The 144179-nt window shown below is 35.3% G+C and overlaps 3 protein-coding genes across 11 annotated transcripts; 1 reads left to right on the forward strand and 2 right to left on the reverse strand.

Moving 5' to 3' along the window:
* Positions 1–8063: 8063 nt before the first annotated feature.
* On the reverse strand, positions 8064–83310 carry LOC141397958 (apoptosis-inducing factor 3). 9 transcript variants are annotated; one of them, XM_073974983.1, is made up of 6 exons: positions 83230–83288; positions 82918–83002; positions 36576–36812; positions 36203–36459; positions 9139–10067; positions 8064–9066 (listed from the first exon to the last, which is right to left on the reverse strand). In XM_073974983.1, the coding sequence occupies exons 4-6, from the start codon at positions 36273–36275 to the stop codon at positions 8311–8313; spliced, it is 1758 nt and encodes a 585-aa protein (XP_073831084.1). In that variant the 5' UTR covers positions 36276–36459; positions 36576–36812; positions 82918–83002; positions 83230–83288; the 3' UTR covers positions 8064–8310. The 9 variants fall into 9 exon arrangements, with proteins under 9 accessions (XP_073831084.1, XP_073831081.1, XP_073831083.1 ...); XM_073974980.1 differs by lacking the exon at positions 82918–83002 and having other exon boundaries at positions 83230–83310; XM_073974982.1 differs by lacking the exon at positions 83230–83288 and having other exon boundaries at positions 82918–83138.
* On the forward strand, positions 10280–11403 carry LOC141397959 (uncharacterized). The gene is made up of 2 exons (XM_073974990.1): positions 10280–10443; positions 10504–11403. Exons 1-2 carry the CDS (start codon positions 10435–10437, stop codon positions 11203–11205), a joined length of 711 nt encoding a protein of 236 aa, XP_073831091.1. The 5' UTR covers positions 10280–10434; the 3' UTR covers positions 11206–11403.
* A 14145-nt stretch (positions 83311–97455) lies between the features above and the next one.
* Positions 97456–99664, reverse strand: LOC141396445 (glycerophosphocholine phosphodiesterase GPCPD1-like). Its single transcript, XM_073971911.1, has one exon. The coding sequence runs from the start codon at positions 99607–99609 to the stop codon at positions 97483–97485; it is 2127 nt and encodes a 708-aa protein (XP_073828012.1). The 5' UTR covers positions 99610–99664; the 3' UTR covers positions 97456–97482.
* Between the last annotated feature and the right edge of the window lie 44515 nt (positions 99665–144179).

A 144179-nucleotide genomic window follows, 5' to 3' on the forward strand; every position in this document is an offset into this window, starting at 1 on the left:
AAAATTGAAGAACTTTTTCAATGCTTTGGAGTTAGCTTTTCTTTCATGCATTGGCGCCATGGTAGAACAAATACAAGGTAAAGTTAATACTACAACAAATACAACTCGAACAACAACCACAAAGGAATTTGTTTTTGTTTGGAACGTTAGTGTCAAATATAAATGTAAACAAAATAAGGAAATGTCTATAAATTATTGGAATTTAAAAAACTAATAATTTTTCACATTTGATTGAATATTTTGAAAAACATGAATGAAAACTGGTTAGATTTTCAGTTTGAATGTTTCCGTATCATTCCACTAAATACACAATATCACGCAGGAAGTAGAATTCTTGCCAAAATGTTTGGGGTCGCTCGTAATTCATTGAAAAAAGAGAAGCTGTTTCAATCTTTTGTTTTTGAAAACAAAAAGCACATGTTTATTAGGGCTTTATTATTTTCAAGTTTAATAAAATACCACACATATTAACAAATATTGTACCGCCTCTATAAGTGGTGTTTTAGTGTGCGACATGTCGTTCGGACCTGGAGGAGGTTACATGTCATTGATATGAAGGAGTCTTTATGGGAAATTGTTTTTATTTCAGATGAATAATTTTTTCTTCAAAAAATATATATCCCTATTATACATAGAACATAGAAATAAATATATAAAATGTCGTATGGAATTTGACACTAACACTACAGCCCAGTTCAGTCAGCTGGGTATTGCTGCTACCTTTTCTTGTTCTACCATGCATTGGCGCCAATGTTTTTGTTTTGGTTATCAACTGTAATAGCCCATTTAGATATGACTTCATTAGCCGGATTTAGCACATTATCAGGTTTTATTTGCTAAATCCAGCCAAAATCTACCAGATTTCCCATACAAAAATAAATCCTCCTATTGAGTGGATTTGTTTTAAATCTGGCATAAATCCTCGTATACAACTCTGTTTTTTGCAACATGTTGCTAGAAAATACAAAAAGTTGCAAGCTGGCACACGAAACAAGGTAGATGCATCGGTGAATTGCTACACTAAAAATAATTAAAAATGTAAAAAATTTGTAAACAAGACGGAAAAATTAAATTTGTTTTGATGTACAAAGTTGATTTTAATCAACCAAGACTAACATTTATGATGTCTAAACGATAAAATAATTCGTTTATTTATATTAGAGGGACAAACTGCGATAAAATAATTTTTTATTTGCTCGTTAGTTAGCATTAGTAGCATAATGTGCTAACATTTTCAGTATTAAACAATAAATTTGTAATTTGACGTATGTTTTTTTGAGACGAATTCAATTTACAAAAAATTCTTTTGACGTTTCAAATTCGATAAGATGGGATGATGCATCTACCTTGGTAATTGTGCTATGGACAAAAATCAGCTGACTGCCATTTAAATCCTACAAAATGTATATCTAAATGCAATGAGATTTGTACTGGATTTATTAAATCCAGTCGAGGATTTATGGCTAGTCTAAATGAGCTATAAAGCTGAAAACAGATACAACGTTTGATTAAAGTTTTGCGTTGGGCGTCGAGAAAAAAACAACAACAACAGGGCGACGACGACACCAAAGTCCAGCGTTTATCTGTTTGTCGGCATATATTTCAAATGAATTTGAATTTTTCGGCATCATGCCCAACAGTGTAAAAACGGCCAAAACGACACAAAACTTTACCCAAACGTTGTATGTGTTTCTAGCTTTATCTTGCTAAAGTTTACTAAACGCTGTCTTTTTACTTTTTTCTCTATTTTCGTATCAAAGAGAAAAATCTCTCTTACTCTCTGAAAAGAAGTTACTGAATAATTATTACTGAAAAAGTAAAAAGACACAACTAATGTAAACCAAGCATTACTCTTTGATACGAAAATAGAGAAAAAAGTAAAAAGGCAGCATTTAGTAAAATTTAGCAAGATAATAGCTCATTTACCCTGCGTTTACAAATGCCAGTATTGGCAAGACAATAGCAAAAATACAAACCTTTTTCACAATTACATTTATACATTTTTAAATATGTGTAGAGAAAAGTTTGAATGTATTGGTGAAAATGGTTTGTAACTTTGATATTGTCTTGCCAATACTGTCTGTGTGTAAACGCCTAGTTAGACTAGCCATAAATCCTCGACTGGATTTAATAAATCCAGTACAAATCTCATTGCATTTAGATATACATTTTGGAGGATTTAAATGGCAGTCAGCTGATTTTTGTTCATAGCACAATTACCAAGGTAGATGCATCAGCCCATCTGATCGAATTTGAAACGTCAAAAGAATTTTTTGTAAATTGGATTCGTCTCAAAAAACATACGTCAAATTACAAATTTATTGTTTAATATTGAAAATGTTAGCACATTATGCTACTAATGCTAACTAAAGATCAAATAAAGAATTATTTTATAGCAGTTTGCCCTTATAAAATAAATAAACGAATTATTTTATCGTTTAGACATCGTAAATATTAGTCTTGGTTGATTAAAATCAACTTTGTACATCAAAACAAATTTAATTTTTCCGTCTTGTTTACAAATTTTTACATTTTAAATTATTTTTAGTGTAGCAATTCACCGATGCATCTACCTTGTTTCTTGTGCCAGCTTGCAACCTTTTGTATTTTCTAGCAACATGTTGCAAAAAAAGAGTTGTATACGAGGATTTATGCCAGATTTAAAACAAATCCACTCAATACGAGGATTTATTTTTGTATGGGAAATCTGGTAGATTTTGGCTGGATTTAGCAAATAAAACCTGATAATGTGCTAAATCCGGCTAATGAAGTCATATCTAAATAGCAATGAACGGAAAGAAACAAAACGATTCCCGTACCAATCACACAACGCCACAAACTTTTCAGCTTCTCTGAATCGTTTCATTCTCACAACCAAAACAAAAACACAAACTTTTCAACGTAAAAAGATGGAAACCGTACGATTGGTGAAATGTAACTTCGGCTATGCTTTGCCAAGTTGTTTCATTCACCACCGAAACGACAAGTATTTTTGGGAAACGTTTGCCGTGCGTTATGGTCGACACACTCAGACACACACACATGTGATTGCTTAACAACCCTATAAGTTAGCATCAGCATACCACAGTGAATTTTATCAACCACCAAACGATTTATTCACATGTGTTAAGTACTATTTAGTTTTCTATCTGTTGTTGTGGAGTTGAGTACTTTTCGCTTTTCGTTTTGTTCGTACTCACGAATGTAAACAAAACGAAACTAAACAGCGAGCTCGGCCAACGAGGGTTATGTTTCGTTTTGTACTGTTCCTATGGAAAATACGAAACGAAACGATTGGAAATTTTATTTAAAGTATTTTTACGTACTCTGCTAAATAGGCTATAACAGTTGATAACCAAAACAAAAACTTTGGCGCCAATGCATGGTAGAACAAGAAAAGGTAGCAGCAATACCCAGCTGACTGAACTGGGTTGTAGTGTTAGTGTCAAATTCCATTCGACATTTTATGTATTTATTTCTATGTTCGATGTATATTAGGGATATATATTTTTGAAGAACAAATTTATTCATCAGAAAAAAAAACTATTTCCCATAAAGACGGCTTCATATCATTGACATGTAACCTCCTCCAGGTCCGAACGACATGCCGCACACTAAAACATCGCTTATAGAGGCGGTACAATATTTGTTAATATGTGTGGTATATTGTTAAACTTGAAAAGAATAAAGCCCTAATAAACATGTGCTTTTTTGTTTTCAAAAGCAAATGATTGAAACATCTTCTCTTTTTTCAATGAATTACCAGCGACCCCAAACATTTTTGCAAGAATTCTACTTCCTGCGTGATATTGTGCATTTAGTGGAATGATATGGAAACATTCAAACTGAAAATCTAACGAGTTTTCATTTATGTTTTTCAAAATATTCAATCAAATGTGAAAAATTATTAGTTTTTTAAATTCCAATAATTTATAGACATTTCCTTATTTTGTTTACATTTATATTTGACACTAACGTTCCAAACAAAAACAAATTCCTTTGTGGTTGTTGTTCGAGTTGTATTTGTTGTAGTATTAACTTTACCTTGTATTTGTTCTACCATGGCGCCAATGCATGAAAGAAAAACTAACTCCAAAGCAATGAAAAAGTTCTTCAATTAAGCAAAATAAATAAAAAATTATTAATATATTAATAAAATAATCAATAAATATAGCTGAATCGTAATATTTATTTATTTATTATAATAACACTGTAGTAAATACAATGTTAATAAGAAAGGAGATAGCATTGGTTACAATGGCCATCAGCTAATGAATCGTAATATTTATAGTATTTTTTTAATCATTAGCAGATGATTAAAAAACAGCTGATCGAACTTGCTAAATGTTGCTGGGAAAAATTCTTTCAGCAACTTTTAGCAATTTCTCAGCAAACAACTGTCAAAATTGTTCTCTCACTTCGCTCTCTTTTGCTGAACTTTTGTGTAAAAAGACAGCATGTAGTAACATTTCGTAATAATTATTACAAATTATCACGTAAAAAGACACACCTATTATTTTTGTACTGTTCGTACGCCTGTAGTTCGATTTTCAAAAAGATCAGCCGTATCTCATCCTTACAGATTAACGGCGAAACCAACGCTGCACATCAACACTACCCTAAATCCCTACACCCAACAACAAATTGTGTACCAATAAGAACTTTTCGTATACTTCGACGACATATCTCAACCCTACACTGACATTAATACAAATATTATCCGTTCGTCCAATTCCAAATTGTACCAAACTTAGAACCATTTCGTACTCTTCGTACCCATAAGTAAGATTTTCGAAAACTACATCAATCCTTCACTTTAACAGTAATCTTAATTCCGAGTTTCAGGACTTCAGCTCTATCCGTAAAACCAAATCCCAATTATACCAAATTTAGAACAATTTAGAACTTGCGTACCCATAAGTTCGAATTTTCCTTCCTCAATCCAATAGGCCTACAATAATTATAACTTCCAGCTCTATTAATTCACCCAAAACCAAATTGTACTCAAAGACATAGAACTGTAAAGACTGGAAAAGATGCATAATGCACAAATGTTTATGAAAAATGTATATAAACATTTTACCAACAACAAGGGCATGTTATTATGCCTGTCTGCGTACTCGATAATTTCAAAGACATAAAGTAATAAAGACCTGACAAAATGCATGCAACAAAAAAATGTTTACGAAACTATGTATAGAAACATTACCCTTAACAGGTTGCAGTTAATTCAAAATCGCAACCAAGGAGGAACATTTCATGTAATGGTATCAGAAACGAAATTTATATATTTAAGGATCTATTCAAGAATAATTCCATGTCAATTGGATCGGTAAATTCGGTTAAATACGTAAAAATGTATAAAAGAAAAAAATGTTATATCACCATATCGTAACATAACATTATGTTAAATTCAAAAGCCATTCACTGAAGAATGATAGCAAAAGAAATGTCTTATCTTGTTGTATTTATGTCTTTGATAATTTGTAATAATTATTACTAATGTTTCTAAAATTGACAGTTGTTCAATGGAAAAGTTGCTGAAAAAAGTGTTTCAGCAACATTTAGTAAGTACGAAGACAAACCTAATGTTAAAAACCCCATTAAAGCGCAATTCGGCTTCTACAAATTGTAGGAAAGCAAAGCAGTTTCCAGTTCATTGGGTATGAATTTAGCGGTTAAAATCGCCTGAAATGGTCAACTACTTAACAGAATTTTGTTATGATATTGTAACAACAGAGCTTAACTCCATCTATTGACAAATGTTAACAATTGAGATGTCCAATCTTAATGTATCCGTTCACCCAAATCCAAATTGTACCAAATTTAGTACCCATAAGTACGAATTTCCAAAACTACCTTAATCCTACACTCCAACAGTAATATCCATTCCAAATCTAAGGACTTCAGGTCTATTCGTCCACCCAAATTAAATTGTACTAAATTTAGTACCATTTAGTACTTTTCGTACCCATAAGTACGAATTTCCAAAACTACCTCGATCCTACACTCCACTCAATTCTAAATTTCGAGATTCCAGATTCCAAATCCCCATTGTCGCAAATTTAATACCATTTAGTATTTTTTGTACTCTAAGAACGAATTTCCAAAACTACCTTAGTCATACACTCCAACAGTAATATCAATTCCAAATTTCAGGAATTCAGCTCTATCCGTTCACCCGAATCCAAACTGTACTGAATTTAGTACTTTTTGTTATCGTGCGCACAAATTTTCCAAACATTTTCGAACTTTTGTGGGGGAGGTACCCGAGGGAGTGGACCAATATAGCCCATCTTCGAACTTAAACTAAGTTTGGGCAAAATATTACGAGAGTCAAAATTCGAATCGGTTCGTCCATTCGAGAGTTATCGTGCGCTCCAGCCAGAAAGACAGACGGACGGACATTGCTAAATCGACTCCAAATTGTCTGAAACGGATTTCGTCCAAACATACTTGGGGTCTAAAACCATTATTTCGATGAGGCACATTTTGCCCTCGTTAGCATAAATGCTGAGGATATAATGAATTCAAACAACAAAGTATTTTGTATACAGCATATAACATTTTCAATAACACCCTCCATGCTGTTTGTGGGCATCAAAAAGACTAACCTGCGTGCAAGTTTGGATAATCAATTATATGTGTAGAAGCCAGTCGTACATGAAATTCTGGAACAAAAAATCGAAGCCCCGTAGAGTGAAACAGGAAGTTCCCCAAGCTGGGGTGTTAGCTCCGGAATTGTTTAACCTCCACCTAACCGGTATTGACGATTATTGTCCGATCTTGGTGTCGGGTAGCCCTAATGCCATTTGTGAATGGCTGAACTCCTACTGGATCGATCTTTTCACCTTTTTGCGATCGAGGTATATGTAAATATATCCGCCTCTAAGTCTAGGACCACTGTGTTCACCCCATGCACGGCAGAGGTGAGAACAGAGTTTTATGTCATGATCGATGGCAGCAGAATTCCAACCACCAACTACCCCAAGATTCTAGGAGTCACATTCGACAGCATGTTCACATCGCCCGCGCCTGCCCAAACTGTCTGCGTCAAGCTGAAATATGTAGGAACAAGGCCCTCAAGTCCCTAGCCGACATAATTTGGGGTGCAGATAAAGAAACCCTGTTGACCATGTTAAAACGCGATAGGTCGGTCTGTGGTAAGATATGCCACCATGAGAACTGAAACAGGGTGGCTCTTCAGTGAACCATCAACACGAGGAGGCAGCCATGATCGGGTCTTACCCTGAGAGCTATCCTAATCATTATATGGTGGATGGGACATTCACACCACCCCTCCCCCCACTCCCCGGAATGTTAAGAGGCATATTCATGATCTAGAAAGAGAGGTCCAACTTTACAAGACAGACAATTCGTATCCAATACAGACGTAACACGCTTCGTTACTCCTACCCTAAATCCTCCTGAGCTATCGAACACTGTTTCACCCAGTTATGATTTGCCGAAAAAAGACTCTGTCAAAGTGACCCTGGCACCACAGGACCGAAATACTTTGGGGGTTTTCTGAAAATAAATTTCTGGTGAGTTTTCTCACTTTCTCCTTTAACTTGAAACGGCGGAAAGACAAAATTCACGAGGAATTTTTGTTCATAAAAGGATTATGTTTAAGAATGCGGAGCCATCTAGTGGTATAGGTGATTGCTTCACTCGGATATCGTTGGTCCATTGTGTATCCTGGGTAGATTAAAGACGATGGTGTGGTAAGATGATGATGAGGTACAGATGCAGATGAGATAAAGATGTAAGGGTGATGTTATGGTAAGGTCGAGATGAATATGCATGTAATGATGATAGAGGGTTAGGAGTTATTGTTTGAGGAGTTTAAGGTGAAAAAGGATATCTAACACAGATGATGATGAGGTTTGTGGTTATTGCCCGTTCGGATTAGAGATGAAGATGAGTTGAATACCAGATTGTAGCAGTATCGTTGGTCGATTGTTCTGCTCTTGATATCCATGTCTATAATATCAATAGCCAGACATCTAACAAACCAATTGTTGAAGTTGAATTTTGAATTTCGAAGTGAAAGCCCATTACTGTTTTTCTATCGCAAATTATATTTATTAACAATTTAAATAGCAGAATTATACAAAAAACGAGGAGATGAACATAAAAATATTATAAATACTAGACAATATTACAAATCGTACAAATAAACATATAGAAAAATATATGTATGTATGTATGTATATTTTGTTTAACAAAGCATATCAACAATAAGAATAGAGTAAGGCTGCTGCTGCTTTATAATACTCTTGGAGTTCTATTATTAAATTAAATTTCAATTTAAATGCATTTACCAATAACTTTTAGCTTTTTGGTCCAGGCAACGGGATCACTGGGATCTTCTTGTAAATCTTTGCGATACAGCTGTTTACCTTGGCTTTGTAATTCAGCAAATTGTGCAACAATTGGATCACGACCACACGATGCCACACCCACAACTTTATCTTGGCCATCAAGGAAGTAGGCAACAAATTTCAAATTTTCCAAATCTCCTTCAATGAAAACATCAGAATACGAACCATAACCTGAGTAGCGGAAACCTTTACCAAATAACATGGTAAAGAAGAATGGTACTGCGCGCAGCTCTTCGGGCGATTTACCAACCATATTAAGGGCTGCAATGCGTCCATGATATTGGGCCAATTGATAATGACCAATTGCAGCTTTTTCTTGATTGTACGAATAGACGGGAGCATTGGCAATATCACCACCGGCATAAACACCATCAACCAGGGTTTTCAGATAAAGGTCGGTGTCAATGGAACCATTGTGATTAAGAGGTAGACCAGAGCCGTTAACAAATTCGGTATTAAATTTCGAACCAGTACCCATAATGAGTACATCACATGGGATTTTGGTGCCATCTTTGAGTATGACATCGGTAACTTGATTGTCGCTGTTGCCCAGGATTTCCACAATGCCGCTATTCATGATGCTGGTGACACCTTGATCACGGAACAGGCGTAGAACACGTTCACCAATAACTGGGCCAAAACTGGCCATTAGGGGGAATTCTGTGCGTGAGATAAGAGTGGTCTGTAGGAGAAAGGAGAAGAAAAACAAGTTAATTACTTTGATTTGGAATGAAAAGGAGCGATGGTTACTTACACTTTTGACTTTCTTGACCCAGCTTTGGGCGGCCTCTAGGGCAATAAAACTGGAACCCAAACAAACCAAATTGGCCTCCGGTTTAATGAGTTTATTGATTTCCTTGATGTCATCATATTCCCTCACAACCATAACACCTTTGAGATCCGAACCCTTAATTTGTGGCTTACTGGCCGTGCAACCAGTGGCAATAAACATTTTATCATATTTCAATGAATAGCCATTCGAAAGCTGCAGGGTTCGCTCTTCACAATTCATTGCGCTGGCAGCCACACCCAGTAACGTTTCAATGCCATATTCATCATAAAATTCAGGTTTACGGAATTGTATTGTCTCAATTTGAGTATCCGAAGCTTTGGAGAGTTTTACACGATCATAAGGCAAATGTGTTTCTTTGCAGACCATAACAATGCGTCCGGTGAAACCTTCTTGTCTCAATGTTTCGGCACATACCGCACCGGCAGGACCACCACCAACTACTATATAACACTCGGAATTGTTGGGATCACGTTTAACCATGTCCTTAAGGCGTCGGGCATTATCCAAATCCTTACGTTTGGCACGTACCATAACCTGACCATCAGATTGGACATCAACTTTGTAGCATGGCAAAGAATCAAGGCCGGGAAAATCTTCAATATCACCAGTTTCAAGACTGAAACAGGCTCCATGCCATGGACAGCGTACACGACCATCGCCCAACACACCAGTGTGCAGAGGAGCACCATAATGTGTACACTTATTGCCAACAGCCTTGATTTGATTTTTCTGTTTGACAACCAAGACTTTGGTGTTCTCGTTGAATTCGAACTGTTTCATTTCACACTCCTGCAAATCGTTGACATTGCAGACGGCAACGGGATCGGTGTAGTCTTCAATCATCTTGTTGGCTTCACAGGTAGATTGATATGAGCCAGAACCAGTTGTACCTGCCGGCCGAAGAAGAAAATGAAAATAAAAGAGAATAACGGAAAAAATCGGTTAGTTTATTGCCACTCTGTGGATTACAATTGAATATTAATGTGGTTGGCGATGGCTAGCTAGTTGGCTAGCCAGGCAGAGCCAAAGAGATTTTTCCATAGAAAATTCCCCAGAATTAGACAGACTACAACAACAACGGCACCATCTCAGGCAGAAAGAGAATTTTAAATAAACATGACTTCATAAAACACGACTATCTTTCGCTTGAAAAGAAGTCGACAAAAACTGAGTTAAGCAAGAGATTGAGTTTTCGAAATTAGTCGTCTTCTTACCTTGGTGGCAGTCGGAAGTAAGAGAGATATTGGCAAGCAAAAAATGGAAACGGTAAGTTTATTCAATATTTATGTTTTGAATTAACAACTAATTTGTTATTTGTATTTTCAGAATTATCATCTGTTGTTACAATTGATATTGCTGTCATGGGCAAAGTGGTTACATGCCTTACCGCTCGAGGATAGTCGGGAGATTAGTAATGATATCTTCATTGATTTGGATGATTCATCAGATGTATGGAAAAAACAACAAACTTTCTATGAACTAAAAAATTCCCCTGAGGAACCATTTGATTTTGTAATAATGGGTGATATTCAGCCAACAAAAACAAAGAATTCCAAAGACATAACAGCGGACGAAGATGCTGGCAAAGTGGAAAAAACAACTGAAGGCGTATTTGTGTATAAGAAACCCTTTGATGAAACCACCAAGGCAGCCGACAAAGGTTTGGATATATTGAATGCTTTTAGTACCACCCCCGCACCAACGACAATAACTTCCACAACGAGCACTACCACCACCACAACTACTACTACCCAAAGACCCAAAAGGAAAACTTCATTTTGGCAAAGTTTAAAATCAATTATTTGCAATGATTTTGATTTGAACAAATCGATTCAAGAAAATGGCAATCCACTACAACCGATAATAGATGCCATTGTTACTGTGGAACACAGTGAAACCTGGAAAGATGTCAATACATATGCCACCAAAACAAAGGAAGTCATCATAAAAGGTTACGATGAATTGGGCCATCAGTTGGATAACCTAAAGGAGGGCATTAAGGGTTTCAGCAAAAAATTAAACATATGAGAAGTGACGCTGATGGAAATTGAATCAACTACGCTCGAATATATAGAATCTTAAATGTCATTTTCTTCATATAAATCCCATCATTATTATGATCCGCGGGATATACTTTTCATAAGACAACATTCAGAGATTGATTTTTGCATACCATACAGCCTTTACCATCATACTCTTAAATAAAACCGTATATGTATTTTAAAATTGGAGAATTTTTCTTTTGGGAGTGATATTTTAAGTGAACTACTCTCAGCCATTAGGCTAACGAGGGTGTTGAACTCTTTGATACGATCGAAAATGTGCCTAATCAAATAATGGTTTTTGGACCCCTAGTATGTTTGTATAAAATCACTTTGTCGTTGTAGCAATGCAAATGTGTGTTCGTTCATATATATTTATTAGTTATGTGGTCCTGATTCCTGTGTATTCAGTTTCAAAAATTCTGCAGTATGGTCTGGCTGCTTACATGAAGAATCTGGAAATAGGTCAGTGGGGTTAGACTGACAATTAAGCAAATGCAACGTGTCGTGCAGTCCCAATCGACATGCAGGGAATGTGTTGGGTATCGTGACATCAATTCCCGTCCAATATGAATTAAGGCGGTTGCATCTTAAATGGGCTAAAATCACCGACGTAGTCAGAAGGGGCCCGAAATGGTAATTTTTAAAAAATGTCTTGCGTATTTTACTAAAAAAAGGTCAAGTTTTGTCCATTGGGCCTCGCGAAATGGTGTAGAGATGCATTTCTGGTTACGTCCCCGGCTAAAATCACTCGTGTTTGCCTTAGTAGCTGGCTCCTGCTTTGATGGATGGGGGTGGTTGTTGTTGTAACAGTACTTGATATATTAGGCCTGTTAGATAACTCAAAAATTGGTACAAATTTGTACAAACTTTTACAAAATGCTATTCGATAACAAACATAGGCCATGTTTATATTATAGCCTTTTGCAGGGTTAACCTTCTTAATGAGGATTTATTTGACGTATACACAAATTAATTGACATTTGAAACCCAGTGGGTTTGTTAAATCCGGTTATATATAAACGTACTATTATTCAAAAAAAGAGAACTGAGAGAACTTGCAAGAACTTTTTACTTACAAAGTTATCGAACAGACCTATTATGATCATCTTTCTGCTTTATCTGGCTCTAGGTCTAACTCCAGTTTTAGGAATGTGGCTATTTCGATGGGATGTAACCAAAGATCTAAAGGAGTTAGTTGATTATGTTTGGAAGGCAGTGTCACATGCTTGTCAGATGTTTTACAAGGTGTCATCAATCCTTGCCCTATAGGAATTCCGACGGATGCACCATACCGATCGTAGTAGATCCAAAACGCTCCTTAGCAGCGATAGATGGGGGATGTTCTCCGAGAACCGCATTCACAAAATAATTGTTAATATCATCTGATTAATAGGCTTGATGGTCTATGGCATCGATGCGCAAAATATTTCATGCATTAGTAGTGGTAAACGAACATTCCCATTTTTAAACCACGGCAGATGAAAATAAAGAGAGAATACGAGTGGTATGTTTATACTTTTTCGTATATGTCCGAGCATAGATGGTCTAGGGTTCATCCTCCCGAGGACTATTTGTACTGCTGTGGAGTGCGATCCTCTAACACATTTTTTGAGTTACCGACAAAAATCGGTAAAATTAAAATGCTTATAATTTCGGTAATTGGGCGTTAGTCGTTCGCACAATATCCCTGACAAAGCCCATGGTCAACGAAATAATTGGACCATACCAATGCGGCTTTAGACCTGGCAAGTCCACCATTGACCAGATATTTACCCTGCGGCAAATCCTGGAGAAGACCCAAGAGATGCAGATCGACACATACCACCTTTTTATACCCTCAGCATTTATGCCATCGAAATAATGGTTTTAGACCCCAAGGATGTTTGGACGAAATGTGTTTCAGACAATTTTGAGTTGATTTAGCCATGTCCGTCCGTCTGTCTGGCTGGTGCGCACGATAACTCTCGAACGGAGCAACCGATTCGGTTCAAAATTTGGCTTTCGTAATATTTTGCCCAAACTTAGTTTAAGTTCGAATATGGGTTATATCGGTCCACTCCTTTCGGTACCTCCCCCACAAAAGTTCACAAATGTTCGAAAAATGTGTGCGCACGATAACTCTTGAAGGGAGTAACCGATTTGTCCCACACTTTGTACATCGTGAAAGTTCTACCAGACTTAGATTAAGTTTAAATATGGACTCAATCGGTCCACTCCTTCGGGTACCTCCCACAAAAAATTTCAGAAAAGTTCAGTTTAGGACCTGCTCTCGAATCGCTTTGATTTTTATTTTAGCAACTTGTATTCACTGCCCCCTATACGACGGTACAAGTTTCATCAGGGGCAAGTCCACACTTCCTGAGAAAATAGCCCCAAAGTTTCAAAATAACCCTATGACACCGTGTGAGGTGGTTGGAGCGCAAGATAACTCTCGAACGGATCTGCCGATTCGGTCCAAAATTTGGTCTTTGTAATATTTTGTCCAAACATAGTTTAAGTTCGAAGATAAGCCATATCGGTCCACTCCTTCAGGTACCTCCCCCACAAAAGTTCAAAAATGTTCGGAAAAATTGTTCGTACGGTAACTCTTGAAGGTAGTGTTCGAATTGGTCCATACTTTACACATCCTAATAGATCTACCAGATATAGATCAGGTTCAAATAAGGACTATATTTGTCAACTCCATCCGGTACCTCCCACACAAAATTTCGGATAAGTTCACTTTAAGACCTGCAATCGAATCACGTTGATTTTTGTTGAAGCAACTTTGATTCGCAGCCTCAATTACGATGGTAAAATTTTTGTCAGGGGCAAGTCCATACTTTTTGAGCAAACAGCCCGAAGGGTGTAGAAACCCCCTATGGCAACATATGTAGTGGCTGGAGATCCACTTCTATAATGGTCAATGTCGATCCATTCCTTTAAGTATCTCCTCCGCAAAACGTTTGATCTTTAATCCTAATCAACATTTTTGTAGGTTCATACATCCAAAATTTTTAAAACCCCCTAAATACATACGTTTTTTGGGAAAAAAAATTGTTTCAATATACACAGGCTGAGGGTATATCTCTGTCAGCAAAGCTGACTGATACTTTTTTACTTGTTGTCGATTATAAAGCAGTCTTCGACAGCCCGCTACGTTCAAAGGTATTCCAAGCAATGTCTGAATTTGGTATACCCGCAAAGCTCATTCGGCTTTGTAAAATGACTCTAACTGACACAAGATCTTCAGTTAAAATAGGAAAGAACCTCTCCGAAGAGTTTTGTACCAAAAGTGTGATCTTTTCAACATCCTACTAGAAAAGGTTACACGAGAGGCAAACGTCAAAAGAAGTGGCACAATCTACACCAATAGCCACATGTTACTTGCTTATGCTGATGATATAGACATCATGGGACGATCAGTAAAAGAAGTAACCGATACCTTTATGAAGGTCGAAGGAGAATCTGCTAAAGTGGGTCTGGCGGTAAACGGCGAGAAGACCAAGCTGATGGTGTCGACGCGCAATGCGTCCATTGAGATCGGACCAACTGTTGAAGTTGGTTCCTATAATTTTGAGGTAGTAAAAGACTTTGTATACCTCGGCACCGCCGTAAACACAACAAACGACATCAGTTGTGAAATAAAAAGAAGAATTGTATTGACCAATAGATGCTACTTTGGCTTAAGTAAGCAGTTTAAAAACAAAGCCACAACTCGTCAAACAAAAATAACGCTTTACAAAACACTGATACTACCCGTGCTGATGTACATATGGTTCCGAACCCTAGGTACTTGCGCAAGCAGATAAGGCAGTGCTTGGCGTGTTTGAGAGAAAAATTCTTCAAAAGATCTACGGACCGATCTTCGTTGAAGGTGAATATCGACGTCGTATGAACCACGAGCTGTATCTGCTATACAACGACATCAATATAGTTAAACGTATCGAGATGCAGCGATTGCGTTGGCTAGGCCATATTATAAGAATGAGCGATAATGAACCCGCTAAAAAGGCGTATAAATTCGAGCCACAAGGCGGTGCACGCAGAATTGGCAGGCCAAAGAATAGATGGCGCAAACAAGTGGATGAAGAGATGACAAGGCGCGGTATTCCAAAAAGCGAAGCACGAAACAGAGAGAATTGGAAATCTTTTCTTCATCCAAAGCACTTGTTTGGTACAGGCATTCTGCGGAAATTGTGCAAGCCATTACAAAATATGCCAGAACAAATAAAATGCATTTATTATTTGTGCAAAACAAAAATATTAACAACTTTATTACATTAACACAAATTATGAAAATTCTCCATTGAATTCAATCGCAAACATGCGTGTTTCCTCCGCTTGCATTTGTTCCAAGCTGAACTGTTTTTGCTTCATTTGCTAAATGGGTTGTCTTCTCATCACCAGTTAAGATTTCGACACGTACTCCAACAGCACTCCATTCGGAAATTTTCTTCTGGTGAGTTGCCGGAAAAATGTTCACAAATTAAATATTATTTAAATATTAAATATTATTTAGTTTGTATTAACAAATGTTTGGACATGTTAACACGCTTATCTCTTTTTGGAAAATGAAAGCCGCTGCCTGTAGAGATGTACAATCTGATTTATGTACATATAGGGATCTCTAACAACTGCTAATAAAATGTAGCGAACGGAGTGCCTTTTTCACGACTCCGTTTGGACTGCATCCGGATGCTGTTAAATTGTAAGGAATTGGAGTGCCTTTTTCACGACTCCGTTGAACTGCATCCGGATGTTGTTAAAATGTGACAAGTGGATGTGATTCTTTGGATTGCATCCAAATGCGGTTAAAATGTGAGGACTGGAGTGCCTTTTTCACGACTCCAGTTGAACAGCATCAAAACATGCCGTGACAGAACTAGTCCACATTGCACTACTTCCAATTTATTTTGCTGGGAGGGATCTCTAACAACTGCTAATAAATTGTGAGGAATTGGAGTGCCTTTTTCACGATTCCGCTGAACTGCATCCGGATGTTGTTAAAATGTGACAAGTAGATGTGATTCTTTGGATTGCATCCAAATGCGGTTAAAATGTGAGGACTGGAGTGCCTTTTTCACGACTCCGGTTGAACTGCATCAAAACATGCCGTGACAGAACTAGTCCACATTGCACTACTTCCAATTTATTTTGCTGGGTTTGTCCCATAGGGCTTTAAGCTATAAATATGGCTTTAAATACTGACCGCTTATAAATGTGGTTTCTTTTTGAAATAACAACAGTTTATGTTTTATGGTCTGTTCCCGTACTTTATAAAGTGGTAAAAGTCGTAAAAGTTGTAAAAGTCGTAAACGATTTTCATATAAATTTTGTGTACGGGAACGCAAAATGTGTAAAAGTGGTAAAAATTGTAAAAAGTTTTTAGTTCTGGAACAGAGCTATAGTCTTGGATTATTTTGATTTTTTTCGCAGCATTTTGTGCTCACTGTCCTTTTTACGACGTTTCAATTTTTTGGGAGCACATCCATACTTCCTGAGATAATGGGTAAACAACTTTGCCGGCATCAACTAATATTACTGATGCGCACGATTACTCACGAATTGAATATCCGAAATTTTGAATATCGTAAAATGTTTTATTTTTGCTACTCTTTGTGGTCCTGAGTAAATTGATATAATGAGGTCTAAAATATCCGACGCTAGTGGTTCAGTAATCGATTTTCCTGGACAAGCCGCCTATTTTTGTGGTCACTGATATTTAATTTCTATATGGGATTCGACAGTATGTAAACATATTGAAACTAAGTCCCAATTTACATTGGGCGAGTTTACTTGCGGCAATTGTCATTTTGTAGGAGAGAGAGAGGTGAGGCATATGGTAACCCTTTGCCTCTCAGCACCCTCTCTCACCTACAAACTGACAATTGCCGCAAGTAAACTCGCCTAATGTAAATTGGGACTATGGAAACCAAAAAACCAAAACCAAAAAATTATGTCTAAAGTCATGGTAGAACAAAGAAGGTAGAATAAATACTACAACAAATACAACTCAACAACAACCACATAGGAATTTGTTTTTGTTTGTAATGTAAGTGTCAACTGTACATGTAAACAAAACAAGGAAATGTCTATAAATTATTGGAATTTATAAAACTAATATTTTTTACATTTTTTCACAAATTTAGTGGACTAGAACTTTTAGGGAACAGCATGGAACAAAATTTCGTTTTCACAGAATGATGACTGAGAGTGTGTAAAATTTAAATTTATGAATTTTTTGAAAACCCAAAAAGTATTTTGTAAGAATGATGAAGTTAAGCCAATGGGGGAATACCCCAGACTCGAGCAATCAAAAGTATATTTTTTTAATTTTTGAAAAAATTTTAATTTTTTTGAAAAATTGTTTAAAAACCATTTTTCCAAAAAAAAATAAATTTTTGCATTTTTATGGTTTGTTTAGTGGTACTTGACTTTTTTAATATATTGGAACATTTGAATAACTCAAAAACATTCATATTTTGATGCAAAATATGACAAAACTCAGATTTTTTAATTTTGAAACAAAAAATAATATTTATGAACACTCCTCATAAATTTTAATTACAAAATTATTTTTAATTTTACAAATGCAATTGTGTCTGGTTACTTTTCATTTTTTATTTGTTATTGTGTTCTAAACGGTCAATTAATTTAATTATGATTCAAATATTTTATTTCTACTATTATCTTTACTTTTTTATTATTTTTTAATTTAATTTTTAGTTATTGTTTTCATACGCTTTAATTTAACGTCTATTATATCTGTAGGTTTATCAGAATTAGGGCCATTATTACATGTGTTCTTTTACTATCTGATGGATTTAAAAATGTAAATTAAACTAATTTGGAGGCATTAAAAATATAATTTTCACATTGAAAGTTAATGACATGAAGCTCCTCCTTGAAATTCAGTCATCACTTTTAACTTTAAGTTAACCGGAACGCTATAAATCTGTTCGGTAAATACAAACTATAACAAAAGAAGACTTATAATAATGGGGGTAACACAGTTTGCTTTTATCCTTAAAATATGAACAAAAAAAATCTGGTAATAAGTTTTGAAAATAAATAATAATTGCTCTATTCTATGGTAGAACAACATAAGGGTAAGAGCAATACCCAGCTGACTGAACTGGGCTGTAATGTTAGTGTCAAATTCCGTACGACATTTTATATATTTATTTCTGTTTTCGATATACATTAGAGATATATTGCTTAAGGAAAAATATATCAATCCAAAAAAATATATTTCCCATAAAAATTTCTTTATATCAGTGACACGTAACCTCCTCCAAGTCCGAACAACGTGCCGCACACTAAAACACCGCATAACTAAATACCACATATGTATATGTGTCGAATTTCAAATGGAATAATTCAAATAACAAATAGAATAATTCGAATTACAAGTGAAATAATTCGAATTACAAATGGAATTCTCGAATTACAAATGAAATGTTACGAATTAAAACTAAAATGTTTCGAATAACATCTGAAAAAGGTGTAGTCCATATCTACATTAGGCAATTTTCCTAATCATTTGACAACGAACAAGAATTTCGGTTATGTTATCCTCGGTCCTATTAAGCTCTTCAGCTGTTTCTATATTTTCAATAGTTGTTTGAGCTTGTTAACTCTCTGTACTTTTTCCAGTTTGTTCTTTTCGGGGTTCTAAAAAGTTTTTGGCAAATCCCACCAAAAGAAATTTGTAATTGTTTGTGATCCGAGAAACAACATTTATCGGATACTTTTCAGTTTCTCATGACATAGTCGTATAGATTGGAGGGACTTAGATCAACGTCTTTCTCCCTGTCCCTAATTTTACACGTTGGAGCGCCAACCTTACAGCAGTTAACTTTCTATCCCACATGTCGAACACATCTTCATTTAGAAAAAAAATCATTTATGTGGCCACTGTGTCTTGAAAAGTTCTCCTTATCTAACATTCCTCATATCTATTCATTCGTCAGTGCAAACAATGTTTGATCCCATTTTGATTGTAGTTGCCAAATTTCGATATAATTATACACACGAGATAAGAAACCTGTTTTTTTAATAATATTTGCAGCAAAGCAAAGTGAAATGCCGATGTCATTGAACAATTAATTAATTTATAAGGTACAATAATACAACAATGATTTATTCCAAATTTTTGTAGAACAATTCGTTATTCGAGATTTATTATATTCAACAAAATTAAGTGCAATTGAAATTTTAAGTAATTTGACAGTATAATAAATCCGCCGGTGTTTGTGTAATCTCCTGCACATGTACGAAATGAAAGAATTTTGAAGGAATTTTCATAAAGCATAATTAATAATTAAATTTAGAGAAGATATCGATTTAAAAAGAAGTACAAATTAATGCCGACAAAGATACACCATCAGCCTGTGACTGACTACATAAATGCAATATTGAGTTGTCTACATGATGAAAAGGCAAAGTAAACATGTATGACCACCTGAATTATTTGCTCTTTTCCAGAACCTGCAAGAATGTATTATTTTTATTGTTCTGGCGATGTAGAAAAAAATACTAGCCAACAGCACTTTAAATTCGCAAAAAAAAAAAAAAATATTATTTTTAATTATTTGACAAATTATAAAGGGAAAACATTTTCAAAATTTATGGTCTGTTTCTCTAAGACGTTTCGAATTCAAATTCGTTCGAATTGTTACCAAACTCCTGTTGTTGTAGGAAATGTTTGTTTGATTGAAAATAAAAACAGACCAAATATATATTTAAAAATAATATATTTAAATTTAAATTAAATTAAAATTATTTAATCAACCAATACTAATATTTACGATGTCTAAACGATAAAATAATTCATTTTTTGCTCATTAGTTAGCATTAGTAGCATAATGTGCTAACATTTTCAATATTAAACAATAAATTTGTAATTTGCCGTATGTTTTTTGAGACGAATTTAAATTACAACAACTTCTTTTGACGTTTCAAATTCGATCAGATGGCCTGATGCATCTACCTTGGTAATTGTGTTATGAACAAAAATCAGCTGTCTGCCATTTAAATCCTCCAAAGGTATATCTAAATGCAATGAGATTTGTACTGGATTTATTAAATCCAGTTGAGGATTTATGTGTAGTCTAAAAGAGCTATAAGCCGTTGAAACTTTGTTGCTTATTATCTTTTCTGATATGTGTTGATCATGTGTGCTGCAAAATATGAGTATATCTGGGTTTTGATATAGATCTGGGTTTTGACGTAAAAATTCCGGTTTGTTTATAGTTAACTAGCAAAATGCCCGCTACTTCGTAAGCGGAAAAGGAATAATATACAAATAGACAATATTTAATATCATACCATGATTTAATATGGAGAACACTGACAATTTTGATGTACTAATACCTATTTGAATTCATATTTAATTTATTTCAAGCACTGCTTGTATACGTTTTGTTCGAATTTCCAAAAAAAGACCTCTACATTTCAACAGCGGCCTACATTTTAAATTCCAGTCCATGTTTAATTAGAACGGTATGGGTATTTTGAAAATTTTATCCACATTTTCCAACCGAATTTTGGAATTTGTGATATCAAAATGTAGAAAACCATTATTAAGAAGATGTTACCCTATATAACAGTCAATTTTTAGACATTTTACTTTAGGCCTTTTTTTCTCAGGATGTAAAAGCCGTCTTGTAAAACATTAGCCGCATAGATCTACCTTTTCAAATCAACTTACTATAACGTTTAGAATAGACAACTAAGATAAAAACAATTTTGTTGAAAAGGTACGTTTGACTTTTTGATTTCAGTACATTATTAAGAAACCGAATTCGTGTTAACCTAGAAACAATAGTACATTATTCAGTACAATTTTAAAATCCAGGACCTTAGCTCAAGTGTTACAGTTTTAGCTCTACTTGTTCACCCAATGTCAAAGGTATTACATGTAGAAACCTTTCATTCAGGTGGATTTAAATAAACATTGTGATCCAATCTCAACAGTTATCCTCATAACATTTAGTATTATTTAATACTTCTAGTACACTTATTGTACTACCACCTCTAACAATGAACCTGACAAATCAATAATATATCAGAATTTCACTTCTATTCCTTAGCCCAATACCAAATTTATTGCAATTTTGTACTTTTCACGCACTAATGATATAATTCCATCTTCATTGCTACACCCAACGAAACTTTAACTTTTCGTACACTTATAGGTCGAATTTCCAAAAACACTTTGGTATATCTTTCTAACTCTCCATCAGTTACCCTCATTCCAAATTTCAGAATTCTAGCTCTTCCCGTTTGCCTAATACAAAGGGTACCATATTTAGTACTTTTCGTACCCTTCTAGGTCGAATTTCCAAAAACCCAGCCTTATCTCACCCCTACACACCGACAACAACCCACAGTCAAAATTTCAGCTTTCTAGCTTCAGCGGTTTCGTCTGGGCGATGATATGTCAGTCAGTCACTCACTCACTCACTAAGCTCTTTTATATATATATATATATATATATATATATAGATAGATTATCACTCTATGTATAGACTTATATTTTCTACCTACAGTTTCGCCAATATTTCGATAGCTTTTTCCATAATTTACCTAGAATTTTCCTTTTATCGATGCCAATTTCTTTGCCCTTGTTTTCCATTCATGAAATAACTTACTTTTTTAGGGCCAAACCTATAGTTCTGCGTATTGCGTGTGCGTTCAAAAATACAAAAACAAAATACTTCAATTTGAAATACATGTATTTTGTTTTTGTATTTTTGAACGCACACGCAACACGCAGTTATAGGTTTTGCCTTTAAGTTAAGTGTGCAAGCGACCTCACAGAATGACCAGTTGTGACAATATTGATTAAAAATGGAAAAAAAACTTCAAAAAAATTCAAAAAACTAATGGTATTATTGCAACATAGGTACATAGTGAACGCAGACTTTTTGGGGCTCTAATTTAGCAGTTGTAACACTTTTTTACCGTTATCTTCGCAATAATAATATATTTTCTGGAATTTTTCTTTTTATTCTGGTACTAAAGAGTGCCAATAACATATTTATGAAAGAAAAACTGATCTCATTTACCTATTTATTAAAGTTTTTGCATCATTTTTGAAAAGTAGTAAGGTGAACGCAGACTTTCTGGGCTATGTGTATTTCGGTAGTTCTCATAAGAATACATGTGTTCTACCTTTTTCACCACACACGCTCTGGGTATACGGACGTAAGTATATAGGTGGTATGGGCCTTATAGAAGGTAGATGCATGAATTACAACAACTAACAAATTTTCAAAAACAACATTGTTGTCGCTGTTCCAATATGAAGTGTCAAATCCCTTTATAAAAAAAAATATTTTTGTTGTAATTTTCCCAAAATCATAAAGAAAATATTGACATTTCATATTCAAAATTTTACGATATCACAACCTGGGTAATTGTGCACGGACGCTCAGAGAGCGTTGTGGTGTAGGTTGGTGAATAATTTTTGTACGTCGCGCTGAGAGTTAGGTATAACCATGATACAATATGAAAGTAGCATTATCAGCCCAGCTGATGGTAACATAATGTGTCAATTGCATTTTATTTATGTCAAATTTTGACATTTTATGTTACCAAAAACGGCAGTTGCTGCTACCTTCTTATTGTATCATGGGTATAACTGTAAATATGCCTTGTTACCGACAAAAATTGTTCAAATTAAAACGCAAAAAATTGAAGCTCATATCACTGTTACTAACGGTATATCGATCGAGTACTTTGTTTTAATCGCTAATTTCCCGAAAAATTTCGTTAATTACCAAAATAATAGAAATTATAATTTTACCGTCGGTAAAGCCAAAATTAAATACAGAATCGCAAAACGTATTCAGACTTGATGATAAGTAAGAGTTCTCATATGATGGATAATATGGGCTTTGGTATGGAGATACGACACACATTGTACCTTTTTAGATGTTCGTGGGACGTTCACTTCTCCTTAAGCCACTTCCTTTACTTAACATATTTTCAAAGATTTTCTCATGGTTGGAAGGTCTAAAAGATTAACTCTGTCGAATGTAATGCTTATTTTACTTGCATAGAAAATATCCATTTGCCGATTATCAACAGAGTCCTTAGTGTAATTTTAAAATATTCTTAATGCATAATAAACTCAAAAAACCGGCCACCTGACTGTTGTTAATGGAAACATCTGTTCGCTAAACGTTTGGAAGTGTGTTAGCTATTTTTCATGGTTTGCATTATTTTACACATGTACTCAAATATTTCATTCAACTTTGTATTCTCTTTAACTGGGTATTTCTCATTTATGCGTTCATTCATTCATTACCCCATTGAAAATTGCATTAACATAACATTAATTTTTTCAATTATCTCAACATGTTTGTTTGTATGTACTTAAAAAACACATGCAGAAAACTGGTTAACCTTCATTAAATGTTGTTGCAAATAATTTAAAAATTAACAAATTATGACCTTTTGCACTGGTTTCAGCTGGTTAGCAAACCAACCGACATGCAAAGTAAACACCACCCCCTCAAAAACCGAAATTCGCTGTGTAGATTTGTAAATTGGCGTAAAAATTACAAACACACAAAAATGCATGTCAAATTTAATGAGACAACAATCACCGACAATGAAATGAGTCAGTTCCAGTCGTCGCAGTACTAACCCCACTTACGTTTATTTATAGGTACGTTACTTTATCGTTAACACAAACACAGAACCGCTAATACCGTTGGATATGTTCCCTCTGAAACGCTAAGTTTCTAACTAATCTATGTTTTAGATGTCTCTCTCGATTTAAGTGAATTTTTATATTTGCCGGGTGTTGACGATTATAGTTCTCTTTAGTATTTCATATTTTTTTATTCTATCGAAAACAAGTTTGCCATTGATTATTCACTCTTTTTTATTTTCTTTCTTTCTTGTTTTCTTAAGGTTACCAGGTTTTCTGGCACTTTTGCTTTGAAGGGGTTGAAAAGAACAATACAACTATTGTCATATACCCTACAGCTTAAAGCCCTAAACACATCCAACGTTTCAGCAATGTTGGACGTTATTTCAAAATAAAAGTGCAAGATTGATTTTTTGTTTATTCATCTATCAGGAACGACGTCCAACTTTACTCAAACGTCGGATGTGTTTAGGGCTTAATACTGTTGACTCACAATTGGTCTCTGGAAGATGTAACATTTATTGGAAGGGGACAGAATTGTATGGACCACACTTATTTAGATTCCAATGTTTATTTTAGAACCTTAATACATACTACATGTCGCCACCATAAATACCGGAAGACGTATCTCCAAAAAAAAATCAAAACTCGTTTTTTTAATTGAATCTAATACATACAACTAAAATACATGCTCTTGCAAAATTTCTACGTTCAAAAATAAGGATCCTATTCAAGAAATGGCACTTTGGAAAATGGGATAACATTGCAGATTTTTTTGTAATGACGGATCCCAAAACTAACCGTTTCTGCGGTTTTGGTTTCATTACTTACTCCCATTCGTATATGATTGATAATATTCCAAATCTTCACTCTCATAAGATTAATATTCCATAAAACAGTTTATCATTTTATAACATTTTTTGCTTCTCCTGTAAAATTATTGGGGGTTATTCTGAACGAAAATTCCCCGTGAGTTTTTGTCTTTCTGCCGCTTCAACTAGGGAGAAAGTGAAAAATTCACGGGAAATTTTCGTTCAAAATAACCCCAATTATTTTTTTAGTTACAACTTTGGTCATTTATGATGACGATATACACATATGTTCACATAAAAATCCCCGAAAGGACAACGGAAACTTCTCCCTTATCAATAAGTGTATCCCGATCAATTCCAGCTCAATCAAGGTTCATTTAGTAAGGTTACCCAGAAGTCAAAAGGTTTTGTAGTTTTTGCACAAGAAAGGATAACACCACCAAATATTATTGCCACAATTCAAATAAAGAAGTTGTAGAGGAGCTGAAGGTCGTCTTTATAGACGAGAGCTGAAGGTCGTCTTTATAGGCGAGAGCTGGATGTCGTCTTTATAGGCCAGAGCTGAAGGTCGTCTTTATAAGCGAGAGCTGGATGTCGTCTTTATAGGCCAGAGCTGAAGGTCGTCTTTATAAGCGAGAGCTGGACGTCGTCTTTATAGGCGAGAGCTGAAGGTCGTCTTTAAAAGCGAGAGCTGAAGGGTCGTCTTTATAGACGAGAGCTGAAGGTCGTCTTTATAGACGACAGTTGAAGAGTTGTCTTTATATACGAGAGCTGAAGGGTCGTCTTTATAGACGAGAGCTGAAGGTCGTCTTTATAGACGAGAGCTGAAAGTCGTCTTTATAGACGAGAGCTAAAGGGATCATTTATAGACGAGAGCAGAAGGGTCGTCTTTATAGACCAGAGCTAAGGGGTGGTCTTTATAGACGAGAGCTGAAGGGTCGTCTTTATAGACGATAGCTGAAGAGTTGTCTTTATAGACGAGAACTGAATGTCGTCTTTATAGACGAGAGCTGAAGGTCGTCTTTATAGACGAGAGCTAAAGGGAGCATTTATAGACGAGAGCTGAAGGTCGTCTTTATAAGCGAGAGCTGAAGGTCGTCTTTATAAGCGAGAGCTGAAGGGTCGTCTTTATAGACGATAGCTGAAGGATTGTCTTTATAGACGAGAGCTGAAGAGTTGCCTTTATATACGAGAGCTGAAGGGTCGTCTTAATAGACGAGAGCTGAAGGGTCGTCTTAATAGACGAGAGCTAAAGGTCGTCTTTATAGACGAGAGCTAAAGGGAGCATTTATAGACGAGAGCTGAAGGTCGTCTTTATAAGCGAGGGCTGAAGGTCGTCTTTATAGGCGAGAGCTGAAGGGTCGGCTTTATAGACGAGAGCTGAAGGGTCGTCTTTATAGAGGGCCTGAAGGGAGTCTTTATAGACGACCTCAAGGGATTCTTTACAGGCGAGAGCTAATGGGAGTCTTTATAGATGAGAGCTGAAGCGGCTTTTGTTTACGAGAGCTGAATGTCTTCTTTATAGACGAAGGTCGTCTTTATAGATGAGAGCTGAAGGTCGTCCTTATGGACGAGAGCTGAAGGTGGTCGTCCTTATAGACGAAAGCTGAAGGTCGCCTTTATAGGCGAGAGCTGAAGGACGTCTTTATAGCCGTGAACTGAAGGTCGTCTTTATAGACGAGACCTGAAGGTCGTCTTTATATATGAAAGCTGAAGGACGTCTTTATAACGAGAGCTGAAGGGTCGTCTTTATAGACGAGAGCTGAAGGTCATCTTTATAGACGAGAGCTGAATGTCGTCTTTATAGACGAGAGCTGAAGGGTCGGCTTTATAGACGAGAGCTGAAGCGTCGGCTTTATAGACGAGAGCTGAAGGATCGGCTTTATAGACGAGAGCTGAAGGTCATCTTTATAGACGAGAACTGAAGGTCGTCTTTATAGACTAGAGCTAAAGGGAGCATTTATAGACGAGTGCTGAAGGTCGTCTTTATAGGCGAGAGCTGAAGATCGTCTTTATAAACGAGAGCTGAAGGTCGTCTTTATAGGCGAGAGCTGAAGGACATATTTTTAGGCGAGAACTGAAGGTCGTCTTTATAGACGAGACCTGAAGGTCGTCTTTATATATGAAAGCTGAAGGACGTCTTTATAGGCGAGAGCTGAAGGTCGTCTTTATAAGCGAGAGCTGAAGAGTTGTCTTTATATACGATAGCTGAAGGGTCGTCTTTATAGACGAGAGCTGAAGGTCGTTTTTATAGACGAGAGGTGACGTCCTTATGGCCGAGAGCTGAAGGTGGTCGTCCTTATAGATGAAAGCTGAAGGTCGTCTTTATAGACGAGAACAAAAGGTCGTCTTTATAGACGAGAGCAAAGGTCGGAGGGAGTCTTTATAGACGACCTGAAGGGAGTCTTTATAGACGACCTGAAGGGAGTCTTTGTAGACGACCTGAAGGGAGTCTTTGTAGACGACCTGAAGGGATTATTTACAGGCGAGAGCTAATGGGAATCTTTATTAACGAGAGCTTAATGTATTCTTTATAGAGCTGAAGGGTCGTCTTTATAGATGAGAGCTGAAGGTCGTCTTTATAGACGAACTGACGATCGTCTTTATATTCAATTTGCAGTTAGTTTAGCCATGCCCGTCTGCCTGCCTGGATCACACAATAAATCTCGAATAGAGTAATCGAGATTTGGTCCAAACTGACTAATATTTCTTCCATTGTTCAATTCAAAGTGGGCAATAACGGTTTAGCTACAACATAACTGTAACCTCAAATTTTACGTATTTTGAAGGTTTTAATCCGAATTGGCTGTAATTTAACATTTCGAGCTCTGTATTAACTGGATTATCTGCACCGAAAGTTTTTGAATACAAGTGTTTTTAGACATATTTCCAACCGTATAAGTTGTAATTTGCATTTTCGAGATCTCTGTAGAAAAAACTTATCTCAAAATATTGTTATTATTGACCCAAGTAAACCGTTCTCGAACTATGTAGGGATGAGGGTATTTCTCCGTCGGCATATACTTGTAACTTGTTTTATAATAGGTTTGCTCCCCCTTAATTTTGTTCATAAATTCATTTGATGATCCTGATTTACAATAGGCAATTCTCAGATTGTCAATGAAGCAGAGTGTTGAGGGCTGAAATATTTCCCAAAAACTGGCCCTTGCTGCAAGTAAAATTATCTAATGTAAATCAGGAATTAAATAAAGGTTTACCTAAAACGTAGCATGACGTACTAAAACAATGTTTCTTTTCAATCTAGGTTGGAAAACACATTAAATTATTGCCAAATCACCATGGCAAAACTACCAGGTAGTGGTATCACACCAGCTGAACGAATATGATAAGTCAAATCCCTTTATAAAAAAATTATTTTTGTTGTAATTTCCCAACAACATAACGAAAGTTTTGACATAACATATTCAAAATTTTACGATGCCACTACCTGGGTAATTGTGCCATGCAAATCACATTAAATAATTGTCATTTACATTGTTTTGTTTGTAGCAAACAAAATGTCATTTATTAGTAACGACAACGATAACAATTAATCAATCATTCACTTTTATGAATGTCCAAACTAATTAGCTATCACCACACCAATTCAATGACCTCCAATGGTAAGTTGTTTTTAGATCTTAGATAAAGGTGGATTAAGTGCACACCATGGTTTGGTCATAATTTGTGATTGGCGATATTTTGGATTTTGGCAATATTTTCATCTTAAAGGAGTATGAGTATGTTCGAATTTATATCGGTCAACTCCTTGGGGTACCTTCCACACAAAATTCGAAAAAGTGAAGTTTAAAGGTCTGCGTACATAAGCTGCTCTGCCTGATTGCCTTGCTTTCCTGCTTCAATTTTGACATAATAAAAATAAAAGAATAACTGCTATGCCTAAATACGACCGTATTGCCAGGGCGTGTGTGGTGAAAAAAGTAGAACACATGTATTCTTATGAGAACTACCGAAATACGTCGAGCGTATACTTATTGTAAGTTGAACATTTTCAACTTTGACAGAACGTACGATATGTTATTGTATGTACATATGTGTGTGTTTTGTATTTTAAAAACAAAAGCCCAACAAAACATGAAATACAATTTATTGCAAAAGAAAAATGTTTGTTTTACGAGTGAAAACATTTAATAAAGTTTCCGTGTTTTAAATGGGATTTCGGATACAACGTATTTGGGTAATAGGGACGCTCAGAGAGCGTTGTTATGGTAGGTAAGAAAATATTTTTTGTACGTCACGACTTAAATTAGGTATAGCTGTAAAGAAGGCCGAGGAAATTTCGAACTGGGTTGCCCTTTTCTTTTTTATTCTTTTATCAGAAGTAAGCAGGCAAGGCAGCTTATGTACGCAGGCCTTAAGATCTTCTCTCGGATCGTTTTGAAAATTTATTCAGGATATTGTCCCTTTACGATAGTACAATTGGGGGCAAATCCATACTTCCACACTGAGTTAATGGCATAAAAGCTCCCATAAACCTTGACGGCACCAACTAAAATGGCAAATCCACCAGATAACTGTCGCATGGAGTTTCTGATTGGTCCAAGCTTTGCAAATTGTATTATTTCATCTAGGCACGTATTAGGTTGGAATATGATCGGTTCCGTTCTGCGGGTATCTACCACACAACATTTGGGAAAAGTGGTGCAAGTCAATATTTTCTGTGATAATGGCCCAAAAGCTCCAAAAAGTCAGCATGAGCCAAAGTTAGATAACCGTCAAATGGAGATACCGATCTGGTATAAACGTTGTACATCGCTTTTTTACAGACTTAAATTATGTCCGAATATTGAATACAACGAACCACTCTTTCGGGTGCCTCCCACACAAAGTTTTGAAAGAGTGCAGCTAAAGGACTCGCCTGTAATTGATTTTGAATGTTTGGCAATATGTGTTGTATGTGGCCCTAGTTAAAACGGTACAATTTCTTTTTCTGGGCAAATCCATACATACTTCCTGAAAAATAGGCACAAAACCCCAGAAGCCCTATCTATAGACGTCAGAAGTATTGTGTCTGCTTCATTTCTTTACCATGCGTTTACACATGACAGGACAGTTGAGTACATGTATTGATTGTCAAAAACCATGGTATAAGTAAAGAGGTAGATTTAAATGAAAAAAATCTATAGAACCCTTGTTTTTCTTGAATTCCTAAAACTTCAAAATAAAGGAAAAAAATCTATAGAACCCTTGTTTTTCTTGAATTCCTAAAACTTCAAAATAAAGGCAACAAGTGGGTTTGTTTACAATGTAGTTTTTGAGCATTTTATAAAAAACGCGAAAAATGAATGAAGAGTTAAGTTTTCTCCACATAATCGAGTTGTGAATATGATAAACTGATTGTTTCAATGCAAATCTCACCAATTCCTTCCATACAAATGGTCTAAAAACAATTTTAAAAATCATTGAATTCGATTGTTTTTAAAATTGTCTGGCATATTCCCAGCTAGCATTTGGAAGACTGTTTTTTCAAAAATCACATTGAGGAGTCTTTTTAGAGTCCTCTTGGTGATCAAAAATTGATTAAGTCGCTTGTATGATCAGAAAGGGACTCGAAAGTGACTCCCTGTAGTGATTAAAAAGAGTTTAATTAAAAATACAACAATAAATGTGTAGCAATCACAAATTAGTCATTGAAGTGTTTAAAATGTGACCATTTTATGTTATTTATTGTCACATTTTAATCATCTGGAAGATTGAAAAGTGCTTAATCAAAAAAGGGTCATGCAGGTGTTTGAAAAGTGATTATAATTATGTACCTTCTGATCATATTTTGAACAGTTAGGTGATTAAAAACTGATTGCTTTGTTTTATTTTTATTTGGTTGTAAATAAAAAAATGAAATTCTCATATACACTTTCTACAAAATTTTGATATAAATGTAACGTATAATATTAAAGGTACAGACAAACACAACACAACAGGTTTTGCCAAGTGAAATGAAGAAGCAGTATACTAACCACCAAGCAACATAAAGGATAATTAAAAGACATAACAAAGCAGAAAAGACTATAAAACAAAGGAAAGAAACAAAGAAGAATAAAAAGAAAATTTTTTTAATTTATTTCGTCTAACAAAAAGACTCATAAATGACTCCCTAAAGACTCATAAATAATTATAAACATGACTCTAAAAAGACTCGAAAAAGGGTCCCAAATTAATCAACAAAACACAAATAAATGATTGAAATACGACTCGAAAAAGACTCATTTGTGATTTGTTTAGAAGAGTCGCCTGAGGTTATGTTTTCCTACCGACAAAGGAGTCATTTATGATCAGAAAATGAGCTCATATTCTAGCTTTTTAATCGTGCAGTCGGATCAAAAAAGACTCGAATTTGATTAAAATTTTCAAAAAATGCTGACTGGGTTATTCAAACACCACACACACATACACAGGTTATTCCCAGCTAGCATTTGGAAGACTGTTTTTTTCAAAAATCACATTGAGGAGTCTTTTTAGAGTCCTCTTGGTGATCAAAAACTGATTAAGTCGCTTGTATGATCAGAAAGGGACTCGAAAGTGACTCCCTGTAGTGATTAAAAATAGTTTAATTAAAAATACAACAATAAATGTGTAGCAATCACAAATTAGTCATTGAAGTGTTTAAAATGTGACCATTTTTTGTTATTTATTGTCACATTTTGATCATCTGGAAGATTGAAAAGTGCTTAATCAAAAAAGGGTCATGCAGGTGTTTGAAAAGTGATTATAATTATGTACCTTCTGATCATATTTTGAACAGTTAGGTGATTAAAAACTGATTGCTTTGTTTTATTTTTATTTGGTTGTAAATAAAAAAATGAAATTCTCATATACACTTTCTACAAAATTTTGATATAAATGTAACGTATAATATTAAAGGTACAGACAAACACAACACAACCACTAAGCAACATAAAGGATAATTAAAAGACATAACAAAGCAGAAAAGACTATAAAACAAAGGAAAGAAACAAAGAAGAATAAAAAGAAAATTTTTTTAATTTATTTCGTCTAACAAAAAGACTCATAAATGACTCCCTAAAGACTCATAAATGATTATAAACATGACTCTAAAAAGACTCGAAAAAGGGTCCCAAATTAATCAACAGAACACAAATAAATGATTGAAATACGACTCGAAAAAGACTCATTTGTGATTTGTTTAGAAGAGTCGCCTGAGGTTATGTTTTCCTACCGACAAAGGAGTCATTTATGATCAGAAAATGAGCTCATATTCTAGCTTTTTAATCGTGCAGTCGGATCAAAAAAGACTCGAATTTGATTAAAATTTTCAAAAAATGCTGACTGGGTTTATATTGTTTTGAAGTTTTAGGCATACTCGAATGAAAAAATTTAAATTGATATAAAGCTTTGGCTAACCTTTCTTATTAAACCATGTCAAAAACCCAAAACTTGCCTGTGTGACGTAGGCGTCCAGGCAACTGCAAAAATGGTTGTAAAATTATGAATGAAAATAGTCGATTTCTCTTTTGTTTTCCGTTTATATATTTTGTTTTTGTTTTGTTTCATCCCAGTACTGTTGTCTTTTTTGTTATTTGAAATAGTTTTGATTTCATTTATTCAAAAATGTCCATGTTTATTGTCTACGAAAACTACCAGACAGTGCCGAGGCAACTAGCCAAATGTTTGTATGTATTAGTAAATCAGAGTTGTATTTGCAGGCAGTGTGTCTTGTGTAACCCTGCGTTTACAAATGACAGGACAGTTGATTTCATGTATTGGTTGTCAAAATCCCAAAACTTGCCTTTGTGACGTAGGCGTCCAGACAACTACAAAAACAGTTGTAAAATTATTAATTAAAATCATCGAAATCCTTTTGTTTTCCGTTCACATATTTTGTTTTTGTTCATGTTCTTTTGTTTTCAACACATTTCAATTATTATCTCACACATTTTTACAAAAAATGTCAAAATTTTGTTAACCCGGCTGTCTGTGAAAGAATGATGGACAACTGGTAGCCAAACGACAAATGTATGTATGTGTTAGTAAATCAGAGTTGTATTTGAAGACAAACTGTCTAGTGTAAACGCCTAGTAAACGCCAAGGTTCGAGGCTGAGGGTATATCTCTGTCGGCACAGCTGACTGACACTTTCTTACTTGTTACCTATTAATTTTCAATTTACAGATTACAACGTTTACCCACATCAATAAAAAAAAAAATACTCTAATTTTTATTGTTTGCATTTCAATCACGCAATCGATTACATGAATACGAACGTGAAGCCATGATGACTTTTCGCTTTTAGGAGTTGCTCTAAATACAAGGACAATTAATGACATTCATAATACAGACATTAGTGTTATACTTATACAAGTAAATATAGGCTTTGTTCCTGAACTAGAAAGTTTTTATTATTTTTGCAATTTTTGCGGAAAAAAAAACATTCTCGTACTGTCAAGTACAACAAATCGGTCGAAAATATATGTGGTGGCTTTATTCAATTCTGAACCGTTCTAGACCAATTTTCATCAAAATTAGACAGATATAGTGTTTTGTGCGTCAAATACTCAAATCGGCCGAATATATACTGAAGCTATATCCAAATCAGAACCGATGTACATACAAATGCACAATAGGGTTATGACTTTTTGACATTTTTCCTCATAAATGATTTCCTGTAGCAGGGATGAATGAACTTTTGCCTATTAATCACTATGCTATCGTTTATTCCATTGAAATATAAAAAAAGTTCACGCACAAATCGATTTTAAAAAAATTAATTTTTGAAAAAATGTATGAAATGAAAAAAATTTTTTTTTCAAAAAAGTATTTTTTGTTCCACGAATGAATAAATATAAGCCTAATAATAACTACAATAACGTTTATTTCATTCGAATATTAAAAAAGTCGCGAAAAAAGTCACTTTGAGAAAATTTTAAAATTTTTGTTTTTTGTTAAAAAATTATATTTTTAAATAAAATCGTTTACGACATTTTTACGATTCTCAGAATTGAAGAAAAATAGTGAGAAATAAATTCTATGTCATTTTATTTATCTCATGTGGCTCAAAAGTTTATTTTCAATTATATATCTGTTTTAGTGACTTCAAAAAATTGTCCATAATTTTGATAAATTCAAATTTTATAATCATTTTGTGCGTGAGGTTTTTTCACCGAACCACCTTATAATTAAGATTTTATGTAATATTATGGCAAAACTCATCACGCTATGATACAGGGATATGAGGTTGTAAAAAAGTCATAACCCTAATGCACAAAGACATAATAAACTTATCATAGGTAGGTGTACGGTATCTTTTGCAAAACAAATTTGGTTTTGCTGGCTTTTAATAAGGTGATAGGTACATAGATTTTGGCATTTCCATTCCCGTACAATTTTAACAAACTTGTATATGGAACTTATGTTTTCATATTTCGCTTTTTTGCTAGTTCAACTAATACACTGGAACGGAGCTATTATATTTTCTTACCCTCTGTATCCACATCATGGAGGGCATTCCGTCATTGGACAATTTAATGTAATCATAGGCATTAAACTACATAAATTATGTACAGTCTGTCGCAAAAGTTAGTATACACCGTTGCAACCAAAATGTATTAGGGATAAATATCACTACAACTTATTGAAAACAACAAACAATTAGTTTTATTTGATAGACAAGAAGGTTGTCTTCCGTAATAACAATTAAAAGTCCGCAATATTTGCATACATTAGCAAATGTACGGTTCGAATCCCAAAAAGACCAAAATTTATGTCGCAAAAGTTAGTATACAACGGAGAATCCTCGTGGAACTGTGTAAAAAATTCTTGATATTTTTGAACAAAATGCAACTAAATCTGTACTTAAGATCATAAAGAGTATATTAATTGGTTTTAATGACAGTTATAGTACTTATAGTGACAAGTCCAACGTACACTGTATCGTAAAATCCACAAAAATTGGTCATCTACAAATACAACAACTGTAGCGACAAAATTCCGGGTGTTATGTCGTGTTTATGAATTCTAAAGCCACGAAATGCTCAGAAAAGCTCTAAAGTTTCAATATGGGGTGATTTTGATCGTGTTTCGACTTGTACTGTTTGAAAAAACGGGAATTTCATGAAGGAAACTCATATTTTTGAGGCCATTGTCCTTTTGAAACATGTAATAATCCTTAATCCTTACACATAAGGACTTTCCTTTTGAGTTAATTTTCTCACAAATGTTGCCCCTTTTCATATTCCCACCAAAAGTAAATAGTAGGAGAACCTCAAGATCCGTTGTAAGCCCTACAGTTATACTGTCCTACTGGCCTTTTAGCAGTATCGGACATGCTTCTCGTGTCCATAGTGTCTAATGTACTACTAATGTCTAATGAACTACTTCTAACTGATCCATTTAGTTGTATTTTGGTCCTAAGTGAAGCGAACACAGTTTTTCAGAACGTTTTTGCACAATCCATGCGTTATAATAGCAGAGAAAGCTCTGTATTAAAATTTTAAATTAGCTATCATATCCTTCTGTGGTGGTGGAGTATCACTGTAGGGCTTACACCAAAACTTGAGGTTCTCCTACTATTTATTTTTGGTGGGAAAGTGAAAATGGACACAATTTGTGAGAAAATTGACTGAAAAGGAAAGTCCGTATGTGTAAGGATTAAGGATTATTACATGTTTCAATAGGACAATGGCCTCAAAAGTATGGGTTTCCTTCAAGAAATTCCCGTTTTTTCAAACAGGACAAGTCGAAACTCGATCAAAATCACCCCATATTGAAACTTTAGAGCTTTTCTGAGCATTTCATGGCTTTAGAATTCATAAACAGGACATAACACCCGAAATTTTATCGCTACAGTTGTTGTATTTGTAGATGACCAATTTTTGTGGATTTTACGATCCAGTGTACGTTGGACTTGTCACTATAAGTACTATAACTGTCATTAAAACCCATTAATATACTCTTTATGATCTTAAGTACAGATTTAGTTTCATTTTGTTCAAAAATATCAAGAATTTTTTACACAGTTCCACGAGGATTGTCCGTTGTATACTAACTTTTGCGACATAAATTTTGGTCTTTTTGGGATTCGAACCGTACATTTGCTAATGTATGCAAATATTGCGGACTTTTAATTGTTATTACGGAAGACAACCTTCTTGTCTATCAAATAAAACTAATTGTTTGTTGTTTTCAATAAGTTATAGTGATATTTATCCCTAATACATTTTGGTTTCAACGGTGTATACTAACTTTTGCGACAGACTGTATAGGTAATACAAGCGAGAAAGAAAGTCTATGCTTGTGAGTAAGTATTCGCCCGTGAGTCTTAATCAATTCCAATACCTGCCTAAATTATTTACATAGGCATTTGTGAATAAGAAAAAAAACCTATGATTCAATATCACTTTAAACTAGTCATTGTGAATTCCAAGAAACTAACTTTTTCACAAGCTATGCTTCTTATAAACTATTCTTAATATTTAGCGCGAATATACAAAAAAAAAACAAAATAGAAGAGATAAGAATGAAAGAAAATACAAAAATAGTTCTCACCATTTTCGTTATCCGGTTGGTTTTTGCAGGCCTCATTTGTGGTAACATATTCTTTGCAGTTAATGGAGCCCATGGTGAAGGAACGGCGGCGACTGGATGACAGTGAAGTTGCTAAGTGCAGCTGTTGTTGTTGTGGCAACTGTTGCTGGCAGGAACAATGACGTAATATTATTGGCCTTGTAGAAAAAGGTCGACGACTATGATATGATACCAATGACCACAATAATGATGATGCACTTGAATTTGAAATGTGATACCTGTTGAATTTATTTGTTTAGTTTTAGCTTTCTTTTTTTTTTTTTTTTTTTTTTGTAATTCAACTGTTATTCATTTTATTTGTTTCACTTCTTCTTAAACTACTCCACAAACTAACCTTGGAGTTGTAATTAAATTTCCATTGGCTGTTGTTGCAACGGTATGTTGTGGTTTCAAAATTCCCTTCTTCTTCTTTTCAATTATCACAGCGTTGTTGTCGTCGTGGTCGGATGTTGTCAAACATTTGCGTGACTCTATTAACTTCAAACAACTGCCACTGGCACTGTTCGTTAGACGACGATTTATGGGAACGTTAGTGGTGATATTAATCAGGAGACGATGTGTCGGAAAATACCTTGAGATAAGAACAAAAAACAAACGAAACAAAAAATAAGAACTAAAGTTGCCGGTAGCTGGGGGAGGAAGTTGATAAAATTCAATAATAATCTGTTGGGTGTTAATTAGTTTTTGCAAACACTTGACTTTTTAATTGATTTCAATGGTTTTATGATTTGTTTGAGTTCTTTATTGGTTGAGGGGTGTGTACAAACGTATGTATGTTTGTTTGTATGAAATAATTGCACACATTTTCACAGAGAAATTTAGTTTATTCATAACATTCAGTTTATTGTTTTTTCTATCTCTTCTCGTAGGATGAGAATTTTCATGAGATTTTTTAATAATATCCGCACGCCAAAAAAGAGAAATTAATATGCATTTTTTGTTTTTGCTTTTATTTACTTTAAGGAACTTTAATGTAACGAATCTTCTATGTTTCGTTGTAAAATATCACAATATATAAGATACCGATTGTCGTTCACACAATTTAACCGACTAACTCGATTCGTAACTACTTTACGACTAACATCGTCGTACACTTGTGAATATGCATGTGCCGCCGGTCTGGTCTAAATCAAACCACAAAACCAGAGATACCGACAACACTTTACTGAGTAAAGTTTACTCACAACAGTCGGTGGCAGATTCGTGGCATGTGTACCTACTCTATAACACTGTGCGTAATTTATATAGCAACAGTGGGGCAATAAATACCATATGGTCGAAGTAAATAAGACTCCTTTTTAGCTTCAGCATTTAGCTATAGACTTCCATACGACCAAAAATGTGCTTAAACGAAATAATGTTTTTAGACCCCAAGAATGTTTTGACGAAATTCCTTTCAGACAATTTGGAGTCTATTTAGCCATTTCCGTCCGTCGGTCTGCCTATCAGTCTGTCTGGTGCATACGATAACTCTCGATCGAAGCCATCGATTTGGCATCCGTAATCTTTTGTCCAAACTTAGTTTCATTTCAAAGATGGGCCATATCGGCCCATTCCATCCTCCACAAAAGTTCAACAGTTTTAGCTAAAATGAAGCACACGAGAATTCTCGAAGGGTGTAACCGAATTAGTAATAACTTTGCATATGGTAACATTGCTTCCAGGCATAGATCGCATTGGAATATGGAGTACATCGGTCCACTCCTGCTGGTATGTCCAACACAAAATTCGGAAAAGTGAAGTTTAAGAAAACCTCAACAAATTTCACAAAAATATTGCTAGCAATGCTGATGATGCTATTTGATATTGTTGCTATATTAAAATAGCATCGGACACGCATACTCATATTTTGCAGCACACATGATCAACACATATCAGAAAAGAAAATAAGCAACAAAGTTTTAACGGCTTAGCCAGGTTTCCTTTTTTATTACTGTGTTGGCAACTCTAATCACGAAAACACCCTCTGTTGCTAATTCGCTGCGACGAATGGTCAGCCGACTGCTAAATATGTAGCCTGGTTGTCGAAATAAAACATTCCTTACTTATTACTTTATTTTATATTAATTTTGTTATATAAACATTATAATGTAGTATGTATACAGCTTAAGGTCGAAAGACTAGGCAAATATGAATTGAAATAAAAATAAATAAATAAATAAATAAAATGCACCAAAATAAATATGCGTTCTGTTGCTTATTTAGCCGTGTGTGTCAATATTGTGTAGCAGTTGAAGTGTACAGCTAATGTTTTAGAGGCTGGCTTTTAAACACTGATCAGGTTGGAATATGGACTATATCGGTCCCGTTCTTTGGATACCTCACACACACAATTTAGAAAAAGTGTTTTTAAACCGCTTGTCTCGGATCGTTTTGAATGTTTTTTTCCAAAAAGTTCTTGTGGGCCCTGTTACGACTGCGATTTTTTTAGTGGGGCAAGTCCATACTTTATGACACAATGACCCAAAATCTCCAAAAATGTCTGCCGGTGCAAACTAAACCTGGAAGTACGTAATACAGATAATAAATGCCTGATAAATTAATGACGCACTCTGGGAGGGCTGCAAACTGGGCTCATTCTCTGCAGACGAAATCCCCTGAAGAGTTGCAGTGGCAACATCATTTGCCACCTCCTTCTTACTCGGATGAGGCAGAGGTGTTGATGCTGATGCGCAAGTAGAACTGTGGTCTCCAGACTGACAGGTAGAAGTTTGCCAACTCCTTCCCAGGATTGGGTTACCGTTATGATGTCTACTGTGGACATCGAGAGTGCGAAATACATTATGAACTGTAAAGGGGGGACTGTACTTCGATTTGGAATGGCTTCGGTCTTTGCGTAGTTCAAATAAACCTGCATCACCGCAAAACGGTGGCTGAATGATGTGTTCCAGTAGTTGCTCAGATTTAGAACAAACGTCAATTTTTATACCCTACACCACTATGTGGGGAGGGTATTATAAGTTGGTTTTGCCCAAAAAGTTTGTAACGCATCGAAATAATGGTCGTAGACCCATACTTATATATACCAAAATGAATGTCTCGACGAGCTGAGTCGATCTGGCTATGTGTGTCCGTCCGTCAGTCCGTCCGTCTGTCCACCTAAACCTTGTATTCACGCTACAGGTCGCAATTTTGATCGGATCGTCACGAAATTTTGGGTGTTGATAAGGGTCCCGGATGGGAAGAAGCCTATTAATTTTGGTGATGGTCGGATAATATTCAGTGGTCGGAATGGGCAAAAAACTAATGTGGATAAAAAGACAACGTTTTTTTCCAAAACGAATATCTCAGCTTCTATATGGGGTATACCAAAAGCAAGACCTGACAATAAAAGTAGAAAATATCACCTTTCTAGTGATGTAAAGTAAGTTCTCGTAGGTGATCAAACAACGAAGATATTACAATAGTCGCAAATAAAACCCAAATTTTCATTCTTGCGATTTTAATTATAATGACGAATATCACAGCGTTGGTTGGGGACTCTCCAAAAGCAAAGCCTGACTATAAAAGTAGAAGATCCCATCTTTACAATGATGCAAACTACGTCGGCGTAGGTGACCAAATAACGGAGATATTGCAATAGTCGGTAATACTTCCCATTTTTCCATTTTTTTGGAAATCACGCTACAGGTCGCAATTTTGATCGGATCGTCACGAAATTTTGTGTGTTGATGGGGGGACCCGGAGGGGAAGAAGCCTATTGGTTTTGGTGATGGTCGGATAATAATTAGGGGTCGGAATGAGCAAACAAGTTATTTGGAGATATTATTCCAAAGCAAATATCTCAGCGTCTATAAGGGGTATATAAAAAGCAAGACTTGACAATGAAAGTAGAAAATATCGCCTTTGAAACGATGTAACGTAGGTTGTCGTAGGTGGTCACACAACGAAGATATCGCAATAGTCGATAATAGAACCCAACTTTTCATTTTTGCGATTTTAATAATAATGACGGATATCACACCTTTGGTTGCGGACCTTCTAAAAGCAAAGTCTGACTAAGAAAGTAGAAAATCCCACCTTTAAAATTATGCAAAGTAGGTTGGCGTAGGTGGTCAAATAATAGAGATATCGCAATAGTCGGTAAAGCATCCCTTTTTTCCACTTTTTCTGCAATCACACTACAGGTCGGAATTTTGATCGGATCATCACGAAATTTTCTCACAGAGATAGAAGCCTATTGATGTTGGTGATGCCGAGAGTAGTCAAATATAAAACTAAATATTAATTATTTTGGTTCAGTTCGCCTTAAGTCATTTGGTATAAAAGCCAGATAGGTGAAAACTTTCGTATCTCCGTAAAAGAAATGTTTTCGAGTGAAAGGATTATGCACAGGGGTAGTGGTGTAGGGTATCACATAGTCGGCTCCGTACCGACTATAGCCTTTTCTCACTTGTTTTACATTTTGCTTGTTCGAGCAGAAAATGTAAGCACGAGCAGGAGGTGGTCCACGAACCTCAAAGCAGACTAGTGGACCGAAGGCAATCCCTTTACAAAAAAGGTGGGTGAAAACAGTGCGATCTTTTGAGTATCCCCAGCAAGTTGCTGGGACGTCTGTAGAGCAGCATATCGGCTTCGGACTGAAAGGTGGCCACTAGCCAAACAATTAAAGACGTCCAACCTGAGAAGGACTGCAAAGATAACCCGGGGCAAAACCTTCTAATGAGAAACCATATAAACCACCTAGACCTGTGAGGATGATCGCCCCCAGATGACCTTCTGGTAGCAATAATTTATATGTATGTATGGCGCTGAAGGAAGCGTTAGTAAGAAAAGTCTGGTGGAAAGTCGTCTGAGGAAGGTCATAAGTTCTAGACGACAGGAAGATCGGGTTTGGCATGGCAGCGATTTTCAGGGGTGTCAAAGTCATTAATTGTCAGGATAAGGACTCGAAATACGAGGTCCACTAGTTAAGTTTCCGGCCTAATAATGAAAACAAGAATGCTTGTTCTCAAAAAATCGTTTTATAATTTTTTTCATGTGCTTTTAATGTATTCTAAGTATATACTTTTGCATGCGCTCAAACCAATTGTCGAATCACTTTTTCTACTGCGATTGAGACACCTCTAAATGTGGGGTTTTAACGCTTCAACAGGATTCTGGCGAGGGAAATCATAGACCACGCTTTTTTCTTCATGTGCGGGAATGAAAAGAATGAAAAGAAGAAGGTAGTATTGCCGAAAACACAGGTGACCATTTGCTTTGAATTGCTTCTTCCACGAACAGCTTTCATTGGGTATGGATCGTCTTCGAAGACCCACTCGATTGCTGTTTGATTCGGGCTCATGCACATCTATCCATCATTCGCCACCTGTGATTATCTTATAAACGCCTTTTAAAGCAACGCGATTGGATTTTTCAACACTTCTTTGCACCAACCGATAAGAGCCTTTTTTGAGCGATTGCCAAATTCGGCAACGAGAACAAACCTTTTTTATGGCAGGGTTTATGCAATATCGAATATATGATGGTGGAAGAAATGCCCAAGGATGCCTCCATAATTTAGATAAAAAATGTCAAACTTGGTGTTACCTAGACCAGAAACTTATTGGTAGGAGTATTGGAAGTAAATGAGAGTCTTTTTAACATGACTTTCTCAAATTTAGCAAATGTCAAAATTTGTTTACATTTCGTTTGCCCGAGGATGAAGGATGGTGCGGCGCGAATTCAGGTGGATGATACCACTGACGGTCCATTAACCTTAAAGCAGGCTTCACAACTGGGTTTATATAAAGAAAGTGCGGACTTCTGAGGATCCATAAGAAGATAGTGGAACGTCTGTCGAGCAGCCGCTCGGCTTCGAACTCGAGGGTGGCCGCTCACCAGACATTTAAATAAATCTAACCTGAGCCCGAAACAAAAACCCCCAAAATATTCTGGTGAGAAGCCATATGAGCCATCCAGACCCAAGAGGAGGATCTGCTAAATCTAATCCTGAAAACTGTGAGAGGATCATTGGTTGCTGGTGAAAGGTCATAACTTCCTGTCGCCCACATCGCCTTAGACTGGCTTTGGCAGGAGAGTGATTTTCAAGTGCATCAAAAAATCGAAAGATTTCCTTATACAGATAATAAATGGCTCTGACTCACTATGGGAGGGCTGCATGCTGGCCGCATTATCTACAGCCGAAATCCCTTGAAGAGTTGAAGTCACAACATGAGTTGCCATCTTCTTACTCGGATGTGGCAGAGGTGTTGAAGCTGATCCGCTAGTAGAACAGAAGTCTCCAGACTGACAGCTGGAAGTTTGTCAACCCCTTCCAGGATATTCACGATGGACATCGAGAGCGCGAAATACGTTATGAACTGTCACAGGTGACGAATCATGAATCTATGCATATGAGCCGAAAGTGGGTTTTCAAAGACGAGTCAAATCCGACGATAGTTATTAGTGGAAGAACGACTTCGAAGAAATTGGTCGCCTGTTTCTTCGGCAAAAGTGATCATGTATCCACTATTCCGCTTGTTTGCCTAAAGACATCGGAGAAATTCGAAAAACGAACAAGAGAAGGCGAATCGTTGTGCCCCATGATAATTCGAGTTCTCAGACATCGACTCAAACCAGCGCCTTTTTGTCCGGCCAAAACATGGAATTGATGGGTCATACGCCGTACAGTCCATTTTAACAAATAAACTGGGAGTATGTAATAGGGGAATTACGGTCACCTTCCAGAATGAGGATAAGAAAGGATGCGATAGATATCCTTCTTACAAATATGGAGGATACGTCTTATATCGGATTGGAGGGTATTGGAGGGGTGTTCATTTTCGTATCTCAAGGCGATACACTTTCGGGTCTCGTATAGAGGTAAAAAGCCTCACAGCATTCCCCGAAGGACCAACTGGGAGAAATTCAACTCTCTAGCTACTTCAAGACATAGTAAAATTCCAGAACTTCACGCCGCGAGTGTTGACAGTCAGGTTCAAAATCTCACAAGTGTTCTCCGGTATGGCTATGAGAAGTCTTGCCCATTAACATATCCAGGTATGATAGCTCAACCGGTTCGCTAGAATAAAGAAATGGATAACCTCAGGTTGGGCAGCAGGAGAGCATATAACAAGGCCAGCAGGGAGGAGTAAAGGCCTGCGTATATAAGCTGCCTTGCCTGCTTACCTTGCTTACTTCTGATAAAAGAAAAAAAAAGAAAAGGGCAACCCAGTTCGAAATTTCCTCGGCCGTCTTTATTCTTTTATTTTTATTATGTCAAAAATGAAGCAAGAAAGCAAGGCAATCAGGCAGAGCAGCTTATGTACGCAGGCCTTAAGTGCTTTGAAAGTAACTTCAATTTTTTCCGAACGTTTACACATGCAAGTGTCAGTTCGAAAAAATTGAAGTTTCGAATATAATATGCATACACAATTATCTGCAAGTTATGTACTTGCATGTGTAATTATTGGGTTAACGAAAGAAAAAGTTTTTTTTGAAACACTAATTTTTCTAACTGTATTTCCCAATATACTAAGAATTTTAATATTTGCAGCCAATTTTAATTTACATACATACATAATGTCCGATCTATGCAAATATGCACATTTGTGCAAAAATGCTCCACCACTATTTGCACACAATTCCATTGATGACTAATTTCGACAACAAGTGTTTTTATTCAAATGACGACAGTGTGCGGTAGACATTCGTTTGATGGCATCGTGAATGAGTTGTTGTATTATGGTCGGGTCGTATGATTACGTACAATAAAATTCTATTGAATTTGGGGAATTTCATTATGGACTGACTGACTCTCTCATTTTTGTATTAGCTGGGGCTGTTGTTGTTGTTACTGTTGGGGTTTTTGTTTTTATTATGTTGATTCACTGACATAATTACATAGTGCTGTTTTACATTTAAGCGACTTGTCTTACGATTTTTTGTCTCCTCTTTGCTCATCTTCGTAAATTTCACACACAGGGTTGCATTTTTTTGTAACATGGTACCAAGTGTACATTTTGTTAAAAATACTTAATGTAAAAAGAAGGTATTTTATAAAAATATGTTATACAAATTTTAAAATGCTTATAACAAATAATTATTTTATGCTTTAAATGATTTTTTATGCACAAAATTCATTGCAAAACTAAATTTTGTTTCAATTTCTCTTACTATGTTTTGCAACTCTGCCTAACAAGAATAACCACCACAAAGAGGAGACAAAAAATCGTAAGACAAGTCGCTTAAATGTAAAACAGCACATAGTCAAAAAACAAGCTGTTTTAAATATATCAATTTTTTATATTTTGTTTTGCTCGGCATTCGCCTGTTGCTTCTTACCAGATTTATGAATGCAAAAGCAACAAAACTGATGGAGAAGAGCGACTAAACAACAAATATTGCTCCCAAAAGCTAAACAAGTATTGTGAACAAAAGATTCTCAAAGTATAGAAAAAACATCTGTAGTGGGATTCTGTAACTCATTTTTGCTGTTACCGACAAAAATCGGTAAAATTAAATTACAAAATTATGACTAAAAACATAAAGAAAAGTTGGCATCACTGTTTGTGTCGGTAGAGGCTAGCGACTACTTTTTATTCATCGTTAACTTACCGAAAAATTTCGTTAATTATCGAAATTATAAGCATTTTAATTTTACCGACAATTATCGATAACAGCAAAAATGATTTACGGAATCCCACTACTGGTTGTTTGGTTGGTGTGTCTGTCGGTGATGAATTGTTTGAAAATAATACAGACAATTCAAAAAAGGATTTACAGCCATAAATGGTATAATAATCACACCTTTGTGTTAGCTGCTTTAAGACACAATAATCGCAGTCGAGTGGAAGTGGTGTTGGGCATTTAAAATTTGTAACGCCATTTTAGATTTTGAATCTTTTCGATATAATTTTTTTCGACTCAATGTATTGAAAATGTGGATAAATGTGAATTTTTAAGATTTTTGAGAAAAATAAGGGGGTGGTGAAATTTTTACCAGACTTTGATGAAGTTCCAATATGGATTCAATCGGTCCACTCCTTCGGGTACCTTCCACACAAAATTTCGGAAAACTTTAGTTTAGGACCTGCTCTCGAATCGCTTTGATTTTTGTTGTAACAACTTGTATTCACCGCCGGTCATACGACGGTACATGCTTCATCTGGGGCAAGTCCATACTTCCTGAGAAAATAGCCTGAAAGGTTTAAAACCCCCTATGACACCGTGTGTAGTGGTTGAAGCGCAATATAACACTCGAACGGATCTGCCGATTCGGTCCAAAATTTGGCCTTCGTAATATTTTGCTCAAGCTTAGTTCAAGTTCGAAGATAAGCCATATCGGTCCACCCCTTCAGGTACCTCCCCCACAAAAGTTCAACAATGTTCGGAAAAATTGTACACAAGATAACTCTTGTAGGGAGTGACCGATTTGGTCCATACTTTACACATTCTAACATATCTACCAGATATAGACTAGGTTTGAAAATGGACTATATTTGTTCACTCCTTCATGTCCCTTCCACATAAAATTTCGGATAAGTTCACTTTAAGACCTGCTCTCGAATCACTTTGATGTTTGTTGAAGCAACTTGCATTCGCAAGTCCATAATTCTGGATAAAACAGCCCGAAAGGCGTAAAAACCCCTATGGCACCATGTGTTCAAATGTCCAAAAAAGGGTCACAAAATTCTAAAAAGACCCTAAATAGGCTGAGGGGTTATCTCTGTAGGCAAAGCCGACTGATATTTTTTTGCATGTTTTAAAAAATATGATTTGGAGAGCAATAACCGTTCGGTGCTAGGGGACGTCATTTCTCATCATGAGCTTTGGCATTCAGCCCTTGGCAATGACCAGAATGGCCCAGCCAATTGATAACTCCTCAGTTTGAGCGATGACGCTCCTACAGGATAACATGAGATTGACATAGCTCGCAATCACCATTAAGGCACCCGGTCTGCTAAATAACACGTTCTGGCTTAGAACGGCTTCCCATCATGGTTTCCGTTAACAAACCAGCCGACTTCACAACCTCTGACCGCGGTAACTTTTTGAAACGAATAGCGATAACCGCTTGATGATTGGCAAGGGTACATATTTTTTTATCGATCATCGCTTCCCATTCCCTCAGATTCTCTGGTAACTGAGAGAATTTTCATGGGCTGCAGCCGGTTACTATAAACAACAGCAAGTATCAAATACTCGAAATTAGACCAAAATATCCCAGCAGAAGCGAAGGAACTAGCAAATGACTTTCGTCGTACGAACCCTGACGACTCAAGTGTTAGGGAACTTACTCTTGAGGTCAACAGGCTAAAAGGCGAAAATAAGCCTACATTTCCGCCTATACTCGCCTACTAGATCACTTGCAATATTGGTACAGGATTGAATAAATTGTGGACAACACTTTAACCTCTTTCGAATCCGGGAAAGGATAATGATAGAACGGCAGTTACTTTCAACGGACAGGTCCGGCTGCTTATAAAGCGTAATAACGAGAGTGAGAGCCCCTTGAACCATTTAGTTATCACCAAAAACTAACAATTATCATATGACAATTTTAATCAATTTAACTTTAGCCACCCATATTGTACCGGGTACCGGGTGACGTAGGGGATGGAAGATACCAAGGAACGGTCCTGACCGGTTTTAACATGGCAAAGCCCAGGATTTATCTTGGTCCCTCTTTCATCCCAAGTGGACACTGACCTCCCCGTGGTGTCACCTGGGGAACTGCCTTTAACACCCGTTAAAGGTAGTGAGCTAACATGTGCCGCGCGTTCACCCATAAGAACGTTAAAAACTTGGGTTTGGGCGTCGGGTTAGTAACCCTCCCCTAGAAAAAACAGCCTACTATGAAAAAACGAAAGAAAAGAAAAACAAACCCCTCTAAAGTTGACGAACCCCGCAAACGTTTTAAGGACCATGATCTGCGAATCTGCACCTGGAATGTTCGCACTCTTTATAGAGAAGGTGCAGTCTTCGCATTGGCAGACGTACTTGAAAAGTACAAGACCGATATTACTGCCATACAGGAAATACGATGGATTGGGAAAGGCGTCACAACAACACCTAAAGGTGACGCACTGTATTATAGCTGCCATGACGTAAAGCATGAGTTTGGTTGTGGATTCGTAGTTAGTCGGAGACTAAAACATCTTGTATCCAGCTTCACTCCAGTGAATGAAAGACTTGCTGCAATTCGAATAAAAGCTAAATTCTTCAACATCAGCTTTATTTGCGCTCATGCTCCCACTGAAGAAAAGGATGAACAGACCAAAGATATATTTTACGAGCGCTTAGAAGAAACATATGACCGTTGCCCTGCCCATGACATTAAAATCATTCTAGGCGATTTTAATGCCAAAATTGGAAAGGAGAATATCTTTGGCCCAACAGTCGGGAAATTCAGTCTCCACAGTGAAACATCTGACAATGGTATGAGACTGATAGACTTTGCAGCTGCAAAAAACATGGTAGTTAGCAGTACCAGATTTAATCATCTCGATATTCATAAGGGCACCTGGCTGTCTCCAGATCAGAAAACAAGAAACCAAATTGATCATGTTGTGATAGATGGAAGACATTCATCGAGCGTGTTGGATGTACGATCGTTCCGAGGCGCAAACATTGATTCGGACCACTACCTTGTTGCAGCAAAGGTACGCACCCGCTTAAACGTAGCAAACAAAGTACGAACAGACACAACACGAAAGTTAGACATCGGTAAGCTGCAATCACAACAGATAGCCACAGCATATTCCACTCAACTAGCCCAATTGCTTAATCAAAGCCCTCCTCATCCCGATAACATATCAGCGCAATGGCAAAGCATTGCCCACTCCATGCAAACAGCCGCAAAATCCATACTTGGATACCAGAGACCTCCACCAAGGAATCCATGGTATGATGAGGAGTGTCGTGCTGCCACCGAAGAGAAAAATGCGGCATATAAGGCTACTTTACAATCCGTAGCAACGCGTAGCGCACGAGAGAGATACAGGGAGAAAAGGAGAGAGGAGAAACGTCTTTTCCGCAGGAAAAAGAGAGAGATGGAAAAGCGGGAGTGTGAAAAAATCGAGATGTACAGGAGCCAGAATGAAGTCCGAAAATTCTACCAAAGAGTCAAGCATCAAACTGACGGCTTTGGTACAGGCACATCCTCCTGTAGAGACCAGCAAGGTAATTTGGTAACTGATACAGATAGTGTACTCAGGATATGGAAAGAACATTTTTCAAATCTGTTGGTATCCAATAGCAGCGAAGACGACGAAGATACCACAGTCCCAATCCCAGAAGATGGTATTGAATGTATACCGCCCAGCCAAGATGAGGTAAAGACAGCAATAAATCGGCTGAAGAATAATAAGGCAGCAGGGGCCGATGGCTTACCAGCCGAGCTGTTCAAAACCGGAGGCGACACGCTGATAAGGTGTATTCATCAGCTAGTTAGCACCATCTGGCAGGAAGAACGAGTACCCGACGATTGGAACCTGAGTATCCTGTGCCCCGTCCACAAGAAGGGAGATAAGACTGTATGCTCTAACTATAGGGGCATAAGTCTACTCCCTATTGCCTACAAGATCGTGTCAGGGATATTGTGCGAACGACTAAAGCCAATGGTCAACGAGATTATTGGACCATACCAATGCGGCTTTAGACCTGGCAAGTCCACCATTGACCAGATATTTACCCTGCGGCAAATCCTGGAGAAGACCCAAGAGATGCAGATCGACACCTACCACCTTTTTGTCGATTATAAAGCAGCCTTCGACAGTCCGCTGCGCTCAAAGGTATTCCAAGCCATGTCTGAATTTGGTATTCCCGCAAAGCTCATCCGGCTTTGTAAAATGACTTTAACTGACACGAGGTCCTCAGTTAAAATAGGAAAGAACCTCTCCGAAGAGTTTGGTACCAAAAGAGGTTTCAGACAAGGAGACAGCCTTTCGTGTGACCTCTTCAACATCCTGCTAGAAAAGGTTATACGAGAGGCAAACGTCAAAAGAAGTGGCACAATCTACACCAATAGTCACATGTTACTTGCTTATGCTGATGATATAGACATCATGGGTCGATCAGTAAAAGAAGTAACTGATACCTTTATAAAAGTCGAAGGAGAATCTGCTAAAGTGGGTCTGGCGGTAAACGGTGAGAAGACCAAGTTGATGGTGTCGACGCGCAATGCGTCCATTGAGCTCGGACCGACTGTGGAAGTTGGTTCCTATAATATTGAGGTAGTAAAAGACTTCGTCTACCTCGGCACCTCCGTCAACACAACAAACGACATCAGTTGTGAAATAAAAAGAAGAATTGTATTGGCCAACAGATGCTACTTTGGATTAAGTAAGCAGTTTAAAAACAAAGCCACATCTCGTCAAACAAAAATAACGCTCTACAAAACACTGATACTACCCGTGCTGATGTATGGCTCCGAAGCCTGGGTACTTGCGCAAGCAGACATGGCAGTGCTTGGTGTGTTTGAGAGAAAAATTCTTCGAAAGATCTACGGACCAATCTGCGTTGACGGTGAATATCGACGTCGCATGAACCACGAGCTGTATCTGCTATACAACGACATCAATATTGTTAAACGTATCGAGATGCAGCGATTGCGTTGGCTAGGCCATGTCAAAAGAATGAGCGATGATGAACCCACTAAAAAGGCGTATGAATACATGCCACATGGCGGTGCACGCAGAATTGGCAGGCCAAGGAATAGATGGCGCAAACAAGTGGATGTTGAGATGAAAAGGCGCGGTATTCCAGAGAGCAAAGCAACAAATAGAGAGGAATGGAGATCTCTTCTTAGTTCGGCCTATAGAACAAATGTTCTGTAATGGGCCAGCTAAGTAAGTAAGTACCCATATTGTACCAGAAACGTGGAAAGTTAGCAGGGTGCTTCCGCCACTGAAGCCGGGCAATGATGCTAGCAACGTCGAATGTACAACCCAATCACCCTCCTGTCGCCAGTAGCGACGATTCTGAAGGGACTACTCTCCCGCACGAAAATAAGCTCTTTCATAGCTGTCCGACATCAGCATTGATTCCGGAATCCATTTCAGTCGAAGACTGAACCCAAATAGGCCGCGCAATCAAACAGTTGTGGTGGCTTTTGTCATATCAAAGCCCTTCGATGCCATGTCAAGCTGTTCGGGGACATAGACAAGATTTACCTGCAGCCCGTAGAGTGAAACAGGAAGTTTTAAAAGACTGGGTGATATATTCGAAACTGAACCTTTCCGAAATTTAACACGCTCCAGACAGCATAGAGATCGTAGTCTATGCTAATGATTGTACGATCTTGGCATTGGGTTCTTTTGTCGGTGAAATATGTGATTTACATCTACATAGTGTACTTAGTACAGTTCAACCATCTGAGGAATATGAAATTATCCGCCGCAAAATCCACTTCCACATTGTTCACCAAATGCAAGGCTAAAATGAGGCTCTCCCTGAACATATTGGTCGATGGAGTCCTGAATCCGACCACTAACTACACCAAGATGTTGGATGTAAAGATCGATAGCATGTTTAAGTTGCCCGGGCAAGCCACTGCTATTTGCGATAGAGATCAGAAGTAGGGACAGATGAAATGAGGCTCCACCCGAATATGTTCGATCTTGTTCTGATTTTGACCACTAACTACCCCAAGATATTGGGTGTAACGTTCCATACCACGTTCGTTCCATAGCAAAGCAAGCCACTGCTATTTGGGAGGTAAGAACAAAATCTTTCAAGGTGATAGGAACAAGGTCCTGAAGTATGGTCCTCAAGTCGCTGGTCGGCAGCACTCGGATGCTGATGAAGAAACCTTGTTGACCTCTTTTAAAGTAATAGACCGGCTTGCGGTAAGCTATGCGGCACCAGTGTACCCAGCAAAAATCCTCATTACAAACCTCCTTTCCCACCCATTATTTTAACAAGGGCATGTCGCGCGAAATATTTGGTTATTTTGTAACCACGGAAATAAGTAGATTCTGAGTACTTATTTCAGTGGTTACAAAATAACCAGAAATTTCGCGCGACATGCCCTTTTTAAAATAATGGGTGGGAAAGGAGGTTTGTAATGAGGATTTTTGCTGGGTAGTATTCAAGTGTTAGCGCTACGCAGTGGAAGAATTTTCAAACCTCCCATAATGCCACCCTAAGAACTGCAACAGGGTGACTCCTCATGATGAGGCGGTGAATTTACCGTTGGGGTCATCAACACAACAAGATATTCTCGATGCAGTAGCTGTTCGGGTGTTATGCTTATCACAACCACCCTGCCATAACCTTGTGAACAGGCACGTGAGGAGAGATCTTCATAATCAAGAGATAGAGAGGGGTCCAAAGGTACAAACGGGAACATCTAAATTAACGAGTCCATCAGACAGGATTGAATAGCATTTACACTGATGCAGTTGCGCGGTATGCAGTTTAAAAGGTATAATGTGAATGAGGTACTGGGAGATCATCTCCAATCCATCGCTGCAAACATCCGCCTTCGTATTGGACTGGAATTGACAGGTTTATACCCAATACATGCCTTGCTGACTGGACAATAAGCTGTGTCTGTATTACTGTCCACCTAAACCACTTACATTTCTCCCTATGCTTTATGGACGCAGCCAGTCCAGGGGCCTAATTACGTGATTCGACATCGAGTTGTTTCGACCCGAGTACTCAAAGTTGGGATGACAACATTCGTTATCGAGTAAAATTATCGAGAAATTGAGCATAAATTTGCGAGTAATTTCTCGTAGCCAAATGGCCTATCGTAAACAAACAAAATGAAAGATTTCTTATTGTATTTGTGTTTAAAATGTAAAAAATTGTTGTTTATTGACGGTTTATAGAGGAAAAATGATATTAGTAAATAATTGTGAACATTTTTTACACAAAATAAGAGAAATTGGGAAAAGTCCTTTTCAGTCGTTTTAAGAAATTGTGAAAAAATTATAATTAAAATAAATACATATGCATGCTATCATTAACCAAAAATTAGTGTTTGCAGTCGTTAAAATATAAGTTGAAAAAATAAGCATTTCTGCAAAACAAAAAAATATTTAATATTAATAGGCTTTATTTTATAGGTGAACAACTTTTAATAAGGTGCATTTTAAATAGTTCATCCCCCGTTGTTTACCAAAGGAAATACTCTCTCAGAGAGGCTAATGCAAAACACCCACCAAATTCTCTCATTTATTTTGAGAGAGAATTATTAAGGTAGATGTATTAGCAATCTGTAACAAGAATGACAAAACAATTTTGCAAACATTAATAATTTTCATATTTTCTTAGCACAACTTCATTCCGAAATTATTATTCAATGTATTGTTCAAAAAATTCCATAAATATTTACATTTTTTCATTCATAATTTTGTTTTTTAGTTTTTGATTTGAAATAAACACATTTTTTGACATCTACCTTCATAACTTTCCCCAAAGAACACATAGTTCGATTACCGGTTACTCTCGAAACATTCGATCAGTGATTTCGATCGAGTCTTATCATGCCGTTTTTTTCTCGTGTCGAAAACTTATTCACGAGTAAATTCTCGATCGAATCGAATCACATAATTAGGCCCCAGGTTGCAGAATTTTTTAGATCTTGACACAGAAAAACCTGAACCAAATAAGTGAATGGTTTTAGGAGCAACCAAGCGGGACAAAAAAGTCTTTTTTAGATTTTTTGAGGCAACCAAAGATGTTTAGGAAAATCCAAGGTAGTTAATAACCAACCAGATGGGAGCAACCTCTGATCATTGCACCCTCAGCCTTAAGTCTAACGGTGGTATATACGATAAACATGTGCCTCATCGAAATTGTGGTTTTAGACTCCAAGTATGTTTGGACGAAATCCGTGTCAGACAATTTGCAGTCGATTTAGCCCTGTCCGTCTGCCTGGCAGAACACCCCAGCAAAATGTTCTATGCCAGCGATGCCATTCAATCATGGGTGAAAGTGATCTGGCATTTCATCTTTTTAGCATCTTCATCGATGAATTTTATATGAACGCTGACCCCAAAAGATGATATTCATTTTTGGATCTAAAGCATGTCATTTACACCAATGCTTTGACATGTCATTTTCACCAATGCTTTGGCATGTCATTTCCACCAATGCTTTGGCATGTCATTTTTACCAACCCTTTGCAATGACATTATCATTACGACGAGAGTTTTAACAACGTTGGTTGTGATTTCGAGTCTCCGACAACATAAAGCCTATTGTAAATAATTAATATTATATATTTAGAAAAAAATGTATAAATAAAAACACAAAATTCATCTCTATTGGATCGATGGAATTGGTTCAAATGCTGATAAAAAGATCGGATCTTTCACGACATCCTTTGCATTGGTTCAAATGCTAAGGAAAAGATCGGATCTTTCACGACTTCGTTTGAACCAACGCAACCAACTTCCTTCAAATTTTGCTGGGCCACGAACGGATCAACGATTTGACTCAAATTTTACATCTCGTAATATTTTGTGCTAAGATGACCCACATCGGGCCAAACCTTCGGGTACCTCTGTTACAAAAATTCAAAATGGTCATCGAAAATGGTGCTAATGATAACTCTCGAAGGGAGTAACCAATTTGGTCCCAACTTTGCCCAACGCAATATGTATTTCTGTTATACCTAGATTAGGTTCAAATAATGATTGTATCGGTCCACCCTATAAAATTTCAAAATCCTTCACAAAATTGCTGTTCAACGACTTGTTTGGGATCGTTTTTTTTTCATACTTCCAGAGATAATGTGTCAAAAGCTCTGCATAACCCAGGCGATACTAGCTAAAATGATTGAGAGCACTTAAACATACGAATTGAGTATCCGATTTGGCCGAAACTTTGCACATCATAAAATTTCTTCCTTTATCGAAAAACATATTCGGGTACCAACCTCATAAAAGTTCAACTTTTTTGTTAGGTGTAGTTTAAGAGCATCAACACTAGGGTTATGACTTTTTTACAACCTAATATCCCTGTATCTTATTTTGATGATTTTTTACCTGGGATTAGATAAAAGCTTAATTATAAGGATAAACAAACTCACGCACAAAAAGCTTTTAAAGTTTATATATGAGCTTTTTTGAAAAATTTTTAGAGTTACTTTAAGCACATATGTACATATGTATATTAGGGCTATAACCAAAAAAATACCACCACATAGCCGTGTAGAGCATGGAAAACTATTATGAAATACGGTGTCAATTTTTCCCTACCGCGAAAAAAGTTTCCGCACCAAATGCATTGAAGTTCTGCAATGCATTTTTTAATTTTAGCTGTTATGACAACATATTTGCTTTTAATTAAAATTTTTATTTTTTTGTAATCTAATTTAAAATCATTATCAAAGCGTTCTGGACCAATTTCTTCTCAAATCGCGCCATTTCGGACCACATTAGGATTTTTTGACACTATTGCAATTTTTGGTTTTTCTTTATAAACTCGTGAATTTTATGTTTATATTTTTTTAACCTATCGGACAAGAGAATATGGAGTCATTTGCAACTAATTCGCGAAAGTTACAGGCTGTCTTTGTTGACTTTGCCTGTGAGAATCGTATTTGTTTTCTACAAAAATACAACACCACTACCATGTGGGGAATTTTGTCCTAATAATGAAAACGCGTTTCTAAGCCGGATTTTGTGAAAAAAGTTCCCGCACCGGCCGTGATTACTAAAACCCTTTTGATATTTTTTTCTACTTAAAATTTTAAATTTGCTTTGTTTGAATAAATATTTATAGAAAAAAATACAATTCTCACAGGCAAAGTCAACAAAAACAGCCTGTAACTTTCGCGAATTAGTTGCAAATGACTCCATATTCTCTTGTCCGATAGGTTAAAAAAATATAAACATAAAATTCACGAGTTTATAAAGAAAAACCAAAAATTGCAATAGTGTCAAAAAATCCTAATATGCTCCGAAATGGCGCGATTTGAGAACAAATTGGTCCAGAACGCTTTGATAATGATTTTAAATTAGATTACAAAAAAATAAAAATTTTAATGAAAAGCAAATATGTTGTTATGACAGATAAAATTAAAAAATGCATTACAGAACTTCAATGCATTTGGTGCGGAAACTTTTTTCGCGGTAGAGAAAAATTGACACCGTATTTTATAATAGTTTTTCATGCTCTACACGGCTATGTGGTGGTATTTTTGATATTTGCAAAAAAGTGCAAAAAGTTATATCCCTAATGTATATAACCCAAAACAAGCTTTGAGACCACATGACAAAACCAAAATGTCATAAGCTTTTGTTTCTCACCAATGTTATCGCCATATCATTACTTATATATCATATTATGGCATATATAACTTTATTTTATATATCGTATAAATTGAAAATGGTTTGTGTGGGACCTTTTGTCATATTTAAATCGAATAAAAGCTATTTTAGTTATTCACAGGCAAGTGGTCATTCATTCGTGCAGAAGGAAATAATTTGTTGAGAAAAATTTTTTTCATTTTTTTCTCAGTATTTATTTCAATATTTTTTTTTAATATCTAAATGAAATTGACCTTATTTATGGCATTAATAGGCAAAAGTTCATTCATTCTCACTGCAGTTCATTCATTCTCACATCAAAATACTTCCCACATCAAAATACTTCGCAAATATGCAGTTTAGGGCCATGTCTAGAATTTTTAGTGCAGGTAGTCCACCTGGGTCATATTGCGATATAATTTTCATCGGAGTAAGTCCACACTGACTATGGCCCTTGATTTGGTGAAATCGTTGCACATTCGAAGATGGACTATATCGGTCCACTTCTTTCGGTACATCACCCACAGCAGTTCAAACATTTAGGCCTAAGAGCAGTTAAATTCGCTGATAAATTCTAAACTTTATTTTGAATGGTGAATTTTTAAGAATTTTTTTTAAATAGAACATTGGTGGCGTTTATTTAATTGGGATAGCTGTTACAATTTTGATTTTTCAAAATAGTCTGGCTTAATCCCTTTTGTTGTTTTAATATTTAAAACAACAAGTTTATTAGTGGAGAAGGTTTGGCATTTGTTCGCCAAGGGGTAAGGCAAGGAAGACTAGTTTCGATCCACGCCACTGGATCTCATCAGTTCCCTTTGTTTCTTGTTTGTGGATATTCTCCACCGAAGTTATTTTTCAATAACTTCTTCAACAAGGAACTTTTTATACCCAAACATCAATCGTCAGCTCGAAGTATAAACGTAAACAAAGAAAACCCTTCAATGAGAAGTTTTTCTTTGGTAACCTAACACAACTCCGACGAAAGTGTTTACGAAACAAAGCAAACCTTCTTCCACTCGTATGTGTCGTTGATTTTTCAACAAATGCACATACCCAAATGCTGTTTGGTAGCTTATATACCAACAACACACAAAACCGTGCCAGTGTTTCTCAAATAGAACATTGGTGGCGTTTATTTAATTGGGATAGCTGTTACAATTTTGATTTTTCAAAATAGTCTGGCTTAATCCCTTTTGTTTAATTGACGATTGATGTTTGGGTATAAAAAGTTCCTTGTTGAAGAAGTTATTGAAAAATAACTTCGGTGGAGAATATCCACAAACAAGAAACAAAGGGAACTGATGAGATCCAGTGGCGTGGATCGAAACTAGTCTTCCTTGCCTTACCCCTTGGCGAACAAATGCCAAACCTTCTCCACTAATAAACTTGTTGTTTTAAATATTAAAACAACAAAAGGGATTAAGCCAGACTATTTTGAAAAATCAAAATTTTTTTTTCAATATTTTTTTTCAGTAATTCCTCTATATTAGCAAAAAATTTCCTTCAGTGTAAAATATGAAGTAGGTAGGTACAACATTTATTGAAAGTTCACTTGTAAATGTTGATTCCATGACCAAGGTCATAAAGCAACATGCTGTTACTGCCACAATTATAACCAAAAAAAAAAAAAAAAAAAAACATAAAAGAGAAATATGAAAACGCACCATGCCCACTTAAATCAAAGCAGTTTGTGTTTTTATTAGACACAATAAAACAATGCCATGTTCTTTGAACTTTTTAATACAAGTTTTGTTTTTTTTTTGCGCCGTTATTTAGAAATCCAACCCGTACTTGAGTTCATTAAACTACTTTTTAGACGCAAATAGATTGAAATTTGTTAGCCAAGAGAAGAAAAGTGAATGTCCATTGTTAGTTTAGTGGTGGTTTCAATGAAATTGGCCACCAAAAAATCTTTGGTGGATACAGACGAAATTTACACAATGGCTGGCTGACTGAATGGCTAGTCAAGTTGTCTGGTTAAGCGAAAGTCATCAGTAAGATTGAGTGAATGCATTCATATAACTGTCTCTATGCGTTTGGATAGAAATGTGGATATAATTTCCATGTGGGGAAACCATAGAAAACTTTAACAATACGCACACATTCTAAAATATGTGTCGACAGACCGAATCTTATTTGTTTTCAAAGTTAGCAGCGAAGAAATGATGTACAAGATGATGAATTTGAATGGAATAGGGAAACTAATTTTGATTAGGGGAAATAATCCATCGATAATTTTCAAAACCCCAATAGATAGAAGTTCTTCCAAAAGTCATTTATAGCCCGTTTCCACGGTACGTCGTTCGTTCTCTATTCGTCGTTCGACCCTCAAATACGAATAAATTACTTGATTCCCCATACAAAATTCTGAGAACGAAGATTTTTCTATGTTGTTCAAGTAGAAATACTCTCGAACAACGATAAAATATGTCCCATCCCTAACAAATGAGAGAATTTATCGAAAAAAATAATTATGACACGTCTAAATTCAAAATTGAAAAATTTTTTGAAAACACAAAAACTTTTAGAAAAAAGGGAAAAGATGAATGAAAACAAGTAAAAAAGTATCAGTCGGCTTTGCCGACAGAGATTTACCCTCAGCCTGTGTATATTGAAACAATTTTTTTCCAAAAAAGCATGTATTTAGGGAGTTTTAAAAATTTTGGGCGTTTGAACCGACAAAAATGTTGATTAGGATTTAATATCAAAAGTTTTGCGGAGGAGATACTAAAAAGAATGGATCTCTAGCCACTACATATGGTACCATAGGGGTTTTTTTGAACTTCAGGGATGTTTGCTCAAGAAGTATGAACTTGCCCCTGAAACAACTTTTACCATCGCAACAAAAATCAGAGTGATTCGAAAGCAGGTCTTAAAGTGAACATGTATCCGAAATTTTGAGTGGGAGGTACCGGATGGAGTGGACAAATATAGACCATATTTGAACCTGATCTATATCTGGTAGATATATTAGGATGTGTAAAGTATGGACCAATTCGGTTACTCTCTTCAAGAGTTATCGTACGCACAATTTTTCCGAACATTTTTGAACTTTTGTGGGGGAGGTACCTGAAGGAGTGGACCGATATGGCTTATCTTCGAACTTAAACTATGTTTGGACAAAATATTACTAAGGCCAAACTTTGGACCGAATCGGCAGACCTGTTCGAGAGTTATTTTGCCCTCCAACCTCCTCATACGGTGTCATAGGGGTTTTTTGCAACTTTCAGGCTATTTTCTCAGGAAGTATGGACTTGCCCCTGATGAAACTTATACCGTAGTATGGAGGGCAGTGAATACAAGTTGCTAAAACAAAAATCAAAGCGATTCGAGAGATGTTCCTAATCTGAACTTTTCCAAAATTTTGTGTGGGAGGTACCCGACGGAGTGGACCGATTGAGTCCATATTAAAACCTGATCTAAGTCTGGTACACGCTCCACGATGGGCAAAGTATGGACCAAATCGGTTACACCCTTCAAGAGTTATCGTGCGTACAAATTTTCCGAACATTTTCGAACTTTTGTGGGGGAGGTACCGGAAGGAGTGGACCAGCTCATCTTCGAACTTAAACTAAGTTTGGACAAAATATTACGAAAGCCAAAATTTGAACCGAATCGGTTCATCCCTTCGAGAGTTATCGTGCGCTCCAGCCAGCCAGACAGACAGACAGACGGACGGACATTGCTCAATCGACTCCAAATTGTCTGAAACACATTTCGTCCAAACATACTTGGGGTCTAAAACCATTATTTCGATGAGGCACATTTTTCCCGTATGAAAGTGTATATACCCTTCATAGCCTAAAGGCTGAGGGTATAACTAATGAACTAATCATTTTATATAGATGCAGAAGGAAGATGGTTGTGTTTCCTTCTTAATTCCACACACATTTCTTGTCCATTAGTTCAAAATCGCGTAAAAAATCAGAAACAAAAAGGAAACAAATAACTGAAAGTCTGTATAAGCAAACATTGTTTTGACATGTCTCTCTTTAATTTTGAAAATAGAAAAATTTTAAAATATATTGAAAATACAAAATTATTCAGAATTTATGGAAAAAAATGAATGAAATGTGTGTAGATAAATATAGAAGATACATTTGAAGGAAAATCTATTGTTTTTCCTATTCATTTAATGTATATTTTATGTGTTTTCGGTTCAAATTTTCGTGAAAACAAGGAAACAAATATGAAGGAAATTTTGTTTATGTTTCTGTTAATTACGAATGGTGTCGTGGAAACGGGTTAATTCGTGTACGTCGTTCGACAGGCGAACAACGTAATTGAAACGCTCGTGTGAACATGACATTATGGGTAGAAGCACGGCAAATTTATATAAGGTATAAGGTATATACATGAATTACTTCAACTAACAATTTTACAAAAACAACATTGTTGTTATGAAAATCAATGTCAAAGAAAATATTAAATCTATTATTCAATATTTTCTTTGAAAATTATCGATGGATTATTTCCCCTAATCAAAATTAGTTTCCCTATTCCATTCCAAATTCATCTTCTTGTTCATCATTTCTTCACTGCTAACTTTGAAGACAAATAAGATTCGGACGACCCTATTGGGCGTTCCAAAATTTTTTTCAGGGAAAACATAAATGCATTTTGAAAATCCTCTAAAACGAATCAAAATGTAAATATACAGCATTCAGAACTGTCGTAGGTCATTCCCAGCAAAATTTGACGGAAGGGGTTCTTTGCGATGACGTGATTTCATGTCATCTTTTGCATTGGTTCAAAGGAAGTAGTGGAAGATCCGATCTTTTCATTAGGATTTGAACCAATGCAAAGGAAGTCGTGAAAGATCCGATCTTTTCATCAGCATTTGTACCCATTCCATCGATCCAATAGAGATGATGTTTGTGTTTTTATTTACACACCTGTTTATTTTCATTTTGGTATGTTCCAGTACTGCAAAAATCTACTAATTTTTACTATTTTTTCCGATAACATAAAGGAAAAATTGTTATCGTAGTAAAAATAAGTAGATTCTTGCAGTTTCTGGAACAGACCAAAGTTGTTACAACTGTCGTCGTGATGTTGTCTTACATTTCCTGCATATCAAACAACTAAAACTTCTAAACAATTGGTATTATATGAAGTCCCAACCATCGAGCTATAAATAGAATCGGACTGCACACATTGCTATTTTAAAAGTTCCCTTGTCTGTTCTAAATCTGACATAGAATGAAATCAATCAAATCTCGCTTCTTGGAATTTGAAAAAAGTCCGAAACGAAAAGGAACAAGAATCTGAAAATAAAGAAGAAACTACTTTTGGAAAGAAACAGTTAAAAATAAATTAATTAAGCATAAATGGTATTTTCCATAAAAAGTCTGTCCTCCCCGTTCGTTACATTTTGTTCTTAGAGATCCCTAAAGCAAGCCGGGTTGTAGATCCCTACATATTTCCGTCACTAAACAAAAGAGTATAAATTACCAAAATGTTGTTATAAAATAACAAAATTATAAAATAAAAGTAATTTACGAAATAAAATTACTTAAAGGAGTGCATTTGGAGTCCATGTCGAAATCTGAACTGGTGATGGGAAGATAATTGAAAAAACCTTTTGTAAGATGGAAGAATATCAGTTGCGGAGAACGGAGGAAGTAATCTTTTGCGTTGCAGCGGTGGTGATTGCATTGCAATTTTGGATGTAAACTTTTGAAAAACTAAACTGATAAATTAATTGTAGTTGCTTCATGAATTCGTTTGAATTAATAAAGAGTTTTGTTTTTCATGAAAACCATATTTCAATACAGCATTTCCATTTTCCAAACAATACATGAAAATTTCATGCCAAGGGGTTGGTGAAAATGACATGCCAAAGCATTGGTTAAAATGACATGTCAAAACATGGGTGAAAATGACGTGTCAAAGCATTGGTGAAAATGACATGTCAAATCATTGGTGGAAATGACATGCCAAAGCATTGGTGGAAATGACATGTCAACGCATTGGTGGAAATGACATGTCAACGCATTGGTTAAAATGTCATGCTTAGGATCCAGAAAAGAACGTCATCTTTTGGGGTCCACGCTCATATAAAATTCATCGATGAAGATGCTAAAAAGATGACATGCTAGATCACTTGCACCCATGATTGAATGTCATCTTTGGCATCGAACATTTTGCTGGGTTGTTATTACAGGTTTGCGCTGAAAAGAAGTATTTTATGGTAGCAAATTTCAAAGTTTCAGATTTCATGAGTAAACCCTAATACCAGTGTTTGAATTTGCTGCTAGTTTTTCACAGCACAGCACAAGGTCTATGCTGGCGCTGTGAAAGTGACGCAGCATAGCACATAGCCACAGCATCAAAAATAAAAACGAGTGCTATTGCTATGCTGTGCTGTTTTCAAAATCAAAAACGAATGCTGTTGCTATGCTGTGCTGCGAACATAAAAGTAGCACAGCACATGGTCTATGCTGTGCTTCTGAAATCTTCACAGCACATAACATAGCATAGTCATCAAAATCAAAAACGAATGCTGTTGCTATGCTGTGCTGTTTTCAAAAACAAAAACGAAAACTGTTGCTGTGCTATGCTACGAACATAAAAGTAGCATAGCACATAGCATAGTCATGAAATCGAAAAACGATTGCTGTGCTCTGCTGTGCTGTAAACATTTCTACATAGCATAGCATAATTAATGTTAACCCAGCAAACTCACTAACCCGCATTATTATAAATAAGCTTTCTTTGGTTATAGTTTGGATTTTTCGATAAGATTTTTTAGCGTTCCGGTTAAAATAATATTAAAATGTGAAAATTATATTTTTAATGTCTTCAAATTCGTTTATTTTGCGTTTTCAAATACATCCAATAGTAAAAGGAAACTTATAATAATGGCCCTATGAGTTGTTCAGTGCTGTTTAAACAAGTAATCTCACAAAAAATTTTGAAAATCGGGTCAGATTTTAATTTTGGCTATATAAAGAGCCCATGGAAACTTTGAGGCACCAGTGGCACGTGTTAACATGCTCCGATTGAGCTCAAACTCTGTCAATCTTAATTTTTAACAAAACTAAACGTTTTAGGAGGGTGCCGCATAAAAATTGGACATCGATTTTTAAAACCACTCTAGTACATATATTAAAACAGGTACAAGTGGCAATAACATGCATTTAGAAACTCGAAGTTCGATTCCATAAGACATAGACGCCACTAGCGAGAATTTTATTAAATTTCATGAAATTAGGCGTTCTTAGATCGAATTCTCCACTGCATCAATTTCACGATTTTACTCTACTGTGGAACTTGATCTAGAAACACAAAATGTTATTAAGTTGTTTAATGAAATGAAATGCTAGTGTGGTTCCCGACTAAATAAATTAGTTTCAATAAACTATTGTTACTATATTTATACCCCCAGCCTTTAGGCTAAAGAGGGTATTTACACTTTGATACGACCAAAATGTGCCTCATCGAAATAATGGTTTTAGACCCCAAGTATGTTTGTACGATATCCGTTTCAGACAATTTTGAGTAGATCTAGCAATGTCCGTCCGTCTGTCTGTCGGCCTGTCTGGCTGGCTGGTGCGCACGATAAGTCTCGAACGGATCAATTGATTCGGTTTAAATTTTGGGTATCGAAATATTTTGTCCAAATTTGATTTAAGTTCGAAGATGGGCCATATATGTCCACTCCTTCAGGTACCTCCCCCACAAAATTTAAAAAATGTTCGGAAAAATTGCACACGATAACTCTTGATGGGAGTGACCGATTTGGTTCATACTTTACACATCCTAAAATATCTACCAGATATAGATCAGGTTCGAATATGGACTATATTTGTCCACCCATTCGTGTACCTCCCACACAAAATTGTGGATAAATTCACTTTAAGACCTGCTCTCGAATAACTTTGATTTTTAATTAAAAGACAATAATAAATAAACACTTTGATTTTTGTTGAAGCAACTTGCATTAGCTGTTTCAATAACGACAGGGCAAGTCCATACTTCTTGAGAAAAGAGCCCGAAAGTTGTAAAAAACCTCTATGGCACCATATGTAGTGCCTGGAAGGCTCGAACTGAATATATTACCGAATATAGCTATATTATGTTTTTCGCAGGCTAGTGTGATAATCCTATCCATACTTTTGTCGGTGCATACGGCCAACATTTTGAAACCCCCCTAAATACATAAGTTTTTTTTTTGGAAAAAAAGTATTTCTATCCATACAGGATGAGGGTATATCTCTGTCGGCAAGGCCGACTGATACTTTTTTACTTGTTTTATAATATTTTGTGTCAAATTTGTTATATTTTAGCGGTCTGTCGAAATGTTTTTATATTTGTCCTAAGAATAGTTTTAGAACGATCAATTATTCAATATTTTCTTTGAAATTTTGTTATCTATAACAACAATTATTTAGTTGCAGAACATACAGGAATGTTTGGGCTTTTTACAGTAGACCAATAATAATAATCAGCAAATAGTCATGGGGTTTCTTTCCTTATTTCTCAAATTGTTCATTCAGGTAAGAGATTCGTAACAATTTGACATAAGAGATTTTTTGGTACTTTAAAAAATTATATATTACTGTTTTGTCAATTAACAGACATAGTAGTGTGTTAAAAATATCGAAATGTGCATTTAGTCATGGTTTCACAGGTCAATAGCAAATTCTGTTACATTTAAAATACATACATACTTCTTTGCCATCAAACATTTTTCTGGGTTATGTTTGATGCTATGCTGTTGACTTTGTTCATAGCACAGTACAGCAATAGTTTTCGTTTTTGTTTTCTTGACTGCGGCTGTTTACTGTGCTGTTAAAATGTCTGCAGCACAGCATAGCAACAGCATTCGTTTTTGATTTTGATGACTATGCTATGCTATGTGCTGTGAAGATTTCAGAAGCACAGCATAGACCATGTGCTATGCTACCTTTATGTTCGCAGCACAGCACAGCAACAGCATTCGTTTTTGATTTTGATGACTATGCTATGCTATGTGCTGTGAAGATTTCAGAAGCACAGCATAGACCATGTGCTATGCTACTTTTATGTTCGCAGCACAGCATAGCAACAGCATTCGTTTTTGATTTTGATGACTATGCTATGCTATGTGCTGTGAAGATTTCAGAAGCACAGCATAGACCATGTGCTGTGCTACTTTTATGCTCGCAGCATAGCACAGCAACAGTTTTCGATTTTGTTTTTGAAAACAGCACAGCATAGCAATAGCATATTTTTAGTGATTTCAGTGCTGTGCTGGTAGCAAATTCAAACACTGCCTAATACATTTTGAAAACCAAACTTATAAAAAAGCATGGTTCAATTAAACTTCAAAATTATATACACAATCTGTGTATGTGTGAGCTGTTTGAAAAATATGTCAAACAATTTTAAAAGCAATCGAATTCAATGATTTTTATTATTACAGTGTTTTATTTAACTTGCTTTGGTGTGTGTTTAGTTCAAATCTGGTAACTCATTTTTAACAGGGTTGCAGTTGACCAATCGAACTAAAACTTTGCACACTTTTCAGATTTGGATGACAACCCAGCAAAATGTTCGATACCAAAGATGACATTCAATCATGGGTGCAAGTGATCTAGCATGTCATCTTTTTAGCATCTTCATCGATGAATTTTATATGAGCGTGGACCCCAAAAGATGACGTTCTTTTCTGGATCCTAAGCATGTCATTTTAACCAATGCGTTGACATGTCATTTACACCAATGCTTTAGCATGTCATTTCCACCAATGATTTGACATGTCATTTTCACCAATGCTTTGACACTTCATTTTCACCCATGCTTTGACATGTCATTTTAACCAATGCTTTGGCATGTCATTTTCACCAACCCCTTGGCATGAAATTTTCATATTGTTTGGAAAATGGAAATGCTGTATTGAAATATGGTTTTCATGAAAAACAAAACTCTTTATTAATTCAAACGAATTCATGAAATATCTACAATTAATTTATCACTTTAGTTTTTCAAAAGTTTACATCCAAAATTGCAATGTAATCACCACCGCTGCAACGCAAAAGATTACTTCCTCCGTTCTCCGCAACTGATATTCTTTCATCTTACAAAAGATTTTTTCAATTATCATCCCATCACCAGTTCAGATTTCGACATGGACTCCAAATGCACTCCTTTAAGTATTTTTATTTCGTAAATTACTTTTATTTTATAATTTTGTTATTTTATAACAACATTTTGGTAATTTATACTCTTTTGTTTAGTGACGGAAATATGTAGGGATCTACAACCCGGCTTGCTTTAGGGATCTCTAAGAACAAAATGTAACGAACGGGGAGGAGAGACTTTTTATGGAAAATACCATTTATGCTAAATTAATTTATTTTTAATTGTTTCTTTCCAAAAGTAGTTTCTTCTTTATTTTCAGATTCTTGTTCCTTTTCGTTTCGGACTTTTTTTCAAATTCCAAGAAGCGAGATTTGATTGATTTCATTCTATGTCAGATTTAGAACAGACAAGGGAACTTTTAGAATAGCAATGTGTGCAGTCCGATTCTATTTTTAGCTCATATAATACCAATTGTTTAGAAGTTTTAGTTGTTTGATATGCAGGAAATGTAAGACAACATCACGACGACAGTTCTAACAACTTTGGTCTGTTCCAGAAACTGCAAGAATCTACTTATTTTTACTACGATAACAATTTTTCCTTTATGTTATCTGAAAAAATAGTAAAAATTAGTAGATTTTTGCAGTACTGGAACATACCAAAATGAAAATAAACAGGTGTGTAAATAAAAACACAAACATCATCTCTATTGGATCGATGGAATGGGTTCAAATGCTGATGAAAAGATCGGATCTTTCACGACTTCCTTTGCATTGGTTCAAATCCTAATGAAAAGATCGGATCTTCCACGACTTCCTTTGAACCAATGCAAAAGATGACATGAAATCACGTCATCGCAAAGAACCCCTTCCGTCAAATTTTGCTGGGAATACACGAATATGAAATCAAAACCAATATTGGTCCATTTTTACACTGTTTTACAGTGTTTTATCTAATTTGCTTTTCAAATCTGGTAACTAATTTTTCACACAGTTGCAGTTGACCAATCGAACATAAAATTAGCACACATTTCAGATTTGTATGACAATACATGAATATGAAATCAAAACCAATATTGGTCCATTCTTACAGTGCTTTTACGGTGTCTAACTTAACCCCCTTTTCAAATCTGGTAACTGATTTGTAAAACGGTTGCAGTTGACCAATCGAAGTAAAACTTTGCACACTTTTCAGATTTAGATGAGAATACGTGAATATGAAACCAAAATCAATATGGGTCCATTTTTTCCTATAGCCCCCATATAACGGTACCACCCGGTTTCCGGTATTTTGCTATTCAAATGTGGTAACTCATTTTTCACACAGTTGCAGTTGACCAATCCAACTAAAACTTTGCAAACTTTTCAGATTTGGATGACAATACATGAATATGAAATCAAAACCAATATTGGTCCATTTTTACAGTGTTGTACAGTGTTCAATTTTACATGCTATTCATATCTGGTAACTCATTTTTAACACAGTTGTAATTGACCAAGCGAACTAAAAATTTGCGTACTTTTTAGATATGGATGACAATACATGAATATGAAATCAAAACCAATATTGGTCCATTTTTACACTGTTTTACAGTTTTTTTTTATCTAATTTGCTTTTCCAATCTGGTAACTCATTTTTCACACAGTTGTAGTTGACCAATCCAACTAAAATTTTGCACACTTTTCAGATTTGGATGACAATACATGAATATGAAACCAAAACCAATATGGGTCCATTTTTTCCTGTAGCTCCCATCCAGCGGTATCACTCGATTTAAGGTATTTTATCGTCATTTTAAGCCCGTTTGGCTGCTTTTTGACAACTAGGGTTTCCAATGGTACAGAAACGTACCCATTAAAAATTATGGACATAGGTCCAGGTTTTGGTATAGCCCCATATAGCGGTACCGACCTAGTGTTTTAAGGAGTTTATCTTCGTTTTTATACCGAATTGCGTGTAACATGGCATTTGGAGATCCCAGTGGTACAGAAATTTCTCCACCAAAAATTGTGGCATATGTCCAGGTGTTGGTATACCTAGAGATTCCACCCGACAACACAGCTGTGCTGCAAAGGTTCAAAAATCGAAATGTTAAAATATATACTATCAAAGCACAAGATCAGTTAGTGGACGCAACACGCCAATTGGGAAACAGAGATTTGGATGAAGTCATCTCTAGTGACATCAATAAGACCGCCGGATTACCAAAAACTTTGGAAATTTTTGTTGGAGCTAAAGTGATGTTACGATCTAACATTGATCAAACAAAGGGACTAGTTAATGGAGCAAAAGGATTTATAACGAACATAATTTGGCCTCACTACATATGTACGAAACAGATATACCGTAAGGGTAAGTTCAGTTACGGAACTGCTGAAAGAAGAATGCTTCCACTGATACTATCATGGGCCTCAACTGTTCATAAATTACAAGGGTCAACTGTGGACTACGCAGTGGTGTATCTAGGATCCAAGCTATTCGAAGAAGGGCAAGCATATGTGGCATTGAGTCGTGTAAGATCGCTGGATGGATTAAGAATAGAAGAATTGGATTGCTCGGAACTAACAGGAATGTAGCCATGCAATAACGAAGCGTTAACTGAAATCAACAGGATGAGAAGCTACCAACCTAAATAAATTTTTACTAACATTATACATTTAATTAATAAATGTAAGCCCATCATTAAATCTCATTTATAATCTCAAGTATATACAAATAAAATTGAAAATCTTAAAAATGTATTTACAAAAAAATTAAAAATAATTATAAAATTAATAAATTTCAGTGTTCTATTTTTAAATGCACTAAAAACTAGAAAATAAGTATATAATTAAAAAAATTAAGTAAGTGTTTTATTTATAAATGTACTTAAAAGTAGAAAATAATTTTTCATGATGGAATCTCTCAAATAAAACGCTTGCATTTGGATTAAAAATTGTGACAATATTGAACGCAAGCATTTTATTTGCGAGATTCCATCATGAAAAATTATTTTCTACTTTTAAGCACATTTATAAATAAAACACTGTTACTTAATTTTTTTAATTATATACTTATTAAATTTGTTTTTAAAATATTTGTATGGAAGAAATTCTTCAGCCTTGCATTGAAACAATAATTTCATCATATCCACAATTCGATTATGTGGAGAAACTTTGGCATTACATTCATTTTTCGCGTTTTTTATAAAATGCTCAAAAATGTATTGTAAACAAACCCACTTGTTGCTTTTGTGTTTAGTAATTTTGACGTTTTAGGTATTCAGGAAAAACTAGGTTTCTATAATTCGTTTTCATCTAGATCTACCTCTTTACTTATGCCATGCAAAGAAGTAAAAAACAGCTGATTGTCACTTACATTTTTATTCAAATTTGTTCTATTTTAGAGTATTTTCAAAATGTATTTATGTTTTCCTGAAAAAAACTTTTGGAACGACCTTATTATTCAATATTTTCTTTGGCAATTAATTTTCGACAACAACTGCTTTGTTCCAGAACCTGCACGAAGCTACTATTTTTTACTACGATAGCATTTTCCCTTTATGTTATCGGAAAAAATAGTAAAAATTAGTAGATTCTTGCAGTACTGGAACAGACCAAACAATGTTGTTTTTGTAAATTTGTTAGTTGTTGTAGTTCATGCATATACCTTATATAAATTTGCCTTGGTCATAAGATAAAAGACAATCCAAAGATCTCCTATAGATGGAAACTCATTTATAGGTGGATATTTGAATTGAAGACCATTCAAAATCATATAGTGATTAAAGACTTCTCGGAGGTTCTACAGATACATATATAACATTACTTATGTTTCCTTAGACAGCAATGCTTCAAAACTTCTTCTATAGACAGAACATCTATAGAATGAAGACCTTCCAAAACGCTTTATATAGATAGGACGTCTATAGAATGAAAACCTTTTAAAGCACCTTTCCACTTTCAATAATGGACTTCTTGATTTAGTTCCATGGTGCTCTTGATCCAACTTTTAATGAAAGGGGCTTAAACCTGGGAAGTTTTTGCGGATTCTGAAACTAATATGTTTATAGATGGGAAAAATAAGAAAAATAATAATAAAAAAACAACAAAAATCGCCGGAGCGGTTTTTTAATAAAACGTTTTTAAATAAAAAACATGTTGAGGGTTTTTTAGGATTTCACGATTTTGCTTGGAAATCTCAACCCCTATCAAAATGGAACTAGAGAAAGTGTTGTAGCAGTGAAAATTATCTACAAGATTGTCCTTTATGATACTTTTGTCGGTTTTACTATTTTTGAGATATAGAAGTTCAAATTGGGACAATTCACTGACTGTATTGTCTCTTTATAAAACAATGTCTCAACAATTTCCCAACTTAAACTTATACATATATCAAAAAAATCATACAGCCTAGGAAAAATTATATAAGCCAGCCTCGTAGAAAATGTTCACAGCTATAGGGTGCCACCGTGGTGCAATGGTATGCACACCCGTCTTACACGCTAAAGGTCGTGGGTTAGATTCCCAGGCCAGGCAACATCAAAGTTTCAACGGTGGCAAAATACCCCTCAGTGATGTTGGCGACATTTCCTGAGTATTTCAGCCATGTAAAACTTCTCTACAAGTGGTGTCCTTAGGACACGCCGTTCGGACTCGGCAATAAACAGTAGGTCACATATCATTGAGCTAATAGCAATCGGGGTGTACTCATTGATATGAGAGAAGTCTCCCCTGTCCCATCTGGGATGTTTGTGGAACAATAATTATAGGATTTTCTCAGGTTCCATATCGATAAGACTTGTCGTATTCAAGCAAAATCGCGAAACACTAACAAAAAATGCAACCTGAGCTTCTTTATCTCAAAAATGGTACAACCTGAGAACAAATAATATAGGTCAATCCTCTAGAGAATTTTCACAGATACAAAAGTTTCTTTAGCTCCATTTTGATAGGACTTGCGGTTTCCAAGCAAAATCGCGAAAACTGAAAATAGACCTACAAACGTGAACTTTGATCGCGATTTATTTAAAAATCCCGACAGCGTTCTTTTCTTGTTTTTTGGTTTTTTTCTCATCTATGAACATTGCTGTTTCAGAATCCGCAAAAACTTCTAAGGTGTAAGCGACTTTTATTTAATGTTAGTCAAGGCGCACCTTACATGACATTGTTTTATAAGGGGGCGACACAGTCAGTGCATTGTCCCAATTTGAACTTCTATATATCAAAACTGGTAGAACCTACGAAAATATCATAAAGGTCAATCTTGTAGAGAATTTTCACAGCTACAATATTTTACCAAATCCCATTTCAATAGGACTTGCAATTGCCAAGTAAAATCGTGAAACCAAAAAAAAAACCTAAAAATGTGAAATTTTACCGCGATTTATTTAAAAAGCGCTCCGGCGAATTTTTTATTTTTCTCATCTATGAACATTGCAGTTTCGGTATCCGGAAAAACTTCCCAGGTGTAATCATCTTTCATTTAAAGTTGGTTCAAGAGCACCGTGGTTTATAATCAATATTCGTAAAACTTACATAAACAATCTTCCGAAGGTCTTTTATATCTACAAGAATTAACTATGTAAGTATAGTCAGTCTTCCGCTTACTTCCTATCCCCTTGTGGTATGAGTTAGTTATTCATTGTTTTGCCATGTGGCTGTTGTCTTTCAATTTAAAATTATTTTGTGGTTTATACTGAATTTTGATTGACTGTAGGAGGAGTGTGCATTAATGGAAAACAAAAATAACTCACTTCGACATCAAAACATCAAATTTGAAATAAGTCTTTTTTGCAGAACAATGAATGATTTTTCATTGTTCAAATTTAAAGTCAACGTTAAGTATAATGTCAAATTGATTTCTTGTTGTTTGTGTAGGTGTGGTGGCAGTACAGTTAAATCCGTCACAACTATGCTAAAAATGTTAATAATGTAGTTTTTGGCTATAAGGTTGTGATATTATTAACACTATTTAGGCCAATTGAATTGGTAAAAAAAAAAATAAAAATGTCTGATAACACTTAGGAACAAATTCAGTTTAGCGAAAATTAGGTCCATTATAACAGTGGCGTGTGAAAATAAAGGGTACATTAGAAAACGCGTATTACCCTAATCCTCAGCCCTTAGGCTAACGAGTGTATATGGTAAAAACCAAAAATGTTTTACAATCGATGAATCCGAGTTTCATCCTTTCAGAATTCGCAAATTGTTAACATATTCGATATAGTAAGACTGAAATTCGTCGACCATTAAAATTAATTTACGTGGAACCTGTGTTGGCATCAATGTAGAAAAATGGGTTGAAGCTAACAAGTTTCTATATGTTCCCTTCCGATTTCTGGATTAACCTTACATTTTATAGACCTATGCCCAAAAAAGACTCAAAGAATTCTTCATGGACAACATTATACTAGTGTATGATTTTTCGATATATCCGATGCATCCACCTAAAACTGATGCTGACATTTTGAAGCCAGAATTTCGAGGTTTTAAAACTAATATTCAAAACTTATAATAGGATTATAGAATTCGTGATTTTACATCGTTTAATATACATATATCTCATGAGTGTGCTCTATATACACGCAGAAAAATATATGTTAGAAATATGTTTGGATCCAAACATAATTTGTTTGTGTCCAAACAAATATATGTTTGCAACATTGTGTAACAATTCACAATTTTATGCGTTATGACAGAAAACAAGCTTGCAATTTTACATGATGATCAGATAGTTTTTAGCGAGTGAATTGGACCGAAACTTTTGTGTGAAAATTGGAAAAATTTTAATATATATGTATTTTATATCTTTACTAGCTGAACCCGGTGCGTTTCGCTACCCCTTTAGATTGATATGCGTTTGAAATTTTACGGATTTTTTAAAATCAGATAGAAATAAATTCAAAAATTTAAAGTAAAGTATTTATTCTAATGCTTTAGGATATACAATGTTTTTTGTTTTTCCTTCAGGAGCGTAAAACAAATCGGCCGGTCTACCAACACGTGAACATGCAACGTAGAGCTGACCATGAGAAAAGCAAGAACATGCTAAATTTAGGCCGCATACACGAAGAGTCTGTCCTTGGGATTTATTTATAGTCAATGCAAATGTCAAACGTACAGGAAACTGCAATCTTTTAAAATTGAAGGGCGTTTCTGTTGCTATTAGAGGGATTCGAGGTAGAATTACATCTGAACCTATATACTTCCCAGTAATAATGGTTGCCTCAATTAAATAGTTATGTAGTTTTTTTACTGTTAACCTTGTACCATTGCAAAGGCGAGGTGGGTCTATGCTTCTTAATAAAATAATAGGAACACCAACTTTTAGCACTAAATTATGTGGTGGAAAGCCTGAAGATCCAACGAACTTAGGAATTCAACTGGATAGTTAACCGCGTCGTCTTCAGTTGCCACAGTATCAATGGATTTGTACGTTCGTGCATTTCCTGAAATTCTATTGACTGAAATTCTTTCAATATAATTTACCAATTTGCTTTGTCGACCAATTCCCGCCACATATTCCAAATTTCATTGAAATGGGCTTACATAGCGTGTTTGGTGCATCAAATACATGAAATCGGCCGAAAATATATATGGGAGCTATATGTAAATCTGAACCGATTTCAATATAATTTGACAATTTTTTTTGTAGATCAATTTCCGCCACATATTTCAAATTTCATTGAAATTGGACAAACATAAGGTGTTTATTGCATAAAATACATGAAATCGGTCAAAAATATATATTGGAGGTATATCCAAATCTGATCCGACTTCAATATAATTTGGCAAACTAATTTCTAGGATCAATTCCGTCAAAGATTCCAAATTTCGTTAAAATTGAACATACTTGGCGTGTTTGGTGTAGAAAATACATGAAATCGGCCGAAAATATATATGGGAGCTATATCCCAATCTGAACCGATTTTAAAATAGTTTGGAACATTTATTTCTGCAATAAATGCCGTCACAGATTCCAAATTTCATTGGAATTGGGCATACAAAACGTGTTTTATGCATCAAATGAATTAAATCGGCCGACAATATATATCCAAATCTGAGCCTATTTCAAATTACTTTGGCAAATTTATTTTTAGACCAAATTCCGTCACACATACCAAATTTGAAGACTGTATCGATAATCGTTCGTTAGATATCAGCATACAAAGTCTACAGTTTTTGGAGGTACTTCCGATCCTGAGGCTATATCTCCAGATCGGGGCGAAATTTTTAAAATTTATATAGCCTGTGACACTTTCAGGCCGTGTGGTAATATACTCTGAAAGTTTCAGGAAGATCAGTTCAGCGGTTTTTGAGTCCATAAACTTCAAACAAACAAACGTACAAACATTTTCCTCCGTTATAGATATACTCGTAGATACCGCCCAAATTTCACTGAAATAAACATGGGAGCTATAGCCAAATCAACACCGATTTCAATACTTATTTCTACACCAAATTTAGTTACACATTGGATATACATAGCGTGTTTGGGGCATCAAATACATGAAATCGGCCGAAAATATATATAGGAGCTATATCCAAATCTGAACCGATTTCAATATAATTCGGCATACTCATTTCTACAACAAATTTAGTCACACATTCCAAATTTCATTGAAATTGGACATACATAGTGGGTTGGGTGCATCAAATACATGAAATCGGCCGAAAATATATATAGGAGCTATATCCAAATCTGAACCGATTTCAACATAATTCGGCATACTCATTTCTACCACAAATTTAGTCAGACATTCCTAATTTCATTGAAATTGGGCATATATAGTGGGTTGGGTGCATCAAATACATGAAATCGGCCGAAAATATATATAGGAGCTATATCCAAATCTGAACCGATTTCAACATAATTCGGCATACTCATTTCTGCCACAAATTTAGTCACACATTCCCAATTTCATTGAAATTGGACATACATAGTGGGTTGGGTGCATCAAATACATGAAATCGGCCGAAAATATATATAGGAGCTATATCCAAATCTGAACCGATTTCAATATAATTCGGCATACTCATTTCTATATCAAATTTAGTCACACATTCCAAATTTCATAGAAATTGGACATACATAGTGGTTTGGGTGCATCAAATACATGAAATCGGCGGAAAATATATATAGGAGCTATATCCAAATCGGAACCGATTTCAACATAATTTGGCATACTCATTTCTGCAAAAAATTTAGTCACACATTCCAAATTTCATTGAAATTGGATATACATAGTGGGTTGGGTGCATCAAAAACATGAAATCGGCCGAAAATATATATAGGAGCTATATCCAAATCTGAACCGATTTCAATATAATTCGGCATACTCATTTCTACCACAAATTTAGTCACACATTCCTAATTTCATTGAAATTGGACATACATAGTGGTTTGGGTGCATCAAATACATGAAATCGGCCGAAAATATATATAGGAGCTATATCCAAATCTGAACCGATTTCAACATAATTTGGCATACTCATTTCTGCAACAAATTTAGTCACACATTCCAAATTTCATTGAAATCGGACATATGTAGCGTGTTTGGTATATCAAATACTTGAAATCGGACTAAAATATATATGGGATCTATATCCAAATCTGAACCGATTTCGATATAGTTTGGCACATTTTGTTATAAGCTACGTTCCGTCACACATTCCAAATTTCATGGAAATCGGACATATATAGCGTGTTTGGTACATCAAATACTTGAAATGGGACGAAAATATATATGGGAGCTATATCCAAATCTGGACCGATTTCGATATATTTTGGCACATTTATTTTTAGGCTAAAATCCATCACACATTTCAAATTTGGAGTCTGTATCTGTAACCGTTCTATAGATATTTGCATACAAAGTTTAAATTTTTTGGAGGTACCTCCGATTCTGATGCTATATCTCCGGATCAGAGCGGAATTTCGAAACTTTTTATGGCCTATGTTACTTTCAGGCGATGTAGTAATATACCCTGAAAATTTCAGCAAGATCGGTTCAGCGGTTTTTGAGTCTATAAATTTCAAACAAACAAACAAACATACAAACATTTTTCTATTTTATATATATAGATTGATCAGCATAAAATTCTATGTCGATTTGACCATGTCCGTCCGTCCGTCCGTCTGTCTGTTGAAATCAAGATACAGCTCGCAATTTTAAAGATAGAGAGTCAAAATTTGGTACAGACGTTTTTATTACTTGCAGGATGGTTGGTATTGAAAATGGGATATATCGGTCCACGTTTTGATATAGCCTCCATAGAACGGTACCTCCCGATTTTCGGTATTTTTAAGGGTTTAGCTTCATTATCCTACCAAAATGGCTGAAATTTGGTACGTAGTCCTCTTTAGGGGTATAAAACTTTCCCCCAGAATTTTGTCTGTATCGGACCACACCTTCACATAGCCCCCATAAAACGATATCTCCCGATTTTCGGTATTTTTTAAGTTTTAGCTTCATTATCCTACCAAAATGGCTGAAATTTGGTACGTAGTCTTCTTTAGGGGTATAAAACTTTCCCCCAGAATTTTTTCGGTATCGGTCCACACCTTCATATAGCCCCCATAGAACAGTACCTCCGATTCTCGGTATTTTGAAGGTTTTAGATTCATTATCACACCGAAATGGCTGAAATTTGGTACTTAGTCTACGTTGGTGGTATAAAACTTCCCCCCAGAACTTTGTCGGTATCGCTCCATGCCTTCATATAGCCCCCATAGAACAGTACCTCTCGATTTTCGGTATTTTGAACGTTGTGGCCTCAATATTCCACCGAAATTGCTGAAATTTGGTATTTAGACTTCGTTGGGGTACTCAAACTTCCCCTTTAAATTTGTCGGTATAGGTCCACGCCTTCATATAGCCCCCATGGAAAGGCACCTCCCGATTTTTCGTATTTTGAAGGTTGTGTCTTCAATATTCCACCAAAATTGCTGAAATTTGGTATTTAGTCTTCAATGTGATATAAAACTGTTCGCCAGAAATATGTCTGTACAGGTCCACGCTTTCATATTGCCCCATTTCTGACTAAAATTCGTCGGTATAGGTCCACATTTCAATATAGCCCCCATAGAAGGGTACCTCCCGATTTTAGTAATACTGATGATTGTGACGTCAATATCCAACCGAAATGGCTGAAATTCGTTATTTCGTCTTCCAAGAGTTAAAAAATATTTCAGAAGAGTGTTATCAGTATAGGTCCACGTCTTCCTATATCCCCATAGAAGCGTACTTCTTGATTTTCGGTATTTTTTAAGTTTTAGCCACATTCTCTTACCGAAATATAGGAAATTTGGTATTTAGTCTTCTTTGAGCCTAAAAACTTTCCGTCAGAAATTTGTCGGTATAAATAGACGTTTTGAACTAGCCCCCATAGAACGGTGCTTCACATTGTTTTACCGAAATTGCTGAAATTTAGTATTAAGTCTTCTTCACACAAGAAAGGAAACTAATTATTACATTTTACTTCATTACAACTCGTGGTGGAGGGTATAACAAGTTCGGCCCGGCCGAAATTAACGCCGTTCTTACTTGTTTTGCTATAACCGCAGCACATCGCCTTGGCATTGATTTCACCAAATCTTGGCATTGTTTTAGAGGAATATTGTTCCAGGACTCTCGAATTACATTCCATAGTGTTTCTGTTGTTGTTGGTTTGGAAGCAGCAACTGCCTTTTTGATGTCCGTCCACAAATTTTCTATGGGATTTAAGTCGGGTGACTGCGCAGGCCACTCCAAAACCTTTACAGAATTCCCAACAAATCATTCCTTAGCCTTCTTGCTGATATGCTTAGGGCCATTGTCCTGTTGGAAGACCAATATAAACGGCATTTCTTTCCTAGCATATGGAGAGAGAAACAACCCCATACCATTACACTTGTTCCTCCATGTTTAATTGTTTTTGTTGTATATCTGGGGTGGTATTTGGATTTTTTTGACGTCTTACGTATGGCCGAGATGCTATTCCTCCATACATAACTACCTTGCTCTCATCCGCCCACAAAATATTCCTTCATAGCTGTGCTTCCCAATTAAGATGGCTCTTTGCGAACTTCATACGATTGGTAATGTGTCTTGCATTTAAAAGTAGGACCTACCTTGGAGAGCAGGCTTTTAAATTGTGTTGCCTGAGACATGTACGAACTGTTTGTACAGTGGAAGTAATTTTCAGGTCCTCTTTTAATTCAGTTGCGGCTTTGAAAGGATCCTTTTTGCTCTCGCGGATCAATCTTTTCACAAGAAGCGGCGACAAAACGTGTTTTCTTCTACGTTTTTCACTTTTTCTGTGGTAATTGATTGCATTATGGATCATTTTGTTAGAACACCCAACCAATCGACCAACTTCTATGTAGGGCTTTCCTTTCGCTTATCTGCACTACAGTGTTTTCCGCGAACCATTTTATTTAAAATATTTTAATATTGTCATCCAAAATATTCAAATTCAGTTTAAATTGTTTAACCACGTGGTTGTCACCTTGAATATCAGCCGGAACTAACGGTTTTTAAAAAAATTATGTTGGTGGTGCTATTATTTTTTTCTCCATTTTTATCGATTTTTATTTGTAAATTCGAGCTTTGTTCCTTTACTTATCTGAGGTTGCCATTTTTACCATTTTTAACCTGCAAAGCGTTCCTTAACCCCTAAAACTGGCATCAATTTTTAAGAGAATGAGAGAATAGAGAGAGCACAAATGCCTTTCTCTTCTACCACAGGCTACCAGACAAATTTCTGCAGGTAAAAAATGGTAGAACTGATTTTTCGACATTAGCTTGACGATTATTCACAATGAAGAAAAAATTAAAAAATTAAAAATTAAGAACTATCCGCTCATTATCAAAAATTGTTGGCATCTTCCTTGACCAAAATTCTAACATCGTGAAAAAAATCATTTTCAGTATTAAATGGAATTTCTGTATATACTAGGCTGTAACTCTGTTATCTGAGCACGTAAATCAACATAATTGGCATCTATGGAAAGGTCGAGAGATCCAGATACCAGAAATCTATATATATAAAATAGAAAAATGTTTGTATGTTTGTTTGTTTGTTTGTTTGTTTGAAATTTATAGACTCAAAAACCGCTGAACCGATCTTGCTGAAATTTTCAGGGTATATTACTACATCGCCTGAAAGTAACATAGGCCATAAAAAGTTTCGAAATTCCGCTCTGATCCGGAGATATAGCATCAGAATCGGAGGTACCTCCAAAAAATTTAAATTTTGTATGCAAATATCTATAGAACGGTTACAGATACAGACTCCAAATTTGAAATGTGTGATGGATTTTAGCCTAAAAATAAATGTGCCAAAATATATCGAAATCGGTCCAGATTTGGATATAGCTCCCATATATATTTTCGTCCGATTTCAAGTATTTGATGTATCAAACACGCTATATATGTCCGATTTCCATGAAATTTGGAATGTGTGACGGAACGTAGCTTATAACAAAATGTGCCAAACTATATCGAAATCGGTTCAGATTTGGATATAGATCCCATATATATTTTAGTCCGATTTCAAGTATTTGATATACCAAACACGCTACATATGTCCGATTTCAATGAAATTTGGAATGTGTGACTAAATTTGTTGCAGAAATGAGTATGCCAAATTATGTTGAAATCGGTTCAGATTTGGATATAGCTCCTATATATATTTTCGGCCGATTTCATGTATTTGATGCACCCAAACCACTATGTATGTCCAATTTCAATGAAATTAGGAATGTGTGACTAAATTTGTGGTAGAAATGAGTATGCCGAATTATATTGAAATCGGTTCAGATTTGGATATAGCTCCTATATATATTTTCGGCCGATTTCATGTTTTTGATGCACCCAACCCACTATGTATATCCAATTTCAATGAAATTTGGAATGTGTGACTAAATTTTTTGCAGAAATGAGTATGCCAAATTATGTTGAAATCGGTTCCGATTTGGATATAGCTCCTATATATATTTTCGGCCGATTTCATGTATTTGATGCACCCAAACCACTATGTATGTCCAATTTCTATGAAATTTGGAATGTGTGACTAAATTTGATATAGAAATGAGTATGCCGAATTATATTGAAATCGGTTCAGATTTGGATATAGCTCCTATATATATTTTCGGCCGATTTCATGTATTTGATGCACCCAACCCACTATGTATGTCCAATTTCAATGAAATTGGGAATGTGTGACTAAATTTGTGGCAGAAATGAGTATGCCGAATTATGTTGAAATCGGTTCAGATTTGGATATAGCTCCTATATATATTTTCGGCCGATTTCATGTATTTGATGCACCCAACCCACTATATATGTCCAATTTCAATGAAATTAGGAATGTCTGACTAAATTTGTGGTAGAAATGAGTATGCCGAATTATGTTGAAATCGGTTCAGATTTGGATATAGCTCCTATATATATTTTCGGCCGATTTCATGTATTTGATGCACCCAACCCACTATGTATGTCCAATTTCAATGAAATTTGGAATGTGTGACTAAATTTGTTGTAGAAATGAGTATGCCGAATTATATTGAAATCGGTTCAGATTTGGATATAGCTCCTATATATATTTTCGGCCGATTTCATGTATTTGATGCCCCAAACACGCTATGTATGTCCAATGTGTAACTAAATTTGGTGTAGAAATAAGTATTGAAATCGGTGTTGATTTGGCTATAGCTCCCATGTTTATTTCAGTGAAATTTGGGCGGTATCTACGAGTATATCTATAACGGAGGAAAATGTTTGTACGTTTGTTTGTTTGAAGTTTATGGACTCAAAAACCGCTGAACTGATCTTCCTGAAACTTTCAGAGTATATTACCACACGGCCTGAAAGTGTCACAGGCTATATAAATTTTAAAAATTTCGCCCCGATCTGGAGATATAGCCTCAGGATCGGAAGTACCTCCAAAAACTGTAGACTTTGTATGCTGATATCTAACGAACGATTATCGATACAGTCTTCAAATTTGGTATGTGTGACGGAATTTGGTCTAAAAATAAATTTGCCAAAGTAATTTGAAATAGGCTCAGATTTGGATATATATTGTCGGCCGATTTAATTCATTTGATGCATAAAACACGTTTTGTATGCCCAATTCCAATGAAATTTGGAATCTGTGACGGCATTTATTGCAGAAATAAATGTTCCAAACTATTTTAAAATCGGTTCAGATTGGGATATAGCTCCCATATATATTTTCGGCCGATTTCATGTATTTGATGCACCAAACACGCTATGTAAGCCCATTTCAATGAAATTTGGAATATGTGGCGGGAATTGGTCGACAAAGCAAATTGGTAAATTATATTGAAAGAATTTCAGTCAATAGAATTTCAGGAAATGCACGAACGTACAAATCCATTGATACTGTGGCAACTGAAGACGACGCGGTTAACTATCCAGTTGAATTCCTAAGTTCGTTGGATCTTCAGGCTTTCCACCACATAATTTAGTGCTAAAAGTTGGTGTTCCTATTATTTTATTAAGAAGCATAGACCCACCTCGCCTTTGCAATGGTACAAGGTTAACAGTAAAAAAAACTACATAACTATTTAATTGAGGCAACCATTATTACTGGGAAGTATATAGGTTCAGATGTAATTCTACCTCGAATCCCTCTAATAGCAACAGAAACGCCCTTCAATTTTAAAAGATTGCAGTTTCCTGTACGTTTGACATTTGCATTGACTATAAATAAATCCCAAGGACAGACTCTTCGTGTATGCGGCCTAAATTTAGCATGTTCTTGCTTTTCTCATGGTCAGCTCTACGTTGCATGTTCACGTGTTGGTAGACCGGCCGATTTGTTTTACGCTCCTGAAGGAAAAACAAAAAACATTGTATATCCTAAAGCATTAGAATAAATACTTTACTTTAAATTTTTGAATTTATTTCTATCTGATTTTAAAAAATCCGTAAAATTTCAAATGCATATCAATCTAAAGGGGTAGCGAAACGCACCGGGTTCAGCTAGTAATATATATACTTTATAGGGTCTCCGACGAATATTTCGATATGTTACAAACGGAATGACAAAGTTAATTATATGGTGGAAGGTATAAAAAGGCAATGCGACAAAATATTAATTTTATATAATTTATTTCTCTTTAATGTACTTTTAAGTATTAAAGTTACGAATCAGGGTTTTTTCGATTTTAAACCAATACTTGAATTGTAGTGGTATTATTTTTTTCGTCCATTTTTATAGGTTCAAATTAAAGTCAATTTTTTGTATTATAACGGTAAACAAAATTTTAATTTTTCTCCTATTTTCAAACTTACTAGGTTAAACTACTTATATGAATGTATTTAAAAAATTTGAATTCTAACTTTTTTTCATAAAATAATTGATAAATAAAAACTTTCAACAGTGGTGCTATTATTTTTTTCTCAGCTGTAAGTGACTTTTTATTGTTGTGATTTTCTTGCATATAACTACATTTACATTCCATGTTACAAAATGTCACAATTATGATAGAAAAGTTTTCAAATCATGAAGGAAGGATTCCCAGATTTTTAAATTGTTACAAATTACAATGCTGTACGGGGTCTTGAAGTTTTTGTGATACCTTTGATAAAAAGTAATGTAATAGTACCTAACATGTTTACTTTTTACAATTTTCTAGCAAAAGAGAATAAAAACTCCTTACTCTCTGAGAAAGTTCTTGCTGGGAAAGTAACCGGACAGACCTAATGTTATAAAATTTAGGGTAACCAGACAGATTTAATATTTGGTCCTTATAATTGTTGTACAACTTCTGCTTGGCGCTAACATTTTCAGTATTTTAGCTATTTTAATTTTTTACCAATGTAAACCGGTTGATTATTTCCTTTTTTCGTGTTTTTAAATTGTCAACCGAATGGACTAAAAAGCTGCGTAAATACTTTTTTCATATCCCGTTTTGTGTCGGAGTTGAAAAACAATTAAATATGTAAATGTCATTAACTGTACGACTTTCGCTTGGATCCACTGTACATATTAACGAGTATATGCTTTGGCTATAATTATTCTGGCTCCGTTAGCTTTAAGTCGTCAGGTATTGGAAGTATCTTCCTAAATAAATCTTGAACCGAAAAAAGCTTATGCACAGGGGTAGTGATGTAGGATATAACATGGTATATATGTATGTAATTCCTAAGGGGTACTTTACACGGTATGTTTTTTACATATGAGTTGTCACTTTGCAAATACATTTTGTATGGCAGAAGTGACAACTCATATGTAAAAAACATACCGTGTAAAGTACCCCTAAGATGTTTCAGCAAACACATGTTGTTGTTGTTGTTGTTGTAGCAGCATATAATGCAAACACCTGTAGTTTCTTTCTGCGTTTATTACAAACTTAAATATGCACCGGTTTCGACAACTTCCTTATATCAATGTCAATCTGAAATTCCTTTCCACTTACCAGAATATGAATGAAAGTCGCCTAAAACTGATAACAGTACACCATAAGTGTCATTCACTGATTTTTATCGGACCTAATTGAATTCCTATTTTAAAATTTAATGCAAAATAATCACTGTGGGCTTTGTCACGTTTAATGATAAGAACAATTTAATAATTGATGAGAGTATGGTGGGACAGACAATAATGCATTTTTATATTTTTAATAATATAAAAATGTGTGTGGTTTGTGTGGCAGAGTGTATGTGTATTAGATGCGGTATAATAAATGATTACTGTTTATCTTTGTTATTTTAATTTGCTTTGTTTTTACATTTCTTTTTTGCACCCTCACAATGTTAATGTTAACAATGAATCTGACATTAGTCAACTAAAGTTGTGTCACAAAACTGTCAAGAAAACCGCGGTTGTCATAATAAACCATATGAGTTTTTAAGGGTTGCCAAATAGCTCACAATAAATGGCACCATTCACAATAATGGTGCTACTTTTGTGAGAGTAGATAAAGATTAGTTCAGTCACAAACCAACAATGCTGCCAATAACATTGTTATGAAGAAATCACGGCAATTAAAACATTGACTAATGAATGTATGGACAGAAGTGTGCTTCTTTTTTCTAGGGGTCGCTCTTACAGAAACTACGCAGTCTTTTCACTCCAACTGACTTAATTCACACTCAATAAGAGAATTTCAGTGAGAGGATTTCTTCGTCTATATTTTCATTAGTCTATGGTATGGGTTTTTTATTCATCATACAAAGTCCCGGTCCACACTAGAGTAATTTCAATGAAATAATTTCATGAAATGTGGCGATCTTGGATTGAGTTCCCCACTACAGCAATTTCATAAAATTACTTTAGTACATAGCTCGATCTAAGAGCGCATAATTTCCTGAAATTTCTTCAATGAAATCAGTCTAGTGTGGACCGGGACAAACCAATACTGTTTCTGGCGACGGTACAGTGACCAATTTTCCAAAACATCTGGCGAAAAATCTAAAAAGTAAATGATGTTGACCTAACCTTGGGTACTTATGTTTTTTTGGATTGCTGATTTAATTTTTCATATTATTAAACATTCATGCGGGCTTTTTGGTTCCTTTTTTCCAAAAATCTATAAAATGTGATCGTATCAGATCAAAACACGGTTTAGGGTTTAAGTCGTACTTCATCTGAGTTTATGAAAAATTGTCCCACAAAACATTATTTGAGAAGAATGATGTCAAAGACAAAAATGTTCTCCACTAAATTTCACTATTATAGTAATAGCACGGTTACACTACAGCTTTTTGCCGGGTTAACCCACTTCATGAGGATTTATTGCTTAATCTGGTCAAATCTGACCAGATTTGCCATACAAAAATTAAATCCTCTCACGACTGGGTTTATTTTAAGTCCGGCACAAATCCACCAAAAATACAGTGTTGTATTCGGTATTTGTGCAATAAAATCCAACTCTACTCAAAAAGTACCAAAAGTTGCAACTGTTTTTGCAACAGAGTTTGTCGTGTTTTACACGTTTACGATTGGTCGCGTGAGATTTTATGGAGTTAATAAATCTAAAGTTATTTGAAAATCATAAAATTATTTATTTTTTTACATTAGACACTTTTTTTTAACAAAAAGTACGCTTGATACCATGATACAAAAATGTATCCCTGTGTGTAAAATATACCAATATGAGCAAAGAGGGGACGATATCTCATACGAGAAATTGTAAAAGTGTAAAACACGACTTTATTATTTATTTTGTATGTATACGTAAACAAACATCAGCTGACAGTTTATATCCTCGAAAAGCTAAGTGTAACCAGCAAAGATTAACCCACTGGATCCATTAAACCCAGTGGGTTAACCTTCAATAGTGTAACCGGGGTATAAGTTTACATTTACGAAATCGAGTGGATTTCAGCTGTCAATTCCTTTGTGTATATGTCAAATGAAATCTCATCCGAAATCCATTGGATTTCATTTGACATTTAAGCAATGGAATTGACATTTGAAATCGAGTGGATTTCGTAAATGTAAGTCACCAAAAAAATGATATCTCTATTTGTATTATGCCATGTTTATATTATAGCTTTTTGCAGGGTTAACCTTCTTAATGAAGATTTATTTGAAATATACGCAAAGGAGTTGGCATTTGAAACCCAGTGGGTTTGTTAAATCCGGTTATATATAAACGTACTATTACACACCAAGGAAAACCAAAATTGATACTGGAATTTTCGAAAAAAACAAGAAACAAAAATAAGGAGGGTGTTCAAGTTTTCATCATTTCTACCATTTGGAAATATTTGAGTTAAGATTCCTTGGAATCCATGCACTTTAGGTTCGTAAAATAACCGTTATTTTCGTAAGTAACGTAATTTCGATTTTTGTATTTTTATACCCTCCACCATAATATGGAGGGTATAATTAAATTTGTTATTCCGTTAGTAACACATTGAAATATTCGTCGGAGACCCTATAGAGTATATATATTCTTGATCAGCATAAAGTTCTAAGGCTATATAACCATGCCCGTCTGGTATCAAGGTACAGCTCGTAATATTTAAGATAGAGCTTTGTTATTTGGTACAGAAGTTTTTATTGCTCCTAGAATGTTTGGTATATTGGTATCGGTTCACGTTTTGATATAGCCCTCATAGAACGGTACTTCTCGATTTTCGGCATTTTACAGGTTTTAGCCGCATTATTTCACTGAAATGAGTCGAATTTGGAATTTAGTTTTCTTTGTGGCTACAAAACTTTCCCTTAGAAATTTGTTAGCATAGGTCCACGTTTTGATATAGCCTCCCGATTTTAAAAGTTTTAGGCGCATTATCCTACAGAAATGGGTAAAATTCGGAATATAAACATATACCAGATTTTCGACATTTTGAAGGTTTTAGCCACACTATCTAACCGAAATCGCTGAAATGTGGCATGTGGTCTTCTTTGGGACTAAAATACTTTCGCCCAAAAATTTTCAGTATAGGTCCACGTTTTAATATAGCCCCCATAGAATGATACCTCTCGATGTTCGATATTTTCAAGGTTTTAGTCACATTTTCCTGCATGAATAGGTCAAATTAGATATAAAGTCTTCGTTGTGGATACATAGTATTCCTGCCAAGAATTATCGGTGTAGTACCACGTTCTGATATAGCTCCCTCCCGATTTTCAAAGTTTTAGGCACATTACGCTACAGAAAATGGTAAAATTCGGAATAATAACATAAACAAAAGGAAACTAATTGTTCCATTACACTATGCAACATTGAAAATGCATTTTTTGAAAGTACATATTTATAGTACAAAACCCCTAGTAGGGTTTTTGAAAAAATCACATAAGAAAACCTCCATCTAGGGCATCAAAATCGATAAAATATAGAAAATTTTACATAATTGCTGAAATTCTGGTCAGTATCGGCTAAAATATTGGGAGTTGAACCAAGTAACCTTTTCAAAAATATTCCAAATAAAGTTCTCAACAATTCTTTAGAACATTTTGAAACTCTAAAATGCTTCCTTTGCGGTATTTTGCATCATATCGTTTACAACACGTATTTCAAACACAGTTCACACCAACATGTTGTTTTAGTACAAGGGTTTCTAATTACTTACTTACTTAGCTGGCCCATTACAGAACATTTGTTCTATAGGCCGAACTAAGAAGAGATCTCCATTCCTCTCTATTTGTTGCTTCGCACTCTGGAATACCGCGCCTTTTCATCTCATCATCCACTTGTTTGCGCCATCTATTCCTTGGCCTGCCAATTCTGCGTGCACCGCCATGTGGCATGTATTCATACGCCTTTTTAGCGGGTTCATCATCGCTCATTCTTATGATATGGCCTAGCCAACGCAATCGCTGCATCTCGATACGTTTAACTATATTGATGTCGTTGTATAGCAGATACAGCTCGTGGTTCATGCGACGTCGATATTCACCGTCAACGCAGATTGGTCCGTAGATCTTTCGAAGAATTTTTCTCTCAAACACACCAAACACTGCCATGTCTGCTTGCGCAAGTACCCAGGCTTCGGAGCCATACATCAGCACGGGTAGTATCAGTGTTTTGTAGAGCGTTATTTTTGTTTGACGAGATGTGGCTTTGTTTTTAAACTGCTTACTTAAACCAAAGTAGCATCTGTTGGCCAATACAATTCTTCTTTTTATTTCACAACTGATGTCGTTTGTTGTGTTTACGGAGGTGCCGAGGTGGACGAAGTCTTTTACTACCTCAATATTATAGGAACCAACATCCACAGTCGGTCCGAGCTCAATGGATGTATTGCGCGTCGAAACCATCAACTTGGTCTTCTCACCGTTTACCGCCAGACCCACTTTAGCAGATTCTCCTTCGATCTTTATAAAGGTATCAGTTACTTCTTTTACTGATCGGCCCATGATGTCTATATCATCAGCATAAGCAAGTAACATGTGGCTATTGGTGTAGATTGTGCCACTTCTTTTGACGTTTGCCTCTCGTATAACCTTTTCTAGCAGGATGTTGAAGAGGTCACACGAAAGGCTGTCTCCTTGTCTGAAACCTCTTTTGGTACCAAACTCTTCGGAGAGGTGCTTTCCTATTTTAACTGAGGACCTCGTGTAAGTTAAAGTCATTTTACAAAGCCGGATGAGCTTTGCGGGGATACCAAATTCAGACATGGCTTGGAATACCTTTGAATGTAGCGGGCTGTCGAAGGCTGCTATAATCGACAAAAAGGTGGTAGGTGTCGATCTGCATCTCTTGGGTCTTCTCCAGGATTTGCCGCAAGGTAAATATCTGGTCAATGGTGGCCAGGTCTAAAGCCGCATTGGTATGGTCCAATTATCTCGTTGACCATAGGCTTTAGTCTTTCGCACAATATCCCTGACACGATCTTGTAGGCAATAGGGAGTAGACTTATGCCCCTATAGTTAGAGCATACAGTCTTATCTCCCTTCTTGTGGACGGGGCACAGGATACTCAGGTTCCAATCGTTGGGTACTCGTTCTTCCTGCCAGATGGTGCTAACTAGCTGATGAATACACCTTATCAGCGTGTCGCCTCCGGTTTTGAACAGCTCAGCTGGTAAGCCATCGGCTCCTGCTCCCTTATTATTCTTCAGCTGACTTATTGCTGTCTTTACCTCATCTTGGCAGATGGCATCAATACCATCTTCTAGGAGTGGATCTGTGGTATCTTCGTCGTCTTCGCTGCTATTGGATACCAACAGTTTTGAAAAATGTTCTTTCCATATCCTGAGCACACTATCTGTATCATTTACCAAATTACCTTGCTGGTCTCTACAGGAGGATGTGGCTGTACCAAAGCCATCAGTTTGATGCTTGACTCTTTGGCAGAATTTTCGGACTTCATTCTGGCTCCTGTACATCTTGATTTTTTCACACTCCCGCATTTCCGTCTCTCTCTTTTACCTGCGAAAAAGACGTTTCTCCTCTCTCCTTTTCTTCCTGTATCTCTCTCGTGCGCTACGCGTTGCTACGGATTGTAATGTAGCCCTATATGCCGCATGTTTCTCTTCGGTGGCAGCACGACACTCCTGGAGGTCTCTGGTATCCAAGTATGGATTTTGCAGCTGTTTGCATGGAGTGGGCAATGCTTTGCCATTACGCTGATATGTTATCAGGATGAGGAGTGCTTCGATTAAGCAATTGGGCTAGTTGAGTGGAATATGCTGTGACTATTTGCTGTGATTGCAGCTTACCGATGTCTAACTTTCGTGTTGTGTCTGTTCGTACTTTGTTTGCTACGTTTAAGCGGGCGCGTACCTTTGCTGCAACAAGGTAGTGGTCCGAATCAATGTTTGCGCCTCGGAACGATCGTACATCCAACACGCTGGATGTATGTCTTCCATCTATCACAACATGATCAATTTGATTTCTTGTTTTCTGATCTGGAGACAGCCAGGTGCCCTTATGAATATCGAGATGATTAAATCTGCTACTGCTAACTACCAAGTTTTTTGCAGCTGCAAAGTCTATCAGCCTCATACCATTGTCAGATGTTTCACTGTGGAGACTGAATTTCCCGACTGTTGGGCCAAAGATATTCTCCTTTCCAATTTTGGCATTAAAATCGCCTAGAATGATTTTAATGTCATGGGCAGGGCAACGGTCATATGTTTCTTCTAAGCGCTCGTAAAATATATCTCTGGTCTGTTCGTCCTTTTCTTCAGTGGGAGCATGAGCGCAAATAAAGCTGATGTTGAAGAATTTAGCTTTTATTCGAATTGCAGCAAGTCTTTCATTCACTGGGGTGAAGCTGGATACCAGATGTTTTAGTCTTCGACTAACTACGAATCCGCAACCAAACTCATGCTTTACGTCATGGCAGCTATAATACAGTGCGTCACCTTTAGGTGTTGTTGTGACGCCTTTCCCAATCCATCGTATTTCCTGTATGGCAGTAATATCGGTCTTGTACTTTTCAAGTACGTCTGCCAATGCGAAGACTGCACCTTCTCTATAAAGAGTGCGAACATTCCAGGTGCAGATTCGCAGATCATGGTCCTTAAAACGTTTGCGGGGTTCGTCAACTTTAGAGAGGTTTGTTTTTCTTTTCTTTCGTTTTTTCATAGTAGGCTGTTTTTCCTAGGGGAGGGTTACTAACCCGACGCCCAAACCCAAGTTTTTAACGTTCTTATGGGTGAACGCGCGGCACATGTTAGCGCACTACCTTTAACGGGTGTTAAAGGCAGTTTCTAATTACTTTTACATAAAAATGTGTACAACTTATTCCCATAAAATGGGCTGGAAATCACTTTTTTTATAATACTTTTTTGTGGATTTTTTTTCCAAGTCCTAAAAATTGAAGTAGAATTTTACTAACTTCGCCATAGTGTCAAGTTCAAAATAGTGTCAAGTTCGAAATAGTGTCAAGTTTACAAAAAATTTGGTTCCAGCTGCATATATTTGCATTTTCGTGTGTGACATTAAAAATACTGACGATGCCTCTGGTCGTTTCAGTGAATATGCCGTATTACTGTACTCTCAGTTTCTTCTTTGTTTTGTGTTTAAATTGTTTGTCTTGGTTTTTTCTTTAAAGATTTAGACATTTTTGTTTTGGGATCTACTTATGAGTGTATTTTTTTACATTTGTATATTTTTGATATATGTATGATGGTACATATAATATGAAAAATGTAGATAAAAGCTTAAAAATACCTGAAATCGGGTGATACCGCTACATGGGGGCTATAGGAAAAACTGGACCCATATTGATGATTTTTTTGGAAAAAGTATTTTTGACTTATTTTTAGCATATATTGAACAAATCAGATTGATCCGACGGTTGTAAATATTTTTGTCGCACCTTCCCATACAAGTGGGACCACTGTGCAACAGTTTATTCTCGCATTTCGGATTTCACTACATTATTGACTTTTTATTAAATCGTCGTTGAAAAATGTTGTGAAAACAACGGGATAGAGGCATTTTACAACAATGACATGTTCTGCAGAGTTGTGTATTACATTCCAGGGAAATATTCAGAAAGAATTAAAGGTTTTGGAGATACGGTGCGAAATGTGTACAAATTATGAAAATGTTCGATATTTTATAGAATTTGAGGCAATAAGTATAGTTTTTCCAGCTCATTGTTTCTACAAATATTTTATTATTGTCCTTATCTACAAACTTGCTTCAGAGGTGAGATGAAAATTCATATCGGTTTCAGAGATATAGCCCAGAATTGCTTTAAAAAGTCAATATTTAACAATGTTTAGATTGGGTCATAAAATCCAAGCTGGATCTGACACAACAAAACCCGACAAGGGTTTTTGTCGTTTGGGTCTGTACTTTCAAAAAGTCTTAAGCTGAAATTGTTTGCAGAAAATTACCTTAAAACTGTTGCACAGTGTTATACTTCCATACAACTCGTGAAGGGGGATATAAAAAGTTCGGCTTGGCCGATTAAGTCCATATTGAAACCTTATCTAAGTCTGGTAGAAATTACGGACCAAATCGGTCAAGAGTTATCGTGCGCACAAATTTTCCGAACATTTTCGAAATTTTGTGGGGGAGGTACCGGAAGGAGTGGACCGATATAACCCACCTTAAACTAAGTTTGGGCCAACTATTAGGAAAGCCAAACTTTGGACCGAATCGGTTAATACATTCGAGAGTTATCGTGCGCTCCAGGCAGACAGACAGACGGACATGGCTAAATCAACTCCAAATTGTCTGAAATGGATTTCGTCCAAACATACTTGGGTCTAAAACCATTATTCCCATGAGACACATTTTGCCCGTATGAAAGTGTATATACCCTCGTTAGCATAAATGCTGAGGGTATAGAAATCGAAACAGGAGCAGTTGGCTATACTAAAAGGCGCGTTTCAGAGATGTTTCGAGGCTTGGAAAGAACGCTAGCATAAGTGTATTTATTATATCTGAAGGAGATTACTTTGAAGGAATATGTACCGTTTTTTTCTGATCAGGTTATACGGTTATTTTTTATCAGTACTGGAATTCTGTAACACATTTTTATAGTTACCGACAAAAATTGTAAAATTAAAACGCAAAATTATAAATGAAAAGTATCAATGAAAGTTGACAACATTGTTGCTATCGGTAGGACTTAGCGATAGCTTTATTTTGGTTGTTAACTTACCGAAAAAAATTTATTAATCACCGAAATTATAAGCATTTTAATTTTACCGAATTTTGTCGATAAATCAACAAATGAGTTACAGAATTCCACTACATGCAAAGAAAAAATATTTTTGGCCTTTGTTGGAACAACAATATCTATATTTATTCCAGCATTGTAATTTTTTTTTTATTATTATTTATTTATTTTCTTTTTTAGAGATTACAAAAATTACATTATGCCTCAGCGCCATTTGGCATTGTTGAGGCTAGTTGACAAAAGATTACAAATAAAATTTGCTCCTTAAAAAAAGTAAATACATTTGTTTAAAAATTAAAAAAAAAATGTTTAAAAGAAGTATTTTATAACAGAAGCTCATCCACATTTCGCAATAAGTATCGTTTTACATTACTTTTAAATAAAGAAAAGCTATCAATGTCCCTTATTTGTTGAGGCAAGATGTTGTACTCGTTTGTACCTGAGTATTGAATTGTTTCTGTTACGGGTATTAAAGTTATGTCGTCGGGTAGAAAATGATATAGTATGATGGCCAATATTATGAACACATTTATAAACGTATAGTAAAATTTGTAACTTGTAAACTCCATGTATTGGCAATATTGACGGAAATGAATTTTTAAATAAATCAACCGTGGAATGGGATATATGCAAGTTTGCTACTATTTTCAACGCTCGATTCTGTAAACGTTGGAGTGATTTAAATTCCGTCGTCTTTTTGTAGCCAAAAACGATCGTTAAGTAGTTCAAATAACTTTGAATCAATGATTGATATATCAACATTTTCGTTGTTCTATTAAATGTGTTTTTAAATTTGTATAACAAACCAATGGCTGGTGCTATTTTTGACTTCAGAACTTTAATGTGATGATCCCAGGACAACTTCCCGTCCAAGTGCAAGCCTAAATATTTAACCACATTAACTTCTTTTATCTCATTTCCTCCAACGTTAATGTTAAATTCATTATTAAATCCAAAATGAGGTTTAAAACGAATAAAAAAAATACCATCTTTTGCTCCAAACATAGAAAACAAAAACAACTTGAAAATTTCCGCAATATTGTAAAAATCATTAACAATACCTATGGTAGGAACTATCATAATCTAGAATTTTTACAAAAACTATTGTTAGCCCAGAAAACCTGTTACTGAAATTTCTGATTTGATTGTGTATAATTCTCATATACACTTTTCACATAACTTAGATATAAATGTCACGTATAATATTACGAGCATTGATGAATACAATACATGGTTTGCTTCTTTAACTGACAGACAAGAAACCAAGCAAACTCCACAACATATGTACTAATTAAAAACCATAACAAACATGAAAAGAAACACACAAATTTCGACCAGGCAGAAGTTTCATCCCAAAAACACTTCTCAGATTGTGCCGGTATAACTCAACTATCAAAACCCAAAGAAGAATGAAAAAGAAGAAACAGATAAAAACAAGTAAAAAAAGCATCAGTCAGCTTTGCCGACAGAGATATACCCTCAGACTATGTGAATTGAAACTTTCATCTACGAACAGATCTAATGTATTTAGGGTCTTTTCAGAATTTTGTGGCTCTTTACCGGAAGGAGTGGACCGATATAACCCATCTTCGAACTTAAACAAAGTTAGGACAAAATATTACGAAAGCCAAATTTTGAACCGAATCGGTCGGTTGGTTGATCCGTTCGAGAGTTATCTTGCGCTCCAGCCAGACAGACAGGCAGATGGGCGGATATGGCTAAATCAACTCCAAATCGTCTATATATATACCCTCGTTAGCATATATGCTGAGGGTATAACAAGAATCTCATTGTTGGTGTACATTAGGGTTATGACTTTTTGAAGTTTTGTCTCAAAAATGATTTCCTGTAGAGAGAATGAATGAACTTTTGCCTATTAATGCCATAAATAAGGTTCATTTCATTTAGTTATAAAAAAGGTCACGCGCAAACCACTTTGAACATTTTTTTTTTTTGAAAAAAATAAATAAACTCTCAAAACTCAAAAAAGTTCGAAGACGATTTTTGGGAAAAATTACAATATTTTCCTGGATATTTGTATCTGAGAATATAGTTCCCATCAAAAACTAACCCCATGAAGTCTTTTGCCAGAACAAAATTTTTATTAACTTGTATTTTTTTGGCATTTTATATCGAGTTTCTTAGTTATCACACTCAATTCGAAGATACTCGGTGAGAGCCATGATACAATAAGAAGGTAGCATTATCAGCCCAGCTGAAGTCCAGCTGATGGTAACATAATGTGTCAATTGCATTGAATTTATGTCAAATTTTGACATCTTATGTTACCAAAAACGGCAGTTGCTGCTACCTTCTTATTGTATCATGGTGAGAGCCATGGTAGAATCATTACAAGGTAGGGCATAGCAAACAGCTGATTACAATTTTTTTTCTATTGGTTTGCTTATTCTTTCAAATCAGTATAAACAAATTGTGTATGTATGTGTATGGTTTTGAAAAATATGACAAAATATTTTATTGGCCTGTTCCCGTACTTTATAAAGTGGTAAAAGCCGTAAAAGTTGTAAAAGTCGTAAACGATTTTCATATAAATTTTGTGTACGGGAACGCAAAATGTGTAAAAGTGGTAAAAATTGTAAAAACTTTTTAGTTCTGGAACAGAGCTTATACTTATTAAAATTCAGTCGAAATGAAAATTGTTATTACAACATTTATTATTTATATTTATTACAATATTGTGATGAAACAAACTTTTGAACATATACCGAAGCTGACTCTGTAAAGAAAACTTAGCCTCCCATTAATTTTTCGCGTTTTTAGTTAATGATCCAAAATATCAAATAAACAGTACAACCTGTTGCATATTCAGTTATGGTAATTCTGACAGAATAAGCAAATACACCCAGGCCTCGTTTTTCACAATTTGTTCGAACCTGACCTACCTTCCAAATTATTGTACCATGGCACTATAGGTAATTTGACCTGTTTTTGAGACAAAAATTAATAACAGCGGAATTAAAGGATTTTTTAACTTTTTAAATTATTTATGTGTAAAAGTGAGATAAAACACAGGTTTTTACAGATAAATTCGGATATAAGGAACAACGGTTATAAGCAACTACGTATATAACGAACAAAGCTGTTTTTTCCAATGCCATTTTCATTAGTTTTCTTATACACAACAAATTGATGAAAACGATCACGGTAGTAAGTAACACAAATTTTGTACCCGCGAGTATATTTTCCAACGAATTGTTACTACAGTTTTGTATATTTTTTGAATATACGTTAATAAAGACGAGTTTAGTACTCCTTTAAACCGTATCAATGATTAATATGTAATAGGGAGACAAAATAAAGCTTATTACTGCCGCACCGTTTATAGAAAACCACGGATATACCAAACAATTTGTCGCAATTACTTATTTTATTTGCAATGAAATTGTAAACAACTATATTTTTTACATTTATTATTTATTTCCTCAAACCAAACTTCCACAATTTTAAGACTTTTTATTGAGAAGTAACCTCACAAAATCTCATAAATATCAAAAAACGGGCAAAAATCGGGTTTTGAAACCTAGTAATACCAATGCAGAAGACTTTCAGTAATGTGTTCTAGGTGGCAAAATCACGGCCAAACACGGTCAATTTAGTGCAAGTCTATATGAAGTGAGTTTAAGATAAATAAAATATTTATTTCTGACTTTTTGTGTTTTTTGGTCGCTACCCAAAATGTTTAAGCTATATTATATATTAAATAAATTCCTCTCGCAATTGCCAATCTATCCCATTTTACATATATTTATGTTTGGTTTATTTTTCCGCGGTTTTAAATACATTGAAATATGCCTTACAATACATATTTTTTTAGTTCTTCTTCGAAATTCTCACTTTGACTGCAATTTAAACCGCGATAATGACGCTATTTTGAAAAATGTCAGTCATATATGACTGATATATCAATAAATTTTGACATGTTCTTTTTTCAATGCCAACTAAAAAATTATTATAATTAAAAGTTGAAAAATCGACTTTTTGCCTCAAAAACAGGGCAAATTACCTATAGTGCATGGGTGAGAGCATTCCGTCATCTACTTTTTGCCTCAAAAACAGGGCAAATTACCTATAGTGCATGGGTGAGAGCATTCCGCCATCTATAAATTCATTAGTCTATGGCAGGGGTGAGCACTAGGGTTATGACTTTTTGACATTTTTCCTCATAAATGATTTCCTGTAGCAGGGATGAATGAACTTTTGCCTATTAATCACTATTCTATCGTTTATTCCATTGAAATATAAAAAAGTTCACGCATAAATCGATTTTAAAAAAATTAATTTTTGAAAAAATATAAGAAATGAAAAAAAATTTTTTTTCAAAAAATTATTTTTTGTTGCACGAATGAATAAATATAAGCCTACTAATAACTACAATAACGTTTATTTCATTCGAATATTAAAAAAGTCGCGAAAAAAGTCACTTTGAGAAAATTTTAAAATTTTTGTTTTTTGTTAAAAAATTATATTTTTAAATAAAAACGTTTACGACATTTTTACGATTCTCAGAATTGAAGAAAAATAGTGAGAAATAAATTCTATGTCATTTTATTTATCTCATGTGGCTCAAAAGTTTATTTTTAATTATATATCTGTTTTAGTGACTTCAAAAATTTGTCCATAATTTTGATAAATTCAAATTTTAAAATCATTTTGTGCGTGAGGTTTTTTCACCGAACCACCTTATAATTAAGATTTTATGTAATCTTATGGCAAAACTCATCACGCTATGATACAGGGATATGAGGTTGTAAAAAAGTCATAACCCTAGTGAGCACGCGTGTGTGCTAGCACACAGGCAAATTCAGAAAACGTACTCTTAGTTTTTTGTGAACCATAAACAATTAAAAGTTTACGCAATTTTTTATTTATATTTTTTAATAATTTGCATTGTGGACGATTTCAGACAACATTAACGTTTAAAAAATGTTGAAATAAGTAATGAAACATCAAGAAAAATTAAATATTAATTCTCCCTTAAATTTGCCTCTCTCTCGATTTTGCTCAGCTCTGGCCTATGGTTTCACCACGACATCGAATACCGAAAAAAGAGAATAACATTGTGAAAGAAAAGAGAATAACCCCCTTTTATGTATTTCGAAACGAAAATGGAAATATTATTTCCTTTTGCTTCAAAACAAAAAACAAATTTGAAAAGCATACTCAAATTTGGTAGATTTTCTTACGCATTCATTTTCTATCGACATACATACATAAACAGGCCCTTATATTGTTAAGTTGAAAAAACTATTGTTGGATTTAACAAAAAACAATTGTTGAAATTGACAAATCACATTTTTTTCGCTGCGTGTACAGAGCTCGTATGTATAGAGATGAGAAATGGGTTAATACACAAATGGTATATACCCATTAAAATGGGTAAATATGGTACAAATGGGTAAATATTTTGGTATACACTACAGAAACTGATATCATCCAATTAGATGCGAAAACGCAGTGTATTAGCAAATTTTAACTGACTATAAATAAAATTACCTTTTTTTGGATAGTTGGCAAGTTAAAATATGACTAATTTTGGTCTCTCATATATTGGACAGCATAATTTTGATATTTGAGAGCTTTTAGAGCGGTTTGTTGTAGTTCTCCATGCAGAAAAACATATATCAGAACCCATGATTTCAGTGGATAATCTTGATATTTAAGTCCTCCTCTACAAAGCTATAATCTTTGCATTTTTCGTTAACTTTTTCTCACAAGCAACTACAACGACCGACATCATATGTAAAAAGTTTAGTCCGCGTGGTTAAACCGCTTTTCTGGTAATCTTTTTGATTTTCTGTCTGACAGAAAAAAATCTGATTTCAAAATAAAATTTTATTTACCCAAATAAAAACACAAAAATAAATTTATCGGGTATTTACCTGGTATTTGCCCAAGTAATTTGTTTTCATTTTTTAATTATTTTCAAATTGACATCTTTCTTGCCTTCTCTATCAAATCAATTAAAATAATGGTTTGTTTTAGATCCTCCACATCTGTCACATGATTAATGCGATCAAAAATGATACCATCCACATCGACAGCTCGCAATGATCTACGACATTGTTCTGAGCGAGCGGTATCGCCCCAACCAAAGATGCGAATATTGCGTTTTTGAATATTATGAATTTCTTCAGATATTTCTAAAATATTTTCTGCATCGGCAATAATACCAAAAAACTCCATGGATTCGGCAAAATATGAAGCTTGCAACAATGAGTTACAGCGGAGATCCAAATATTTTGGTTCTTGCTCTAACTTATTAACAATAAACATGACAGGATAGCGATTTTGCTTTAAACGTATCATTGTACAAATATCTGGATCAAATGATGAAAATATTATTTGGCGATTTGCAGCGCGGCGTAGCACGGTATCTAAAATGATATCCACATATTCATTTTTATCCATGTCGGGTGTGAAATTTTCCTCATAATGGAAATTTTTACGGATTTTCTGAGGCCATTTAATATCAATTACAAAACCTAGCTTCAGTGGTAATTTCTTAAGCAACAGTTCCAGCGTGGGGAAGGGTAGATTTAAGCTGGTATCCTTGTGACACATTGTTGCTGATGAGGTGGAGGGCATATCCAGGGAAGCTTCATAAATTGTTACCTCCTTAAAATGCTGTAATTGAAACTTATTCAATGGTATGGCGATAAGACCTGATTTTAAGGTTTTGGCGTAACGTTTTAGGTTATTGACTTCATTTGCTTCCAAATGTAATTTTACTACATCGAATTCGTCTCGATTCACTTCGTCTTGGCGAGATATATACAATTGAAAATCATGATAGACAATTGCGACTTTATCGCAAGTAAGTTGTACATCCAGCTCTATGAAATCTGCACCATGTTCGTAGGCTTTACTAAAGGATTTTATGGTATTTTCTCTTAGAATATCTCGTTGATGCCAAAAACTTTTTCCACAACCGCGATGGCCAATATCTAAACAAGATTTCTTCCTCAACAATTGATTTTCAAAGGATTCTTGCATACTGAAATCGACAGTACAGAGAGGCTTAATCAATAAGTATTCAACTGTCATGGTACCAATCGGTTGATGTTTTGTGGCACACACAATGTTGAGCTTTAAAATACCTTCCGAGTTTGTTAACTGCTGAGGCAAGATATGTTGATAAGCAAAGTGATAGGGTGGTATATCCTCAGATACCTTGGCAGGATATGTATACAAATCAACTAGATAGGCAGTATTCAGCATATCATCCAATGTCAAGTGAAACAATAAAATATCATCAGGACCACAGGGTGTACCATATTTTGGTTGATAATGTAACGCCGAACCATTTACCCGAGCCACATTAGCCACTTCACAAAATGCCAACGGTTTAGCAAAAGTTTGTTCAGAGCTTTCTTGACGAATTGTAGATGCCTTTGATAAACTGCAGCTTAATTTGGAACTATGCTCACCTTCTTCCACGTCCTTAGATTTCACCTTTAAAAGACTTAGCTTTACATACATAATACATTCCTGCTGCTTATCCTTTTCCATTTTCTTCAAAGCAAATGAAGCTCTTTGGAAACGAAATTGTAGTACCCTTATATCGGCACTGCATATCCAACCACGCTGGATTTTGTTAATGCCATTGCAGACGCCAAATGTATCATATGCCAGCGACTCCAAGTCTTGTACATCACCCGACCTAATTCTGCGTCCTCTCGTGTGGGTCTCCCAAAACCTTAACAATTTACGCCCATTCAGACGATTGATAGCACATACCAAATATCTGTAGTATATATCGCATTTACGTGGCAGATTAAGAGTTATAGTCCAGATGTTCGACGATTCTTTTATTTTTGTCATAGCCACACATTGATTGACCTGCCATTTACCCATGATTTCAATATTTCCTGTTATTGCCACAACTTCGTTGGAACATAATTTTCTCTTATATTTCACAGTAAATTTCCATTCAGAATCTGGTATTTCTTCCTCTGAAGATACGCCTTGCTCAGTTTCTGTTATTGCAGATGTTGGAGTTTCAGGTTTCCGGCAAATCTGCTCCTCATCGGCAAAAAACCAACGATGCATATTTTTTGGAAAATAAAACTTAAACAAAATTTGACAAATAATTTGAAAATGTTTTTAGGTTTATGGAGTTACCCAAGGCAAATTTATATAAGGTAGAATTGGCAATTAGCTGTATTTTTACTTTTTTTGTAAATTTTTGGTCTGTTCCTTTACTTTTGAAAATGGTAAAACCGGCAAAAGTGGTAAAAGTTGTAAACTGCTCCCATATAAATTGTATGATGTCTGAAGTAAAGGAACGCTTTTCGAGTAAAAAGTGGTAAAACTTGAAGATTCTTGCACGTAAAGGAACAGTGCTTTTGTTTTCAAAATGTAAGGCCCATACCTATATACGGACGTATACCCATGGCGTGTGTGGTGAAAAAAGTAGAACACATGTATTCTTATGAGAACTACCGAAATACGTCGAGCGTATAATTTTTGTAAGTTGAAAGTTTAACTTTGACAGAACGTTGTTGTTTGTATGTGTGTGTGTTTTGTATTTTAAAAACAAAAGCCCAACAAAACATGAAATACAATTCATTGCAAAGGAAAATTATTTGTTTTACCAATGAAAACATTTAAGTAAGTTTCGGTCGCGAATTTTGTGTTTTAAATGTGATTTGGGACTCAACGTATTTGGGTAATACGGACGGCTCAGAGAGCGTTGTTTTGGTAGGTTGGTGAAATATTTGTGTACGTCCCGTCGTTATTTAGGTTTAGCAGTAATGTGGTCTACTCATGAAATTTGAATCTTCGAAATTTGCTACCATAAAATACCTCATTTTTAGATTCAATCAGAAAACGAATTTTGATTTTTTTGGAGATATGTACGTCTTCGGGCATTTATGGTGACGATATGTAGATGCATGCATCATATTGTTTGGAATATGTGTATGTATGTACATATTATATTCTTATCCAATTTTTGCATTAACATTTCTTATGAAATCGCGCTTATTGTAATCTTAGAGATTGCCATGTTTTGTTTACAATTTTTACAATTTACGCACCATTTACAATTGAATAAACAAATCGATGATGACTACCATTGAAGAATCCATTTCCACAAATTGTTTACTTCTGACAAATGGCGTTCTCTCTTTCGCAGACATCATCACTTCCCTGATGCGTGTTCATTTGTTTTAATAAATATTAATAATCATTTATTTTCTCAAGCTTTCGCTATTTCAATGCAAGGAAATCCTAAGGCAAAAAATTTTAATTAACAACATGAGAAAAGAAATCAATGTGGGTTTTCATGAAATGCACATACTCGTAGTTTTTATACCACACTTTGATACGACCAAAACTGTGCCTCATCGAAATAATGATTTTAGACCCGAAGTAGGTTTAGACGAACTCCGTTTCATACAATTTGGAGATGATTACGCCATGTCCGTTCGTCTGTCTGGCTGGTGCGCACGATAACTGTCGAACGGATCAACCGATTTGGTCATAACATTGCATATGGTAATATTACTTCCAGGCATAGTGTGTTTACTGCTGTTTTTTCTGGTTAATCTAGATGTTTGGGCCCCTCTCTCCAATTCAGGAATATCTGTCCTGACATGTCTGGGTTGGATAAGCCTGTCCACTATATCGTGGCAGGGATGCTGACGGTGGTAATATCCAAGCAGCTACTGCATCAATAAAATCTTTGATATACCGGTAAAATCTTCGTATTTTCATAAAGATGTCATGAGAAGGCTACCAGTTGCTGTCCTCAGTGCGGAATTCTGGTAGGTTTGAATATTCTTCCACTGTGTTGCGTTAATATATGCATACCACACTGCATAGGTTAATACAGACCGGCCATTGTTTTCTAAGAGGTTAACAGTGTGTCTTTGTCAGCACCCCAAGTGCTGCTTTCTAGCTGTGGCTTGCTGGAAATTCATTGAAAAAGGAGAAGCTGTTTCAATCTTTTGTTTTTGAAATCAGAGAAACACATGTTTATAAGGGGTTTTGTTTTTTTTTTTTTCAAATCTAACAACAAGTACCACACATATTAACAAATGTTGTTCCGCCTCTATAAGCGTTGTTTTAGTGTGCGGCACATCGTTCGGACTTGGAGACGGTTACGTGTCATTGATATGAAGAAGTCTTTATGGGAAATACTTTTTTGGAGTTATATATTTTTTCCTTACTAGGCGTTTACACTAGACAGTTTGTCTTCAAATACAACTCTGATTTACTAACACATACATACATTTGTCGTTTGTCTCCCAGCTGTCCATCATTTTTTCATAGACAGTAGGGTTAACAAATTTTTGACATTTTGTGAAAAAAGAAGTGAGATGATAATTTAAATGTGTTGAAAACAAAAGAATAGGTACAAAAACAAAATATGTGAACGGAAAACAAAAAGAAATCTATGATTTTCAATCATAATTTTACAACTGTTTTTGCAGTTGTCTGGACGCCTACGTCACAGAGGCAAGTTTTGGGTTTTTGACAATCAATACATGAAGTCAACTGTTCTGTCTTATGTAAACGCAGGGTTAACAAATATATATCCCTTAGACCCATACCTATATACGTCCGTATACCCAGGGCGTGTGTGGTGAAAAAAGTAGAACACATGTATTCTTATGAGAACTACCGAAATACGTCGAGCGTATACTTTTTGTAAGTTGAACAAATTCAACTATGACAGAACGTTTTGTATGCATGTATGTGTGTGTTTTGTATTTTAAAAACAAAAAATTAAATTCATTGCAAAGGAAAATTATTTATTTTACGAATGAAAACATTTAAATAAGTTTTGGTCGCGGATTTGATGTTTTAAATGTGATTTTGTACTCAACGTATTTGGGTAATACGGACGCTCAGAGAGCGTTGTTGTGGTAGAAATGTGAAATATTTGTGTACGTCCCGTCGTTAATTAAGTAGGTATAGCAGAATTTGACACTAACCCTACCTTCTAGATTATTGTACTGTGGATGTTGGGTAACTAGGAAACTGGTTTTCATCATGTGGAGGAGTAGATCGCCCACTACGATTCATCTCTGTTGGCATCCTTTCAGCCTTCTGCACGGTGCGCATTAACTAATTTTAAATGGAAGGTGCTTACACCTGGGAAGTTTTTGCGAATTCTGGAACTACACTGTTCATATATGAGAAAAACAAAAACAAACAAAAAAAATCGCCAGAGCGATTTTTAAATAAATCGTGGTTCAAATTTTTAGGCAAAATCCACTACAGTAAATTTGTATGGGAAATGGGTGTTTTTTTTTTTATAAAAACACCAATTTCCCATACAAATTTACGGTAGTGGATTTTACCACTGTCCGTTTAAACGGACACTTGGTCTGCAGCTGCTGCAGTGATAATGTCCCAGAAAATCCTCTCAGCTACACGAGGATCTGAAGGTCTCGGTACATAAGAAGCGTCGCCGGCTGGATTTCTTGGTCCGCTTCTTTTCTGACTTAATGAAAATAAAAGAATAAAGAAGGCTGAGCCAATTTCGAACTAAGTTGCCCTTCTCTTCTTTGTTCTTTTATGTCAGACAAGAATCGAAGCAAGAAAGCCAGCCGACGAGGCTTCTTATGCAGCGAGGCTAGAGTTTATGAAGTCGAGGTGATGATCGGAAGATGGTTTCAGCCAAGGGACGTTTCGGGTTGCCAGGACACGCCATAATGGTGATGCCTGTCGAGCTGTCACAATCTCCTCTTATCCTCGTAGGGCCATGAAAGGCTTTATCCTTACGATTTTTTGTAATGTAAGTGCATATTTTCTATCTTTTGAAAGCCATTTAGGACTCACTGACCAATTTCAAGAAAACTAAGGGCGGTTTAGCCGTAATTTTTCAGGAGATTCCTCTACCTTCCCTCCCAGTTTTTGGTTTTGGCTGGCTTATGGGTTTCACGAAATCGATTATTTCTATATTTTCGTGACTTTTGTACATTATTTCAACTATATTCGACTAAATATTCAAAAATAAGTAAAAATGTGTGGCAAAAATTCTAAACATTTGTTTTTTCAAAAATTCCCAACAATTTTACACGATGTGATAGAAAGCAAGTAAAAGAGAATAATGAATATTTGAAGTAACGGTATCTACAGTATGATCTTTTTTCGTTAAAAAAATACCCAAAATCGGCAAAGAAATTCGTCGATTTTGTGTGGACCTCGTGATAATACACGGGTTGTTGGAATTTTGGATTGGAGAGGTATTCTCAAAGCCATCATAAATGGGTACCATAAAAAATATGAAGTGTTTTTACGGGTTTGTCTACATTTCTTATTTGATTAGGCTAAAATCTTCCAATATGTTCAATTATTTGTTAAGCTAATACTTGGAAATGAATTATAAAGTTAGATCAATATTTTAATGTAGATCTAATATAAGGGGATATCCCGATTTTATGTATTTCGAGGGTCTTGACCACATTTTTTAGTAGTTTTTAGTATATTCTTAATATATTTTTCTGCAGATTAGATTTATAATTCTGAGTGCCTAAGAATTCATCGTGGGAAATTTTTTCAATATAGGTCAATGTTTTCGTGTAACCCCCATATAAAGGTACAGTCAAATTTGAGGGTTTTTGAACATTTTATGTATATGTATATTGCAACTAAAATTGCATAAATTGTAAATCGTGCATTTTGAAGGGATCAAAAGTATTTTTACGAAACATCGTCCCCATATATTCTCGTTTTGGAATAAACTCCATATTTTGACTGACATATTTTGAAAATCCTACCCATTCCTTTGGGAGAATTTTTAAAAATGTTGGTACACACGCAGACAAAAAATATGATTGACCCAAAAATATGTATTGTAAAGATATTGTTGGATTCCTTGTGTAGTATTGTAAGTGCAACAAATCGTTTTTGTGAACTACAACAATTGTTTTTGTTATATCCAACATTAGTTTTTATCAACTGGACTATATTACTCTATTTCGCTAAACAAAAAATACAATATAAAAATAACAACCATAGTTCCTATAACGAGAAATAAATACACTCCACGTCAGTAGAATAGAACACCTAAATTGTTGTTAATGTTAGCTTATTTATCCCAAAACGAATGAATCTGCGTTTTTAATCTTTGATCATTTTCAAATAGTACTATGAAAAATAGGCATTTATTTTTGGTCATCCCGAATTTTTGAGATATTAACGCCGAATTTCCTTTCAGTCGATAAAACAAGGCTTTCTAATCATTTTTCATCAAAGAAAACCTATAAATAATTCCGCGGACGCCAAAATAACAGCGTAAACGGGTTTAAATTGACAGATAATAGAAACATCTCGGAATATCAATAAGAGTCGCGCAGCTATGTAATATTTCTTCACAATAAGATAGAATATGACATAGACAACCTCGACGGATACAATCGAGTGCTTTGGATGCTGATAAGATGGAACATTTTCAAAATAATTATGAAAAACGTCAAAATTTCTTATAAAACCCATGATGTTTTGTTCAATAAAATAGTTTTTCCGCGAACAAGTCTGCCGTTCAACGGTTTGGAAATATGCTCCAGATTTGGAGGAAGATAATCTGATACGAAAACAACCGTTATTTTAATACACTGAGAGAAATTTTAGTACTTTTTAAAATAACATACGAAACCTAAAACCTCAATTTCTATGACTGTGTTTTTCCGCGAAAACGGGGCTTTTACATTTGCGAGTTCAGTTAAAAAACCACTAATTCGTAAAATCCGGTATGGAGAGCATAACCTGATCCATTTATATTGGAGCATAACACTGTTGAGAACAGTCGCGGACACCGAAATAAGAACACATATAAAATTCAAAGTCTAAAGGGTGTGTTCAATTTGAAAATGTGCTAAAATTTCCCTCAGTGTATTAAAATAGCGGTTGTTTTAATATCATATTATTTTCCCTAAATGTGGAGCATATTTCTAAACCTTTAAACGGCAGACTTGTTCGCGGAAAAACCATTTTATTGCACAAAACATCATGGGTTTTATAAGAAATTTTGACGTTTTTCATAATTATTTTGAAAATGTTCCATCTTATCAGCATCCAAGCACTCGATTGTATCCGTCGAGGTTGTCTATGTCATATTCTATCTTATTGTGAAGAAATATGACATAACTGCGCTACTCTTATTGATATTCCGAGATGTTTCAAATATCTGTCAATTTAAACCCCTTAACGCTGTTATTTCGGTGTTCGCGGAATTATTTATACGTTTTCTTTGATAAAAAATGATTAGAAAGCCTTTCTTTATCGACTGAAAGGAAATTCGGCGTTAATATCTCAAAAATTCGGGAAAATAAAATGAATGTTCTATCCTGATGACCAAAAATAAATGCCTATTTTTCATAGTACTATCGGAAAAATGATCAGAAAATCATTTCGCGAAGAACTAGAAACTTAACTTTTTCTGTGTTTGATACGGAACATCATTGACTTTAAATCCCCATAAGATTAAAAACGCAGATTCATTCGTTTTGGGATAAATAAGCTAACATTAACAAAAATGTAGGTGTTCTATTCTACTGACGTGGAGTGTATATTATGTTTAAAGCTCCCAGATTTCTAATGAATGACAATTTTCACATTTCTTCAATAAAAAATAACGGCACGAGTTTTGAGTTGATTTCGAAAGCCAACACTCAGGAGTAAAATACAAAACTATCATTATCGCGCCACCTGGCGCTACTTTTTTAATAAGTTATATATTCTTTCCAAAAATAGGGAAAATATGGATACATTTTAAATTAATTATGAATATGTTTCTAAACTATTTTTGCTGTAATTATATTTTTCTAAAATTCTTATAGCTACCTGAAGTTGACGATTCCGTTCCATAACGGTCACTTTTGATGCGCAGAAAAATATTATTACACTTTAAACACGAGACATTTTAATTTGTTTATGTTACTTTTGAAATTGTAAAACATTCTTCAACTTTAACAAGGTGTAACTGTAAAAATAAAACAAAATCTTGACAATTTGGTCCGACACGTACAATTTTATACCCTATAACCATGTAACTACAGTTATACCAAAAACCGAATTTAATTTTTTGATTTAATCTCCGTTTTTTTTTTTTGAGATTTCACCCCTTTGTGGTCCGTTTAGAAAATATAGATTTTTGACACAAAAAACACTTTGGTTACACTGTGCGGGATGTCTCGTATTCCGACGAAGAAGTTGAAAACACGCTGGTAGATGATCTGGCGCAGCAGGTAGCAACGTAACTCCTATTGCTGTAGTCCTGAAGACGATTTAGACCAGAACAGCCTCGGATGTGCATCCATTCCATACATCCATTAGATCTCAGGGATGTTTTACTGTGGGAGCAAAATTTTACGACAGTTGGCTATTCTACTTTCCCATGATGACATCATGATGAGATGACCGGCGTTCTTAAAAAATATGTTTGGTTCAATCATGTAAATCAGCAAGCATAGTAGATTCGGATCATTACGCTGTTGCCACAAGAGTTCATATTAGGTTTGACGCAGCGAAGATATACGATCTGATCATATTACTAAATTAACATAAATCTCCTCCTATGTATGTACATATATACCAAACGATCCCGACTATACGTTTTCTTATGAAACATAATTCAGTTAATACCCCTATTATGTTCTAGCTTCGATTTTGAAACCAATAACAAAATAATAAGAAGAAAAAAAAATGATTGACGGAACAATTTGCCATCCACATTAGACGGTCAACGTTGAGGGAATTCCAAACTGAAAATAAAAACTCGGTCACTCGGTTTTCTAAGACTCTCGAGATGACAACTGAACTTTGCACTATAGGTAATTTGCCCCGTTTTTGAGACAAAAATTAACTACAGCGGAATTAAAGGATTTTTTAACTTTTTAAATTATTTATGTGTAAAAGTGAGATAAAACAAAGATTTTTACAGATAAATTCGGATATAAGGAACAACGGTTATAAGCAACTACGTATATAACGAACAAAGCTATTTTTTCTAATGTAATTTTCATTGGTTTTCTTATACACAAGAACCTGATGAAAACGATGACGGTAGTAAGTAACACAAATTTTGCCCCCGCGAGTCGATTTTCCAACGAATTGTTACTACAGTTTTATATATTTTTTGAATATACGTTAATAAAGACGAGTAAACCGTTATCAATGATTAATATGTAATAAAGAGATAAAATAAAGCTTACTACTGCCTCACCGTTTATAGAAAACCACGGATATACCGAACAATTTGTCGCCATTACTTATTTTACTTGCAATGAAATTGTAAGCAACAATATTTTTTACATTTATTATTTATTTCCTCAAACCAAACTTCCACAATTTTAAGACTTTTTATTGAGAAGTAACCTAATAAAATCTCATAAATATCAAAAAACGGGCAAAATCGGGTTTTGAAACCTAGTAATACCAATGCAGAAGACTTTCAGTAATGTGTTCTAGGTGGCAAAATCACGGCCAAACACGGCCAATTTAGTATAAGTCTATATGAAGTGAATTTAAGAAAAATAAAATATTTATTTCTGAATTTTTGTGTTTTTTGGTCGCTACCCAAAATGTTTAAGCTATATTATATATTAAATAAATTCCTCTCGTAATTGCCAATCTATTCCATTTTACATATATTTATATTTGGCTTATTTTTCCGCGATTTTAAATACATTGAAATATGCCTTACAATATATATTTTTTTATTTCTTCTTCGAAATTCTCACTTTGACTGCAATTCAAACCGCGATAATGACGCTATTTTGAAAAATATCATTCATATTAATAAATTTTGACATGTTCTTTTTTCAATGCCAACTAAAAAATTATTATTATTAAAAGTTGCAAAATCGACTTTTTGCCTCAAAAACTGGGCAAATTACCTATAGTGCTTTGGAAAGAAATGCTCTGAGCAAGCAACGCAAATGATTTATGATTGCATTGCACGCTATGGCTGCTGCTGTTGTTGTCGCTGTCATAGATGTTATTGTTGTTTATTTCCAATTCTAAATTTAAATTAAAATCATAATAATGATTGTTTACAATTTGAGTTTATGGATCAAACGAAAGCCTAGATTCTGTATGCCTCAGTCTTTTTTTCTTCTTTTTTGCATTGCATTTTGAAATGACCTGGATTCATTTAAGGCGGCCTGAAGCCCCAGTACTCTAAATATTTCAATAAAACTAGAAGCAAGAAAAAATGTCATAAAAATAACAACAAATACAATAAAATTTGTATTTCAGATAAATCACTATAACACCGAGCTTCGTCTGAGCTCTTATCAATGCAGTAAAAAAATGAAAACAAATGAAATTGAATTGAAATGCCGCTGCAAAAAAATATAGGCGGTCAAGTCTGATCTGCAGTGGCCTGCTAAGATAGCAAACAAATATTAAATATTGAATGGTACCTTAGAAGTTTTGAGTGCATAAATTTTCCACTGGAAATTTTAATGGGGTTTAGAGTAATTGGGGCCTATATTTGTACCAAAGGGAAATATAAAGTCCTGGTTTATATCATTTTAAAAAAGTTCAGAAAATTATAATCAATATTATATATCAAGTGCGGTGGTTGTATATTTTCAGTGGTGTTATCTCCATCTTTGCATTTGTTCATCATAGTTTGTTAGCAGTATACCATTACGATCTTTTACGGCTTGGCTCCTGGTACACCGTCGATTTGTGAGACTATCTATTGTGAGGTGTAGCTGTCTCATGTTGTTCTGACTTGCTGCTTCCTCTGCTGTTTTTTTGCCAAAGCTCCTAGAAGAGCTTTCTTTTGTCTCTTCTTGCAGATTTCTTCACTTGTTTTGTTTGTTTGTTCATCTGCATCTTAAGTACACCTTTTTTAAAAAAATAATTTCCAAATTTCGTCTGACATCCAATTTTTTCTCTGTTTTTGGACTATGTACGCGCAATGTATCTTTCGCAATTTATATCACCAAATTGCGGAAGATACATTGCGCGTACATAGTCCAAAAACAGAGAAAAAATTGGATATCATACGAAATTTGGAAATTAATTTCTCAAAGAGGTATACTTAAGTGCTCTGTTCCAGAACCTGGAAGAAGCTACTATTTTTTTACTACGATAACATTTTTTCCTTTATGTTATCGGAAAAAATAGTAAAAATTAGTAGATTCTTGCAGTTGTGGAACAGACCAAAGATATCTTCCCATATAATATCTTCCCATTTGTGGTGTTTGTTTGTTGTTGGCTTAGCCCTAAGTCATTTGGTATAAAAGCCAAATTAATCAATATTTTTTTTTTGGTCTGATTGAATTGATTTGCAAAACAGAAGAAGAAGAGATGCAGAGGCATTTGTCATTAAAATAAATACTTTAAAATGTTAAAATGGGGTAGCTTAGCGCATTTTGCAATAACTCTGATATTTTATGCCAACACATTTGGTATACATTCAAAGCTCAGATGGTCTAGTTTCATTATCAAGCTCTTCCTTGGAATATATTCAATGGAAGCAGAGATATCCGCGTTCGAAATTAAATTCCACAAATTGGAAAAATTGGGATATCTGAATGGGATTCGTCATTACAATTCAAGCAAAAAATGGTACGCCAAACTTCTTTCCATCATTGTAACGGTAATATTTTCTTTTTCCATTTAAGTTGTGCTGACGGAGATATACCCTCATGCACTGACACAAAAAAAAAACAACTAAGCCAACATCAATAATTACCATTGACATATAGCAAACATTTTGAGTAATCAAACTTCTTCATAAAGGACTCGAAATATTAAATTACGTAAAACTAAGTTTCCTAAGTTTCCACAAACATCCCCTGTCCCGCCTGGGATGTTTGTGGATCAATTAACAATTAAAACTAAGTGTGGAAGAAATTTTTGAAAAATTTTTAGAGTTATCTTCCACAATCTCCATTTTAATATGTGGCGGCAGGGTTTTGGAGCTTTAGGGCCTTTATCTCAGGAAGTAGTGACTTACTCCGGAAAAAATTTCAATTTCAAAACGATTCGAGAGGAGCTCTAAAGGCCTGCGTACATAAGCTGCCTTGCCTGCCTGCCTTGCTTGCTTCTGATAAAAGAATAAAAAAGAAAAGGGCAAACCAGTTCGAAATTTGCTCGGCCTTCTTTATTCTTTTATTTTTATTATGTCAAAAATGAAGCAGGAAAGCAAGGCAATCAGGCAGAGCAGCTTTATGTTTATGATTGCCTTGCTTTCCTGCTTCATTTTTGACATAATAAAAATAAAAGAATAAAGAAGGCCGAGCAAATTTCGAACTGGTTTGCCCTTTTCCTTTTTATTCTTTTACCCTGCGTTTACACATGACAGGACAGTTGAGTACATGTATTGATTGTCAAAACCTCAAAACTTGTCTGTGTGACGTAGGCGTCCAGACAACTGCAAAAACAATTGTAGAATTATGAATGAAAATCGTCGATTTCTTTTTGTTTTCCGTTCACATATTTTGTTTTTGTTCACATTTTTTTTCAACACATTTCAATTATTATCTCACTTATTTTTACAAAAAATGTCAAACATTTGTTAACCCGGCTGTCTGTGAAAAAATGATGGACAGCTGGGAGACAGCCGACAAATGTATGTATGTGGTAGTAAATCAGAGTTGTATTTGCAGACAGACTATCTTGTGTAAACGCCTAGTTATCAGAAGGAAGCAAGGCAAGAATGCAAGGCAGCTTATGTACACGCAAAAAAAATCGGCCTCTCTAACATATGTCCCAAACATATTTTGCAGCAAACATATATATGTTTGCAACAGTCCCAAACATAATATATGTTTGGGTCTGCAAACATATATATGTTTGGGTGGAAACAAATATATGTTTGGGTGCAAACATATATATGTTTGAATGCAAAGATATTTATGTTTGGGTGCAAAGATATATATGTTTGGGTGCAAACAAAGATATGTTTGGGTGGAAACAATTTTATGTTTGGGTGCAAACATTTTATATGTTTGGGTGCAAAAAAAACAAACCCAAAAGGCACAAAAAAAACACATGCACCAGTGGGCGCTTACTGAAAGCAAGGGAGCGTAAAATTCAATGTAAAACACTTTAAAATGTGTGCTCACTTGCTCTCAGTAAGAGCTCACTGGCTATCTCTATAGTATACACACAAATGTTGTGGTTTTTTATTAAAAGGCAAAAGAACAACAAACACATAGGTACATACAAAATTCCAAAGAAATACATAACACACTTTAATAAAAGAAAAACTGATTGAAATAATTTGTAGTCACACTTTTAAAAAGGAAAAATATATAGAAACGTAGTTGAACGCTTCTCCTTAGTTGTGAAATAAAACAAATTGTCCTCTTAGTTGAAATCATCAGCGGGGAATCGGCATCTAGAATCAAATGGTTATGTAATGTAATAAATAAATATGGATATGCCATATTCCAAATATACATAAGTATGTATGTAATTACCAATATTAAATGCGATTTTTTCCTTGTCCAATAAAATAATTCCATTCAACTTTCCGATTCAATTATAAAATGTATTGGGCATTTAATTTACTAAAAACACAATTTCTTTAAGAAAACACAAAATACTGATTTATTCACTCACTTTACCGTCTTGACTCTACAAAGGCAACTAAAACACTGAAGAAAGAAAAAAAATATAATTCATATCATTTTTTCTTTTCTTCTTCGTTGGTTAACAACAACAAAACAAGAAACACACAAGTTTGACGCATACATGCCACCAAAGCCCCCTTCTTCGCTTCTACGTCTTCTATTATACAATACACACAACTCTTTATTATAAAGCAGCATTACACAGACGCGAGAGCACTGTTATTACTCTCGTTGACAAACATTGTCTCTCCACCCATGAAAAAAATGTTCTAACATAAAAAGTATGTTTTACCCAAACATATCAAATTGAGATATGTTACAAAATGTTGCAAACATATATTTGTTTGGACCCAAACATTTTATGTTTGGATCCAAACATATATTTGTTTGCAACCGGTCCCAAACATATATTTGTTTGGATCCAAACATATTTCTAACATAAATTTTTCTGCGTGTACTCACCCCTTTAAAATTCCCTTTCTCCGACTTTTGTGCGCGAGTTACCCGAAAGAGTGGACCGATATTGTCCACATTCCAACCTGATGCATGACTGGATGAAATAATACGATTTGCTAAGTCTGCACCAATCAGAAACTCCCTGCGGGAATTATCTAGCGGATTTGCCATTTTGGTTGGATTTGTCAGGATTTTTTGGAGCTTTAAGGGCAATACCTCAGGAAGTATGGACTTGCACAAGAAACAAATTGTACCATCGCAAGGGGAGCCGCAAGGACAACCTACTGAAAAATATTTCAAAACTATCCGAAAGGAGCTTTTGAACTTCACCTTATCCAAATTTTTGTGGGAGGTACCCGTAGTAGTGGACCGATATGGCCCTTCTTCGAACTTAAACTAAGTTTGGATAAAATATTACAATACCCAAAAATTGGTTCGAATCGGTTGATCGGTTCGTGCGCCCCAGCCAGACATACGGACGGACATGACTAAATCGACTCCAAATTGTCTGAAACGAATTTCGTCCAAACATACTTGGGGTCTAAATCCGTTATTTCGACGAGGCACATTTTTGGTCTTGCATCAACTCCCAAAATTTCGTGACGATTTGATCAAAATTGGGAACTATAACGTGATTAACAAAATGGAATTCATTACAGACTTTTGCGATATCTCCGTCTTTTGACCACATACGCCAACCTAGGAGAACTTTTCTTCTTCCATTGACGAGTTTTCCTTTTGGCATACCCAACTGGAAGCGGAGATATTTGCATATGAATAACACTTTGAATTTTCTCCACGTAAGTTGTTTACCCGTTCTGACCCCTGAAAATTACCTGAGCATCATTAAAATCAATAGGCTTCTTCCTCTGTGAGATTGCAATCAACGTCCAAAATTTTGTGATTATCCGATGAAAATTCGGACTAAAGCGTGATTATGTACAAACAATTGAAAAATGGGATGTATTACTGACTATTGCGATATCTCAGTTATTTGGCCACCTACGTCAACATACTTCGCATCATTGTAAGTAAACATGGGTTTTTCTACCTTCTATTGTGATATCTTCGTTGTTTGACCACCTACTTTACATCGTTAGAAAGGTGATATTTTCTACTTTCATTGTCATGTTTTGCTTTTGGTATACCCTTATAGAAGCGGAGATATTGGCTTTGGAAAACAACGTTGACTTTTTCTCCAAATAAGTTTTTTGCCTATTCGGACATCTAAATATTACCCGACCATCACCAAAATCAATATGCTTCTTCCCGATCAAAATTGTGATTAAAAAATGAAAAATTGGATGTATTACCGACTATTGTGATATCTCCGTTCTTTGGCCACCTACACTAACCTACTTTGCATCGTTACAAAGATTGGATTTTCTACTTTCATAGTCAGGTTTTGTTTTTGGAAAGTTTCCAACCAAAGCTGTGATATTCGTCATTATAATTAAAATCGCAAAAATGAAAAGTTGTGTTTAATTTGCGACTATTGTGATATCTTCGTTGTTTGACCGCCTACGACAACCTGCTTAACATTTTAGAACGGTGATATTATCTACTTTCATTGTAAGGGTTTGCTTTTGGTATACCCCATGTAGAAGTTGAGAAATTCGCTTTGGAAAAAAACGTTGACTTTTTCTCAAAATAAGTTTTTTGCCCTTTCCGACCCCTAAATATTAACCGAGCAGCAGCAAAATTAATGGGCTTCCTCCACTCCGGGGCCCCCATCAACACCCAAAATTTGGTGACGATCCGATCAAATTTGCGACCTGTAGCGTGATTACAAGGTTTAGATGGACAGACGGACACACATAGCCAGATCGACTCAGCTCGTCGAGACAATCATTTTGGTATATAAGCATGGGTGTACGACCATTATTTCGATGCGTTTCAAACTTTTTGGCCAAAACCAGCTTATAATACCCTCCCCAAATAGTGGTGTAGGGGATAATCAAATAAATCCGAATCCAATTAAAATAGAATATGTAATCAACCTCCTTCTACGATGTTACGCTTTGCAGTTTTCTATGCTAAGGGGTAGTTTACATTATATGTAACAAATTTTTCATCTTAATATAATAATAATATTGGAGATTTTCCTTACGCCATTTACTCTGTGCGTCCACACTAGAGTTGTGCCAAAGGAACTATTTGGAACTATCTAGTTCCTTTCGCAGTTCCAACGGCCCACATTTTTTCTTTGAACAAACTGCGTATACTTACTATCACACGTTATATTTCATGATGTTACTCATACGTTTTGGAACTAGTACAAGGAACTAGGAACTAGATTGCCCAACTCTAGTCCACACCAGCAAAAATGTAAAAAAACTACGTCTCCACATTGCCTCCGTGGGTAAGTATGGAATGTTTTTATTTCGTGTCATATGACATTGATAGATAGTGTAAACTACCTCTTAAGGATCATACATAATCGAAAATAATGATAATAAGATGCTCTCTATTTCTGCTATCAACGTGAATTAAACGTGATTGATTATTATTATATTCTTAAACAAAAAAATAACAACACTTTTGACAAGTGAGACTGACTGACACTAGACACTACTAATCTTGACTATAAATGGTATTGAAATTTATTCGATCGAAAAACATCGGAAGGTAAGCTAAAAAATAGTGAGTCAATAGCATTCTCCTTTCTTTCCCCTCTTATTCGTCTGACATCAGCCCTCTGATGGAAGGTGATAACCGGCTGGTCCTAGGAGATTTCAATGCGCATCATGAGCTATGGCATTCAAACCTAGGTAATGACCAGAGAGGCATAGAGCTGGCCGAGCACCGTGAACGAAGGATTAGAGGCGACTGCCATAATTCCCCTGTAGTGAGATTCTCTAACTCATTTTTTGAGTTACCGACAAATGTCAGTAAAATAAAAACGCAAAATTATGAGTGAAAATGTTTGTCGGTAACTCAAAAATGTGTTAGGAAATCGCACTACTGGTCTGACAAATGACGTGACTTGGCAACCAGTCGTATCCCTTGGGTCGGACCCATGGTAGAACAATATAAGGTAACAGAAATACCCAGCTGGACTGTATTGTTGGTATTCCGTACGACATTTAATATATTTATTTCTATTTTCGATATATATATTACGGTATATATTTTTGAGGAAAAAATATAACATTCAGAAAAAACTATTTCCCATAAAGACTTCTTCATATCAATGACATGTAACCTCCTCCAAGTCTGAACGACGTGTCGCACACTAAAAAAACTGCTTATAAGGCGGAACAACATTTGTTAATATGTGTGGTATTCTGTTAAATTTGAAAAAAAAACTAAAGCCCTAATAAACATGGACTTTTTTATTTCAAAAACAAAAGATTCAAACACATTCTCTTTTTTCAATGATTTTCCGGCAACTCCAAAAATTTTTGCAAGAATTCTACTTTCTGCGAGAAATTATCCATTTAGTGGAATGCTTTGCAAACAAATTGAAAACGGAACGAATTTTCATTCGTGTTTTTCAAAATATTCAATCAAAAGTAAAAAATTAGTTTTTAAAATTTCAATAATTTATAGACATTTTCTTGTTTTGTCCCAATTTACATTAGGCGAGTTTACTTGCGGCAATTGTCAGTTTGTGGGTAACCCTGCGTTTACAAATGCCAGTATTGGCAAGACAATAGCAAAAATACAAACCTTTTTCACAAATACATTTACAATTGTTTAAATACGTATAGAGAAGAGTATGAATGTATAGGTGAAAATGGTTTATAACTTTGCTATTGTTTTGCCAATACTGTCCGTGTGTAAACACCTAGTTAGAGAGGGTGTTGAGAGGCAAAGGGTTACCTTATACCTCGCCTGTCTTTCCATCAAACTGACAATTGCCGCAAGTAAACTCGCCTAATGTAAATTGGGACTTTGTTTACATATACCGATCGATGACACTAGCATTACAAACAAAAACAAATTTCTATGTTGTAGTTGTTGAGTTGTATTTGTTGTTGTATTTACTTTACCTTGTTTGTTCTACCATGAGTCGGATCATCTCCATGATTAGACAACCCGATTTCATAGCCTCTGAACCCTGTACTTTCATAAACCATGGGAAAGCTAATTGGCAAGGATTCAGGGAATTCACTAACCAACGCTTCAGAGAACTGTCCAATCCCTCTGATGATCGGGTAGCAGAGATGAACTTCCAAGACATCATCACTGCTGCAGCCGTCCACCATATTCCTGCTGGTCGAATATCTGAAATAATACCTAATTTCCCAGCAGAGGCGACGGGATTAGAAAATTAGCGTGGTGAGATTCGCCGCACGAACCCTAATGAGGTTAATCGGTGAACACGAGCGGAAAAAGTGGCTAGAGTGCTGCAACATTGGCTGATCGGACATATGTCATGTTTAACGGCGTGGCTATGGCAAATCCGAAAAGGTGCGCAGGTTATTTTTGGCGACAATTTATCGAGCGACAGAGCGAAGAAAATTGTTTTACGTCGTTTGCGTTCTCTTCCAGCCGAGGAGGAACCACCGTAATTTACAATGGGTGATGTTGCAGTTGCTATCCGATGCGCAAAATCATCAAAAGCGCTTGAACCTGACGGAATTTCAATGGTGATACTAAAACAGCTGGATAAACCGAGAGTGGAGTATTTTAGCAACCCTAATAGTTCCCGATGCCTAGAAGAGGGTGGTCTCGCTGCTGAAACCTGACAGGGATGCCATCAAAGGTGAATCATACAGGCTGATCTCACTTCTTTCAGCGGAGACAGCATTGCACGTCATTGCACGACTCAACCAGGAGAAACCGTGCAACAGAACATTGATGTTAGCATTTGATCTGACCAAAGTTTTTGATAGGTCAGTCATGCTAGGCTGTTCGAGGATATCGAGAATAATACCCTTCGGCCTTGTCTGAAACGCTGGGTCACCAACAACATATTTGTGTGGTCGCCAGTCATACATGGAATTCAAAAACAAGAAGTCCAACCCCTGTAGAGCCAAACTGGGCGTTCCCCAAGGAGGGGTGATATTCTCTAAACTATTTAATCTCTACCTTTCTGAAATCCCACTCCCTCCCGAAAGCATCGAGTTATTTACGTGCACGGATGATTGTATGCTCATGGCGTCAGGTCCCATCGTTGGTAACATTTGTGACAGGCTAATCGTCTATCTCAGTGATCTTGATGATCATGAAAGTATGCCCACCACTAAGTCAACAGTAACACTGTTCGCCACATGGACGGCGTAAATGAAGCTCCCAATGAATGTGCAGGTCGACGGTTCAATAATTCCGACCACAAACTACCGCAAAGTCCTAGGGGTCACATTCGATAGCATGTATAAATCATCCGCGCATGCTGCAGCTATCAGCTATCGATAAAATGAGAAACAGGAGCAAGGTCCTCAAGTCCATAGCCGGCAGCACTTGGGGTGCGGATAAAGAAACCTTGTTGACCACATACAACGCTATAGGTCGGTCTGTGGTAAGTTATGCGGCGTCAGCGTGGATTGCTAATGTTAGTGATACGCAATAGGATAACTTAAAATCTGCCAGAATGCTGCCCTGATAACAGCAACAGGGTGTCACCTCATGACTTCAGGAACCATTTGCGTGAGGAGTCCAAGATCCAGCCGGTACAACAGGATGCTGTCGATGCAATGCTTTCAACTGAGCATAATTACTCACGAAATCTTGCACAAAGAAGTATTCGATGTTTGGTGATATAGTTGACACATGGAGTTCACCATCCATGACAAGGCGAAAAACGCGATGAACTTGGCCACAGGGTACCCTTTCCTTCGAACATTTGCTGCATCGCTTCTATGAGGATAAGAGGAGATTGTCACAGTTCGCCAGACATTACCATTGTGGCACCCGGTCTGATAAATTACGTGTCCTGGCAACTCCTTGTTAAATCACACTAGAAACCGGGAAAGAAGAGTGATAGAACGGCTGTTACTTTCAAGAGAGTGATAAGGTGATAAAGAGAGTGCTACGTCGTATAAGAGCCCTCCCAGCCGTACAGGTACCACCTCAATTTACGATAAGCGATGTTGCAGACGACATCTCAAAACGCGAAATTATCCAAAGCGTTAGCACCACACTGCATCTCAATCGTAATGCTTAAGCAACTGGATGTACACGGAGTTGAGTATTTAACAAGTATCCTCAATCTATCGTTAGCCACCCATATTGCACCAGAAGTCTGGAAAATTGGCAGGGTGGTCGCGCTACTGAAGACACCGAGGGATGCCAGCAGAGGTGAATCTTACAGACCGATTTCGCTTTAGTCGTTCGTAGCGAAAACTCTTGAGGCTTAACTCCTCTCCACCATCAGAAATAGCATGCCATACTAACATACATTACAATTTACATACATACATTTTAGACACCGGTCACCGTCACTTTTGAAGGATTTCAACCACTGTGCGATATTTTTAGCACTCGCCTAGCCGGCCTCCTTCGATTTGTTGTTATTCCTGAATTGACATTTCGATGAGACAATTAGTGCATCGCATGGATAATGATGGATGATGGGTGGAGTAAACAACTTGTTGTTGTAGATAGTTTCAATCTCTAGACAGATTAAAAATAAGAAACTGGAATGCAGTGGTTAGCGGTGTGAAATATAGTTACCATTTTAAAACCAATATTGGACATAAATATTTATTTTAAGTGAAATTTGGGCGATTGGTGAAGTTGAAGGAGAAATAAAGTCCCAAATTACATTAGGCGAGTTTACTTGCGGCAATTTGTCTCGTTCTCTTTTAAACTTGCCTCTTGCGTTTATACAAATAATTCTGTTTCGGTATGTTTTCTTTTCAAAACATTGGAAATAATGTCAAAAACAAAACCAGTAAGGAAACGATCAATGTCGGGCGGGGCCGACTACACCACTGTGAATATGTAAAATATATATGGGAGCTAAATCCAAATCAGAACAGATTTTGATATCATTTTTCACATTTATTTGTAGACCAAATTCCGTCACATAGTCCAAATTTCATCAAAATTGGACATAGCGTGTTTCGTGCATCAAATAACTAAAATCGGTCGAAAATATGTATGGGACCTATATCCAAATCTGAACCGATTTCGATATGATTTGCCACAGTTATTTCTAGACTAACCACCGTCACACATTCCAAATTTCATTGAAATCGGACAAATATAGCGTGTTTCGTGCATCAAATACCTCAAATCGGTCGAAAATATATATGGGAGCTATATCCAAATCTGAACCGATTTCGATATAATTTAGCACACTTATTTCTAGGCCAAATACCGGCAAACATTCCAAATGTTATTGCAATCGTACATATATAGTGCATTTTGTGCATCAAATACCTAAAATCGGCCGAGAATATATAGGAGCTATAGCCAAATTTTAACCGATTTCAATATAATTTGGCACACTTATATATAGACTAAATACCGTTGCACATTCCAAATTTAATTGAAACATATAGCGTGTTTCGTGCACCAAATTCCTTAAATCGGGCGAAAATATATATGGGGGCTATATCCAAATCTGAACCGATTTTTACCAAAATAAATAGCGTTCATCCCTTGGCCAAAAAACTATCTTCCCCAATTTTCATGCGAATCGGACAATAAATGCGACCTGTACTTTGTTTACAAAAATACATGGACAGACAGACGGACATGCGTAAATCGACTCAGAAAGTGATTCTATGTATATCCCTAAAAGGAACATTTTCATAGTAACAGAATTGATCTGATGACTAAATCTATACACGAATGAAAATATTTGTGTTGCACCATTCATTTGATTTCCGCTGATGATTTCAACTTTGAAGAAAATCAGCCCAGTGAAAACCACCAAATCAGCACAGTGAAAACCACTTTATATTAATAAATAAACACGGTCATAATATCCACAAAAAAGAAAATGTGTTTTATTTCACAACTAATGCCCGTAATTTCTAGCCCTAAGTAACCGGGTAGGTAGCTACCTATTAGTTATCTTTACCAAGCGTTTGGTAATTTCTACGTGGCATTTACCGAGGCGTGTAAATTTTGAAAACATGTGGTAACTTTGGTGATTTTTATTCATGATTTCGTCAAAACATTGCCACATACTCGTATACGTGTTTTACAATTTTTAACACATTGGCAACGATCCACCAGGCAAAATCCTTGGGGTAAGTAACACGGCCGTTTTCGACCCGGTAACGTTACCTATGGATTGATACCTATGAACTCATATATAACTACGCGTAGAAACTACGGGCATAAGGAGCAGCATTCAATGATGTTTTTTCTTTTTAAAAGTGCGACTTTTTACAATTTATTTCATTCAGTACCTATGTATGTGTCGTTGTTGCTTTTGCTTTTTTTTTCTATGCCCTTCAATAAAAAGCACCCCCATTTCAATGTCCCCTTAGAAAATCGAGTCTTCGAAGACATATTCGTGCACGATTCGTTAACGAAATTTCCGAAATTGTCATGAACGACAAGTTGAATGACAATGTCTTGCAGTGTGTCTTGGCAACGAACCCAAGAAATTTTTCAAAAAAGCGAACTTTTAAATTTATTACCACTTTTATGACGAATAGGCGACAATTTGCAAGACATTGTCTTGCAATGTGTCGTGCAAAACAAAAAACGATACCAATTCAAAACTGTATGAAAGCAGCATGCTATGCAATATTAATAGAAAATTAAAACTATTTTTTCTTTGTTATTTTCAATTCGGTTCTTGCCTTCAAATAAGCTATTGAATATACATATTAAAAGTGTGTTTATATAAATAAAAGTGAATAAATATACAGATTATAAAAGAACGTAAGTAAAACTAAATAATATTTACAACATTTCATTGTCATCTAAAAGATCTTTGCGGCGAGAAATTTCTCGAAAAAGTCTGGATTATTTGAAAAGACTTCGAGAAAACAATGTAATCAAAAAGACTTCTATCGGGCAGAGGACTATAATAATGTTGAAGTTTTGCCAGTTTACAACGAAAATTCCCAGTTTGAACCATTCCTTGAAGATTTGTCTGTTTGTGACGAAAGTTCCCAATTCCAGCCAACACTGCGTGATAAATTGAGGGATGTTTTTTTGAAGCACAACGTATCTAGAAGTTTGGGAGATAATATATTGGCAATGCTGAGGGAAGAAAACTTAAATGTTCCCAGCACTTCCATCCAACTTTTAAATTACGATAAACAGAAAACAAAAATTGAAAAATATTTCCAATTTTATAATTATTACTATTTGTTTTAATTTTTATTATAACTGTGTTATTATTTTAATTATTATTAATTATATACTCTTTATTTTTTATAATTATATATGCATTATTATATATTCAAAAAATTGTTTATTTTCTTTTTAAAAGGGGTTATTGGAGGAACTGCGGTTATTTATCACTGAAGAGAAAATAGATGGCATTGTAAGGCATTATGTCGTCAACCACTCATTGCATGACAGTGTCTTTAAAACTGTCGTCAACGACTTATTACAAGACAGTGTCTTTAAAACTGTCGTCAACGACTTATTGCACGACAGTGTCTGTAAAGTTGTCATCAACGACTATCTGCAAGACAGTGTCTTTAAAACTGTCATCAACGACTATCTGCAAGACAGTGTCATGTACATTGTCACCGACGACAACTTCGCTTACCCTGTCGCCCAAGTTGTCGTGCATGAATAGGCGGACACTTGTGTGAAAATGTCGTCAACAATCCCAAAGGGCTGTCTGCAAAGAGTCGTGAACGAATTGGGTATGTCGTGCACGATTCATCAATGTTGTCTCGAAGACACTTTCTATTGGGGTGTTTCACATTGGCATTTACGCTCCCTTGCTCTCAGAAAGCGCCCACTGGTGCATGTGATTGTTTTATTTCGTGGCTTTTGGGTTTGTACTTGTTTGCACCCAAACATATAATTTGTTTGCAGGACCCAAACATATGCACGGTGCTTTTGAATCAAATTTAAATGGTTAATGGTGCTTACACCTGGGATGTTTTTGCGGATTCAGAAACTACAATGTTCATAGATGAGAAAAATCAAAAAAACTAAAAAAAATCGCCGGAGCGCTTTTTAAATAAATCGCGATTCAAGCTGACATTTTTAGGGGTTATTTTGATTTTCACGATTTTCCTTAGAAACCGCAACTCCTATTCTCTCTACAAGATTGATCTTTGCGGTTTTTTCGTAGCTTTAACCATTTTTGAGATATTGAAGTTCAAATTGGGACAAAGCACTAACTGTATCGCCCCCTTATAAAACAATGTCATGAAGGGTGCGCCTTAACTAAGTTTTAATGAAAACCGCTTACTCAGGGGAAGTTTTTGTGAATTCTGAAACAGCTATGTTCATAGATGATAAAAATCCAAAAACAAGAAAAAATCGCTGTAGGGATTTTTAAATAAATCGCGGTCAAAATTCAAATTTTTTAGGTTTTCACGATTTTGCTTGGAAACCGCAAGTCCAATCGAAATGGAGCTAAAGAAAATGTTGTAGCTGTGAAAATTTCTTTACAGGATTGACGTTTATGATTTGTTCTCAGGCTGTACCATTTTTTAGATAAATAAGCTCAGTTTACATTTTTAGGTTTTTTGTTAGTGTTTCGCGATTTTGCTTGAATATGGCAAGTCTTATCGGCATGGGACCTGAGAAAATCTTATAGCTGTGAAAATTCTCTACAAGACTGTAGATGTAATTTTTCCTAGGTTGTACCATTTTTTATATATATAAGTTAAAATTGGGAAATTGCAGTCATGACATTGTTTTATAAGGAGACGATACAGAATTGAATTGAATTTGAATTGTCCCAATTTCAACGTCTATATCTCAAAAGTTGTAAAACCTACGAAAATATCATTAAGGTCAATCATGTAGAGAATTTTGATAGCTACAACATTTTCTTTACTCCCATTTTGATAGGACTTGCGGTTTCTAAGCAAAATCGCAAAAACCTAAACAACCCCTAAAAATATCAACTTGAATCGCGATTTATTTAAAAAGGGCTCCGGCGATTTTTTCAGTTTGAACATTGTAGTTTCAGAATCCGCAAAAACTTCCCAAGTGTAAGCACCTTCCATTTTCATTTGATTAAGAGCACCGTGTATGTTATGTTTGGGACTGCAAAATATATTTGGGAAATACATACATATGTTAGAGAGGCCATTTTTTTCTGTGTGTACCCTTATTAACGTTGCAAATGAAATACGAAAAGATACAACGTGGAAGTTGGACATTGGCAAGTTGCAAACACACCAGATAGCCACAGCATATTCCACTCAACTAGCCCAATTGCAGCCGCAAAACCCGCAATTCCAAACGACATATTATGTATTTATTTCTATGTTCGATGTATGTATGTATATTAGGGATATATGTACATATATTTTTTGAAGAAAAAATATATTCATCAGAAAAAACTATTTCCCATAAAGACTTCTTCATATACATAAATGACCTCCTCCAAGTCCGAACGACGTGCCGCACACTAAAACTCCGCTTGTAGAGGCGGTACAATATTTGTTAATATGTGTGGTATTTTGTTAAACTTGAAAAGAATAAAGCCCTAATAAACGTGTGCTATTTTGATTTCAAAAACAATAGATTGAAGTAGCTTCTCCTTTTCGATTAATTACCAGCGACCCCAAACATTTCTGCAAGAATTCTACTTTCTGCAAGAAATTATGCATTTAGTGGAATGATATGGAAACATTCAAATTGAAAATCTAACGAGTTTTCATTCATGTTTTCCAAAATATTCAATCAAATATGAAAAATATTAGTTTTTTAAATTCCAATAATTTATAGACATTTCCTTATTTTGTATACATTTATATTTGACACTAACGTTACAAATAAAAACAAACTCCTATGTGGTTGTTGTTGAGTTGAATTTATTGTAGTACTTACTTTACCTGGTTTGTTCTACCATGACCGCCCGTCCAAAATGAGGTAAAGACAGCAATAAACCGGCTGAAGAATAATAAGGCAGCAGGAACCGGTGGCCTACCTGGCTAGCTGTTCAAAACCAAAGGTGAAACTTGGATAAGTTGTATGCATCAGCGATTGGAACGTGAGCATCCTATTTCCAGTCCACAAGAAGGGAGAAGACTGTGTGCTCCAACTACAGGGGCATACGTCTGCTCCCTATTGAATATTAGATAGTATCTTCCATATTGTGTGAGCGACTAAAGCCTATGGCCAATGAAATAATTGGACCCTATCAGTGCGGATTCAGACCGTCCAAATCCACCATTTACCTTGAGACAAATTCATGAAAAGACCCAAGAACCTCTCCAAAGAGTTTATTCCTGTTGAAAAGGCTATACGAGGTGCGAAAGTCAAAAGAAATGGAAAACCTTCGTTAAAAAAGTCCAAAGGATCCTCGAACAGACCCTTAACCACCCAAAAATTTTTAACATTTGTGTGGCTGGTACCACAAGGATTGGACAGATAGGGCCCAAATTTGAACATAAACTAAGTTTAGACAATATTTAAATATCCAAAGTTTGGACCAAATCTGTTGCTACGTCTATGAGAAATCGCGCGTACAATTTTAGCGAATATTTTCGAACTTTTGTGGGGGAGGTACCGTAAGGAGTGGACCTATAAGCATCACCTTGGAATTTCATTTAATATTCGAAGGAATATTACAATATCCAAAGTGTTGGCGAACGCAGTATTCGGTTCGAGCTCTGCAGCCATAACATATGGTGCCATAGGGATTTTTGAAACCTTTCGGGCTGTTTTATCAAGAAGTATGGACTGACCCCTGAAAAATTTTAACTGTCATAACTGAGGCAGCGAATGCAAGTTGCTTCAACAAAAATCAAATTGATTCGAGAGCAACCACTAAACTGAACATTTCCGAAAATTTGTGTGGGAGGTACCCGAAGGAGTGGACCGATTAGCTCCATATTGGAACCTCATCTAAGTCTGGTAAAAATGTCACGATGAGCAAAGTATGGACCAAATCGGTTACTTCCTTTATCGGCGCACAAATTTTCCGAACATTTTCGAACTTTTGTGGGGCAGGTACCTGAAGGAATGGACCGATCTTCGAACTTAAACTATGTTTGGACAAAATACATATTACGAAAGTCAAATTTTGGACCAACGGATAAATCGAGAGTTATCGTGCGCACCAGACAGACAGACGGACATTGCTAAATCGATTCCAAATTGTCTGAAACGGATTTCGTCCAAACATACTTGGGGTCTAAAACCATTATTTCGATGAGGCGTGTATACCCTCGTTAGCATAAATGCTGAGGGTATAAAAAAACTCATTAAATGTCATCATTGTCATAAAGTGGTGAGCTATTTTTCTTAAGCGCGTCTGTGGAATTTATATTTCACAAACAGAGCTAGCAGCATATTCGCCAAGATAATTTCACTGAAATTTTCTTGTTGTTGCTTGCTCCCATTTGAATGACAATTACGGCTTCTATTTTAGTTGCCTGTCCGATCGTTCATCATCAACAACATGTCTGAGGGCAATTTTCCATTTTATTTTCTGCTCATTTTTTTGAAATTGTTTGGAAAATTGTAAGCAATGATACATTGTTGTAAATTATCGCGCTGACGAGTCTGATATTGCGTGTGTGCGCCTTTTTTTAAATTGAAAGGAGTTCCAATCGCATAGCAGAAAGCCAGCCCATTATTATTCGTCGCATTTGTTTTAGGTCAGGACAAATCTGTTAACGCATAACGACGAACGAACAAACCGGGCTGCATTAATTGTGATTGACAGTTGCGTCTGTTTGGCGCCATATGATGAAATCAGTCTGCTCTACACCCAAATGAGGGAGGGTGTTGTAAACAACATATGGGAGAAGCGGCATGAGTGTCAAAGTCCAAATCGTGCAAGTGTAATAATATCCCCCCCGACCACATGTAAGTTAAATGACTTCAATTGAATGTGTGTACGATGATGATGATGATGATATTAAGTTGATGGACACTTAAATAAATTACATATTTGTATGAAGATATTGGTACAAGAGGCCATGGAATAGGCATAAAAGTATCCCAGCAAAATTTGACGGAAGGGGTTCTTTGCTATGACGTGATTTCATGTCATCTTTTGCATTGGTTCAAAGGAAGTCGTGGAAGATCCGATCTTTTCATTCGGATTTGAACCAATGCAAAGGAAGTCGTGAAAGATCCGATCTTTTCATCAGCATTTGTACCCATTCCTTCGATCCAATAGAGATGATGTTTGTGTTTTTATTTACACACCTGTTTATTTTCATTTTGGTATGTTTCAGTACTGCAAAAATCTACTAATTTTTACTATATTTTCCGATAACATAAAGGAAAAATTGTTATCGTAGTAAAAATAAGTAGATTCTTGCAGTTTCTGGAACAGACCAAAGTTGTTAGAACTGTCGTCGTGATGTTGTCTTACATTTCCTGCATAGCAAACAACTAAAACTTCTAAACAATTGGTATTATATGAAGTCCCAACCATCGAGCTAAGAATAGAATCGGACTGCACACATTGCTATTTTAAAAGTTCCCTTGTCTGTTCTAAATCTGACATAGAATGAAATCAATCAAATCTCGCTTCTTGGAATTTGAAAAAAAAAGTCCGAAGCGAAAAGGAACAAGAATCTGAAAATAAAGAAGAAACTACTTTTGGAAAGAAACAATTAAAAATAAATTAATTAAGCATAAATGGTATTTTCCATAAAAAGTCTCTCCTCCCCGTTCGTTACATTTTGTTCTTAGAGATCCCTAAAGCAAGCCGGGTTGTAGATCCCTACATATTTCCGTCACTAAACAAAAGAATATAAATTACCAAAATGTTATTATAAAATAACAAAATTATAAAAATTAAAAGTAATTTACGAAATAAAAATACTTAAAGGAGTGCATTTGGAGTCCATGTCGAAATCTGAACTGGTGATGCGAAGATAATTGAAAAAACCTTTTGTAAGATGAAAGAATATCAGTTGCGGAGAACGGAGGAAGTAAACTTTTGCGTTGCAGCGGTGGTGATTACATTGCAATTTTGGATGTAAACTTTTGAAAAACTAAACTGATAAATTAATTGTAGTTATTTCATGAATTCGTTTGAATTAATAAAGAGTTTTGTTTTTCATGAAAACCATATTTCAATACAGCATTTCCATTTTCCAAACAATATGAAAATTTCATGCCAAGGGGTTGGTGAAAATGACATGCCAAAGCATTGGTTAAAATGACATGTCAAAGCATGGGTGAAAATGACGTGTCAAAGCATTGGTGAAAATGACATGTCAAATCATTGGTGGAAATGACATGCCAAAGCATTGGTGGAAATGACATGTCAACGCATTGGTTAAAATGACATGCTTAGGATCCAGAAAAGAACGTCATCTTTTGGGGTCCACGCTCATATAAAATTCATCGATGAAGATGCTAAAAAGATGACATGCTAGATCACTTGCACCCATGATTGAATGTCATCTTTGGCATCGAACATTTTGCTGGGTATCTATAATGTCATAATATTGAGTGATATAGATGAAATTTGTCATAATTCATGTGCAAATTTTTATGACTATACACGTGTCCGTTTAATCGATAATTTGTAAAAATTATTGCAAAATGTTACTGAATTCTGTTCTTTAACGTAAATGTTGACAAATGCATAATTGAAAAGGGTGACGTAGGGGATGAAAAATACCAACAACCAACAAACCGTCTTAACATGGCAAAGTCTAGGACTCATCTTGGACCCTTTCTCATATCATTTGGACACTGCACTGTGGTTCCAACCGGCGACAAAAATCGAAAAATCGATATCAGCAAATTGTGTCTAAACCATGAGGTAACAGCAACGGCGATAATTGCAACAAAGAAAGTTTTCGGTAATGAAATTCCGACAAAAATCGGTAACATTATAACGCAAAATTATGAAATATCAAAAAAAGTTGACAGCACTGTTGCTATCGGTAGGATTTAACAACAGCTGTATTTTGGCTGTTAACTTACCGAAATGTTTCGTTAATTACCCAAATTATAAGCATTTTAATTTTACCGATAATTTTGGTAACTCGAAAAATGAGTTTCAGAATTCCACTACTGGTAACATATGTGTCAAATTTTGTAAACAAGGCGAATACATTTGGATTCGCCTTGATACTTTAAATTTGAAGCAAATTTGATTAATCAATCAGAATAAATAATAAGATTTCAACCAAGGCGAAATCAGACCGTAGTCTTCATTTGCTGTCAATTTTTTGCGCGAAATATTCACAAAGGGTAGAAGAAAACAGTAAAATATTGTTCGCGAAGCTTATATATAGATGTTGTACACAGATATTCTATAAAGAAAAGAAATATTTGGTATTTAATTTTGATTAAAAATATGTTTTGACAGCAAATGAAGACATCAGTTGGTATTATTGTATCACCTTCTTTCTTGCATCATCAACAAATTGCACCGTCCGACAATTTTTAAAAAATTTTGTTACACTTGAACCGGGCTATATACGTTTGAAAGTGTAGCAAAAATGGAGTATAATAGTATTTTTTATTTTTCGTTTTCTCATCGTTTTGACCTTTTTGGGGTCAAATAAAATTTCAAAGGTCAACATTTAAAAAAAAAAATATTTTAAATACTTGTACTCGTCGTACGATGCTGGTATTGGTGTCATATTAAAGAGGAGAGTATAGGCATTATATAATAATTATAAATTATTGCATTCCAGGATAAAAACGACAATTAAAATATCCTTGAAAAATTAAATCAAAAGTGAGCGAAGAATTTTAATTTGCTCATGGAGGCAAAGTTGTAGCTCTTGTCATAAAGAACACCAATTATGGACAAATGAAATCCACCAAACCATATTTTCAAGGTCAAAATCGTCAAGGTCAATACCCTAGAAAAAGTTATAGAAGATGATTAAGATGAAGTTTGGTGGATTTCATGCGTCCAGAGTTTATATTCTTTATGACAGGAGCTACAACTTTGCCTCCATGAGCAAATTAAAATTCTTCACGGTTTAGAAGATATGCGCCTGCCAAAATGCTCACTTTTGATTTAATTTTTTTTTTCAAGGATATTTTTTTTTGGCTGTCGGACAGTGTTGTTTATGTATTTGAATGCGTTTGTTAGTCCCAATTTACATTGGGCGAGTTTACTTGCGGCAATTGTCAGTTTGTAGGTGAGAGAGGGTGCTGAGAGGCAAAGGGTTACCATATGCCTCACCTCTCTCTCCTACAAAATGACAATTGCAGCAAGTAAACTCGCCCAATGTAAATTGGGACTTATTAATCTTTTATTGTGGAAATGTGAAACTTAGATGTGTTTGTTTACTCAAAAATTTGTACAAATTTGTACAAGTCCAATAACTTCTTGTAAATGACTAAAGTCTTTTGTACTGTACTGAAGAGTAAACGAACAGCATCCAGTAACAATTTCTACAAATTTTGAGTAAACGAACACACATATTGTCTTATAATACTTCCGCGGTCTGTGGCAAAATAAAAAACGAAAATACAATCAAAATGTGCAGAATTGCCAATTCTTTGTGCCTAAAGTGTTTTGGACAAGTCTTTGTAATGGGAATCAGTTCCGCTCTCAAATGCTGGTCCAATTGAGAGATGAAATTTGGTGACGGCACAACATGTGATGCAAAATGTGTAATTACCTACCGTTTTATGGTTGATGTTTCATATTCAAAAAGGCCTTAAGGTACATTGATTAATCTGTCTATTAATTTTAACTGATGTTGATTTCTTTGCAGCAGTGATTGTTAAAGCTTGCCTATTTTAATCGGTAGGCCGGGGCGATTTGTATGGAAAACTAACCATAATGGGCCCTTCGCGTTTCTGATTCCTTGGATTGAACTGAGCAAAAAAGTCCACTAGACCATAGGTCTGCGGTGAAAATCGAGCCTCCCGATTTTGACTTTAAGTTTTTTATCCACGTTTTTGGACATTTTTGCATATAACGGCCAAACCATTGAGATTTTCGATCCAACACAAAGGCAAAAATTGTAGCCAAGACAGTAATTAAGAACTCTCTAAAACATCGTAAAAGAATTGGAATGCTCCTTCAGGCAGTTTTGCCTTGAAAAGTGCAAACTTTTCGCAAAATGTCGATAAATGGCACTGTGCTACAAAAGTTGACTAGAAAAATATTCAAGCGTTCTGATGCAAAATTCTATCGTGTTGGGATCCATGGACAACGAAAATGCCTTTAGTTCGTTTGGGTCACTTCGTTTTATTTGTTTATAACGGTGGATTAAGTCTTTTCAAAACGCCCCGGCCTATTAATCAGTCCAATCACGGGTAGTCTTTTCGCATGACTTAAACGTTATAAATATGTTCTTGCGTTGCAATGGCAGTCGGTCGTTTTGAATCATAGACACCCCAGTCGTGGAAACGTTCAATGAAATAAAAACCACTGGAAGCTAACATTACACTGTACAACAAAATTGAACTTTTTTTAAATTACAAGAAACCCCGCACAGATTATGAAAGTGGACCGAAAAAAGAAGACACGTGTATCGGCGTTTTAAAAGTTTACGTCGGGAAGTAACCTAAAGAGGCGTGGCAATTTCCCCCATTTCTACAAGTTTTGAAATATTCGAAATCAGATTCCTTGGAATTCTTGCATTTTAGGTATAAAGTGTCTTTTTCGATAATACTGACAGCAAAGCGGGGTATCTTTTTATGAAAAAATTAACCCTCATGCGAGTCACTAAAGGGGTCTTTTGGTCCCTTTTTAAAAAAACGTTTAAGAACTCCTTTAAAATGTGATCGTATCAGATCAAAATATTCTACAATATTATTTATCCTAAAATCTAATAGGTACCTAGGCCAGGAATCTGCCAAAAGTAAAATCACGTTTTAGGGTTAATGTTGTTATTTATCTGAATTTATTAAGTTTTGTCCCACAAAACTTCATTTTAGATTGAAGACGTCAAAGGCAAAAATATTCTTCATCAAATTTCAATATAAGTCGCCTATGAATAAAATATATATTTGCAATATTTGTACATCAAGTTTGCCAACAAAACACCCAAATATTTTTTGAATAAATTTGCTTTGTTCTTTTTTCGAGTTGATGCATGAAAGTAACATGAAATTTAGTTTTAGACGAAAGGTGTTAAGAGAAGAAATATTCAACACAAAATTTCACTATAAGTCCCAGAACAAACTAGATATGTATGTAAAATACTTCGTTAAGAAAATTACGTTACAAACTTAGATATTATAGATAGAAATTATTCGTTAAACTTTTAGACTCTTAATTAAAATTTATTCCATACTGAGTCAAAATCTCCTAAAATACTTCACTTTTTGGGGATTGTGTCAAAAGAAGAAATGTTCCAAATTAAATTTCATTATGAGTCTCTAAACAAAAGAAATTTGGAGCTATATAGTATTCAACATCTCCAGAATCTTTCGCTTTTTTATATGAATTAGAACCATATTCTACCGTTTTTATTCACATTTTCGTTATCTGCGGTCACAAAATATATTTTGTTGATGTTTTTTCATAATAAATTCTTTCAGAAGATAACCCAGATTGGACTTTGTCAAATTACGTATTTTAATACTATAAACTAAAATAACGTCATCAGGATAAGTCATAGGTTCCTAATATTGTATGTGAAAATGCGGGGATAGTCTACAGATATTGTCCAGTGAATATACCCGACATACGACTCCTAACATCCATGATTTTGGGATGGTCCTAAATACTATGATGATGGCAGCTACTCCTGCTCTGACAAAATTGACTGAATTAACCCTAGAAACTGACATACATGTGTGTATCATGAATGACCATAACTAATTTAGTTAGGATATGGCTAACTAAGCAGGAGAGCAGGAGTAGCTGCCATCATCATAGTATTTAGGACCATCCCAAAATCATGGATGTTAGGAGTCGTATGTCGGGTATATTCACTGGACAATATCTGTAGACTATCCCCGAATTTTCACATACAATATCAGGAATCTATGACTTATCCTGATGACGTTATTTTAGTTTATAGTATTAAAATACGTAATTTAACAAAGTCCAATCTGGGTTATCTTCTGAAAGAATTTATTATGAAAAAACATCACCAAAATATATTTTGTGACCGCAGATAACGAAAATGTGAATAAATTCTACCGTTCTAATTCATATAAACAAGTAAAAAGTCGTTAAGTTCGGCCGGGCTGAACTTTTTATACCCTCCACCATAAAATAGTCTTAATTAAAATGGAATAATTAGGGTCCTTTTACAATTTTAGGTGGAACAACTTTTCGACAATGGTTAGACTCCTACTTCCTCCCACTATTGCTTAAATTACACTGTGGACACAAATGTTGGGGCAGAGATAATTCCTTTTGGAGATAAAAGCCCTTGGTGTGTGTATATTAAAAACGCCGAACGACAGATGCGCCGTGAGTCGAACTTCCGCGTTATGGCGTGATGAAGTTTTTGCAAGAGACCCTGTAAGCCATCATGAATTAGCATTTTATCTTTGTTTTTTATGTAGAGCACTTAAGCAACAGTGAACAAAGATAAAACGCTAATTCCTGATGGCCCACAGGGTCTATAACAAAAAATTCATCACGCCATAACGCGGATGTTCGACTCACGGCGGATCTGTCCTTCGGGGTTCATAATATACTCACCAAGGCCTTTCATGTTGACGAATTTTAGTGAAGAAATTTCGTGACCACTGAAAATTCCCGAAAATAGGGAGGTACTGTTCTATGGCGGGATATACCAAAACATGGACCTATATTGACGATTATTTTTGAATAGACAAAATTGTAGCTAAAATTCTCAAAATACCGATCATTATAGTTAGTTCGGTTAAAAATTGCAGCTAAAATTCAAAATACCGAAAATCGGGAGATACCGTTATATGGGGGCTATACCAAAACATGGACCTATGTTGACGATGTTTCGTTGGAGATGAATTATGACCACTGAGAACTTTAAATGTCAAATTACAGCTATTTCGGTTAAAAACTGTAGCTAAAATTCTCAAAATACCGAAAATTGGGAGGTACCGTTATATGGGGGCTATACCAAAACATGGACCTATGTTGACGATGTTTGGTGGGGATGTTTCATGACCACTGAGAACCTCAAATGGCAAATTACAGCTAGTTCGGTTAAAAATTGTAACTAAAATGCTCAAAATACCGAAAATCGGGAGGTACCATTATATGGGGGCTATACCAAAACATGGACCTATGTTGACAATGCTTGGCGGAGATATTTCATGACCACTGAGAACCTCAAATAGCAAATTACAGCTAGTTCGGTTAAAAATTGTAGCTAAAATTCTCAAAATACCGAACATCGGGAGGTACCGTTATATGGGGGCTATACCAAAACATGGACCTATGTTGACGATGTTTCGTGGAGTTGTTTCATGACTACTGAGAACCTCAAATGTCTAATTGCAGATAGTTCGGTTAAAAATTGTGGCTAAAATTCTCAAAATACCGAAAATCGGGAGGTACTGTTATATGGGGACTATACTAAAACATGGACCTATGCCCATATTCTTTGGGATATAAGTTTGTTGATCACTAGGAACCCTAAGTGCCAAATTAAAGCTAATTCGGTCTCCAAATGTGGCAAAGAACGTCAAAATACCTCAAATCCGGAGGTACCGTTATATGGGGGCTATACCAAAAAGTGGACCGATATAGCCCATCTTCGAACTTGACCTGCCTATGGAAAAAAGACCCTCGGGTGCACTCTATCTCAATTATTGCGGATGCTAGAGTGATTACAACAGACGGACAGACGGACATGGCTAGATCGTCTTAGAATTTTATCCTGATCAAGAATATATATATACTTTATAGGGTCGCAAATGATTAGTTCGATGTGTTACAAACGGAATGACCAACTTAATATACCCCCCATACTATGGTGGAGGGTATAAAAAGCGAAAGCTTCTGGAGACGTTAAATAATATAGCTCCAAATTTCTTTTGTTCGTCTTTTAACACCTTTCGTCTAAAACTAAATTTCATGTTACTTTCATGCATCAACTCGAAACAAGAACAAAACAAATTCATTCAAAAAATATTTTGGTGTTTTGTTGGCAAACTTGATGTATATATTTTCTTGATATATATTGCAAATACATATTTCATTTATTCGGCGACTTATATTGAATTTTGATGGAAAATATTTTCGTCTTTGACGTCTTCTATCTAGAACGAAGTTTTGTGGGACAAAACTTAATAAACTCAGATAAATTGCAACATTAACCCTTAAACGTGATTTTATTGTTGGCATATTCCTGGCGTTTAGGTACGATTTAGAGTTTTTGTGTATTCCGGGACCTATAGTAAAATTTTATGACAAATAATTTTGTAGAATATTTTTGAAAAAAGGGACCAAAAAGACCCGTTTAGTGACTCGCATGAGGGTTAATTTTTTTCATAGAAAGATACCCCGCATTGTTGTCAGTAATATTACCAAAGACACTATACCTAAAATGCAAGGATTCCAAGGAATTTGATGTCGAATATTTCAAAACCTGTAAAAATGGGCGGAATTTGCCACACCTATTTAGGTTACTTCCCGACGTAAACTTTCAAAACGCCGATACACGTGTCTTCTTTTTTCGGTACTCTTTTATAATCTGTGCGGGGTTTCTTGTAATTTAAGAAAAAAGTTCAATTTTGTTGTAGAGTGTTATGTCAGGAATCCTCACTTGTCTACGTAAAACACATGTTCTTCACAAAACATACAGTGCCCGGCATAATTATTTTGACAAAATTTACATTTGTCTTAGAAGGCATATTATTATTGTCAGCATTCATATAACGGGATATTAACAGCATAGGCGTTTTCTTTGTCCTCTCAGCTAAATAAGAATTAGTGGTTCAAAAATTTTCCAACTTTATTTGTGATTAGGTAGGCGAATGTTTAAAAAGGGAGGCAAACGCAAAACGGCATAAGTATTTTGACATGCTATAATTATGTTACTTTTGGTACTTAATCGAACTTTTTGGTAACAAAATTAATTGATTTAGCTAAATTATTAACATTTAAGAAAAAATGTTCTTGACAGTCTTAGATTTTTAATTCAAATAGGGAATGTTGGTGTCAAAAATTGTAGTAAAATTTAAAATTACAGTTTCGGTGATAATTTTAGCTATTGTTTAGACATTGCTGCAGTTATCTATTTATTTTGAAACGAATAAATCTCAAAATACTGAAAACGCTGTAAATATGGTCGATCTAGGCAGAAAATGTGAAATTACAGAAGTCGCTCTCCGGTAAATAGAGCAGAATTGCAAATCTAATCTTACTTAAGCACACAAATCCTCATCTTCTAAATAATTTCGATGTTAAAGCAAACTCTCTATTAAGACTAGAACCTCTTAACATTAGAAAAAAATCAATTTGAAGTAATTTTTTGTTATTCCACTCGATTGATAAATCATAGCCACAAAAATTTTCAATTAGATTTTCAATAAAAATCACTTGCACCCCACCAATCATTGTGGTAGAGCATACTGTGGACTGATAAAAATAAATTTGGACATAATTCATCTTAAAATAACCTTTTTAGTATGCGTGAGTCAAAAAACCACAAAAAAAGTTTGATATCTTTGTGAAATAAATGTCCTTCTGATGCTATTGCCATGCCCAAATATTTCCAGGCATCAGAATATGTTGATCCACCATTTAAAATACTGTGATATTAAATTTTTATCGATAATGCTGTGGACTTAAATAAATATTTTGGCATTTTAAACAATATTTCATAACAACATGGTATTAAACCGATCGAAATGTTATGTATTCATTTGAACACTTTGCTGTCCAATCGTTTTTATTGTCATAAAGAAACCAACTATCGTTATTTCCCTAAAGATATTTTGTTGTCCAATCGTAGATCTTATCACAAAGAATTTCTGAAGGCCGATAGTGGTTTTCTTGATAAAAAAAATATTCTGAGCAATAGTGAGTCTATCAATCATGAAATTCTAGCACCTAATCGCGGGTATGTAAATGACGAATTCTATTGCCTAATCGTGCATGTAAATAGACTATTTTGGCGTCCAATCGTCGGACTTCTCTTATAGAAATTCTGGTTTCCGATCGTGGATCTTCTCATAAATTGACCAGGAACTAGGAAAACTGTGGCAACCAGTCTTGAATTATTTTAAAATGAAATTCTGGCGTCCTATCCAAGATCAATACATGTATACATTCTTTTAGCAAAACTCCATGAATAAAATGTTTCCCAATCTACATTTTTTATACTCTCAGCCTTTAGTCAAAATAAACCTCATCGAAAAAAATGGTTTTAGGGCCAAAGTATGTTTGGAAGAAATCTGTTTTAGAAAACTTGAAGTCGACTTAGCTATGTTCGTCCTTCTTGGTGGAGGACACGATGATTCTCGAACAGATCGGTCCAAAATTTGGCCTTCGTTTTATTTTGTCCAAATTTTGATCAACTTCGAAGATGGACCATATCAATCCATTCTTTCGGTAACCTTCCACAGAGTATTTCAAAAATGTTCAGATATGTGCAGTTTAATACCTCTCTTGACAATAAATAAGTGGATAAGTGTAAGCTGAAACCTAAGTATTCATGGCTTCACTTCCTTTTTGCTAATAATTTAGTTATAAGTAAAAATATGATATAAATAAATTAGTAAATAAAAAGACCTTTCTGGAAACGCTTTCCTTTTTTGCAACAAGTGTTCTCGGGGCCACTATTACTACAGTACAAGTTTTTCAGGGGCAAGTCCATACTTTCAGAGAAAATGGACCTAAAGCTGTAAAGAACATCTACGGCCGTCATGTGTAGTGACTGGTGCGCACGACAACTTTCGAACCTTATACTGCGGTACATCCTTCAAAAACCATCAAAATAGTTGTTAAATGCAGTTTAAGGTCTGTTCGAGGATCCTTGTGTTTAGAACGGTATTGTGTTTTTTGTCGGCAAGTCCATATTTCCTAACAAAAAATCTGAAAAATATTCTGTGACGAACTGAAATGACTGGCGGGAGCAAAATCTTTTAAAAGGAATGACTTCCAAAATAAAATCTAATTCCAAAATGAACTATGTCGGACCGGTCCATTTCTTCAGGTACCTTCTCCGCAACACTTGTGATCAATGATATAATCCACATTTTGTCGCCAAGTTCATTCATGAAAATCTCCCAATACATAGCTTTGGGTTAAAGGATTTTGGTTGTGTGGCCCCTATTCGATCTGTCCATAGATGAAAATTTCAGTTCACACAGACTCAGGGTATATTCCTGTCCGCAAAGCCGAATGATTCTTGTTGAGATTTTGACGAAGAAGAGAATCTATTTCCGGTCAGTTTTTTTTTTATTTCGTTTGTCGTCACGAAGTCCTTTGTCAAAGCAGGAAAAAGGAATATTTCTACAAATGTGCACCCATAATTCCCAAAATACAATTAAAAGAGTAACACTATGCAACACTGAAAATGCAAACAACTTCTAGTATGAATTTTTTGAAAATACATATTTAAACTACAAAAACCCTAGTAGGGTTTTGTCCTGTCAGATCCAGTTCGGATTTTATGGCCTCATCTAAACCGGGCTAAATCTACACGTTTTTGCATTTATCAGGCCTTTATCTCAGAAACGAATAGGAATTTGGCCTTGCTGTCTTTAGCAATATTGTAGCCCTGTACTAGTAGAACTTATCTTCTGAAAAACCCACATAAGAAAAACTCCATCTACGGCATCAAAATCTATAAAATATAGAAAATTTTACATAACTGCTGAAATTCTGGTCAGTATGGGCTAAACTATTGGGAGTTGAACCAATTAACCTGTTGCAAAAATCTTCCAAATAAGTTAAGTTAAGTTCTCAACAACTCTTTAGAACATTCTGAAACTCTAAAATGCTTACTTCATGTTGTTTCAACAGTATTTTGCATCATATCTTTTACAACACGTATTTCAAAACAAAGTTCACACCAACAGTTTATTCTCGCATTTCGGATTTCACTATATTATTGATATTTTTATTAAATCGTCGTTTGAAAAATGTACTGAAAACAACAGCATAGAGGCATTTTACAACAATGACATGTTCTGAAGAGTTGGGTATTACATTCCAGGGAATATTTTTCCAAAAGAAAAATTAACGGTTGTGGAGATACGGTGCGAAATGTATAAAAATTGTGGAATTTTTGCATATAGTTTGAAATTTGAGACAATAAATGCATTTTTCGAGTTCATTATTTCTCCAAATATTTTATTCTTGTCCTTATCTACAAATTTGCTTCAGAGGTCAGAAGAAGATTCGCATTGGTTTCAGAGATATAGCGCCGAATTTCTTTAAAAACTCAATATTTAACCATGTTTAGATGGGGCCATAAAATCCGAGCTGGATCTCGCACAACAAAACCCAACTAAGGTTTCTTGACGTTTGGGTCTGTACTTTCAAAAATCATCAGTTCGAATTGTTTGCACAAGATCACATTCAAAATGTTGCAGAGTGTAATCGACAGAAAAAAATCCCTGAAGTTGAAATTCAATGTAATTTCGAAATAATGGAAATAATATGCAATAAATAAAATATAAATATTGACCTCAAGCTCATTAATCTTGGTTTTATTAACATTCGAAAGGTAGAACAAAACATAAAAGTACGACAGAAAAATCCTTTTTTGTACAATAGACATTTACTAATTTGTAACAAGAGACCAGTTTCTAATAATCTCAACGAACGAGACTGCGGTGGAACAGAAGTTTTATCATAAAAAATGGTTGGTATAGTTCTTTTTTTGCAAATTTGAAACATAATAAAGAATAAGGACGACGGGCCCCCCCTGGCTACGTCGGTGCTGTGGGAATATATGTATGTATGATTGCGGCAAGTTATATATTATTTTCGTTATTTCGTAGTGGACAGTTGGACCATTTTGGTCACATATACATACATATTTCTTCAAAAAATTAAAAATTTTTATTAAGAAAGAAAAAATACCAGACTCATTTAGAATTAGCTTTTGGAGATTTTATCCGATTCGATCAGTGAAAGATATTAATATTTCGAGGAATTACATTACTTATAATCAAAGGTAACATACACTGAAAGAAAAAGCTACGTAATGTGAATGAAATCCTACGTTGTATCAATGAAATTTGTCATTGATTTTGAGCCAACGTAGAGCTTCATTGAATAAATGAAAAAAGTTTCATTGAGTTTCTTTGAAGTAAAATTAAGGAATTTGTTCATTAATGCAATGAAAATCCTTCATTGATGCAATGAAACTTCTTCATTGATGCAATTGAACTTTTACGTTAATGCAATAAAACTTTTTCATTAATGCAATGAAAATCCTTCATTGATGCAATGCAACTTCTTCGTTAAATGTTAAATGAAATGAAACTTTTTCGTTAATGCAATGGAACTTTTTCATTAATGCTATGAAAATCCTCCATTGATGCAATACTTTGATGAAATACTTTCATTGTCGTAACGAAACTTCTTCATTAATGCAATGAAATACTTTCATTGTTGTAATAAAACTTCTTCATTTATGCAATGAAGCCTTACGTTGGTTCAAAATCAAAGACACATTTCATTGATATAACGTAAGATTTCATTCAAGTTACGAAGTCATTTCATACTCACGTAATGAACAAAAATGAAGTCAATGCTAAATATGTTTATTTCGTTTTATTGCAATTAGTGTTGACCATGAATACAACAAGTTATTTTTAATTCCTTAGGTATCAACTACATTAATTATAGTTCGGGCGTTGTCATCTGTAAGTAAAATTGAAATAACAAACAAATTGTTAACAAGTTAACTGGTTTCCTAAACAATAACAATAACTTACCTGTGTACGTCGATGATGTTGGGATACAGCATTTTGGGTTTTTAAGGGAGTAGTGCTTCATTGACCACGGAAAGTCTCCGTAATTCCACTGATCATTAGTTTTTCTATTTTTTATCTCCATTGCAAATATAAATGAAAATTGACAAAAAACGAAGACATAAAAACTATACAAAAATAGTTTAACCAATATTTGAATTTTCATTTCACATTAAACACTTCATACTTACTTTCAGCGAAGTTAATTATCCTTTTGGGCGTTGTCATCTGTAAGCAAAATTGAAAAACATAAACAATTTTTAGTAATTTATCTAGTTTTCTAAACATAAACTTACCTTTAATTTTTGCCCTTCTACAGCAAACTATGGGCAATTCAATGTGTACTCCCACACTGTTAGGACCCAAGATTTCCCTTTTTTTCTAAATTTGAGGTGCTTCGTTGGCCCATGATAACAGTTTCTCCGCCATTCCACTCACCTTTAGATTTTCTATTGAATGCTTCCATTACAAAGAAAAAATATAAATGAAAATTCACTTAAAAGAACAACTGAACACATAAAAACAATATTTACATTTTCTTTTCATATTAAACGCATCACACTTTTTAAAGTGGAAAACACCAGACGTAAAATAACCTTTTCATCCACACTTGATTGTGGTATAGCGCAAACTAAAACAAAGTTCTTGAACATCGTTTGATGTAGCCAAGAAAACGGTGGTTGTTTTGCAAAGAGAGAGTAATTTTGCCACACGTGTTTTCTGCTTGTTAAATACACACACAACCGCAGCTGGAATTCGATGAACAACAATACAAACAATAACAAAGAACTGAGAATAGCATTCTTTTTAATGCGAATGAATATTTATGTATACCAACGAAAATCGGCGACAGTAGCGAATTTGTGTACAGCTGGTGCCGCTTCTGCTAGTTTTTGTAAATATTCATGCATACATATGTATTTATGTATGTGACTCCATACATATGTATGTAGCCAATACACATATGTGTTTTTTTGTGATTGTCAAAAATATAATTTGTTTAAAAACATGGCACAATTACGCAGGTAGTGGCATCGTAAAATTTTGCATATGTTATGTCAAAATTTTCTTTATGTTGTTGGGGAAATTACAACAAAAATATTTTTTTTATAAAGGGATTTGGCATTTCATATTCGAACAGCTGGTGTGATACCACTACCTGGTAATTGTGCCAAATGCAAAAATACCTATACATAAGATAATATTAGACAAGTAAGGAAAGTCTATAGTCGGACGCAGCCGACCATGGGATACCCTATACCACTATCCCTGGACAATCGCTCTCCGCGGAACTTCTTTTCAATGATTGTGAAAATTTAATTATCAAATATCACAGATGTAATGTATAACAGTTATGACCAAAACCAAAAAGTTATCTAGCATGACAAAGACACTTTTGTAACCCACTTATATACAACTACTTCCGTTGTTTAACCGCTACGTTATTTAAATTTTTACCAATTTCATACAAAATTTTCAGTCCATTTAACCCGCTAAGTATGAGTATTATCTGATCTTCACGTTGGTTTGTACGCTTCATCTTCATCATAAACTCAAACTTTGTTTAAAATTTTGAGGGTTATTATTTTGACCTACAGAGCCAATACAAAATTGGTTAAAATTTTGTTTTAGGTCCATTTCATTCCCTGAACATTTCACGATCATCACCAAAAACTAATCATTTATATTCTGGCCCGAACCCAACCTCCTTAAAAAATTCGTTACAATCGGTCCATAATTGTGGCCTTAAGCTTGTTTACAATTTTTAATGGACGGACGCACATCGCTTTATCTCGTCGAGATATGAATTTTGGCATACCAAATAAGGGGTCTAGGACGAATATTTCATGGTGTTACATAAACTTTTGGAGAGACAATATGTAGCATGGGATAAAAATGTGGTTCTCTACACAGAACCCATTATATATTAGGCAGTAGGCCAGTTATCTAGCAAACACTTTATTGCAATTTACATCAGAGAAAAGGTCAGTAGTTTTTTTTTTTCCATATGTAGGCTACTTTGCGAAATATATATGTCCTCAAGGAATTAAAATATCGACCAAAAATAAAATTTTTATATTTTTCATACAAAAGCAATGGTCCATTTCACCCGCTAAAGAATATTAGATCATCGTTCAAAATTGTAGGCATCTTTTTCGACCTATACTCTTACCCGTTGCAAAATTTCGTGACTATTGATGTATAATTGCGACTTCTAGCGAGTTTATTATTACACTACAAACAAATAACGGAATATATTAGGCTGTAACTCTGTTATCTGATCATGCACACCAACATAATTGGCATCAATTGAAAGGTCAAGCGTTCCACTTTCAAGTATATCCCACTTGTCCGGAATGTCACTTCCAGGAATTAAGATATAAGCTGTATATTAAAAAATTTCACAATTTTCACACAAAAGTTTTGGTCCATTTAACCCTCTAAATATTATCCGATCGCCATCTCAAATTGCAAGCTTCTCCTTTGTGATATACTCTTACCTTATTTAAAATTACGCGTTGATCGGACTATTATTGAGACCTACAGAGCCGCTAGAAAATTTGATAAATATTATGTTTTTGGTCCATTTCACCCGCTAAATATTTCACGATCATCACCAATAAGAATAGGGATCTATTCTGATCTGAACCCGACATCCATACAAAATTTCGTGACGATCGGTCCATAATTGCGACCTGGAGCGTGTTTACAATTTATAATGGACAGATGGACGGACGGACAGACACACATCTCCAAATCGCTTTATCTCGTCGAGATATGAAGATTGGTATACCACATCGGGGGTCTCCGACGAATATTTCGCGGCGTTACATGAATTTTTACCAAAACAAACTTATAATACCCTTTTCCACATTGTGGTATAGGGTATAATAAGATAATATTAGGGATTTCAAAAATGTTTCGTTTATATAATGAAACTGTTTCATTTATTTAATGAAACGGTTTCATTAATTTTTGGAGCAAACCAAAAACATGGAATATATATTTTTTTCGCAATTTTTTTTAAAAATGGTTTGCGTACTAGTTCTTTTTTGCCCATTCTATTTAGTTTGAATTCAAAACTTACATATTTTTCTTAACATTACAAAAATTAAAAGTTTCATTACATCAATGAAGTCCGTTTCGTTTATACAATGAAACCAAACGTCATTAAATTTTAAATGACGTAAAGTTTCATAGCATGAAAGAAACATTTCGTTATATTAATGGAACGTTTCATAGCATCAATGAAACCAGTTCAATGATACAACGAAGCATTTTTCTTTCAGTGTAAAAACTTCAAAAACCCCGTACAGCATCGTAATTTGCATCGATTGAAAAAACTGGGAATTCCTCTATCATCATTTTAATACTTTTCGATCATGGTTGCGAAATTTTGTAGCGTGGAAGATAAACGTAGTTCTTTATAAACAAACCAAAACTATATATATATGTCACGGTGCGCCTGACCCTACTCTAAATGGAAGGTGCTTAAACCTTGGAAGGTTTTGTGGATTCTGAAACAACAATGTTCATAGATGAAAAAATAAATAAATAAAAAAACGACGGTCGCGATCAGGGTTTTTTAAGTTTTCACGATTTTGCTTGGAAACCGCAAATCCTATTGAAATGGGATTAGAGCAAATTGTGTAGCTGTGAAAATTCTCTACAAGATTGACCCTTATGACTTTTTCCTAGATTTTACCATTATTGAGATATATAAGTTGAAATTGGGACAATGAACTGACTGTATCGCCTACTTACAAAACAATGTCATACACGGTA

Source organism: Musca autumnalis, unplaced genomic scaffold, assembly GCF_047663935.1.
Source record: "Musca autumnalis isolate F117 unplaced genomic scaffold, ASM4766393v1 scaffold_3, whole genome shotgun sequence".
In the NCBI taxonomy this organism is placed as follows: domain Eukaryota; kingdom Metazoa; phylum Arthropoda; class Insecta; order Diptera; family Muscidae; genus Musca; species Musca autumnalis.

What these genes read in the sequence shown, in the direction of transcription:
- LOC141396445 (XM_073971911.1), bottom strand. Translation starts at nt 99,609, where the DNA reads ATGCATCGTTGGTTTTTTGCCGATGAGGAGCAGATTTGCCGGAAACCT.
- LOC141397958 (XM_073974980.1), bottom strand. An exon ending in CCAACCGGATAACGAAAATG is followed by an intron (nt 10,068 to 36,202) that starts GTGAGAACTATT and finishes TTCGGCCGGCAG; the next exon opens with GTACAACTGGTTCTGGCTCA. An exon ending in GGGTCAAGAAAGTCAAAAGT is followed by an intron (nt 9,067 to 9,138) that starts GTAAGTAACCAT and finishes TTTCTCCTACAG; the next exon opens with ACCACTCTTATCTCACGCAC.